The sequence below is a fragment of the Oryx dammah genome, unplaced genomic scaffold, assembly GCF_014754425.2.
Source record: "Oryx dammah isolate SB20612 unplaced genomic scaffold, SCBI_Odam_1.1 HiC_scaffold_19, whole genome shotgun sequence".
Classification (NCBI taxonomy): Eukaryota; Metazoa; Chordata; class Mammalia; order Artiodactyla; family Bovidae; genus Oryx; species Oryx dammah.
Genome location: NW_024070203.1, coordinates 72,717,674 through 72,861,852, shown reverse-complemented (window position 1 = coordinate 72,861,852; position 144,179 = coordinate 72,717,674). Strand labels below are relative to the sequence as shown.

Here is a 144,179-nt window from a genome sequence, read left to right as displayed (position 1 = left end):
ATGGGACTAAAACATCCAGCCCACTGATCTTGTGGTTGGTTCCCTTGGCAACCAGCCCCTACACTTAGGTACTTTCTAAAAGTCCCCTCTTTAGCATAAACTCAGATGTGGTTGAAAGGAGTTTGTTATGAACATTAAGACACCTTTATTGCTCTTATCAGTTTGGGAAATCCTAGGGCTTTAGGGGTTCTGGGTCTGAAATGGGGACAAAGACCAAATATACACTTCTTAGTAAAAGTCACAATATCATATGTGTATACAATTATCCTATTTAGTTTATATTCACATCTGTCGTGTGTGCTTAATGACTAATAGAACTAGGGCAACAGGTGGACACCCCTGAGGGAAGAAGGTGTCTCTGATGACTCAGCCAGGTCACAAAAGTTTCCACACTTACTGGCTCCCAGCGGCATCAGGGCTGAAGGTTGAAGTCTCCAGGGTGGGGCTGGCTGTGTGAGGCTGCTGGCTGGTAGGGCGGCCCCAGCGAAACACCCCACCTTTGGCTCCCTGATTCCTCCCTCCACTGGGGAGCAACCTTTTCCTCCGTTCCACACCTAGACTGAGCATCTTGAGGTCACCACTGTACCTCTGTCCATCTCACACATGTGGCCCCCACCCTGTACCTACCCAAGCTACCCACCACAGGGCAAGGACCAGGCCAGAGCCAGGATGAGGTCTCCAAGGCAGTTGGGATGGCAAACCATCCTTCACCACCCAGACACCAGAGGTTGTTGCCTTGTGGTTGCAGGAAAAAAAAAAAAATTAAAGGAGTGAGATTTTGGTGAGGGTTAATAACAGGGTTGTGCTTCAGACACTGTATTGTCTGATTTCAAAATGAGCATATGCTATCTCCCACCCACCTGCAAGATTGGTGAGGGGGCACTCCAGTTGGTTAGAAACAATAGCCAGTTTTGCTAATTTATATTACCTGTTTAACTACTTTGGCATTTCAGGTAAATAAAGGTATATTGTATTTTAAGATATACATGAATACAAAAATAAGCAGCTTTATAAATTTCATTATCTTCAATATTATTCTAGCACTTTCCAAATTGCTATTGCTATTGCTAAGTCTCTTCAGTCGTGTCCGACTCTGTGTGACCCCATAGACAGCAGCCCACCAGGCTCCCCCATCCCCGGGATCCTCTACTCACCATATATATTTTTTTTTTCCAATTTTGTAAAAGACGCAATATGCTTGTTTCTACATGCATAAAAATTCCCAATAGTGTATAAATTTTAATGCATTCCATGTGTAATATTACTGTATAAAATATACAATTGGTTGGTTTTACTTCCTACTGTAACTTGTTTTAGAACTTGACTTGAGTGATCCATGTCTCTGGATAGAGATTATTAGAAATAATTGGCATGTTTTAGTCCTATCCTGAATTCAAAATTAAATATTTCAAGATGGCTTCGGTCAGCCAAGCCTGATGGCTGGTATGCAGACATGAGCAAATCACTAAGAAAAACAATTAAAACCCTGACTTTGGATATTCAGCTTGGAGACCAGAGTATCTGTTGAATGTATTAACCATGACTCATAACCACATGAGTTAAATATATTGAGGAATTAAATGTTTAGCTCATAGTTCGGCTTGTGCTGAGGTCTAGAATTACTGTAACGCCAACAGAAAATTGGAATTGAAATAGATACACTGGACTTGACTCCTAACTTCCAGGCCAAGAGTTTGCTAATAATGCACCCTGTTGGGCTGGCCCTGGAGGGGAGCCTCCCTGTCTCCCTCTGCCTTCTGTTTCCCAGGATTCTGTCAGGCAGGAGGGAGAAAAGTTCTTTGCAGCAGCCCATGGTATAACTTGGATTATTGCTCCTCATGCAAAGTCCAAAACCCTCAGAACGAAAGGAGCCCTGGTGACAAATTATAAGGAGAGGGAAAGCTCTTACTTTTTCACCGTGGTAGGGAATCGCCTGGAGCCCCCAGGGTGTGCGTCTGGGCCCCCTTCACTGGTGGAGGCGGCTCACTGGCACACTCGTCTGCTGGCACACTTGTCTGCTGGCACACTGTTATCTGCTCTCAGCACATTCCTGGCCTTGGGGGTCATCCCTCTGCAGTGGGAACACCCCAGAGTTCACCCTAGGGCCAAATCCTGCTCTCTGGAAAAGCGCCTATACACTCATTCATTATTGTTGTTTAGTCACTAAATCGTCTCTGACTCTGCGACCCCAGGCACTGTAGCCCACCTGGCTCTTCTGTCCATGGGATTCTCCAGGCAAGAATACTGGAGTGGGTTGCCATTTCCTTCTCCAGGGGATCTTCCTGACCCAGAGATCAAACCCAGGTCTTCTGCATTGCAGGCAGATTCTTTACAGCTGAGCCACCAGGGAAGCCCCATACTCATTCAGCCTAAATTATAAATGTTGATGGGAAGTAATCTCTGATAAATGGATAAACAAACCATGCAATTTCACTCAATGATAAGAAGAAGCAAACTACTGATTTTGTAATAATAGGTGGATCTCAAAAATATGCTCAGCAAAGGCAGCCAGAGCCATGAGCACACAAAGAGCACACTGTCTGAAGGGGGTGAGTATGAGGCTAGGCCTGCTAAGGAGTCAAGTGTTGCGCTACGGGCATTTCTAGCATCTCCCTGCAGACGTGTGGGGTGTGCCCTCTACTCAGGCTTTATCCACAGTTCGGAGGAAAAGGGAAGAGTCATCTTAACAGCCTGTTTTACATAGCTGTAGGCTTCCCTGGTGGCTTAGATGGTAAAGAATCCGCCTGAAATGCAGGAGACCTGGGTTCAATTCCTGGGTCAGGAAGATCCCCTGGAGAAGAGAATGGCAATCCACTCCCGTATTCTTGCCTGGGAAATCCCGTGGACAGAGAAGCCAGGTGGGCTACAGTCCATCGGGTTGCAAAGAATCGGACACGACTTAGAGACTAAGTCACAATCACATACGTACTTGCATCTTCAACCAGAAGCTGTTGGCCACCAACCCAACATTCATTCCTCCACCCATTTTCATTACCAACTATCCCCTCTTACTCACATAGCAATTCTATTCTACTTGGAGATTCTTCTTGAAGTGCTGAAGTCTGTGGTTATCAACTTCCCCTTGTTAAAGATTATTTTAAGGTTGAGTATGTAACCACCCCAGTCTTCTGGTCAATGAGGTGTAAAAGGGCTAGAAACTACTGGAAAATATTCTCTTCCTCCTAAAAAGGGGATATCACAAGAGTATGTCCTTTTCTTCCTCTTGACATCATTGCATCCAGCAGGGATGCTTGGACCAGCTGTCTCCCCTCGGTGAGTAATGACATGAGGACAAAGCCAAAATCTTATGAGTAGAAGAACAGAAAGATGGAAAAAAACCTGAACCCTTGATGATGTGGTTGAGTCTCATGAAACAGCCCTTACAAAAGAAATTTCCTTATTAAGCCACACAATTTTCTGTTACTTGCTGCTAAAAGCATCTTAACTGATGTAAGAGTCAACTCCCTGGGGGTGATACATGGCCCCCAACATAGAGTGATTGTCACATGAAAGACGTTCAATAAATGTTTATTGAAATATAAGAATATATATGTCAGGCCTCTGACGATCTCCACTGGAGTTATGTCATTCCACCCAATATGACTCAGTTTGAGCTTGTTTATACTGCAGAATGAGTTGCAAAGTAAGAGGACACGGCAGGGTTTATGTGGAGTGAGCACATCTGCATATCAGTGACAATCAGGGAAAGCAGCAGTAACCAGCTGTCTGGGAGGATGTGGTTTACGTCTACAGGGATTTCAACCTTCAGTATGAAATCCTGGGAAATTCTGCTATAAACATGGTGGACTGATGGCAGAGCACAATAATTAGTGATAAGCTGAAAGCTTATCCTAGTCTGAGGTCTGGTGAGAACAAACAAAATAGATGCAGAGCCTTTAGATGAGAGATTTCAAGCTTTTGGCTCTGCCCTACATTCCTGTGCTTTTTTCTACATTCTTAGAGAAGCGCCACTCCATACAGATCTGCTTTGCCTATTGCTATAGCCAAAGTGATTTTTGCAGTGGAGGAAATGGCAAGTCTAGGAAGCCTTTGTTCAAACAGTGACCTAGAGCCATAATTTCATGGAGACCTTAATCAGCACTGTAGTAGTCTACCCAATCATACCCAATTAAAAAACAAACAAACAAACAAACAAACAGACTTTTTAAAGAACAGTTTTAAGTTCACAGCAAAATGGAACAGAAAGTACAGAGGTTTCCAGCATACCACTTGCCCCACACGTGTATAGGTTTTCCCATTGCCACCGTCACTCGCCAGAATGGTACATTTGTTACAACTAGTGAACCTACATGGTTCCACCATTGTCACTCAAGACCCATACTTCAATTTAGGGTTCACTCTTGGTGTTGTACATTTTATGAGTTTTAACAAATAATGTCATGTATCCACCATTTTAGTATTACACAGAATAGTTTCACTGCCCCTGCTCAATCCTCTGTGCTTGGCCTATTCACCCTTCCCTCCTCCTTTAACCTTACCATTCCTGGAAACCACGGATCTTTTTACTGTTTCCATAATTTTGCCTTTTCTGGAATGTTATTTCCTTGGAATCACCCACTGAAGAGCATCATGGGTACTTCCAAGTTTTGGAAATTATGAATAAAGCTGCTGTAAGTATCTATGTGCAGGATTTTATATGGACATCAAGCTTCAACTCATTTAAATTTGTATAAATACCAAGGAGCATGATTGCTTAATCATATGCTAAAACTCTGTTTAGTTTTCTAAGAAAAAACCATTATCTTCCAAAATGACTGAACTATTTTGCATTTCCATCAGTAATGCATGAAAGTCCTAAGGCTCCACATCCTCATAAACACTTGGTGTTGTCAGCGTTCTGGATTTTGACCATTTTAATAAGTATGTAGTGGTCTCTTACTGTTGTTTTAGTCTGCAGTTCTCTGATGACATACGATGTGAGCATCTTTTCATACACTTATTTGTTATTTATACAGCTTTAGTGAGAATCTTTTGCCCATTTAAAATCTTCCCCCCAGTTTAAAATTGGGATATTTGTTTTCTCATTGTTGGGCCAAATTTTAAATGTTACTTTGGTGACAGATTTCACAACAAACTGATCCTCATCCATCTATTTTGCTTACTCTGCAGCTCATAGGAAGGCAAAGTTAGAATTTCAGATCAATATAATACACACTATTTAACATTGACTATGTGCCCACACACATTGTCTTGAGTACTGTGGAAGATACAAGTACATGTCAAATACAGTCCTTGCCATCTTGGCATTCTTTAGGGGAACCAAAAATATGGAAACTAAAATAACTACACTGAAGGGTATAAAAGATTAATTGCCAAATGTGTGTTATCCCCTCTAAGTACTTACTGTGGAATTTTTTTATCTATTTTTAATAGATAATTTTATAAAAATCAAAATTTCTATCTACATACATTTAAAATACATTTTATGAAAGGTGGTGATCAACTGGGATGGTATTTTACTGAAACTATTACTCTATAAACTTATAAACTGCATATACATATCATTTTTACTGGTGTACTGAACTATAAGAAAACAGAATAGAAGAAGGAATGAAACAATCATCTGATACCTCTTTCAGGCAGATAAACTGGTGGAGAAATTCTATAAAGTGGAAAAAACATCACAAGGATTCATAGTTTCTTCTTGGGTTTGGAAATAAAAACCACATCATCAGTGGGGGGAAAAAGACTAGTGTGGAAACAATCAACCAGTGAGCCACAGTACAATGGTAATTATTATTGCAGAAGCATGATAACCATCTTTGATAGCAATTTGGAAACCAATGCCTCATAACTGAGTTTCTACCAATGGACCAGCCCTTCCAGAACATGGAGACTGTAATGAGCCAAAGAGAGAATACAAGCATCAGGAAAGGGCCTAAGTTTCATCTGAGGCTTTATCAAGAGACAGCAAAATCCCTGTGGAAAAAGAATTGACCAAAAAATTCTCACTCGTTGGTGACATTTACCAGGTTTACAGAGGCTCTTTGGAAAGTGCCCCCCCGACCCTGCGCCCGCCAATGCTCACCCTAGGAAGAAAAGGCACATTCCATTGAGATTAGAATTGCTGTGGAGGCGGAAAGTAAATATTACAGACAAGACATTGAGTAAGCAGAGCAAGCCTCTTGGACTTTGCATAAAACACTCGTAAAAATGGATCTTCTCAGGAACTTTCCATTGCAACCACATTGAGATGATGCTATTTCCCTAAAAATTGAACTGGTTTTCTGATTAGCTGGAGCTACTCCACATTCAAGGTCAGGAGGGGCCGCCGTGAGGAGATACCCCTTGTCCAAGGTAAGGAGCAGCGGCTGCACTTTGCTGGAGCAGCCATGAAGAGATACCCCACGTCCAATGTAAGAGAAACCCAAGTAAGATGGTAGGTGTGCGAGAGGGCATCAGAGGGCAGACACACTGAAACCATACTCACAGAAAACTAATCAAACTAATCACACGGACCACAGCCGTGTCTAACTCAATGAAACTAAGCCATGCCGTGGGCCACCCAAGACGGGCGGGTCATGGTGGAGAAGTCTGACAGAATGTGGTCCACTGGAGAAGGAAAGGGCAAACCACTTCAGTATTCTTGCCCTGAGAACTCCATCAACAGTATGAAAAGGCAAAATGATAGGATACTGAAAGGAGAACTCCCCAGGTCGGTAAGTGCCCAATATGCTACTGGAGATCATTGGAGAAATAACTCCAGAAAGAATGAAGGAATGGAGCCAAAGCAAAAATAATACCCAGTTGTGGATGTGACTGGGGATAGAAGCAAGGCCTGATGCTGTAAAGAGCAATATTGCATAGGAACCTGGAATGTTAGGTCCATGAATCAGCCACTTGGAAGTGGTCAAACAGGAGATGGCAAGAGTGAACATCGACACTCTAGGAATCAGCAAACTAAAATGGACTGGAATGGGTGAATTTAACTCAGATGACCATTATATCTACTACTGTGGGCAGGAATCCCTTAGAAGAAATGGAGAAGCCATCATGGTCAACAAAAGAGTCCAAAATGCAGTACTTGGATGCAATCTCAAAAATGACAGAATGATCTCTGTTCATTTCCAAGGCAAACCATTCAATATCATGGTAATCCTAGTCTATGCCCCAACCAGAAACGCTGAAGAAGCTGAAGTTGAATGGTTCTGTGAAGACCTACAAGACCTTTTAGAACTAACACCAAAAAAAGATGTCCTTTTCATTATAGGGACTGGAATGCAAAAGTAGGAAGTCAAGAAACACCTGGAGTAACAGGCAAATTTGGCCTTGGAATATGGAATGAAGCAGGGCAAAGGCTAATAGAGTTTTGCCAAGAAAATGCACTGGTCATAGCAAACACCCTCTTCCAACAACACAAGAGAAGACTCTACACATGGACATCACCAGATGGTCAACACCGAAATCAGATTGATTATATTCTTTGCACCCAAAGATGGAGAAGCTCTATACAGTCAGCAAAAACAAGACTGGGAGCTGACTGTGGCTCAGATCATGAATTCCTTATTACCAAATTCAGACTGAAATTGAAGAAAGTAGGGAAAACCGCTAGACCATTCAGGTATGACCTAAATCAAATCCCTTATGATTATACAGTGGAAGTGAGAAATAGATTTAAGGGACTAGATCTGATAGATAAGAGTGCCTGATGAACTATGGACAGAGGTTCATGACATTGTACAGGAGACAGGGATAAAGACCATCCCCCCAAAAAAGGAATGCAAAAAAGCAAAATGGCTGTCGGAGGAGGCCTTACAAATAGCTGTGAAAAGAAGAGAAGCGAAAAGCAAAGGAAAAAGGAAAGATCCATCTGAATGCAGCATTCCAAAGAACAGCAAGGAGAGATAAGAAAGCCTTCCTCAATGAGCAATGCAAAGAAATAGAGGAAAACAACAGAATGGGAAAGACTAGAGGTCTCTTCAAGAAAATTAGAGATACCAAGGAAACAATTCATTCAAAGATGGGCTTGATAAAGGAAAGAAATGGTATGGACCTAACAGAAGCAGAAGATATTAAGAAGAGGTGGCAAGAATACACAGAACAACTGTATGAAAAACATCTTCACAACCTGGATAATCACAGTGGTGTGATCACACATCTAGAGCCAGATATCTTGGAATGTGAAGTCAAGTGGGCCTTAGAAAGCATCACTACGAACAAAGCTAGTGGAGGTGATGGAATTCCAGTGGAGCTATTTCAAATCCTGAAAGATGATGCTGTGAAAGTGCTGCACTCAATATGCCAGCAAATTTGGAAAACTCAGCAGTGGCCACTGGACTGGAAAAGGTCAGTCTTCATTCCAATCCCAAAGAAAGGCAATGCCAAAGAATGCTCAAACTACCGCACAATTGCACTCATCTCACATGCTAGTAAAGTAATGCTCAAAATTCTCCAAGCCAGGCTTCAGCAGTACATGAACTGTGAACTTCCTGATGTTCAAGCTGGTTTTAGAAAAGGCAGAGGAACCAGAGATCAAATTGCCAACATCTGCTGGATCATGGAAAAAGCAAGAGAGTTCCAGAAAAACATCTATTTCTGCTTTCTTCACCATGCCAAAGCCTTTGACTGTGTGGATCACAATAAACTGTGGAAAATTCTTCAAGAGATGGGAATACCAGACCACTTGACCTGCCTCTTGAGAAACCTGTATGCAGGTCAGGAAGCAACAGTTAGAGCTGGACATGGAACAACAGACTGGTTCCAAATAGGAAAAGGAGTATGTCAAGGCTGTATATTGTCACCCTGCTTATTTAACTTCTATGCAGAGTACATCATGAGAAACGCTGGGCTGGAAGAAGCACAAGCTGGAATCAAGATTGCCGGGAGAAATATCAATAACCTCAGATATGCAGATGACACCACCATTATGGCAGAAAGTGAAGAGGAACTAAAAAGCCTGTTGATGAAAGTGAAAGAGGAGAGTGAAAAAGTTGGCTTAAAGCTCAACATTCAGAAAACGAAGATCATGGCATCTGGTCCCATCACTTCATGGGAAATAGATGAGGAAACAGTGGAAACAGTGTCAGACTTTATTTTTTGGGCTCCAAAATCACTGCAGATGGTGATTGCAGCCATGAAATTAAAAGACGCTTACTCCTTGGAAGGAAAGTTATGACCAACCTAGATAGCATATTCAAAAGCAGAGACATTACTTTGCCATCTAGTCAAGGCTATGGTTTTTCCAGTAGTCATGTATGGATGTGAGAGTTGGACTGTGAAGGAAGTTGAGTGCTGAAGAATTGATGCTTTTGAATTGTGTTGTTGGAGAAGACTCTTGAGAGTCCCTTGGACTGCAAGGAGATCCAACCAGTCCATTCTAAAGGAGATCAGTCCTGGGTGTTCATTGGAAGGACTGATGCTAAAGCTGAAACTCCAATCCTTTGGCCACCTCATGCAAAGAGCTGAGTCATTCAAAAGACCCTGATGCTGGGAGGGATTAGGAGCAGGAGGAGAAGGGGACGACAGAGGATGAGATGGCTGGATGGCATCACTGACTCGATGGACGTAAGTTTGAGTGAACTCCGGGAGTTGGTGATGGACAGGGAGGCCTGCCATGCTGTGATTCATGGGGTCGCAAAGAGTTGGACACGACTAAGTGACTGAACTGAACTGATACTAGAAAAATTACCAGTTCAAGAAAAGAGTAGGTACCATGTATTAATATCTATGAATGGAACTTGGTGATACATCCTTTGAACTTAAGGGTTTACTTACTCTGGTGTTTTGTCCTAAGACTATACACTTGCCCTACAAGGCGCACATTTTTGATCCCTGGCCTGGGAACTAGGATCTCACATGCTGTGCAGTGACGAAAAAGACAAGATAAAAACAAACAAACAAAAAACCCTGTAATCCGGGAATCTCCCATTTCCAAAAGACATCCAGAAATGAAATGACTGTTAGTAGGTTGGATAAGTAAACCAAGGACTTTCCAAAGGTTGACAGGAAGGGGGAAATAGTAACTGTGAGGATTTTATTTTATCTTATTTTGTGGCAGATACTCTCAGATCTACCCAACAGTCAACCAACTATGCCTGCCACTCACCCTTCTTCCTTACTAACAGACTACAAATGTTGTTCCCCATCCTCCAGAAGCCATATTCTTTAGGGGAGGCACAGTCTCTTTCTCACCCCAAGGAGTTAATGTCTCTTGCCAAAGAGATTTGTTTTAGATAACATGCATGTGAGACAATCTTGGCCAATGAGACTGGAAGGAAGTCTACAGGGAGGCGTCCAGAAAACATGTTGTTACCCTTGAAAGGGAACACATAACAGGGTCGTTCCACATTTTTACCTCTGGAAGAATGCTAATATATATTTGGTTATTCAACTGATACATCTTCATTGCCCAGCATGTGTCCTGAAATCTAAAGTCTATCTGTCCTTGAACTGGAAGGGACCAGCTTTTAAAATGTAGGTGAGTTTAAAAAACACTGTCTAATAAAGTCATATACTTTAGAAATAGAGTGGGAACGTAAAGGAAATAATAGCAGACCAGAAGTAAGGGCTGGGTCTCCAGTTAGACAGTTATGAAAGCCTAGTTCAGTGGAGAGGTTGGAGGCAGGGGAATTTCTATTTCTGGAATGGAGTCTTGGTCTCCCATATCAACTGCAATTGCTCTATGCGAACCAACCCCAGAAAGAAGGTCTCACAGAGGTACCACTGCACCTTCCATCAGCACCTCTGTTCCCGCCTGCTCACAGCCAGGACACCCTGATGTCTCTTGCCATGCAAACATCATCCTCAGTGATCACTTCCACTCTTCGCATTTCCTGGAACTTACTCTCAAGGACGTTTACACCACCCTCTTAGTACAATAGACCAGGGTTCTTCTCTCCCTTTTGTGACAACCCTTCGTATTTTTGCATCTTGTCTGCTCTTAGCCACAAAGCTCTGATTTTCAACTGTTCCTTCTTTGAGGTGGTTTCTAAATCCCCTTACAATCATGCTCACACTATAGAAACATTCCTGTGCTGTATTTGCCAATATTCCTCTGAAAATACTGGGTTGGTCTAAAAGTTAGTTTGTGTTTTTGCGTAACACCTTAGGAAAAACATATTGGTCAACCCAATATGTTGCCTAGAAGAGAATACCGTGCTCCAGCAAGTCTTTCACCATGCAGGACATGTATATCCGTCAATGAATTTGTTTCTTATAGTGGTTATAAGGCCACAAAGTTTAGCTCACCTGGTAAAGAATCTGCCTGCAATGTAGGAGACCCCAGTTTGATTCCTGGGTTGTGAAGATCCCCTGGAGAAGGGATAGGCTACTGATTCCAGTATTCTTGGGCTTCTCTGGTGCCTCAGCTGGTAAAGAATCTGCCTATAATGAGGGAGACCTGGGTTCAGTCCCTGGGTTGAAAAGATCCCCTGGAGAAGGGAACAACTAACCACTCCAGTATTCTGGCCTGGAGGATTCCATGGACAGAGGAGTCTGGCAGGCTACAATCCATGGAGTTGCAGAGTCAGACACAACTAAGTGACTTTTACTTTCACTTTCAAGGTTACCTCGGTAGTTCAGTTGGTAAAGAACCTGTCTGCACTGCAGGAGACCCATGTTCAACCCCTGGGTTGGGAAGATCCCCTGGAGAATGGAATGGAAACCCACTCTGGTATTCTTGCCTGGAAAAATCCCATGGACGGAGGAGCCTGGCAGGCTATAGTCTATGGTGTCACAAGTGTTGGATATGACTTAGCAACTAACCCACCACCATAGTAGCCATATCATCCTGGCCTTGGATAATTATGAGATATGAAGCCATATAATTGTAATCAGAACAGAAATCCAGGACATCACCTTTGCCTGCATGCATGAATATGAGCTGGGGAAGCAAGGTAACTAGGAGATTGCCAGGAATCTAACATTCCAAACACACAACTTTGACATGTCATCAGACATTTAATAAAGGATTACCAAGAAGCAGATGCAGAGATGTGACCTGGCTCTCAGAAGAAATCTACTTAAACAAAAGGAGTAGAAAGGACTAGGGTACTAGTACAAATTTCCTGAGATGCTCAAGGGAGCAATCACTTAAAAATTAAGGTCCATGCCAAAGACCCCAGTTACCTAATGAAGAGATTTCACAGTGAAACCCTGAGAGGGGTCAAGCTTCCAGGCATTTCTTATCACTCCTGGTATGGGGGTCACACACAGCTAGTGGCAGCATATAATTGGTGGATTTAAGATCCAAAAGAAGGGATCAATAGACGTTTCTATCTTTTTAGAGTAAGTGAGACTTTTTTCTTTGGCCACGCCACATGGCATGCAGGCTCTTACTTCCCCAACCAGGGATCAAACCCTCATCCCCTGCAGGAGAAGCACAGAGTCTTAATCAATGGACCATTATAAAAGTCCCACAGTGAAACTTTTTATTTTCTCTTATTATTCAGTATCGGATGTACAGTTCTTCTGTACAGTTTTTTGGTTTTCACTTAGTGTTAGTTGCTCAGCCATGTCTGACTCTTTGCAACACCATGGACTGTAGCCTGCCAGGCTCCTCCGCCCATGGAATTCTCCAAGCAAGAATACTGGGTGGGTAGCCATTCCCTTTTCCAGGGGATCGTCCTGACTCTGGGATCAAATCTGGGTCTCCTGCATTGCAGGCAGGTTCTTTACTGTGTGACCCACCAGGGCAGGTACAACATCTACCCTGCTCCCCTCACCCCTAGACCTAACCTCCCTGTTCTTTTTCTCAGAAACTGCTACAAGTCAGATTTTTCCCATCTGGCTTTAGTGCAAGCAGCTTCAGCTATCTTTTCTAGCTTTGGATCATCTACACATTTCAAACAGAATCCATGAATAAATGGGGAGGGCAGTGTCCATAAAAATAAGAATCATTAATCTACCTAAGAGTTAAAAGGAAATGTGGTTAAGAGGATATTATTGACAATAGTGAGAATTCTGTAGTTGTGGTGATTCTGCTAATACTGCCAAAGATTATCAATGTTGCCAAAGGGTTATTTTCAAATCATGGTAAGAAGCCTGGGAAAAAAGTTTACCTAGACTTAATTTTAAATTCTACACAGTGAGTAGCAAGTCTTATAACCACTAACTTCTATTAAATATGTCATAACTGACAATGAATTATTCCAACTTTTGGTTTTTCTTTGGACATTTGTGTTTTGTATCCAAACATTTTTTTTTTTGTATCCAAACTTCTTGATCTCTTTCTCTCTCCTATCACCAGTCAATTTATATTTTATCACTGTTTAACATCCTCTATTGGCAACTTTGGGGACAGGTCAAACTGTATTCATCTTGCTTTGTCATTTGATAAAAACTCTGATAGTTAAGGAAAGAGATGAATATTAATGGCTTATTTCAATTTAATTACCGGCTATGGGCTGACTTTATATCAACAAAGCAATTATATCTGTAGTTGTCAGGAGACCTGGAGAAAAAAACAAACAAACAAACAAACCAGAAACCACATTTTAGCTGATGGAGTTTGAGATCTATGGAGGGAGACAGGAGACCTGGATGTATTTTGTAAACCTAAATGTTTAAGATGTAATTCCAAATATCCTGCTTACTTTGGCTTTCTTTTATCATAAAACAGGCAGTTCTTTGTGCCTTGAAAGAGACACAGACTGCAAAGAGTCATCTGAACTGCCCAGAAATGTCTTTAATCTTGACCACTTTCAAACACAGATCCTCACAGTGAAGAATTTTCTGAGGAATTCGTACAATGCAGAGTCTGTTCGGAGGATGCTGATTTCAAAACCTCTGTACACAGGGCATAATGAAGAGGAAAAGAAAACGCACAACTTCCGGTAACTTAAGAAAAAAGGAAGAAAATTGGACAAGAATGAAAGACTACCCAAGTAGAAAGCATGTGGCCGGCTCTGACTCAGAATAAATGAAATGTTAACTCGAAACGTAATTTAACCTCGTCTGGTCTAACACAGAGCAGTGCTTGCCCTCAAGCAGTGCAAAGGATGCCAGCTTCTAGTCATATACATTTGCACAAATAAAACAGGATGCAGGTAAAATGTACTTGCCATGATTGCAGGCAAGGGACTCTTACTCATCTTTCATCAGTGACTTTTAGGTTCTATAATTTTCCATCAACTTTTATTCTTTTAGAACTATAAAAATTCCAGTCACTCATGAGCTGGTAAAAGAAGTGTGTATTTAATGTCTTTCAGTGCAAGATGTGGGTAGATTAACCATTTAATACTGATCTGAACAGTTTGATAATCGAGGGATTTAGGAATGCAGATAAAGTCACTGCATTGCTGGATTTTTTGCTGTGTTTGCACATGTGAACTTGAGCCAGTGGAGGGAGGAATTTAGAACCTGTTTCAAAACATCACAGCTGTTTGCTCTCTCTACCACTTTTTGTGCTTCCCCTGCCCTGGTCTATATCCCAGGAGGGTGGCCTCTGCAGGATGTTTCCAGGCTCCTCTCTGCTTTCCAGATAGCATTAATATCACTACTTATCGATAAATTTCTCTTTCTTCCTTCCTTATCCCTTCCTTCCTTCCCTACCTTTCTCTCTTTTTCTTCATTCCTTCCTTTCTTTTTTCCTCTAGCTGCATTTAGTCCATCAGAGACTGGAGGATGGCAAGAGGGGAGAAGCCAGGTACTGACTGTCTTTCCTCTCTGGTACTGGCTTTATCTCTTTCTTGGCTCGAGCTTCCAATGGACAAGCCCAGTATAATTCCAGCTTTGACTGGGCACCTACATCTCTCCAGCTTAGGGCTGGTAGCAGCTTATAGCTATGGCCAGTTTGGGCTTGCTTTACTGTCACCTTTACTGTTGAGCTTCTAGACTTTGTGGTCAGTTTCCTACATGAAATTGCTTTTCTTTCGAATACCGAGAGTAGTTTCTGTTTCCTAATTGGATCCTGAAATCCCATGGACAGAGAAGACTGGTAGAATTTGGATACAACTTAACGGCTAAACAACAGTGGCAGTTCTGGTCAATATGTAAGAAAAAAAAAAGTTGTAAGGAATTGGGGTCTGGGGCTGAAACAAAAATCCTATTGTTTACAGATGTGATTGTCTATTTAGAAAAACCAAAATAAACTGCAGGCGAATATTTAAAGAAAGATAGCTAAAGTGTATTGAGCACCTTATAAGTACCAGGTAAAAATACCTAGTAAGGAACTCAGCAGAGGATAGCTACATTTTTAGCCTCCAGCTTCCCTTGACCGTGCTACACTCCCTCAGAAGTACTAGCACCAGTTACCCACGACCTCCTTGGTGGTCCAAATACTATGAACTCGATGTTCCAACCAGAAGTCTAAGAACCAGCTGTGCACCCCTGAGACGGGGCTGCCACTTCCTCCAAACTCTAGCTTCTAGGACCTCCCCCAGAGACTCCTGTTTTGGATTCCAGCCCTAGGGGTGGTAGTTGCTTCCTTCAGTCTGGTTTACCTCCACAGCCTGGCTTTCCAACATCTAGGTGACCAATCTCCTGTATTAAACCTCCTCTGGTTGAAATATTTAGTATGGTTTATGCTATCCTGACTAGACCTTGACTGATAACTAAGTTCTTCTACCTCAATTCCAGTAAATGTCCCATTGATTCTAAAAAATTGGCACTTTTAGACCATTTATTTCTATATTTATTTCAACTATACTGTTTATGAGCACTTATTAATATCACTACTTTTCTTTTTTTCTGCTCTTTAGAAGAAAATACCCCAAAAAAGGCAAATAATTGCACAAATAATGTTACAAAGATAGAAATGCTGCTGAAATGAAAAACTTGACTGGCAAAGAGTGATACTTTGAAATCCTTATCATCAACTGATGCATCAAAGATACACTTGGCGTGCAAAGGGTGATGGAGAGATATGTGAATGCTTAACCAGTTTAAAAGCTGAGAATTGCCTGTATTTGTTTTCCTGCAAAAGAAATATAGAACTCTGTTGGCTGACTCCAACCTCTAGTGTGATTAGAATACTTTTTTTTTTTAAGATTTTTTTGTTGTGGACCATTTTTAAAGTCTTTTTTGACATTTTTGCAACATTGTTTCTGTTTTATGTTTTGGTTTATTGGCCGTGCGGCTTGTGGGATCCTAGCTCCCTGATCAGGGACTGAACCCTCACCCTGTGCATTGGAAGGAAAGTCCCAACCACTGGTGCACCAGGGAAGTCCCTGGAATACTTTCATTGGCCTTTCTGACCTTGCCATCAACCAGGCTGGTTGCTTTCTATAAGTGTAACTGAACAGGACCCTATTGGGCTTTCCTTAGGTGGGTCCTTCTCCCATATCCTCTGCTCTAGCTCTTCTCTGAAGTACCCAGATAATAATATCTGATGCATATTTCCAGAGTTTTTCAGATGCTAAAAATCACCACCAAATAGAAGAAATTAACTACTTGATGATTACAAGTACATAGCCCCCAGACCTACTGGCACCTAAGAACTGATAATGTTCATTAACCACTCTGTTATCTAAACATCAACCAATCAGAGAATTGTGCATGAGCTGACCACATACCCTGGAAAGCCCCTCCTCACCTGGCCTTTATAAAGGCTTTGCTAAAACCCTTCTGGGAGTTCAGGGAGGTTGGGGTTATGAGCTACCCTTCTCCTTGCTTAGCCCTACAATAAACCTTTCTTCTCTCCAACCCGTGCATCAGGCACAAGAACTTGCTTTTGGTAGCATAAGGAGGCAAGTGATAAAAATCAAAAGCTTCCAGCTATAGCCAGTTGATACATGTGGTAGAGAGAAATCTGAAATGACCACTAAGATTTCTGTCCTATGGTATATAATGCCCTCTCCTTGAGTATGAGCTAAACTGTGAATATGATGGATTTCAGTCCCTTGTTACATTATATGGCGGAAGGGATTTTGCAGGTGGAATTAAGTTCCCTAATCATTTTACGTTGACTTACTCAAAAGGGAGATTATCCTGGGCAAGCATGACTTAATTGTGTGAGCCCTTAAAAAAGACTGTACCCTTCCTGAAGTCAGAGATTCCAAGTGTGACAGAGGATTTGTGAAAGGGGGCCATACGGCATAGACGCGACAGTGGCCTCTAGACGCTGAGAATGATCCCCAGATAACAGACAAGAGGAAGCAGGAACCTCAGTCCTATAACCACAAGGAAATAAATTCTGCCAACAGCTTAAGGAAGCGTGGATGTGTATCTCTCCCCAGCCAAGCTTCCAGATAAGGACTCACTCAGCTGACACCTTGACTTCAGCTTTGTACGATGCTAACTTGTGCTAGACTCCTGACCCACAAAAATGGGACGTGATAAAATTCGTGTTAAGTCACTAAGATTGTGGCAATTTGTTACATGGTAATATAACAATAATATAACCAGTGTGGAGGTGTAGATTCCCTTTGCAACAGCAGCAAAATACATAACAGCCAGAATGAGGAATATATAAGACCTATATAAAGAACAATTGTACCTATGCGTAAATGAGGATTTGGAAAAACAGGGAGCTATATTACGTCTCTAAATGGGAAGATTAAACATTTTAAAGATGTTACTCTTAAAGGAGTTTTTATGACAGATAAGAAATGCATTAATAGTTCAATAGAAAAATATTTGAACAGAAAATATGTAGACATTTGGAAATCTTTGGGAAGGATCACTCTGGAAATAGCACCTAGGACTCTGAACGAATCCATAATCCCCAACTGGAACTAAAACCTATTAAGTTAGAATGGGTCTAAGTTTTAAACCAAGAAAACTCAAATTTCAGAGGTAGTAAGATAAATGACTTTGCAAACCCATGGAGTTATAGGATCTGGGAGATCAGATATGTGAGAGCTCTTTGTATGCTGTAAAGCACTTATACATTACTATATGTTATCTTTGAAAAATAGATAATGATATCTGGTTTACTTGTCTTACAGTGTAACTTAATTAGCTATGTGAATGTGTAGATTTAAAAAGCATAGATGTTGGGACTTCCCTGGTGGTCCAGCGGTTATGTCTTCACCTTCCAGTGCAAGGGGTGTGGGTTTGGTCCCTAGTCAGGAAGCTAAAATCCACATGCCTCATGGCCAAAAAAACCAAAACATAAAATAGAAGCAATATTGTAAGAAGTTCAATAAAGACTTTAAAAATGATCCACATCCCAAAAACATCTTTAGAAAAAAAAATGCATGGATGTTAATACAGTATTAGCTAATTGCTGAAACCCCAATCTTGACCTCAGATTTACACAGAGAGAGGCCATCTGAAGTCACTGGGTGGTAGTAAGGGCAGTAAGAATTGTGCTTGAATAGAAGATAGATTCTCTGGTGTTGCCCACCTCTCCTCTCCAGCCTGTGGACTGCTGCCACCACACTGGTTTGGCTACATAAGGGCATCAGCTTTACACAGGGCTGGTTTCATGGGTAAACAACCCATGTGGTTGCATTGAGAAGGATCTCATGCCTAGTGGATTGCTCTGTTACCACTATCTCGAAATTCTTAATAATTTTTTAACAAAGGACCCTGCATTTTTAGTTTATACTGGGCCCCACATAGGCAGCCAGTCCTGGCTTTAGAACCCATTTGGACGTTTGCTTCTTCTGACAAACAGGAATGGAACTTACCTGAGATTAGTCACTGGCCCAAGATGAGCAATCCTAGAACTGCCCTGAACTGCTCCTCTGCTCGACTGTTCCTTCTCGTTAATATCCATCTGTTGAGCCCACCATAACTTCCCAGAATCTGGCTGGGTATGTAAAGAGACCCCTGCTGCTGAATTTGACCTCAGTAGCATCACCATTCTGTTGGAAACTTCCACATTGTTATTATTGGTATAGCAACACTTCTGTCCTGCCTAACTCCAGCCAGAGGTGAGCAAAGTTGCTCATACTCCAGCCTGACCCTAGCTGGTGGGTGACCAGGGTATCTGGGGATGCTTTCTTCCAGAATGCACAAAGGAGGACAGAAAAGGTTAGAAAAAGATAATTATCAATGAGAAGTCAACAGTGACTTCTACCACTGAATGTTGCTTAGCCTCCTGAACCTCAGTTTTCTCATCTGTGAATGGAGCAAGCAGTTGTTGTCCTGTTGCCAAGTTGTGTCCAACTCTTCGTGACCTCAAGGACTGCAGCACGCCCGGCTTCTCTGTCCCTCACCATTTCCCTGAGCTTGCCCAAGTTCATGTCCGTTGAATCAGTCATGCCATCCAACCATCTCATCCTCTGTCATCCTCTTCTCCTGCCTTCAATCTTTCCCAGCATCAGGGTCTTTCCATTTCCACAGGATTGCCAAGAGGACAGAGACTGTGTGTGAAAGACTATTTGGTTCTTGGAGTTTTGCAAGTTTTACTGCTCATTATGAAGCTGCTGCTGCTGCTGCTAAGTCACTTCAGTCGTGTCCGACTCTGTGTGACCCCATAGACGGCAGCCCACCAGCCTCCCCCGTCCCTGGGATTCTCCAGGCGAGAACACTGGAGTGGGTTGCCATTTCCTTCTCCAATCATTATGAAGCAGGAGTTCTTAATTTTTGAGTCATGGGTCCCTGGATGATGTATTCAGACGTGGTAGGATAAATGCTTTGAATTTGATGATACCTATGATTCCTTCGCATCTCCCTTATCCCCCCATCCCCGCCCCAAAACGTCATCTCCTAGAAAAGAATTTGTCCACGGTGCCAGGGTTTGATCCAGGTGTTCCTGGACCCAATGTCTCTACAATGTTCAGTTAAGCCGTGTCATCTCCGCGCTGTCCTCAAAGCCTCCACCTGTGTGGTTCGCCGACCTCGGCAACACCGCCCCCGACCCCCACCTCCCCCGGCTCCGGCGGCGACTGATCCACGCGGTCTGCACAGCCCCGCGAGGGTCCCGGCGGGCGGGGCGGCCGCAGAACGGGGCGGGCTCGGCTGTCGGCCCGCCCCACTTCGGGATCGGGGTGGGGGCTCCGACCTATTACTGGATGGAAACTCTGGTGTCCGGAGGGGCGGGAGGGAGAGGGGGGAGAGAGGGAAGCGTGCGAGTGAAAGGCGCATTCATGCAACCGGCGGCGGCGGCCTCGGAGCGCGGCGGGGCCAGACTGTGATCACGTCGTCCGGGCTCCCGGGTCTCTCCTCTCCAGCTCCGTGCGTCCCGGGGCCGCCGCGCGCCATGCGCCCCCAGGGCCCCGCTGCCTCCCCGCGGCGGCTCCTCGGCCTGCTGCTGCTCCTGCTGCTGCAGCTGCGGGCGCCGTCGAGCGCCTCCGAGACCCCCAAAGGGAAGCAAAAGGCTCTGCTCCGGCAGAGGGAGGTGGTGGACCTGGTGAGTCGGGTGGAGGGGACAAAGCCGCGGAGCAGGGCCAGGGAAGGGGGTGGGGGTCTTGCGTGCCCCTGGGGGTCCCGCTTTGTCTGAGTCTGCGGGTAAGAAAGGACCTGGGCTCTGCGGATGGTGGAGTCCTGGAACTCCGAAGGGAGACTGATCTGAGAGGGCCATCGTGGACCACAGATGCGCCGTGGGTTGGGTGGGACGCCAGGAGTACAAGGAGTCGCCCAATAATTTCTGACCTCTGCACCGCCCCCCCTCGTCCCCCGCCCCCCCTCGTCCCCCGCCCCCAGGCTGCAATGAGAGTAGAATAAGGAGCTTGGGAGGTTAGAACGTAGGCCAAGGAGCTGTCAGCGAGACCCTGGATTCGCTAATCCCCTGGGTGGGCCTGGGCCAGGGACTTGCAACGTGTCCTTTGTTGGGGCTGGTGGCCACGTCTGCCAGCGGGATAGAATAACAACCCTCGCCCAGTATCGGTCCAACTCTTTGTAACTTGATGATAGTGAGTCATGTTGGGTCATCTTCCTAGGGAGTATGTGCTGCAGTTTACTTTGTCACAGCTGGGCCAGGAAGAGCTCAGAGGGTTTATGATCAGAAGAGAAAATGAAGGGGCCCAGCACTAGCCCTCCAAGGACCCATTTCGTTGTTGTATTTAGGCAGATGGGCAGTCAGTCCTTCCAGACAAGCTGGGCCTTCAGCCTGTGCCACCAAGTAGGAGCATGACAGCTGAACGGAGGGATCAGACAGTGTCCAGGAGAGCAATAAGTAGCCCAAGTTCTTTCTTTCTTTGGTGGCCCCCATGGCATGCAGTATCCTAGTTCCCTGACCAAGGATGAACTCATGTACCCTGCACTGGAAGTGGGAATCTTAAGCACTGGACTGCCAGGGAGGTCACCCAAGTGATTTCTGAGGGGCTAATCTGTGGGCAGGTCTGTTTGCTTAAGGCTCTTTCCTTCTAAAAGTCAGCAAACCCATTGGAGGGCAGAGTGGTTTTCTGCCCTTGTAGCAAGACAGATCCTTTCAAAACTATCACATTCTTTGGGGGCATATAATAAACTTCAGTCATTGAGCAAATATGGGTTATACAATCACTGCAGGACATAAAAGGGGCATTTAAAAAATTTTTTTAAATAAAAACAAACTGTTTTGAATTTTTTAAGCTGCCATTGTAAACTGAGCTAATAAACCAAGCTCCCTGGCAGCTAGTTCTATGCCAGATTCAAAAGCTCAGGAAAAAAATTCCTGCCATTCCACACTGCACTTTTTGGTGATGTACTATGTAATTTTCCTCCACAAAGCAGACTATGTGTTCAGGGCTATAGTTCTATTTTGAGTGTCTAAATTGTTTTAAACTGTACCAAATGAATGTGGTTCATGTGCAGTCTGCATTTTATGAGTCTGTAGTTATGATACACAAAATACCCTTTTTCCCTATAAAGCTAGCAATTTTTTTCCTTTCCCTCCAAGGATTTACAGAACCTGAGGTTTCCCACAACTCTAGCCCGACTTGGAAAAGTTTATTGTGCAGCCAGGCTCAGGTGCATCCTGTAGACTGGATTTGGTTTTGCTGGGGGAAAAGAATCCTCGCAGTCATTAAGGTTTCAACAGATTCTATGAAGCAGCTTCTTTGTACAGTCTTTCAAAGCCTTCCTTTCAAGCGTCCAGCAAGCTCTGCCCCCTGGTGGCCAGTGAGAGAAACAGGCGTTCATTCCGCAGACCTTAGTGGAAGCCCTGCCTGGTACCGATCATGTGCTGGGTTAGCATTTCAAATTGAAAGAAGGCAGATTAATACCTGTGGAACCGAATTCAGTAAAATTATGCGGTCTCTCAATGCAGTTTTTTAGATGAAAAAGGTGAATAAAAATTCTCAACCATAGCACAGTTGACATTTGGAGCCAGGTGATTCTTTGTTGTGGGGAGTGCTGTGCATCTGGCATGCTTAGCAACATCCCTACCATCTTGGGCTTCCCTGAAAGAATCCGCCTGCAATGCAGGAGAACCCGGTTCGATTCCTGGGTCAGGAAGATCTCCCAGAGAAGGGATAGGCTACCCACTCCAGTATTCTTGGGCTTCCCTGGTGGCTCAGTTGGTAAAGAATTCTCCTGCATTGCAGGAGACCTAGGTTCAATCCCTGGGTTGGAAGATCCGCTGGAGAAGGGAAAGGCCATCCACTCCAGTATTTTGGCCTTCCATGGACTGTATAGTTCATGGGGTCGAAAAGAGTCAGACACAACTGAGCGACTTTCACTACCATCTACCAAGTGCCAACAGCAATCCCTCCTTCCCAAGACGTGACAACCAAAAATGTCTTCAGACATTGCCAGGAGGCCTCTGTTATCCAGGTATCCAATTTTGTCCCCCGTTGAGAATTTATATATAGAAAAATAAAACTTGGTGTAACATCTTGCTCTCAGGGAAATAATAGTGAAAAAAAAATTTTTTTAATACCAGAAATGTTATTATTTCTCCCTTCCCACTTGAAATCTGTGTCTGAATATTGCATATATCTGCTACTGAAAGTAACATATCTACTAAATGAAAATTAAAGTATATCTACTAAATTAATCTACAAAATAAGATTAAAGTATATCTATGAAAAAAAATGAAAATTAAGCATAAAATAAACCAAACTATAATGTTTTGTACTTTGGCATGTCTTCAGATACTTTTGCAATTTTGTTAAATACATTTCTTATTTCTCTGGCAGCAAATACATAGAAGTGTCTCTCTCTCTCTTTTTTTTTTTTTTTTTTTGCTTAAAGTTAGGAAAATATCAGTGGTTGAAGTCACAAAAATCATTTAGCAAAGTAAAATTCAAATTGGTGATGTGAGGAGATTGATCGGGAAACATTAGATAATAAGGACCTTTTCCAGGTAGTATCATTACTGACTTTTTAAAAACATGTTTATTTATTTGGTTCTGCTGGGTCTTAGTTGCCATATACTGGATCTTCCATCTTTGTTTTGGCATACGAGATCTTTCGTTTCGACATATGGGATCTAGTTCTCTGACCAGGAATCAAACCCGGGCCCCCTGCGTTGGAAGCTCGGAGTCCTACCCACTGGACCACGGGGAAGTGCCTGAATTTTATAATATGACCGTATCCAATCCTGGATACTAAAATTCAAAAATAAGATTTGAAGTTATTTTACTATGTAAGGAATCTTGATTTTTTTGTTGTTGTTCTCACTGGACAATATACAGAATGATAGTATCAGATCATTTATATAAACAGGGATTGTTAAAGTAAAATTTTAAATAACTTGGGTTTGGGGCTTGAAGGGTCTAATAAATGGACCAATTCAGGGATAGGCATGGGAATTAGGCAGATGGAGGTCCAGTTTTACCACTGATGCAACTGTTTTGCTGTGTGTGGCTTATGGCTTATGGCTTATGTGTGTTAGCTGGCAAGTTTGCTAATGCTCTCTTCCCCAGGTCTGGTGCCCTGGGCAACTGCCTCACACAGTCTTGGGGGAATAGTGAGAAAAATCATGGCTGCAAAATATAATATTTACTGTGTGCCAGGCACTGCTCTAGCACATTTTATGTATCATCTCACTTAAATCTCCTACAAGGTAAGAATCTTTATTATTTTCCCCTGCATTTTAGATAAGGAAACAGGCGTTAAAGTGTTGAATGACTTGTCCTATCTCACATAGCTTGCAAGTGGTGGAGCCAAGATTAAAATCCAGAAAATAGGACTCTAGAATCCATTGCTCAACCTCTACATCGTATTACTGCACCACCCCCCAAGAGAAAGAGAGAGAATCATAGCACGTAAGAGTTTGACAGGGGCTTCCCTGGTGGCTCAGTGGTAAAGAATCCGCCTGCCAATGCAGGAGACACAGGTTCGATCCCTGATCAGAGAAGATCCCACATGCCGCAGAGCAACTAAGCCTGTGCACAACTGTTGAGTGTGTGCTCCAGAGCCTGGAAACTGCAACTACTGAGCCTATGAGCCGCACATACCGAAGCCTGTGCGCCTAGAGCTGGTGCTTTGCAACAAGAGAAGCCACCACGATGAGAAAACTGGGCGCCAAAACTAGAGAGTAGGCCCCACTCGCTGCAGCTAGAGGAAAGCTTGCACAGCAATGAAGACCCAACACAACCATGCATAAATAAATCAAGTTACTGGAAAAGATTTTTGATAGATTACTGTTCCCCTCTTAAAGACTAATGGACACTTGCAATGAAGTCACTTACTCCTACTCCTTGGCAGGGTGGGCTAGGTGGATTTGGAGGCCACCTAGTGACACTTCCTCCACATAAAAATAAGAGGAGAAGAAGGCTTGCTTATCCAGCTTAGAGACATTGCCAGAGTGAAATAAGTGTTGCTGCTGCTGCTGCTAAGTCACTTCAGTCGTGTCTGACTCTGTGCGACCCCGTAGACGGCAGCCCACCAGGCTCCGTGGTTCCCGGGATTCTCCAGTCAAGAACACTGGAGTGGCTTGCCATTTCCTTCTCCAATGCATGAAAGTGAAAGTGAAGTTGCTCAGTCATGTCCGACTCTTCGCAACCCCATGGACTGCAGCCTACCAGGCTCCTCCGTCCACGGGATTTTCCAGGCAAGAGTACTGGAGTGGGGTGCCATCGCCTTCTCCGGAAATAAGTATTGAGTTAAGATATTATTTTATAATTATATCTCTAAGAATTTATCTTAAGGAAATAATTCTAAAAAAGAATAAAGCTATGTAGATAAAGATTTTCATTGTGATAGAACAAATAGAAATAGCAGTCCCAAACCAGTGCAATGTTTGCATAAAACTGTAGTTCTGAAATCTAAGTCCCTTTACAATATATAGTGTTAGAAGAAGAAGTGTTATATCAAATAATGTTCACTTTGGAATACAGCCATTTAAAAATTATGTATACTTTTAATGAGCAGTCGGAGAAGGAAATGGTATCCCGATCCAGTATTCTTGCCTGGGAAATCCCATGGCCTGGTGGGGTACAGTCCATGGGGTCACAAAACAGTTGGCCACGACTTAGCGACTAGAACAACAATGACAATGAGCAGTAGGAAAAAGCAGACAAATGAAAACATTTTCTCTTTTTCGTTTGATGTGTGTGTGTGTGTGTGTGTAAAGTCTGTGCAAAAAAAAAAAAAAAAAAGAATAGGAAAGAAATTCCATTATTTTAGGAGTAACTTTAAAAATCAGTTCTTTATGTATGTGGGACTTCCCTAGTGGTCCTGTGATTAAGACTCTGAGCTTCCAATGCTACAGGTACAGGTTTGATCCCTGGTCAGGGAACTAAGACCCTATACATATTGACTTATCTGGAACACTGGCAACTGGTTCCCGGTGAAGGGATTCTTGACTCCTAGGGCTCAAAATAAATGCAGTTCTAATCAGACTGAGTCTTTGAATCCTAGGTGATGAGAGATTTCCCCCCCCTTTTTTTTTCTGCTGCAGTACAATGGCATGTGCTTACAAGGGCCCGCGGGGGTGCCTGGGCGAGACGGGAGCCCCGGGGCCAATGGCATCCCTGGTACCCCTGGGATCCCAGGTCGAGATGGATTCAAAGGAGAGAAGGGGGAATGCCTGAGGGAAGTCTTCGAGGAGTCCTGGACGCCTAACTACAAGCAGTGTTCATGGAGTTCCCTGAATTATGGCATAGATCTTGGAAAAATTGCTGTAAGTCTAGTCTGAATTATTTTAAAGTTGAAATAAAACTTAAACGTTTTCATAGTTGAGTGATCATTTTAGGTGAGATTTTATTTTATTTTTCCTAAAAGACAAAAAATATTAAGGAATGGGTACCATATCACTTTCAACTTAGAATTAATGAAAAAATTGATAACTTTAGAATTAATTGTATAAAAGTATTTCTGAGACAAATATGTCACTGAATTATTTCAACCCTAAGAACACTTAAAATAACTTACTCTTTTTTTTTTTTTAATGGAAACTGTGTTGGACAGTAAGTACTTTCCAATCTTGTCCTAAAGTGAATTTAAATTAATTCAAGAAATTCTGCTGTGGTTCCAGACATAAAGGTGGAAAGAAATCTCCCAAGAAATTCCTGCATGATTGGAATTATCTAGAGGTGGGAAGTCCAGTGGTATTTGTCCTTATTCTGGGTAGCAGACACAGCTTAAAATTCTTTGGCCTAATGGAAGTAGAATGGACCAGAGATGTACTACAGTGATCATTTAAAATTATTCAGCAATATTTAGGGAGAAAAATTACTTTGTTTAGTGTTTGCTTCCAAATAACTGGAAAGTCCCTTGGATGGTGTAGAGTTGAACCTCGTGCCATTTCAAGCCTCTTTCTTCTTTTGTTAATCAACTCTATACATGGTTCCATATCCACAATATTCCTTGATATTCCTTGATATTAACCACCACTACCACCAGGCAAATAGAAGTTTTATTTTACAAAAGCTCTCAAGTTCTAAGTAGCAACCTGTATATTATCCTTGCTCCTCATCTCAGCTCTTTAATGTCTGCTCTGTTACCTATAAAAATGTTTGAAATGGTCTCAACTGGATTTCTGTGTGATAGAATATCCATTTAGTTTTCATAGTTTGGGGGCTATGACCAGTTATACTTTCATATATGATTTCTTAGAAGGCATTTTGTTAAAGTGTTACCTACTTCTTTAAACACTTGACATTATAGATCGGTTGCTTTTTTATAGTTTATCAAAATTAAAAACTTTCCCTATAAACTCTGAATTATTAATATGTTTCCAGTTTCCTTTTGGTGGTCAGAATGGGTTTGGGAGCCTTTTGCAAGTAAAAGATAGTAGCACCATGAGTCAGTAAGCAAATTTTGCAAAGACCAGTTAGAGGAAAAAACCCTGGGTCTTATCATTGTGTCATAGAGTTAAAGACTGAAAACCCTGCCTGCACTTTACTCCTGATACTGTTTTCTGGTGCTTGAAAAGAAACAGGTCAGAGTAATATATTTGGGCAGTGCTAGTCTAGAATATAAGGGAGAAGGCAATGGCAACCCACCGCAGTGTTCTTGGCTGGAGAATCACAGGGACGGGGGAGTTGAAGTGACTTAGCAGCAGCAGCAGCAGCAGTCTAGAATGTAAGTTCCATGATGGCAGGGATTCCATTTTGTTTACTGCTGTAATCTGTAGCACCCAAAGTATAGGAAATAATTTTGGAAGAAAAAGGAAAGTAAATATATAGATTGGTTTAGTCTAAAATTCTGAAAACTGGCTGTTTTTGTTAAACTGAGAGATACCCTCAATGGAGTGAATAATTCTAAGAAAGCCATAATTCAATTTTCTTAGAGTTTCTGATATCAGTGTCTCTTACCCTCTTGCAAAGAACTGGTTTCCCTCTGTAAAAGCTAAGCTTTTTAAATGTACTTTGGGGAAAAGAATAGTTTAATAAAATTCACGATATAGTTTGAAAGCATCTTTTAAATTAAAAATGAAAATGCTAATTAAACCCTATTTCTGTGTCTGTGATAGGAATGTACATTCACAAAGATGCGTTCGAACAGTGCCCTCCGAGTTTTGTTCAGCGGCTCACTTCGGTTAAAATGCAGAAGTGCATGCTGTCAGCGTTGGTATTTCACATTCAATGGAGCTGAGTGTTCAGGACCTCTTCCTATTGAAGCCATAATTTATTTGGACCAAGGAAGCCCTGAATTGAATTCAACAATTAATATTCATCGCACTTCTTCTGGTACGTAGAATAGTGACGTTGCACATTGTGCCTCAGATCTTTAGAGAGCAAAGATTAGTTTTGAGTCCACTATGATTGTAGGTCATCACAGGTTTTCTGTGTATAGTTCTCCACCCTGGTTGCACTTCAGAATTTCCTGTAGCTCTTTTAAAAAAATATGTGGATGCCTGAATCCCATCTCTGATCAACTGCATCAGAATCTCATGGTTAGAACCCAGCCGCTGTATTTTTTCTAAAAAGATCACAGGTTGAAAATCACTGAGTTAGATGAAACGGCAAAATAGCCAGTATTGCCACAGAGCAGTGGTTTTCAACCTTGTCTCTACCTCGTGTTCAGCTGGGGAACTTTGAAAAATCGCCGTGCCTGGGTACCACTCTTCTATGGAGTCTTACTTAATAGGTCTGGTTGTATCCTAGGTGGCGGAACTTCCCAAGTCTCTCCTAGTTATCCTAATGTCCTCCAAGGTTGAGAACCACTAGCATAGATTGATAAAGAGGCTGATTTCTCTGCCTTGTTCTTTAAAACAGTAGGTACAGTCCACTGCATTTGTAAGAGAGAACTTTTCTATATTGTTTCTGTATTCTCTGCTTGCTTCTACTGGTATGAGAGAAGGGACATTCAGTTAAACCAGTGGTTACTTAGGCTGTTAAAAAAAAAAAAGAACCTTGCATTTCTCTGGTGGTCCAGCGGTTAAAATGCCATGCTTCCTCTGCAGAGGGCACAGGTTCCATCCTTGGTCAGGAAGATCCCATATGCCTCTCAGCACAACCAAAAAAACCAAACAGATAAACAAGAAAAATGTAAAACTGTGGGGGTTTTATGTTTTTTTGGGGAGAGGGTTGATTTGTTTCATTGTATTTTAAGGTTCATTGATAGAGTTTAGAAGCCAGGAAAAAGTAGAAAAGGAAAAAAACTACCTGTTAGGTTGGTGCAAACGTAATTGCAGTTTTGGATTGTGAATTTTATATCATTATAACTAGGCTCAAACACATCTTTATTAATCAAAATAGGGACCGTTATAATCAACACATTTTTGCCCATGAGAAACAAGTTTGCTTATTCCTTTAGTGTAAAAATCTGTGCTTTGAGATTTGATGAACTCTTGAAAGCATTTTTTTTTTGCTTCTTGCTGGTTGTGGAAGTGTTTACTCTGCAAAAATTCTAGATGCTTGAAGAAGCGGTAGTAGATTGGCAAGAGGTCAGGTAAATATGGCAGATGAGGCAAAACTTTGCAGCCCAGTTCATTCAACTTTTGAAGTGGCGGCTGTGCAATGCACAATCAGGCATTGTCGTGGAGAAGAATTGTGCCCATTCTGTTGACCAGTGCCAGCTGCAGGCATTGTAGTTTTCAGTCCATCTCATCACTTCTCGGGCTTCGCAGGTGGCTCAAATGGTAAAGAATCTGCCTGCCATGCAGGAGACCCGGGTTTGACCCCTGGGTTGGGAAGATTTCCTGGAGAAGGGCATGGCAACCCACTCCAGTATTCTTGCCTGGAAAATTCCATGGACAGAGGGGCCAGATGGGCTACAGTCCATGGGGTCGCAAAGAGTCAGACACGACTGAGCGACTAACACTGTCACTTTCATCAAGCATACTTCTCAGATATAATGGTTTCCCCAGGATTCAGAAAGCTGTAGTGGGTCAGACCAGCAGCAAACTACCAAACAGTGACCGTGACCTTTTCTGTAGTGCAAGTCTGGCTTTGTGAAGTGTTTCGGAGCTTTTTCTCAGTCCAACCACTGAGCTGGCCATTGCCAGTTGTCATATACAATTCACTTTTCGTCCCACATCACAATCTGATTGAGAAATGGTTCGTTGTTGTTGCATAGAATAAGAGAAGATGACACTTCAAAAGTGACAATTTTTTAAATTTTTGGTTAGCTCATGAGGCACCCACTTATCAACCTTTTTCACCCTTCCAATTTGCTTCAAATGCCGAACGACTGTAGAGCAGTCGACATTGAGTTGAGTTCGGCAACTTCTTGGGAAGCTGTAAGAGGATCATCAAAGCTGGTCATGGTCAACTTCTGATGGCTGCCTCTACGCTCCTCATCTTCAAGGCTCTCATCTCCTTTGCAACAGTTCTTAAACCACCACTGTACTGTAAGATCATTAGCAGTTCCTGGGCCAAATGCATTGTTGATATTGCAAGTTGTCGCCGCTGCTTTATGACCCATTTTGAACTTGAATAAGAAAATCACTCAAACTTGATTTTTGTCTAACATCATTTCCATAATCTAAAATACGTATAAAATACACTACAAGTAATAAGTGATTACTCAACATTCAGAAAATTAAGATCATGGCATCCAGTCCCATCACCTCATAGCAAATAGATGAAGAAACAAGAGAAACAGTGGGAGGCTTTATTTTGGGCTCCAAAATCACTGCAGATGGTGACTGCAACCATGAAATTAAAAGACACTTGCTCCTTTGAAGAAAAACTATGACCAACTAAGACAGCATATTAAAAAGCAGAGACATTCCTTTGCCAACAAAAGTCCATCTAGTCAAAGCTATGGTTTTTCCAGTAGTCATGTATGGATATAAGAGTTGGACTATAAAGAAAGCTGAGTGCTGAAGAATTGATGCTTTTGAACTGTGGTGTTGGGGAAAACTCTTGAGAGTCCCTTGGACAGCAAGGAGATCCAACCAGTCCATCCTAAAGGAAGTCAGTCCTGAATATTCTTTGCAAGGACTGATGCTGAAGCTGAAACTCCAGTACTTTGGCCACCTGATATGAAGTGACTCATTGGAAAAGACCCTGATGCTGGGATAGATTGAAGGCAGGAGGAGAAGGGGATGACAAAGGTTGAGATGGTTGGATGGCATCACCAACTCAATGGACATGAATTTGAGTAGGCTCCAGGAGTTGGTGATGGACGGGAAAGCCCAGCGTGCTGCAGTCCATGGGGTCACAAAGAGTCGGACACAGTTAAGCAACTGAACTGAACTGAATGTCATTAGCAAAAAAAGCATGAAGTGAGAAATGCACATTAAAATGATGTCTAACATAACCACATTTATTTAAGAACGTATTCCAATATCTAATGGCAAAGTTCAACAATGCAAAACCACAACTCCTTTTGCATCAGCCTAATATTAATGTCATCACCCAGATACACCACTATCAGTTATTTGGCTGCCAGCTCTTTTGCTTTCTTGAGTTGTTGTGTGTGGAGTGGGGGGGGGGGGGGGGTGGGTGGCAGGTGAGGTGTGGGAGTGACCTACCTTAACAGCACATACTAGGGGAATCACAAGGTATATATATCACTAGCTTCATTTCCCAGATTTATTGAAAAAATTTCTCTGTAATCTTATACTTTAGAATGGAGAGGGAAGAGAAGAGATACTTTCACTGCTAATCAGAAGAAATATTTCAGCATTCTTAGGGACCCAAGCCAGATGATCCCCAAAATTAATATAGCACATTTATTGCTAAGGAATCAAGGGCATTCCTTCCATTTTCTTCTTCAAATCCACACAATATCCTCAAGACATAAAGAAGATATTTTAACCTCTTCTCTTTGCACATGGAGAAGGCCCAGGGAAAGAAAGCACCCTGAATAGGAGAATCAGTGTCCTGGTGAACGGAAACCAAGCCATGCTGTCCTCTCCCAAGACAAGGTTTGATCAGAATGAAAAGCCTCTTCACTAAGTTCTGTGTTGTAAAGGGAGACATGCTTTTCATCTGAGAAGCACTCACTAAACTTTAAAAAATTTTGGTATAAACTCTAAAATTTGATTATAAAGTGGTATTTGTTTAAATAGTAGTCAAATGCATCTAGAGATTATCAGACTAAGTGAACTAAGTCAGAAAAAGACAAATACCATAAGATATCTCTACTATGTGGACTCTGAAACATGGCACAAATGCATCTATCTACAGAACAGAAACAGACTCACCAACATAGAGGACTGACTTTTGGCTGCCAAGGGGGAGGAAAGGACTGAGAGTGTGGGATTAGCAGGTGTAGACTGTTACATATAGGAGGGATAAACAACAAGGTCCTACTGTCTAGCACAGGAGACTATATTCAGTATCTTATGATAAACCGTAATGGAAAAGAATATGAAAAAAAGAATGTGTATAGCTGAGTCACTTTGCTGTACTGCAGAGACTGGCACAGCATTGTAATTTAACTATACTTAAATTTTAAAGATTAAATTATAAAGTTCAAAAGATATGTTACAAAGCAACTATGCTCCAATAAAAGTTAATAAAAAATGAAATCCATAAAAAGAAAATAGTTTATATAAGCAACTTACTTTCTATTATATTATCTTTAAAGTTTTTATGTTAATATCTTGCTATAATGTAAGCCCTCAGGCCTAGGAACTGTCACCTATACATACACACACTTCATAAATTATTTAACATAGCATTTACCAACCACATTGTAGAAAAACTCATTTGGTATGATCAGTTGGGTAAAATGTCAGAAGTAATTTGTTATTCATAACAAATTTTGTCTTAAGGTGAATTAAAGGTTGCCTCAATAGTGAATTCACTTTCCTTGTACACCGATACTCTCTTGAGAGAAAGAAAAGGAATACACTTATATTTTGCACATCAGAGGATGACATTAAGCCTTAAATATGCCTATCGGAGTTTAGAATATCATCTTACCTGGATCTAGGAGGAAAACAGCTTGAGAACCTTTAATTCAACATCTTTTAGGTGCTTAATAAGCTATTACTATGTTATTACAGCAAAAAATGTTCATTCGTTCAAAAAACATTATTTGTTAAAGACCATGAAGTGACCCTTTGACTCTCCCTGTGTGAGGATGATGCCAGACCCAACCTTGTCTGACCTGTGGAAGGAAGTGAACATGTTTCTAGGCCATGGGTATTACAGGCATGCACAGCTTAGTTCTTCCATCTTGGAAAGGGTCTTGAACCAGAGACAGGTACCTGGATTCAATGGGACTTGCCTTCAATTCAGTGATGTCACAGCTGGTAGAAGCAGATTGCTTCAGGCCTACATCCCTGGGCTCAGCTTGAACATACCAACCTCAACCAGATAGGAAGACAATCCAGTCACATGCGATCGTCCCCACCCTACTTATGTGTTAGCACCTGTTTTCTTAAAGAATCTGCCAACCTGTGGTTCCTTTTTCCCCTGACACAGACATCAGAGGGGTATAACTTTTGCCTATTAAAATGAACAGTAGGGGGAATATTTTTTTAATGTTGGAGAAGAGGCTTGATAAGATGGAATGCAGGTTTTATATATATATTAGTATGTGAAAGTCTGGAGGACCTATGAAAAGGCACATGTTTATAAAGCAAAAAACAAAACACAGAGGAAAAACAGGATTTAGTTAGCTTGTTTTTTCACTGTGGAGGAATTTCTATGTGAAACAGGATTCCAGGTTGAAGGATTAGTATAATGATTATGCTAGGATTTCTTTTGACATTATGGAAGTCCTTTCTTCTACTTAGTACCATCAAGTATATATAGGAGAGGGCTCTCTTTATTTTTTAACTCTTAAAATGAGACGTTATTTTAGTTACTTAAAATTTGATCTTTTATAAGGTGTTTTCAGTTTGGTCTGCTGATAGAAAATTAAAATATGAAGGCTTCAGGTGTAACAACTTGTCCCAAATGGTTACATAAATTACTGATTCTGCTTATAATCAGAATTGTATTTTCATCTTTCAGTGCTCTTTTCTTCAGATGGAAAGGTCTTTCTTTAAAAAAAGCTTACATATCACATCAACATATTTAAAAAAAAAAATAAATACAACTTTATTTAATTTTATATATTATATATATATTTAATTTTTTTGGCTGAATTGAGTCTTAGTTGTGGCACACAGGATCTTCCTTTGCGTCATGTGAGGTCTTTTGTTGAGGTGCGCAGACTCTCTAGTCACGGCATGGGCTGCAGAGCATGCAGGCTTCCGTAGTTGCGGTGCAGCAGTTTACTTACCCTGGGGCGTGTGGGATCTTGGTTCCTTAGTGAAGGATCAAATCCACATCCCCTGCATTGCAAGATGGATTTTAACCATTGGACCACCAGGGAAGTTCCCTTGGTGCACTGGCGCAGACTTGGTACCTTTACCCCTGGTGGCTAGGGCTCAGTCCCTGGTCGGAGAACTAAGACCCCGCAAGCCACACAGTGCGGCCAAAAGAAAAAAGATAAATGTGGGCTTCCTTTATTTAGTCATAAATAAATTGCTTTTTTTGTTTTAGGTCGTCTCTGTAAGTAAACAAATTCTACCTTTGTGGCTGAAACCTCAAAGAAAATTTCCTGTGAGCTTATACCATAGGATGGATATGGATATGTCTTTTTTTTTTTTTTTTACTTATGATTTTGGCTATGCTGGGCCTTTGTTGCTGTGTGGGCTTTTGTCTAGTAATGGTGCATGGGCTTCTCATTGTGGAGGCTTCTCTTGTTACAGAACAGAGGCTCTCGGGACATGGGCCTCAGCTGCAGCACACGGGCTCACTAGTTGTGGCTTGTGAGCTTAGGTGCTCTGTGACACACGGGATCTTCCCAGACGAGGGATCGAACCCGTTTCTCCTGCATTGGCAGGCAGATTCTTCACCACTGAGCTCTCAGGAAAGCCCTGGAGATATATATATATATATATATATTTTAATACTTATGAGCTAGGACAGAGAAGGCAATGGCACCCCACTCCAGTACTCTTGCCTGGAAAATCCCATGGACGGAGGAGCCTGGTGGGCTGCAGCCCATGGGGTCGCTGAAGGTTGGACATGACTTAGTGACTTCACTTTCACTTTTCACTTTCATGCACTGGAGAAGGAAATGGCAACCCACTCCAGTGTTCTTGCCTGGAGAATCCCAGGGACAGGGGAGCTTGGTGGGCTGCCGTCTGTGGGGTTGCACAGAGTCGGACACGACTGAAGTGACTTAGTAGTAGCAGAGCTAGGAAAATGAGAACTTATCTTTATGAGACCCTTATTAAATATTAGCATTTTAAATTTACTGTACATCAACTTGCTTTAACCGCTAGTATGCTAAAATGATAAAATTGAGCTGAAAGTTTTTCCCTTTTTATTCCAAAGAGGTTTGTAACTCTCATCTTTGTTTTGCAGTGGAAGGACTCTGTGAAGGCATTGGTGCTGGACTAGTGGACATTGCTATCTGGGTTGGTACTTGCTCAGATTACCCGAAAGGAGATGCCTCTACAGGGTGGAATTCGGTGTCTCGCATCATTATTGAAGAGCTCCCAAAATAAATCCTTTCATTTTTGTTCCCTACCTCTTTTTTATTATGCCTTTGAATGGTTCATTTCAGTGACACCTTATATAATTTTTATGTGTACATTGTTGTTGTCGTTCAGTGGCTAAGTCATGTCCAACTCTTTGCCACCCCATGGACTGCAGCACTCCAGACTTCCCTGTCCTTTATTATCTCCCGGAGTTTGCTCAGCGTCATGTCCACTGAGTCGGTGATGCTATCTAACCATCTCATCCCCTTCCCGTACTTTTCCTTTTGCCTGCACTTCTGAGTGAAGGAACATGACTAAACGTGTTTACAGACCAAAGTGTGATTTCACACTGTTTTTAGATCCAGTATTATTCGTTTTCCTTCAATCAAAATTATAGTGTTGAGATTTTGTAGTTGATTAAAATACTTTCTTCATTTTCCCATTCCCTGAACCTGTAATTTGAAATGTTATGGTCTTCATTTCTTTCCTGTTCTCTTAGTAAAGCACTTTTTAAAATATAAAAGCTACCAGTCTTTGTACAAGTTGTAAATGTTCAGAATTGTTTTATATCTGTGAAATAAAACTTATTTCAAACAACCTTGCTATCTTTAATGTAATTGCTACTAAAAGGAGGGTTTCTGGTACTTTATACCTGGAAAGTTGAGGATAAGCCTGACTTTGTATTTATCCATTTAACAATCTTATTTTCAATTTAGTACATGTATAGTACTGTTCCATATTTTAAGAGATTCAAAGAGAAAGGAGCATTTATGTGCCAGGAAATATATTAATACTAGCACCTTAGAAATCTTTATTTAACAAAGAGTAAAGGGCTCTGGCGATGACCATCAATGACAGATAACATTCCAAAATAAGAGAAAGGCTATGTGCCCTCTAAGGAATGCATGTAGTACCACCCAGGAAGTTGTTTTGCAAAGAAGAAATCAAGCCTGGACCTGATTTAGCCTCCAGATATAACCATTAAATTTTAGGAAATACAGGGGATAGAAGAATATGTTAATTGACATGTCAGCCAATCAGGCCTATGGAAAACTTGAAAGACTGCTGGGTTTCTTCAACAAATATATTGCAACAAAAGAGAAAAAGGAAAACATGGATTGAAAGAGATTTGAGAGATACTAACTCATTTCAATGTTTGGACTTTATTTGCCTACTTGGGATAGTAATTTTGTGGTGTAAAGTAGTATTGTGTTTATTTTAAAATAGTGTTTATCATTTAGAGATACTGAAATATTCAAGATAAAGTGATATGATGTCTGGAATTTGCTTCAGAATAACCTTGAAAGGAAGAGTGAGTGATAGGAGGTCTAGATGAAATGACGTTGAAGATAGGTAGAAATTGAACGAGGGGGGTAAAAACTGTGACAAGTGGAAACTGCGATTAAGGACATTTTGAGTGGAGACCAGAACATTAGTTAAGATCTGTTTGAATTGGCACAGATCGTGAAGACATTTGTATCTCATGTGAATGCCCACCAAAGACACCCACTGCAGAGGAGCTCTTAATGACAAGGTGGACAAAATAACTCGCTGTAGATGTGAGTCAGCTTCTTTCCCCAGCACTCCAGTGCTAGTTCAATAGACCCATAAACAGAGAGGCTGTGGTGGCAAGGATGGAGGTGATGTATGGATTTGGCAACATGGAATTTCCCATATTGAGGCTGGCCTGGTTAATGTCAGTGCTGGATACCTAATGGGGCAACAGCAGAGTCCAAAATGAGACCCTAATATGGCATCATTCCCAGGGGGGACAAGCCAGTCACCTAAGTGCGGGCAGATTACACTGGACTTCCATCATGGAGGGGCAGAGATCCACTCTCATGGAAATATATATTCTGGATACAGATGGACCTTCCCTGCTAGCACTGCCATCCATGGACTCACAAGAATGCCTTATCTACCATCTTACATTCTGCACAGCATTGTTTCTCATCAAGAAACTTCATATCACAGCAAAGAAGTGCAGCCATGGGGCTTGCCCCATGGAATTAACTGGTCTTACCACATCCCCCCACCACCCGGAAGGGACTGGCCTAAACAAAAGGAGGAATGGCTTACTGAGGTCTTATTATGGTACCAGCTGGTAGACAGCATCCTGCAAGAATGGGGTTCTGTCTTATAGGTGCAGTGTATTCTTTGGATCAGAAAGGTATTCTTGCTCCTACAGCCAGAATACAAGCAGCAGTAGTGGGAGTGGCTTCTCTCACTGTTACATCTAATAACCCATTGGTAGGCTTTTTGCTTCCTGTCCTGACAACTTTGAGCTCTGCTGGTCTGGAGATCTTAGTATCCAATAAGGGAAAGCTTCCACAGGGGACACAATAACAGTTCCGCTGAATTAGAAGATGAGAAAGTGTTAGTCACTCAGTCGTGTCCGACTCTCTTAAGACCCCACGAACTGTATAGCCTGTCAGGCTCCTCTGTCCATGGAACTCTCCAGGCAAGAATATTGGCATGGGTTGCCATTCCCTTCTCCAGGGGATCTTCTGGATCCAGGGGTCAAATCCAGGTCTCCTGCATTGCAGACAGATTCTTTACCCTCTGAGCTACCAGGGAAGATGCGACTGTGTATTTAAAAGAATAGAAAATGTGTTTATCCCATGGCTTCTATTGATCAAGGACCTAGGTACAGGTTAGCTGAGTCCTCTGCTCAGGGTGTCACCACTCTGAAATCAAATTGTTGACTTAGGCTGCAGTCTCATCTGGGGCTCAGGGTCCTCTTCACAGCTCATGTGGTTGTTAGCAGAATTCAGGGTCTTGCAGCTGAGTGATGTCCCTGTGTTCTTGCTGCTGCCTGAGGACAGCGCTCAGCACCTGGGGTCACTCTCAGGGCCTTGCCATGTTCTACATTTTTTGGATTGTTGTGTTTGCATTTGTCTCCAGGTATTATTTCCTCTTTGATGTCTTCAATGACCTATTGGTTATTCAGTAGCATATTGCTTAGCTTCCAGGTGTTTGTGTTTGGGGTTGTTTTTTTCCTTGTAGTTGATTTCCAGTCTCATAGCCTTGGGGTCAAAAAAGATGCTTGCTGTGAAGTATGATCAGGCCACTCAAGATGGCTGTTCTCTGGCTCTCTGTACATTTTCTGCTTAACCAGTCCTTGCTTTACTTGCATGACTCTCCAATTCTCTTAATTATAGGGCTCAATTAGTAACTGCCCGTGTGCTTGCTCTCTGCTCCATCTGCTGGTTTCCTTGGTAATTGATGAGCCAATCTGACGTCATTTCCCCCTATAACTAGTAGCCTCTTTCTCCCCGGAGTAGTGAGGATTACTGCCAGCTAGCAGTCCTGTCTGCTGTCTGCCATACACAGCGGTGGCTTAGGACCTTCCTTCAGATTGTAAGTTGCTCTGTCCAGCAAGTCACTGATGTTTCTGTTGCCATCTCAGGACGAGGAAACGCCCGGGAGCTGAGATGTTCGGACAGAAGGATGGGGGAAGAGAAAGCTGTGGGGGTGATTCTGAGCAGGCCATCCAGTAGCATGTGAGGCCCTGTGGCAGCTGTGTACCATTAGAGAGATCTTTTTCTTCTATCATGTTGATAATATCCTGTAAACCTCATTCTTTTTCCAATTTGAAAGTAGCAGCCCTGTGCTCTTGGTTCATCTGACTGCACAGAGGTGGCTGGTGAATACAGCAAGGGACAAAATGCAAGGGCCTGGATTATCTACAAAATTCAAGGACACTCCCGACCTACCACCCCTAAACAATTACAGACACAGGCTTTAGGGATTTTAATTCAGAGACAAATCTGTGAGTTGAACATGGCCAGTTACCCGGAAAGGTTTGGTTGGAGCCTATAGCAACTGCAAAATAGCAAGAGTTTCCTTGGGCTTCTGGTTCCAGGTAGAGTGTGATGGAACACTAGCTATATGTAGTCTATGATGTATTACAACAGATGGGAGACATTACCAAAAAAACTACCTGATTCTTTGAGCAACACAAAAAACCACCATTCATTTATGTTCAACATATAGGGTCCCCATGGACATCAACAGTGACTAAGGAATCTACTTAATTACTGTGAAGTTCAGGAATGAAAGTGAAAGTGAAGTCGCTCAGTTGTGTCCGATTCTTTGCGACCCCATGGACTCTAGCTCACCAGGCTCCTCCATCCATGGGATTATCCAGGCAAGAATACTGAGATTCTCCAGGCAAGAAGTTCAGGAATGGGCCAATATAAATGACATACATGGGCATTTCCACCTGCCTTACAACTCCACTGCTGCTGGGCTATGAATAGACTACTTAAACAATAGTTGGGATAGGAAACTCACTCTCAACACGTGGGCACATCCCAGGAGCAATCATCTCAGTGCCAAGGCCATGTTAACCCAGAGACAGTCAGTACCACTCAGGTTCCACTGTTGATCACTGAAGAACTGTTGACAACTATAGGTCAGGGCAATGACTCAGTTTTGCCTTTGCCACAGGATCTACCCCCAGAAGAACAGATTATAAATAGCCCTTGGGACTGGCAGAAAAGTCCCCAGTGATTTGGGTTTACAACCTTGTTGGAATAGGATCAGAAAGGGACTTACACCTGTCCTCTACCTGGTCCCACCTGGAAAAAGGCACTATTATGCTAACTCTGGTCTGGTCTGTTACACTGCCTCTTCAGTATTCGACACTGGTTATGGGCACTAAATGCAGGCAGGTGGTACAGTATTGCAGGCCAGGATAAAACCCTTAGGCAGGGGTGCCATTATCTCAGAACGATGTTACTGTTTGTATTTGCTTAGGAGTTAGTAGCCGTGATCTTCCTGTATTGGGCCTGTTAAACATCTTGCAATTCATCCTACTCTGAGTGAAGGGAATCGGTTTGTGAACTGGGTGACAGTGATGGCCTTACCACAAAATGAAGTGATTGCTGAGTCTACAGCAAAAGGAGCTATTGTCGACCCTGAAATTCCCCGAAAAATTGACTTGATAAGCACCTGACTCCAAAGCTTGCCCGCCTCTTGGATGGTCTGTATGGCGTTTGTGGTATTTGGTTGCCATGCACCTCTACCTACCTGTCCTCAGGGATATTGCAGAAGAGGGATGGCCTGAGATTATACGGGTCATACATGTAAGGGTGGAATGTACGACTAGGCAATTCAGGATGACTGTTTTGCTCTCCGTACATCTCCTCCTCAACCAGTCCCTGCTTCACTCACATGACTATCCAATCCTCTTAATTATAGGGCTTAATAGTAATTGCCTACTTGCTTGCTCCCTGTCCCAGCTGCTGGTTTCCCTGGTAATTGATGAGCCAGTCTGACATTAATTCTCCCTATAAGTGGAAGTCTCCTTCTTCCCCAAGCAGCAAAGACTGCTGCCACATCCTGCCTGCTGTCTGCCACACACAGTGAGGTGCTGCTCCAGGACCTTGCTTCAGATGTGTAAGATCCTCTATCAAATAAGACACTGATGACTCTTGCTATCTTGAGGCTCTTCAGTCCTGAGGCCGGGCAACTGCAAGACTTGCAGGCCTGCAGGGTACAGCCCAATGTATGATTTAAATCTTCAGTTTAGTGGGACTTGTTTTGTGGTCTAGCATGTGATATATCCTGGAGAACAGAACTTTTGTTTTTGGAAAACTTGCCTGGTTAGATAGGTTGGACCCACCCAACTATATCCCTTTGGATTATAGTTGATTGATTAGGGACCCTAATTATACCTGCAAAATTCTTTTTCCTATATTGTTATATAATCATGGAGATGATACCCAACTGTATTTACAGGTCCCCACAACGTTCAAAAGGAAATTATACTGGTGTTTACCCTGGGGTCAGGAATTGTGGGGTCCATCTTAGAATTCTGCATACCACATATGGTCACCTGACCCTCTTACACTCCTTATCAGATCAGTTCAATTCAGTCGCTCAGTCCAATTCAGTCGCTCAGTCGTGTCCGACTCTTTGCGACCCCATGAATCGCAGCACGCCAGGCCTCCCTGTCCATCACCATCTCCCGGAGTTCACTCAGACTCACGTCCATCGAGTCAGTGATGCCATCCAGCCATCTCATCCATGGTCATCCCCTTCTCCTCCTGCCCCCAATCCCTCCCAGCATCAGAGTCTTTTCCGATGAGTCAACTCTTCTCATGAGGTGGCCAAAGTATTGAAGTTTCAGATTTAGCATCATTCCTTTCAAAGAGATCCCAGGGCTGATCTCCTTTAGAATGGACTGGTTGGATCTCCTTGCAGTCCAAGGGACTCTCAAGAGTCTTCTCCAACACCACAGTTCAAAAGCATCAATTCTTTGGTGTTCAGCCTTCTTCACAGTCCAACTCTCACATCCATACATGACCACAGGAAAAACCATAGCCTTGACTAGACGGACCTTAGTCAGTAAAGTAATGTCTCTGCTTTTGAATATGCTGTCTAGGTTGGTCATAACTTTTCTTCCAAGGAGTAAGCCTCTTTTAATTTCATGGCTGCAATCACCATCTGCAGTGACTTTGGAGCCCCCCAAAATAAAGTCTGACATTTTTTCCTCATCTATTTCCCATGTAGTGATGGGTCGGATGCCATGATCTTCATTTTCTGAATGTTGAGCTTTAAGCCAACTTTTTCACTCTCCTCTTTTACTTTCATCAAGACGCTTTTTACTTCCTCTTCACTTTCTGCCATAAGGGAGGTGTCATCTGCATATCTGAGGTTATTATTTCTCCTGGCAATCTTGATTCCAGCTTGTGCTTCTTCCAGTCCAGCGTTTCTCATGATGTACTCTGCACGGAAGTTAAATAAGCAGGGTGACAATATACAGCCTTGCCATACTCCTTTTCCTATTTGGAACCAGTCTGTTGTTCCATGTCCAGTTCTAACTGTTGCTTCCTGACCTGCATATAGGTTTCTCAAGAGGCAGGTCAGGTGGTCTGGTATTCCCATCTCTTTCAGAATTTTCCATAGTTTATTGTGATCCACACAGTCAAAGGCTTTGGCATGGTCAATACAGCAGAAATAGATGTTTTTCTGGAACTCTCTTGCTTTTTCCATGATCCAGCAGATGTTGGCAATTTGATCTCTGGTTCCTCTGCCTTTTTGAAAACCAGCTTGAACATCAGGAAGTTCACAGTTCATGTATTGCTGAAGCCTGGCTTGGAGAATTTTGGGCATTACTTTACTAGCGTGTGAGATGAGTGCCATTGTGCGGTAGTTTGAGCATCCTTTGGCATTGCCTTTCCCTGGGATTGGAATGAAGACTGAACTTTTCCAGTCCTGTGGCCACTGCTGAGTTTTCCAAATTGGCTGGCATATTGAGTGCAACACTTTCACAGCATCATCTTTCAGGATTTGAAATAGCTCACCTGGAATTCTATCGCCTCCACTAGCTTTGTTCGCAGTGATGCTTTCTAAGGCCCACTTGACTTCACATTCCAGGATGTTGGGCTCTAGGTTGGCGATCACACCATCATGATTATCTGGGTCGTGAAGATCTTTTTTGTACAGTTCTTCTGTGTATTCTTGCCACCTCTTCTTAATATCTTCTGTTTCTGTTAGGTCCAGACCATTTCTGTCCTTTATCGAGCCCATCTTTGCATGAGATGTTCCCTTGGTGTCTCTAATTTTCTTGAAGAGATCTGTAGTCTTCCCCATTCTGTTCTTTTCCTCTATTTCTTTGCATTGATCGCTGAGGAAGGCTTTCTTATCTCTTCTTGCTATTCTTTGGAACTCTGCATTCAGATGCTTAGTGGGCAGGGACAAATTATCTCTCCAGGAGCTGAACAAAGGCACTTTAGTTTACAGTCAAGCAGAGGGGCAGGGTCCTCCAGACAAGCCATTGAGTATGATTACAATGACAAAAGCAACGAAAAACAAGTCAAAGAAACAGTTTGCAACAGGGAGTCAGAATTGGCTTTCTGCCTGTAACAGTCTCTGTAAGTATCTCTATGTGTGTTGCAGATGCGTGCTATTGTCAAAATTAATTTTTAAAAGAGCTCTATTTAACTTAAAGGAAATTAAGTGCTTATATAAATACTTGGAAATATAAATGAAACTGGTCAGAATGAACTTCAGGTTCATATGATCTGGAAAATATTCAGTACTGAATTAATATTTGATTAAGTTAGCTTAAGTTTTTGGTTTGATTAATAAAGACATGTCTTTAGAGTCATCAATATTAAATATACTTTTACTGTACCTAGGTTTCAGTTCAGTTCAGTCGCTCAGTCGTGTCTCTCTCTTTGCAACCCCATGAATCGCAGCATGCCAGGACTCCCTGTCCATCACCAGCTCCCCGAGTTCACTCAAACTTACGTCCATTGAGTCAGCGATGCCATCCAGCCATCTCATCCTCTGTCGTCCCCTTCTCCTCCTACCCCCAATCCCTCCCAGCATCAGAGTCTTTTCCAGTGAGTCAACTCTTCACATGAGGTGGCCAAAGTACTGGAGTTTCAGCTTTAGCATCATTCCTTCCAAAGAAATCCCAGGGCTGATATCCTTTAGAATGGACTGGTTGGATCTCCTTGAAGTCCATTCTGAAGGAGATCAGCCAGTAATAAGGTTTTATTTGATTTCTAGTAAACCTAGGTACTAGAAATCAAATAAAACCTTATTACTGTTACAAAATTTGTCAGCAAAAAAAATAACAATAACTTTTAAGTAAATAGAGGTAAGTGAGATAAGAACTTTAGGTAAACTCTTAGGAATATCTGATTTAGGAAGATCTACTCTAAGGATAGTATCTCCAGATTTTGATAACCTGAAACAAAATTAAGTTAAACCATGAAAATTCCTTCACTGTCTGGGTCATTATAAGTAGGATAAAATACTGTGACATTAATTGCTGGGCAGGTCTAAGTTCACCTACTTTTGTCTTATGAGAAACTAAAGTTATTCGGGCTTATTAGATACATGTTTTGTACCACATTGTGGAAAGAAATTCTAAAGAAGATGTATGTTTCTAGAGGTTATAAAATACAGTCATAAATGTCAATCAGAAAATGCTGGTATGACAGTTTATAATTACTTGCTTCTTGGTTTTTGCTAGAGATTAAGGTTTAAGGTTAAGAATCATAAGGGAAACATTTCAGTATGCAAGGAAAGTAGGATGTGTGTTTTCAGCAAAGAAGGTTAAGAGGAACAGAATTACATATTGTTTAAAAAAAAAAGTGGTTTTGTTATAGAGCTGGTTGTTCCTAAATGGATACATCAAGTTGTCAAAGATTTGTGGAAATGAACACTAAGAGGTTTGTACGTGGTCAGGACTGGCTTGGGTAATATTGAAATTCATTAAAAAAATAAATCTTAAAAGTAAACTGGTACAAAACCTGAATTTGATTATCTAAGAGGATAACGTTTTCTTAAGATTTTGGATTGTTTTTGGTAATAGATTGTGAGTTTCTTCGTGTTTAAATGATCTGTATTTGCCAGTGAGATCTTTTATTGTCACCTTGGTTGTGAATAGGTATTCATTCTATTTAGTGACCTGTGTTTCTATTTGACCAAGTGTTTTAAAACTTCTTGATATTTTTGACAGAATTCCCAAAGATAAAATCCTAAATGAGGCTCATGTGACCTCCAGCTAACTTTGAAGTTTTACAAAGCGTTCCTGGAACACCTCAAAATCTGTTTTCTCTCTATCTCAGAGAGGAATATTAAACTAATTAGGCTTATTTGGTATGTCAAATTATATGGGAAGCATTGTCAAATAAGTGGTGATAAAACTTCTTAGACTGTATTTTATGGGTAAATGTTATTAATGTCAAGAGAGTGTGTAATTTCCTCGGTTCTGTCTTACCGCAGCAAAAATTTGAAGCGATGGACAGACCAGTGTTACAGCTTTGTTTTACTTGGCAAATAAAGGAAAATATATCCTCGAGGTGTGAGGGTGGGCCAAACCAAAATATGTGAAGAGAAGAGAAGCCCCCGGCTCAATTTGGCGCCTCTTCTTATATATTTTTTCTCCTACCCCTGAGCCTGCCCTATGTAAATTGGGCTCAGGAGGGCTGTTAGTTTTACCTGAGGTTCTCACTCTGGTCCTTGGATTTTCTTTTGTTCCATTTTCATGGGCTTTTCCTTCCTCTGTCTTTTAGCCACCACCATTCTGGACTCCTTTCTCATATTCTACCTACCTAACATTCCTCCCTCAAGAGATGGGAGGCCCAGTTCTTTGGGAATAGGGCCATTGAGGTCTCTCTGGCTACTTCCTGCTGAATTGGGATGGTGAGGGGTATTGGGCCTCCCCCTCTTGCTAGTCTCAAGCCTCAGAGACCTTATAGCAGTGTCCATCTAAGGGTGAGTGATATTTTCCATGGTTGGGTGTAGTTTTATATATCCTTTTTGAACCGGCACGGCATGTTGTAGCTTGTTGACCTGGGCAGAGACAAAACAGGTCAGACAATTGATAATACACAGAGGAATCATAAACGGCATCAATACGGTGATGACAGGGATTAGTGGGGGCATTAGCCAACTCCAAATTCCCTCTTGCCAGAAGAAGGATTTCCCCAAAGAGAGATTGTAGCCACCCCGAGAACTCTCCAGCTCGTTCTTTGAAATCCTGTAGGATCTGAATGTTTTTCTTGAGGACTGTGAGACTTTCTTTAACTTAGCTGGAGGTATTTACCCTGAAACAACACGTCTCATTGAAGATGGCTCAAATCCGTCCTTGTTCAGGGATTAGGAGATCTATCTCCTGGCTATTTTGGAGTATAAAATACTCCAAGCTGTGTTGCCTCTTTAGAGCTGTCCTGAGAAATCTTATCCCCAGAAACTTAATTTTGGGGTGTTCATTAAAATGGCATTCATTTGCAGTCCTGAATAGGTACCCGAGATCTCCCAGGGGCTCCCAGGTGTATTGAGTGTCCTCTTCTGTTTTCTTCCATGGCTTGACTCATGAGTAGAGAACCCAGGAGTTGTGTCCTGGAACCTTGACTGCTGTGGGGGTAGAAAGTATTACAGGGTAGGGGCCCTTCATTGTGGGCTGGAGTTGAACCTTTTGGGTGACCTTAGAAGTAAATGATGTCCCATTGTTATTTTGTAATGACCTGGGCAGACCAAATCTCGGAATGATTTCATGGAGCACTTTTTTTTTTTACCACCTCCTCAGCTTTCTCACTCCGGGTGGGAAAGCCTTTAATCCATCTGGTGAATGTATCTATCATGACTAATAGGTATTTATACCCTTTAGAAACTGGCATCAGGGTGAAGTCCATCTGCCAGACCTTTTCTGGGTAGGTCCCACGTCGTTGGATGGGCTGGGCCAGCTGGGGTCTTCAAGCTCCTTGGGGTTAATTGGCAAGTGGGACAAGAGGAGACCACTTGCCTTATAGTCGTTTGGAGGCCTGTTTCTCTGAAGGACCTTTTTAGTAATCTTTGGAGGGCCTTCTCCCCTAAATGAGTGGTGGCATGTAAGGAGTTAACCAACTTCCATTAGCGGTTCCAGGCAGAAAAAGGAGTCCCTCCTTTTGGAACCACTCTATATGATCTTCTTGAAAGCCCTCACTCTTAGCTTTAAGAGTCTTACCTTCAGTATATGAAGGAGTTTGGGGCAAATTAGTCTGTGGAACTAAGGTGGCAACCCTTTTAGGGCATTCTTCTGTAATTCTGCTCTCTTAGCTGCCTGACCAGCTGCTTGGTTCCCTTGTGCCACTTCCATGCTTCCTTTTTGGTGTCCTTTATAGTGGGAGACTGAAACCTCAGTGGGCAGATGGACTGCCTCCAAGAGCCTAAGGATTTGATTACCATATTTGATTGGGGACCCTCAGGTTGCCAAGTGGCCTCTTTCTTTCCAAATAGCGGCATGTGAATGTAGCACCAGAAAGGCACACTTGGAGTCAGTGTAAATGGCTACTCTTTTCCTTTTCCCAGCTCTAAAGCTTGAGCCAGGGCTCGAGCCAGGGCTTGGCTAGTTGGGCTGAAGTAACTGGTGGCAAAGGTTTAGCCTCTATGGTCTCAAAATTGGAGACTATTGCATATCCAGCTCTTTTTCCATCCAAGAAAAACCTGCTTCCATCAATGTACCAAATTTCCCCAGGATTGGTCAGAGGATCTTCTGACAATCCCTTTCAGGGTTTTGTCCAGTGATCCAAGGTTTCTAGGCAAGAGTGAAAGGAGAGAGAGCCCTCGGGGGTAGGCAGGAGGGTAGCTGGGTTAAGAAACTCACAAGGGGATATAGTCAGGCCTGGATTTTCCATCAATACTACTTGATATCTGAGGATTCTTTGATCAGACATCCATAAATGGCCTCTCCCATTCAGGAGTTGTTTCACTTGACGGCTGGTAAAAATAGTTAGTTTGCCCCTAAGAGAGAGTTTTAAAGCATCTTCTATCAAGACTGCAATAGCTGCAAGATTTCAAAGGCAGAGAGAGATCTTTTCCCAATAAGCGAGTAGGACACTCAGGAACCACCAGAAACTGATGGGAAAATGCCGGGGTCCAGCCCCTGCAGGATCCAGGGGAACCCGAAGGACAAACGGCGTTGGTGAATGATTTAGACAGAAAGAGAGAGATAAAGAATGTTGCAGATAAGAAAACAGAGGAGAGAAAGAGGCTGATGTTCCTTGGTTTACACAGAAAATCAATAAAGTCTCGAGACAAGAGACTTGCGCTGTCTACGTAAGGCCACAGGTGCCCTCCCAGTCTCCCGAGGTAGTGAAGACACAGGGTGCCTTCCCGTTCAGGTCTTAGAAACCCAGGCAAATAAGTAGACACGGCGGACTCTTGTGTTCCAGATGGGAACTAGCCTGAAAGAGAAAGTAAGAGAAAAAAAAAGACATGGGGTGACCAAGCTTCTTCGGTGAGTGAGGCCCATTTATTTTCAGAAAGGACTTTTATACCTCAACTTGTACATAGAGGGAAATGAAAGATGCAAGGTCATACAGAGTCAGCCCAAACATTCCAGCAGTTTTGCCCTTATTGAAACCAGGATTTTTTCTGCAAACCTTTCCCACAAATGATGTTGTGTACGTTATCTTCTGGCCTTGGAGGCCTGTGAACATTTTATGACCCTCTTTTGATAAAGGCTGCTCAACCAGAAAACTTATTTTCCCTCAAAGTGTTTTTTCTTTATATTTCTAATCTATGTCAGCCTCAGAAAATGCCAAACAGAGTTACATTTCTCACAGAGTAAAGATGCAGTGAATTACAAGAAAGAACCAATTAGCTCAAAGGTCTGATGTGGTTAATTTCAAGCCTACACTTGTTTTTCTTACATTCCAACCATGTTAACTAATGCACTCCCAGGTGCACAGTGGATAGGATATGGGAACTTGGCAACAAGCATTGGCCCAGTAATGAAATCCTACACCAGCACTACTTTTTAACTCTTTGAAAGGCTCTATGTTTTAGGCTTCCTGTGCCTCTCACAATTGAGAGGCTGCGAATAATCACATGCGTAGCTGCAAGAGTCTGGATAAACCTGCCAAGCAAGCTAGAATGCTAACAGGGGGTTTGATTTGAAATATTCCTCTCATGTCCAGGAGACTTATTAGCTAGAGCCCTAAGTTGATTTTCTCCAGAGAAAGGTGGTCGGGGATAGCCCCCTGTTAATGTCAGAGGAGTTGGTGAAAGTCATGAAATAATAAAACAGACAGATTCTGGTTTTGGGGTAGATGCTCAAGAAGGGGGGCCCCTCGAGGCCTGATCTCGCCTTTCTCCGTCAGGCCTCTTCCTCATGACTTTTGCCATGGGCAGGATTCCCCACGCTGGCTCCCGGCAGGAAAATATTTGTCCACTGCAGCAACAAAGAAGTGCTCAGGAGAATCTTTTTGTAATTGTTTTTCCTGTAACACCCAGAATGGTACAGGTTTGGGGGGAAAAGGCTCTGGTGCAGGAGGTCAGGACAGAGTAGGTGTCAACTAAGAAATTCTCGGACTTACCTGCCACATCCAGTTGCATCCGTGACTCCAGCCCTGTAATGGTTATCTGTGACAGGCGGGCTGGTGGAGTGGTCTGCTTCAGTCCTGTTGAACCATCATAAGGGGAGGCTTGGTGCTTGACCTTGAGGCTCTTGGGTCCCTAGGGCAGAGTGCCGCCCAATGTCCCAACTGTTGGCATTTGTAGGAAGCTGTTTTAGGAGACTTGCCATGGTTTGGACACTCTTTGGCCCAATGTCCCACCTGTCTACAGATTAGGCATTTGCCTCGTGCCTTGTCCTTCAAGGAGTTGGGGTTTGCCATAGGGCTTCCCTGGAGGGTGGCCAGCATCTGGGCATGGCTTGTCTCTTTCCTTTTCTCCCTTTCCTGGGCCTTGGCTTTCCTCTCTTGTTCTCTGTTATAAAAGGTATTGGTGGCTACTGGACCATTTCATCTAAAGAGGCAGCAGGACCCTGTTGTCACTTTATCGTGATGGATAATGCACACTGGGACACAAATTTGTCCTTTAAAATCACTTGTCCCTTGTAAGAGTCGAAGTCCAGATTGGTTAACTTTTAGACTTTCCAGAAGGCAATAGGGTTCTCCTTGTACTCCTAAGTTATTGCTGAGACCAGGCACAGTCCCACAACTAATAGGCTTCTTTCTATTTCCATGGGTGGACTTCCTTAGGGGTGAGTCTTTCCGAAGCTTATCCTATCCAGTACTGTTGGAACCTGAGAGCCAGGCATGCCCGGCTCAGGATGCACATCCCCATGCGGGTTGAGGCATGACAACCTCCTGGAGATAAAACCCCCAGGCTGATCGAGGCATGTCGGCCTCCTGAGAATTGGGTCCCTGGGCAGATTGAGGCATGTCAACCTCCTGGGACCCCTGGACTGTCAGATCCCTGGGCAGGTTGAGGCGTAGCAACCTCCCAAGGACCAGATCCCTAAGCAGGTTGAAGCAGGCCGACCTCCTGGGACCCCTGGATTGGAGTTGGGCATCCCCAAGGTCTCTAGTGTGACCAGTGCTGGGTAGGATTAAGGGGCTGTAATCTTAACTCATTGCTGGCTTGTCCACCATGGATAGCAACAGGTATGATGTAAAGCAATGCAAGTCTGTGCCTGAGACTGGGAACCTGGTGAAACAGCCATAAGACTTATCCCCTTGTTGCTCTAAGGGAATGTAAGTCGCTGATTTCCTCAAAAGAAAGAAATTCTTAGTCTTTCATAAGGGCACCTTATGGTGTCTCCAATAGTAAACACTTCATTGTCATAGACCCACTCTAGGTACTAACAGAAGTAATGGCAAAGGAGTGGGTTATCTGGTCCTGTTTGGGGCATTCCAAGTGAAGTTGCTCAGTCGTGTCTGACTCTTTGCAACGCCATGGTCTGTAGCCTACCAGGCTTCTCTGTCCATGGGATTTTTCAGGCAAGAGTACTGGAGTGGGTTGCCACTTCCTTCTCCAGGGGATCTTCCCAACCCAGGGATCGAACCTGGGTCTCCTGCATTGTAGGCAGACACTTTACCCTCTGAGCCACTGTCAAAAGATGGAGGAGTGGGTGGTTCCCCAATGGAATAATCCCCACTAATTAGCATATGAAATCACCCAGCCCTCAAAAACTAACATATTCCATGGCCGCTCTCCTCTGTGATGGCCCACACTCTTGGCGTGTGCTTCTCTCTGAATTTGAACAAACCCACCTCTTACCTATTGCTGTCTCTCTCACTGAATTTTTTGCAATGAGACATCAAGAGTTTGAGCTTCATTAGGTCCTGAAACCAGGCACTTTGGGTTTTGGCCAGGCTGAAGTCCCAGTAGAGAGGAGCTGAAGGACGGGAGGAAAAAGCAGTGGGAAAACGTGCTGAGGAATCTCCTTCATAACCTGCTGGCTGCTGCTGCTAAGTTGCTTCAGACGTGTCCGATTCTGTGCAACCCCATAGATGGCAGCCCACCAGGCTCCGCCATCCCTGGGATTCCCCAGGCAAGAACACTGGAGTGGGTTGCCATTTCCTTCTCCCATGCATGAAAGTGAAAAGTGAAAGTGAAGTCGCTTAGTCGTGTCTGACTCTTTGGGACCCCATGGACTGCAGCCCACCAGGCTCCTCCGTCCATGGGCTTCTCCAGGCAAGAGTGCTGGAGTGGGTTTGCCATTGCCTTCTTTGTCATAACCTGCTGGAAAATCTTCTAAATACCTGACGTGTGCTCACAGTTCTCATTGGCCTGATCCTTGGCACAAAGAAGATTAAGGACAGAAGAACCCCTGCCCTCTTGGGCAACAGTTACCAAGGCACAGCAGATAGTAGAGCCTTTGGGACACCCTGGGGCACCCACTGCCATTCGTCTGTTCACAGGGGGTTCGAGGAAACAAGGAATGAGAGATTGTAAAGGAATTAAGATTTTGTTAGCCATGTCTTTCCGGCCATAGGGGCAAGAACTTCCTACCTCAACCGGAAGTCTCCTGGAATCTGAGACTGAGCCGCCAGAGCGTTCTGCCCAGTTTGTTTTTGCTGTCCTGGTTTCCAGCACGCTGGGCTTCTTGTCACTTTCCCTGTGCTGGGTTTTCTTCGCATTCAGCTTCCACCACAGGAGCTTTCGAGTTGGGCTTCTGCTGTGCCTGGTCTCTGCCTTGTGGGGGCGGAGCTGAGGTTGTTTCAATCAGGTTAAATCCCAGTCACAGCACTATATATGTTGCGGGAGTGTGTGTTATTTTCTTGGTTCTGTCTCACTGCAGCAAAAATTTGAAGTGATGGACGGACCAGTGTTACAGCTGTTTTACTTGGCAAACAAAATATATCCTTGAGGCATGAGGGTGGGCCGATCCAAAAGATGCAAAGAGAAGAGAAGCAACCCTCCGCCCTCCTCGAATTTTGGCTCCTCTTTTTATATGTTTTTTCTCCTCCCCCTGAGCCTGCCCTATGTAAATTGGGCTAGTCAGGAGGGCTGTTTGTTTCACCCGAGGTCCTCACTCCGGCCCTTAGACCTTCATTTATTTTCACAGGTTTTTCCCTTTGTCTTTTAGCCACCACCATTCTGGATTCCTTTTTCCTATTCTACCTACCTAACATTAATACACATAATCTAGAAATCATATGGACTTCCTAAAATTCTGATAGGTCCTAGTAAATGACTGTCAGTCATTTTAGTAATTAAATTGTTGTATGTCACAGCAGTAGCCAAGTTTTTCAATTGCATTATAATCATATGTTTAACCTTGACTTTTAAAATCTTTTGTCCTTTATAGACAGTTATCATTGTACTTTGCTTTTTGCAAAAAATGTTTCATCCTTAAAGAAAATTCACAAAGTACTTCTTGACAAGTACAGATATCTGATTAATATTCATATCATACTACTGAACTGGGTAAGAAAGAATTCTAATGAAAACTGGATGGCTTCATATAACTGTTAACAGAAAATAAAAGTCAAGGATTAGTCACATAGGACTAGGTGAACTAAGTATGGTTATAATTTTTGTCTGAAATATTACTGCTGACACACCTTTGGAATGGCTTTCCTAACTTTGAGGTTTTTAAAGCTCAATCTGAGAGTCTTCATGAAAGGTTCCAGCATAGCCAATTTAGAAGTCTCCATAGTCAATTAGCCAGACTTATTTTGTGAACAAGTAAGTTTCAATTTGGCTATATTTGGTAGAAGTGAGGGTACCTTTAGAAAAAAAAAATTGTTTCAGTGAACACTGAATTCTAGTTTTGTTAATTGAGGTCTGTATTTACTGACTAAGACTCACTTTCCAGATAACGCCTTGTAAAGTTTAGTCATTAAAAAGACCCTCTGTTTCCAAAGTTTATCACAGTAAACTAACTTTGGAAGAAATTAGTAAAGCACCATGACCTGCAACCAGATTATGCATACTGGAAAAGACAGACAAAGGCCTTGGCCACTTTTGAAGGGACCTAATCAGGTCTCTGGTGAATGAACTGCAACTCCTGTTTCTGACACTTGACTTAGATTAAGACCAGCACTACCAGACCAGTTTGAGAAGATAATATCTGAAGTAGACAGCTAACCCAAAATGTCAGAGCAGGCCTGTATATTGACTACTCTGACAACTGCTCACAATTTTGCTAATGAGCCAACTGTTTTTCTTGGGCTCAACCACATGCAAGTTTCAAATATCAATTCAAGTGCTGGGTTTGTGGAAAATTAACTACATCCAGTACTCCCAGGTTGCCTTGAAGGATTTCTCTTCTCCAAGATGGTCCCTAAACATTTTAAAATTAATTCTAGCACCGTGCAATCTAAAGTCACCACCGATACCACTAAGCAATACCCTCTTACTTGTTAACTCATGACCCATGAAGTGTCAAATTTTTGCTCTGAACCATCTTCTTACTTCAAGCTTAGGGAAAATACTAGGAAAATGATTTGATTCAGGAGGATTTTGGGTAAAATCTTTGCTAATGATATTGCTACCACTATCAATTTAGTTTCTGGAACTTATGAGTTGATATTTTCCTGCCTTTCAAGCTGTGTCACCTACTTGTACTAAAATAATGTCTAAAGGACTTGAAATTCTAGATCACGTCTGCAGTTCTCTATAAAATTACAGATATACACAACACACATGTGAGGAAAGTGGGCTTAAAAGTCTTACTGGACAACTTAGAATTGAATGTCAGTCCTTGCCAAACATCCTGCTAGTACAGGTCTCCGGAAAGGAGAGAATCGGATGATTAGAACTTGACATGGAGGGACATGATAGACCCTAGGACAGCCAAGCAGTGACCCTGGTCTTGAGTGACCAAACAGTTGATCACCAAATACTTTCTAGTGAAAGATTACTTTGCAGTTTCCCCGCATTGATCATTAAATTTCCTGTTTTATGGCAAGACAAGAAAAATTTAAACAATTTTTTTCTCCACCCTTTGGTAGCCTCTGTCCCCTGTATTGTGCACTGTGTATCTGCATTACGCATCCACCAAGCTTCCTCATCAGCAGAAATACCTGCTCAACCATAAAGAGAAACATTCTCTCAGCATCACCAACACAGCTCCTTAAAAGATAACATTCCTTCTTGATCTTATAAGGGGCCATGAGGATGCTTAGATCTGGATTGTATAAACTGTCAATAATACATCACTTAAGGAACAGCTCTGTCTCAACAAGCTTCCAAAACTGTGCCTTTACTTCACTTCTCAGCTTTCTGATATGCTCCTCCTGGGTTTAATCCTCAAATTTGACTCAAATAACAGTTTCCATTTCTTAGATTGACTCGTTTTCATACCTTGACGTATCACAGTGACTTGCTTCCTCACTTATGTCAATGTTTCAGATACTACCTCCTCAGAGACCTTTCCCGACCTCAACTGGCCTACGTAACACAGCAACGCTATTCCCACTATTCCTTAGTTATTTCTAGCATTTAATATCTGAAGTTATATTATGCATATTGTGGTCACTCACAAAAAATGAGCGTTCCCTAAAGGCAGAAATGTCGTGCAGCTCACTTACTGCTCCATCCTCATGTGCGGCAGCATACATGGATGGCACAGAGCAGCAAGGGGTGCTGTAACCGCTCTTCGAGGGGAATGAATTCTCAGAACTCTTGCAGGGTTTGTAGAAATCTTTCATGTTCTTAATCTAGAACTGTAGTGATTTAATGCTAATTTGTCCTGCAAGTCTGTATGCCCTTAGAGAAGAGGAATTATGCCTTATTTAGGGGTACACAGGAGGCATTCAAATGATACTACCTCTAAAATTCCAAATGCCAACACAACTGGTCTTTCCATATAGGGACTACTATCAGCATTCTATATGAATTATAGTTTAATTCAAAAGTAGGAAAATATATCACATTTATAATGCATGCCTCTGCATATAACAAAGTAAATACAACTAAGTACTGATCATTTCATCTTTATTTTTAAAACAAAGCCATTTTTAAAATATAAAAAATAGACCTCTTTTCCAAGAACCATTTAAATATGGCTTTGGAAACCACAATGTTTTATTTACAACAAATAGATGGTAGTGCAAAAAAGCATTCATATGTAAATGAAAACTACTTACTGGAGTAGCTAATAGGTCACCTTATACAGACACTAGACAACTGAGGGTATATTTGTTGGCATCAGGATCATTCTGGCATCCTTTTGGGGCAGAGGCCTTTCTATTTATAGACAATTACAATAACTCAAAAGTAAAATCAAGAATGGCCTTTAGAGTAATCTGTATTTAAACCTGACTTTGACCAACCAATGTAGATTGATCAATTATTTGGGATTTGAAATCACATATCTGAAATCTGAAGTGAAAGTTAAAACTTTTCATTTTCAGTTTGTCAACAAATATACCCTAAATCATCTAGTATCTATATAAGTTTATCTATTAGCTACTGATTTATGGTCAGGAAAGCTAAATAATGGCTGATACTGCTGGATTTTGTTCTGATTTTATAATAAAAAAGACAGTAAGTATCTATGCCGAAAAATAATAGTGGGATCCAGGATTACATTTTAAATTATGAAACCAGACTCTGGGAAAAAAGTAGTGATGGAATGACAACACACGTCAGATATTTCTCAAAGTAAAAGAAGTATATAACTTCTTGAATTTTTCAAATTTCAATTGCATTCCAGCTGAATTAAAACTAAAGCACATTTATGGAGGATTTTTTTTTTCCCCCCACCAAACTTTCCCAATTCAAAAATGGTCAGGATTTGGGGAATATCTTTCACAGTAAATCTTTAACATTTAATTTACTCTTCAAATATCAATGACATCTTTTAAGAGGCCATTTTCTTGCTATTGCACAGAGGTTGATTTTTAAAGCCAATCCAGGCAAATGGGTTCAGAAAAAGCAGCACATTCTTCAAATCCATCCAGCAAATGCTGCAAATCAGCTTCTACTTGGACAATGAAATGGGGAAAATTTGTGAAATTCTCCACTTGGTGTCAATTTTACTGTTATGTTGCTGGCAGCCATTTCAGGGAGAGGTAGCCAAGTCCCATACCCATGGGGAAGGCAAAAGCAGAAAAACATGGTGAAGACTGAGCTGTTCTGTGACTTCTAACGATTATAGACCAAGTTTGATTATGAGCCATGTTGCTGTGCAGTAATCTTCTGAGTTTTATGTCTCAAATACAAAAGGAGCATGTTGCTGCCTTGGGCAGATGTACTGGAATTATCTTCTCTTAGTTTATGTCGTCTTTTCTAAGGCCAAGTAAAAAATGAGAGACATTTTCATATACCACAAACGTAATACAGCAGGCTGGAGTCACTCGAATCAAATTGGGGGCAATCCCTTTGTAAAATCCGCTGATGCCTTCTTTCCTTTACAGAGAAAGATAGGAAAAAAAAAAAAAATATATATATATATATATATACACACACACACACACACACACACAATTTCCTACAGAACTAGTCTGAAGACACAGAAGTTTAGCAGACAGGGCACAGAGCCAGCATTCAAACCTCACTGGGATCTGAGTTCATGTTTTCAATGTCCTGAAAAAACAGTTTATGAACCATTCGTAGGGCTTACATGTCTTTTGTGGGAATGAGGAAGAGAGGGCATGGACACCTCAAAATGAACTAAAAAGCGCTTTAATCATAACCATCTTCCAGATGCCTTTAAATGTATGAACATGTAGGAGTATTAACTGATCTAACACAAGCATTAAACATTTCATAAATAAATGCTAGACAATGCTAAATACAGCACACACAAAAATAAAACTTTATATGCCTAGAGTTGGAATACCGCCTTGAAACTTTTCACTTAGGTTCTCAATACAGATTTACTGAAGTCAACTGAATTGAAATACTGAATATTCTGTTCTGACCTTTTAGAATTAAAAAGAAACATGGGGATGTCTACCTATAACAGTTTAAGGATTCCTATACCAAAGAACAAGCATCTCTTCCACATATAGAAACAAGTTACTTGCAAAAGTCCTGATACCAGAAGAGATGGGGGGCCTTCTTAATTATATTAAATTAGGTTTTTTATGACTCCCTATGCTCAATGCCATTCAAATAGTTTACAACACCTGAAATTTAACTTGTCAAAGCACTTTCACATATCTCATTTGATTTTTATAAACAACTGTGTCAACACAGAAATTCAAATTTTACAAATGAAGTCAAGTCTCATGTAGTAAATGGGATATGTTCAGGAAGGAGCCATCAGCCATTTCTTCACCACAGACATGGTCTTTGCTATAAACCTAAAGTCAGTTGGATAGTTTAAGATTTATAAGGTACCTCCTAAGGGCCATTCTAACATACATGTGCTCTTACCTCCATGTCTTTGTCATTACATCCAAGACACCATTGTAAAACATGTGCTGATCTTGCAGACGAGCTCTTATAACCTGGTAAGGGTATGTTGCTGCCACAGCAAATATTTTGGATAGTGCTGCAACCGATATATATTCTACTGTGCTCTAAAATAACAATATAAGACATTTTTTTTTAGATAGAATTTCTTTAAAAATAAAGATGGGAAAACACTGAAGTTGAAGTGGATCCATAAGTGAAAATCAGTTTCCTCTCTTAACACAAACTGTTTTTAACATTTATCTGTTCTATTTTTAACACGTATGTGTCATTAGCCTATACAGTATTTAGTTATAAATTAAATTAGTGGTACTCATCATAGCAATACTACTAAACATGATAAAATTTCTATCTATTAAGTGCCCATAAAAGTAAATACCTTTTTTTTTTTTCAAATTCATCTTACCAATTGTGCTTCTGGTAATCTATTGATATGTTGGTTGTATTTCAACTTCAATAATTCATATGCCATAAACTGAAGGGCACCATGTGATGTTCCAAACAACCCAGGAACAAACCCCTAAAAAAGATAAAGAAAAAAAGGCTAAACTAACCAAGTTCCCAAAGGACCACAGCTTATGGGGAGGGAAGTACGGAACGGGTGACCTGAACGTGTGACTTAGAGAAACGGTCATTCAGTTGTAGACAGTGCTCCTCACCCACCAGTGTCATGACACTACTTTTGGTAATGAGGACAAACGGTTTAAAGTACAATTTCAATGCAGATTTCAGTTTTCATAAATTGTTCTTTGCTCAAATTTGGCTTCTTCTCAGGACTGACTACAGGTCATTATGACCAACCTAGATAGCATATTCAAAAGCAGAGACATTACTTTCCCAACAAAGGTCCGTCTAGTCAAGGCTATGGTTTTTCCAGTGGTCATGTATGGATGTGAGAGTTGGACTGTGAAGAAAGCCGAGCGTCGAAGAATTGATGCTTTTGAACTGTGGTGTTGGAGAAGACTCTCGAGAGTCCCTTGGACTGCAAGGAGATCCAACCAGTCCATTCTGAAGGAGATCAGCCCTGGGTGTTCTTTGGAAGGAATGATGCTAAAGCTGAAAGTCCAGTACTTTGGCCACCTCATGCGAAGAGTTGACTCATTGGAAAAGACTCTGATGCTGGGAGGGATTGGGGGCAGAAGAAGGGGACGACAGAGGATGAGATGGCTGGATGGCATCACTGACTCGATGGACATGAGTTTGGGTGAACTCCGGGAGTTGGTGATGGACAGGGAGGCCTGGCGTGCTGCAATTCACGGGGTTGCAAAGAGTCGGACACGACTGAGCAACTGACAGGTCATTCAGAACTCAGACAACAGAGCCAAGGGAAATTACAATTGTCAGCTATTAGAAATATGTTGATGATAATTTATTACCTTATACAATCCACGCACACCTTCATACTTATATATTTTCACAAGTGTATCAAACATTCCTTTATATTGCCGCTGTGAAGCATTAACAACACCATCGTACTGTAACATAAGGCGAGTTTTTGTTACCCATAGTGGGTTGGTGATGCAGAGGGTCATGGCTCCTGAAATCAGATTTAAATACTATTATTACTCAGCATATAGGTACCTTCTCACTTCTGACAATCCAAATTAAGAACAGTCTGTTTATATAAAGAATGGGGGGTGTTCGGGGGTGGTACCTACAACTATAAGATGTGGTCTCTGAGGCACAGACCTAGGGTTAATAAATGGGTAGACATAGTTTTTGGTGGTCTTAAAAAGTCCTCCGTGTGGTTAGTGAGAAGTAAATTTAAAAGGAGGAAAAATGTAAAACACTCCCTTTGAGAGGTGTGAGGAGAGCAAAGATGTCCTGGCTCCTAAACCAGGTGTGGAGAACAGATGGAGGTCCTGGGAAGCAGATGCTGATGAAGAGATACAGACGCTTAAGAGGACACAGTACAAGCCAGAGGGACTGAAGACTGGCGAAAAAGACCCGGAAACCAGCATCTCAACCATCTGTGCACGTGTACACATACACACACCTCAACTGCATCACAATCTTCCTCAAACCCACTCCAAGTAGCCACTATACCTCAAAAATTAAATAACTACATAAAGACAAAAGTAATCTTTACATTCTTTACAGGAAGTGACACGTTTATAAATAAATAAATAATCTGGTTTGGTTTCTCATTTGCTGCGTTTCCTAAGTAGTCCTTTATTCAACAAATATTGAGTCCTATGTGACTCAGGTCTCTGACAGCAGTTAGGTAGGTATTAAAAAATGAGAAAGATAATTCTTGCCTTAAAAAATCAATCAGTAAACAAGGGAGGGAGGTTCAAGAGGGAGGGGACCTATATATACCTATGGCTGATTCAGGTTGAGGTTTGGTAGAAACCAACAAAATTCTGTAAAAAAAATTACCCTTCAATTAAAATATATATCTAAAATTTTAAAAATTCAGTAAACATTAAGAAACCAGGGTGGGGAAATTTCCTGGTGGACCAGTGATTAGGACTCAGAGCTTTTACACCTGGTAGGGGAACTAAGTGCTCACAAACTGTGTGGCGTGACATGATGTTCCTACTCCCCCCGCCAACACCCCCCAAAACAACCAAGATAACAAGGTATCAAAGCAGGACTTATAAGTCCTACTTTGTTTTAAGACCACCAAAAACTATGCCTACCCATTAACCCTGTGCCTAAGGGACCACATCTTACAGTTGTAGGTACAACCCCTGAGCACCCCCATAAATCTGAATATTATACATACATGAGGCAATTAAACAAGGCTACTAAGTTGTTTAATTCAAAGATTGAAGTCATACTTTAATTGAAGAACACTATATCAAATCATCTTTTTTAAAAAATTTATTTTAATTGGAGGCTAATTATTTTACAATATTGTATTGGTTCTGCCACACATCAACATGAATCCGCCATGGGCATACATGTATTCCCCATCCTGAACCCCCTCCCACCTCCCTCCCTGTACCATCCCTCCGGGTCATCCCAATGCACCAGCCCCAAGGGTCCTGTATCGAACCTGGACTGGCGATTCGTTTCTTATATGATATTATACATGTTTCCATGACATTCCCCCAAATCATCCCACCCTCTCCCTCAAATCATCTTAAGTCAGAGTCATAAGCACTCTAAATGTTATATCCTTTGTGATAAGTAAAATTCTTGAAATCTACTCAGGGTAATCCATCAGTATACCTGCCTTCTAAGAAATTTCATGTGATAACTGATTAGCATAGTTAGAGGAGCATATTTAAACTCAGATGTTCACAGGGAAAAAGGCAAATAAAGAATAAAGTGAAAACCAAGTTGGAAGCTGATGTTTTATATTTCACACACCGCCTTACCAGCTTCAGCAGCTGAGATGAGATACTCTGTTGCCTCTAACCGTTCAGCTCTGCCTTCTGTCTTATATGACTTGATGGCATTGTAACTGGAAGAATAAAACAGAAACACTTGGATAAATATTTGAATGGGGGTTACAAAGCAGGAAATGCTATTTTCAACTGTGGGTAATGTAACCATATCTCAAAAGTAGAAGTCAATGCATAATCCAACTACAAAATAAGACCTTTCTAAAATAATGGGTTTACTGGAAGACTACACCATCTCTCCCCCCAAATATGGAAGGCTGGCAACACATATGTAAAATATTTTCATCACACACTCAACTTTAATCATAAGAAAAGATAACAAAGATGATATCATGAGAGATTTAGAAATTACTACTGATCAGAGAAGGCTCTGTGGAGGAGGCAGCACTGAGCCAGGTATGGAGAAACCAGTATGGGGAAACAGGAGCATGAGTAAAGTGATGGGAAGTGGATAGGAAGACCTGGTTAGTTGAGCCACTCTTGAATGAAACACTGACATTTCTGCTTTGCTTGGCAGAAAACAGCCACAAAATACTTCTGAGTTAAGGGAGTTATCAATCTTTTTTCTCTAACTCCAATTTCCATCTTCTTCCAGGAAGACGACTTAAAGTAAATAAATCTTTCCAAACTTGACCAATCCATTTCATCAAAAAACAAGTATATTGTTTTATTATAAGACGATTTCAACACATTAAACCTTACATGGCTTGCCCTTACAAACTCTGTAAAGAATCCACACAACTCGAAAGTTATTAACACAATAAACTGAAAATAGGAAAAATATTTAAAAAATATTAAGGCTGGTTTTTATTTTGCTTTCACTTACAAAACATTTTAAGGTTGGTTTGGATACTGCCATAAGATTATAAGAGATCAAGTAAACTACAGGACACAAAAGAGGAAAAGGCAAATATACCATGAGAAACAGTGGAAACAGTGGCTAACTTTATTTTGGGGGGCTCCAAAATCACTGCAGATGGTGACTGCAGCCATGAGATAAAAATATGCTTGCTCCTTGTAAGAAAAGTTATAACCAACCTAGACAGCATATTAAAAAGCAGAGACATTACTTTGCCAACAAAGGTCCATCTAGTCAAGGCTATGGTTTTTCTAGTAGTCATGTATCGATGTGAGAGTTGGACTATAAAGAAAGCTGAGCACTGAAGAATTGATGCTTTAGAACTGTGGTGCTGGAGAAGACTCTTAAGAGTCCCTTGGACTGCAAGGAGATCCAACCAGTTCATCCTAAAGGAAATCAGTCCTGAATGTTCATTGGAAGGACTGATGTTGAAGCTGAAACTCTAATGCTTTGGCCACTTGATGTGAAGAGCTGACTCATTTGAAAAGACCCTGATGCTGGGAAAGATTGAAGGCGAGAGAAGGGGATGACAGAGGATGAGATGGTTGGATGGCATCACTGACTAAATGGATATGAGTTTGAGTAAACTCCAGGAGTTGGTGATGGACAGGGAGGCCTGGCGTGCTACAGTTCATGGGGTCACAAAGAGTCGGACACAACTGAACGACTGAACTGAATTGAACTGATGTTTCCCTAAAATGCCATGTATTAAACAAAAGCCTCCCCATTCATGGATTCAGTTTCGAACATCAGAGGCAAGCTCAGGGCAGCACACACTCCTCCACCGCAGGGTGATAATGCTTTGTTTCCTCATCCTTGAACACTCAGTAACTTGAAAGTGGCTGCCACAGGCGCTGCCTGTGGCTTCTTCAGTAAGCATCCACGGGCCCGGAATAACAAACGGTGATGCCAGTAAAGGAGTGAGGAAATGAATGAGCTTTGAAGATGAAGGAGCAGGTCAAATAGGAGATAAGAAGAAACATGCCTCAAGACTCTTTCAGCCATGCACTGGTTTTGACTTTCTTTTCCCAAACGGCTGTCCTGTGATACATGTTCTGATGAGGGCTCCAAGATCTGTCCACTTCTGCTCTGTCAACTTCAGTATGAATCACATGTATTTTGGGAAGCCACCTTCCTGATTCATCTCGCGGAAATGGATTCTGGAAGAGTATCCATCTCTTCCTTTTACCTTCTTCCTATTAAGAACTTTTTCCCAAACCAAATGCCTCTGATAAATGATAAAAGCTTACAGAAAATGAGACTAATAAGGCATTCTATGCTTCCTAACTCTTGAAGTCAGAGAAACTGCTTAAATGACTCATTTTGCTTTACCAACTGATTTTTAAAAAAATCATTAAAAACAAAAATTCCTTTTTATTTACAACTGTAAAATCTCCCAGAGCTACTCACAAAAAAAAGTAGAGTCCCCAGGATAAACCTGCACCCCACACATTTGGGGTTACTCCTTGGTAAAGTCCCCGTAGTCCATCAAGTTTCCAAATGGTGGTCAAGCAATGCAAAATTCCTTTATATTTTGGTCTCAATTCCAATCCGTCACTCACTGCAGTAAAGGATACACAGAGTTAGGTGGAAGCAAAGTTCTAGCTCTGAATTATAAACATATGTCACACAGTCATAGAAAGGAGGTAAATTCAAAAGAAAACAATTTTTTGTTGATAAAATTATTTTCCAAGATTTGACATTTTAAAATTAATACATTCATATATTTATCCAAGTTTTAAGTGTTTAGTATGCTCTCAATAAAAACCTGGATAAAAATATGAGCAGTGATAAGGAAAGAAAATATAGAGAATGGAATAAATGTTTCTGGAAATTCTCTTGCCACCATCCCCACCAACACACACACAACATCAGAAGAGAAAGTAGAAAATTTCATCCATTCTTTTCTCTCAAAAGTTCTAAATTAATAAAACATGATAGTGTAAAACAAAAACTAAGTGATACAATATACATTCTATGTTTTTTAAGTAAGAATTCCATAAGAATGTTTTGGAAGTTGAAAAGATAACACTTATTTTAAGTAACTTCTGTTTTATGAAAGATCCCACAAACCAAGAAGAAATTGAAAAGAATAATACAGACGTAAAATACAAAAAAGGATTCACAAATAAGAAAACAACAAACAGTCCCTAAAAATTTTATGGGCAAATTACATAAACTGCTGATTCACAGAAAATTACACACGGTCAAATGGAATAGAGTGGAGAGGCCAGAAATAAACCCACCCACTTATGGCCAATTAATCTGTGACAAAGGAGGCAAGAATGTACAATGGAGAAAAGACAGTCCCTTCATAAGTGTGCTGGGAAAACTGGATAGCTACGTGCAAAAGAATGGAATTAGGACATTCCCTAACATCATGTACAAACTAAACTGAAAATGGATTAAAGACCTAAATTTAAGAATGGATACCATAAAACTCTTAAGAGGGAAACATAGGCAGAACACTCTTTGACATAAATTGCAGCAAAATCTTTTTTGATCCACCTCCTACAGTAATAAAAATAAAAACAAAAATAAAGAGGACCTAATTATACTTGAAAGCTTTTGGATCTGGCAATCTCCTTCCTTGGCATATATCTGGAGAAAACTCTCATTCAAAAAGATAAATGCACCTCAATGTTCACTGCAGCACTATTTACAATAGCCAAGACACAGAAACAACTTAAATGTCCAATGACAGATGAAAGGATAAAGATAATGATATATATATATACATGCAAAGAGTCAGACACGACTGTGCAACCGAGCACACACACACATACACAGATATACATACACACAATGAAATAATACAAAAGAACGAAATGATGCCATTTACAGCAATATGGATGGACCTATCGTACTAACTGAAGTCAAAGACAAATATCATATGATATTGCTCACAAGTGGAATCTAGAAAAATGATATCAACCAACTTATTTACAAAACAGAAATAGACTCACAGACTTAGAAAACAAACTTGTGGTTACCAAAGGGGAAAGGCGAGGGTAAGGGGTAAATTAGAAGGCCAGGATTAACATACACATACTACTATACATAAAATAAATAATCAACAAGGACCTAAGGGTGGAGCACAGGGAACTCTACTCAATACTCTTTAATAACCTATATAGAAAAAGAATAGATACATGCATACATATATAACTGAATTACTTTACTGTACACCTGAAACTAACACAATGTTGTAAATGAACTATATTCAATATAAAATAAAAAATTTAAAAAAGAATGTCATACATACAACATGAGAAATTAAGCAAATATTTTATAAATGGAGTATAACCTCTAAAAACTGTGAATTACTATCTTGTACACCTGTAATATATAATATTGTATTGGATAAAAAAGCACTGAAAGAGTTTTCAGCTTCACCAATAAAATACAAATTAGACAAGGTAGCTTTTTCTCTTTTTTTACCTTCAGAATTAAAAGAGCTTTATGATTTGTTATAGGGAAATTTTCATGACCTTTTTGAGAGAAGTTTAAGTCTATCTAATAAGACGCTTACTCCTTGGAAGGAAAGTTATGACCAACCTAGACAGCATATTAAAAAGCAAAGATATTACTTTGTCAATAAAGGTCCATCTAGTCAAGGCTATGGTTTTTCTAGTAGTCATGTATGGATGTGAGAGTTGGACTATAAAGAAAGCTGAGCGCAGAAGAACTGATGCTTTTGAACTGAGGTGTTGGAGAAGACTCTTGAGAGTCCCTGGACTGCAAGGAGATCCAACCAGTCCATTCTAAAGGAGATCAGTCCTGGGTGTTCATTGGAAGGACTGGTGCTGAAGCTGAAACTCCAATACTTTGGTCCCCTGATGCAAAGAGCTGACTCATTTGAAAAGACCCTGATGCAGGAAAGATTGAGGGCAGGAGGAGAAGGGGACCACAGAGGATGAGATGGTTGGATGGCATCACCGACTCAATGGACATGGGTTTGGGTAAACTGCCGGAGCTGGTGATGGACAGGGAGGCCTGGCATGCTGTGGTTCATGGGGTCGCAAAGAGTCAGACGCTACTGAGCGACTAAATTGAACTCAATAAAAATTCAAATGCAATTATTCTTTGACTTAGAAGTTCCATTAAAAATATATCTTACTTAAATATGGCCCCAAATTTACAAAGATACACATACAACGAGGTTCACTGAAGCTTCTGTGATGGCAAAAGTGATAGTAATTTCAATATCCAAAAACAGGGAAATGTTTAGATAAATTATGATATATTTATACTGTGGACTACTCTAAATATTCAGAAAGATTGACAGCTATAAAAGGAATAGACTGAAGCATGAATATGATTAATAGTAGCTATCTGCAGAGAATGAGACTGGCTGTGAGTAGTTACAGGAGAAGAATGGTAACGACAATTCAACAATACAAATTTGATGATGTAAACAATGATGACGCAACTTATGTAATAAAATAAAACAAAGCAGGCCTAGGGAAAACTTTTTAACCTTTACTTCTGTTATCCTTCACCCAAGAACATTTTCAGATGCTTCACATCTCCATTAGAAGTACTTTAAAAAACCTTCTTCATGTAATAAATATTAAACTAGCATACAATTGGGCTTCCCTGCTAGCTCAGTTGGTAAAGAATCTGCCTGCAATGCAGGAGACCCTGGTTCGATTCCTGGGTTGGGAAGAACTACTGGAGAAGAGATAGGCTACCCACTCCAGTATTCTTGGGCTTCCCTTGTGGCTCAGCTGGTAAGGAATCCCCCTGTAATGCGGGAGACCTGGGTTCAATCCCTGGGTTGGGAAAAGTCCCCTGGAGAAGGGAAAGCTTCCCTGGTGGCTCAGATGGTAAAGCATCTGCCTGCAATGCTGGCAACCTACGTTCGATACTGGGTTGGGAAGATCCCCTGGAGAAGGAAATGGCAACCCACTCCAGTAACCTTGCCTGGAGAATTCCATGAACAGAGGGGCCAGATGGGCTATAGTCCACGGGGTTGCAAACAGTTGGATACGACTGAGCAACTCACTTTCACTTTCAGCATACAGTCATTCAAAATGGTGTTTTAAAAAGCAAAACATGTATGCTGCAGAACATTTACAAAATACAGGAAGGCACGTGCTTAGTCACTAGTCGTGGTCAACTCTTCACGACCTCACAGACTGTAGCCTGCCATGCTCCTCTGTCCACGGAATTCTCCAGGCAAGAATACTGGAGTGGGTTGCCATTTCCTTCTCCAATAGGAAGGCATAAAGAAAATAAAAACCACGCACAATGCCACCACTCCAAGATGACTGCCCTTACTGTACTATACTTCCCTTTCTTTTTTGTCTGTGGATATAAATGCCAGTTCTCTACCTCTAGACCAGACCCTTTTGTTGATCTTCAGATCTACATAAATAATGCAACTAACAAACACTGTAGCTTGAACAAATCCAAAACTGAACTAGTTTTCTCCATCCCTTTTGAAGATGCTCTTATTTGCTACTCTGTGTTGGTCAATAAACAGGGATTCTCTGGTAGCTCAAACGGTAAAGAATCTCCCTGCAATGCAGGAGACCCTGGTTTGATCCCTGACTCAGAAAGATCCCTTGGAGAAGAGAATGATGTTCTCCATTGCAGTATTCTTGCCTGGAGAATCCACGGACAGAGGCGCTTGGTAGGCTACAGTCCATGGGGTCTCAAGAGTTGGACCAGGTTTGGCAACTAACACATCATCCATACAGATGCTCAAGACAGAAACCTTGACACTCCCCCTTTCACAACCTCTTACCAATTAAGACATCCTGTTGATTCTACATCCCAAGTCTTTTCCTGGACCCATCCCTGTCTCTCAGTTCACACTGCCGTTGCCCACTTAGAACACCATCACTAGCAACAGAAATTAAATTAGCTTTCTTATCTCCAGTTTTGCTGCCTTTCCCCACTAGTTGCACTGCAGGTTGAGAAATCTTTCCAGAAATGCGCATTTCAATAAGTCACTTATTTATTATACTTAAAACTATCCTACACCCCAAACAACAAAGAACATTATTCCTTAACACATTACATAAGACCCTCCATTACCCTTCTGCCACAAGCCCCAGTCTCCTCTTCATTTTCTCTCTCTGTTCAACAAAGCTGCCTTAAGGAACTTACTGCATAGTATTTGGCTCACTGAAGCCTACACTTCAAAATATTTGATGAAAATTGCTAGAATGTTCAACAGTTTTCAGTTCGTACACAGCCTCTGACCTTAACACTTCGGCACAGGCTATTGGTGGTCTGCCACAAAAATTCTCTTCCTACCTATTCCTTCACACAGGTAACTTTGATTCCTCTTTCAGGTCTCAGTTTAACAATCGTTTCTTTGGGGATCCCTTCATACCCTCTGGATGCGGTTTCCCATGGCATACCATACATTCCATACCATAATAAAATACTCTTCGTTGCAATAATTACTGGGGTTGTTTTGTTCAATTATCCTGGCTTCTCATTGCTCTGTGAGAGCAGAGACTACTTTTTCATTGCAATATGTACACTCCAATCATAGTGCTTTGTACATTGCAGGCTCTCAAAATATATGTGCTCAATTGATAGAGCCTGAATAGTTTCCATTTCCTTTCCAGAACCAGAGTCCACTCTTCTCTACCATGTTCTGCCCTAGAAGTCTGATGTTGCCTCTAGCTTCTAGTTGAGTTGGGCTGGTGGTGAGCCCAGGCAGATGGAAGGGATAGAAGAGAGCAGACGCAGATATTAATATTTATTATTGCAGAAGTTGCCTCGGGTAGGCTGCATTCCTCTACTGAAGGTCACAGTTCCTCTCAAGGTGGCCCTCTCTCAATGACTCTCCCTGTTCTGGGGCCCTTCAGGTGACAACAGCCCAAACTGTTTCTAGTCCCCCAATACTGCATTATTCCTTGTGGTTCTCCTATAATATGTACTGTTTTTGTTCAGTCCCTAAGTCATTCTGACTCTTTGCAACCCCATGGTTGCAAGGTTTCCCTGTCCTCCACTATTTCCTGGAGTTTGCTCAAATTTATGTCCATTGAGTTGGTGATACAATCCAATCATCTCATCCTCTGCCACCCTCTTCTCCTTTTGCCTTCAATCTTTCCCAGCATCAGGGTCTTTTCCAATGAATCAGCTCTTCCCATCAGGTGGCCAAAGTATTGGAACTTCAGCATCAGTCCTCCCAATCAATATTCAGGGTTGATTCCTTTAGGATTGACTTGTTTGATCTCCTTGCAGTCCAAGGGACTCTCAAGAGTCTTCTCCAGCACCACAATTTGAAGGCATCAATTCTTTGATGCTGTCTTCTTTATGGTCCAACTTTCACATTTGTATATGTCTACTGGAAAAACCATAGGTTTGACTATACAGACCTTTGTCAGCAAGTGATGTCTCTGCTTTTTAATGCACTGTCTAGGTTTGTCATAGTTTTCCTTCCAAGCAGCAAGCATCTTTTAATTTCATGGTTGCAGTCACCATCCACAGTGATTTTGGAGCCCAAGTTTGCCATGAAATGATGGGACCAGATGCCATGATCTTAGTTTTTTGAATGTTGAGTGTTAAGCCAGCCTTTTCACTTTCCTCTTTCACCTTCGTCAAGAGGCTCTGTCATTCCTTTTTGCTTTCTGCCATTAGGTGGTGGTATCTGCATATCTGAGGTTATTGATATTTCTCCCTGCAATCTTGATTCCAGCTTGTGATTCATCCAGTCTGGCATTTTGCATGATGTTCTCTCCATATAAGTTAAATAAACAGGGTGAGAACACACAGCCTTGTCCTACTAACCTGCTTACATCTTTGTAAACAGTCCTTTTGCAGCACTCAATATGCCAGCAAATGTGGAAACTCAGCAGTAGCCACAGGACTGGAAAAACTCAGTTTTAATTCCAATCTAAAGAAGGGCAATGTTGAAGAATTTTCAAACTACCGGGCAATTGCACTCATTTCCCATGTTAGTATATGCTCAAAATCCTTCAAGCTAGGCTTTAGCAGTATGTGTAGCAAGAACTTCCAGATGTACAAGCTGGATTTAGAAAAGGCAGAGGAATCAAAGATCAAACTGCCAACATTCACTGGATCATAAAGAAAGCAAAGGAATTTCAGAAAAATATCAACTTCTGCTTCACTGACTATGCTAAAGCCTTTGACTGTGTGGACCACAACAAACTGGAAAATTTATTGAGAGATAGGAATACCAGATCACCTTACCTGTCTCCCGAGAAACCTATATTTGGGTCAAGAAGCAACAATTAGAACCTTACATAGAACAACTGACTGGTTCAAAACTGGGAAACGAGTACAACAAGGCTGTATATTGTCACCCTGTTTATTTAAGTTATATGCAGAGTACATCATGTGTAATGATGGGATGGATGAAGCACAAGCTGGGATCAAGATTGCTGGGAGAAATATCAACAACCTTAGAGATAAGATGATACCACTCTAATGGCAGAAAACGAAGAGGAACTAAAGAGCCTCTTGATGAAGGTGAAAGAGGAGAGTGAAAGGCTGGCTTAAAACTCAACATTCAAAAAAGTAAGCTTATGGCATCCGGTCCCATCACTTCAAGGCAAATAGAAGAGGAACACGTAGAAGCAGTGACAAGATTTTCTTTTCTAGGGCTCCAAAGTCACTGTGGATGGTGACTATAGCCATGAAATTGGAAGATGCTTGCTTCTTGGAAGGAAAGCTATGACAAACCTAGACAGCGTATTAAAAAGCAGAGACATCACTTGTCCAATGAAGGTCAATATAATCAAATCTATGGTTTTCCCAGCAGTCATGTATGGATGTGAGAGTTGGACCATAAAGAAGGCTGAACACTGAAGAATTGATGCATTTGAATTGTGGTGTTGGAGAAGACTCTTGAGAGTCCCTTGGACTGCAAGGAGATCAACCAGTCAATCCTAAAGGAAATCAACTTTGAATATTCATTGGAAGGACTCCAACACTTTGGCCACCTGATGCGAATAGCAGGTTCATTGGAAAAGACACTGATGCTGGGAAAGATTGAAAGCAAAAGGAGAAGAGGGTTGCAAAAGATGGGATAGTTATAGGATTACTGAACTCAATGGACATGAACGTGAGCAAACTTCATGTGAAGGAAGGAAATAAGGAAGGACAGGGAAGCCTGGAGTGCTGCAGTCCATGGGGTCGCAAAGAGTCAGATACGACTTAGCCACTGAACAACAACAATGCTCCAAGAGCTAGCCTATTTTGAATGTGTCTTCTGTTTCCTACAGGTAAATGGAATGAAAGAGAATGCCAAAGTTATAATACCAATTATGTTTTTAAAATATGTATGTTTTTAAAATCAATATATGGTAAAATAGGATTTCCAAAAGATACCCCCCTTCCCTACCAAAAAAGATTTCTAAAGCCTTTCAAAACTAAGATCTGAACAATGATATGATGGTGCTGCCTCTCACAGATATCCCATCATTCGTACAAACAGTCCTCTGGTTGGCATGTGAATTGTTTTTTTCTCTTTGCTATTATCGAAAGATCTCTAAAGAAAATTCTTGTCAACAATTTGCACAAATCCTTATATACTTAGAAGGGGAATTAGAAGGGGTTAAAGATGGCACCCCACTCCAGCACTCTTGCCTGGAAAATCCCATGGACGGAAGAGCCTGGTGGGCTGCAGTCCATGGGGTCGCTAAGAGTCGGACACGACTGAGCGACTTCCCTTTCGCTTTTCACTTTCATGCATTGGAGAAGGAAATGGCAACACATTCCAGTGTTCTTGCCTGGAGAATCCCAGGGACGGGGGAGCCTCATGGGCTGCTGTCTATAGGGTCGCACAGAGTCGGACACGACTGAAGCGATTTAGCAGCAGCAGCAAAGGGTATAAATTTAAGGTTACAAATTTCACACTGAAACTGTCCCCCCAGAAAGTTTATACAAATTACAGTGCACTAGTCATATCCAGGCATGCCTAGTTCAGTGTGCCCTCACCACCACTTTTGTGCATACTGCACCCTGGCAAAGAGACACTATATACCAATGCCAGGCAAAGGGGGAAAGCCAGCTTCTTTCATCATTAACCTTGACAACGTTACACCATGAAGTGAGATTCAAGTACGCTAGGCTTCGTTAAATGACCCGGGTTTTGATATTTAACTTCCCTCATTAGCTACCTGGTGTTTTCTTCCTGAGCTTTAGCATCCTCTTTTATAAAAGTGGGGATAAACATTCCCTACCTCTAAGGTTGTTGTGAGTTTTATGAAAGATAAGTTTAAAGGGATGGAGCTGAGTAACTGGTTCTCAAGAAATGTTTTGCCGTGTACTTTAGAATCTTTCTGGTGGTTCCCTTGGATTTCATGGCTCTCATTTTCCTGTATTAAATGCCTTCTAAGTAAGTTTTCCTTTCAACAAGCTCACAACACAATTTTTCTTTTGAGGTTAAAAAAAAAACAAAACAAAAAGAAATCACACAAAATCACTGATTCATATATGAACCAATGATTCCTTTGTTTTGAGAAGTCATTTAATCCTAGAAATAGAGTATGAAATATCTCAGTAATAGGCAACATCATTCTGTACCCTATACTTCATTAATACTATAACCTTATCTACTTTATTATATATTTAGGATCAAATCTTTAATTTTGAAAAAATATTCATTTGTTCACAGATAATTTTTTGTAAAAAGAAATTTAAGAAAACAATGTATTGATTCCTTATCATTGCCAGGCAAAGAAGGAATATAAGTCTAAGTATGACACAGACTCTGACCTGAGGAGGATATAATTCTCAAGGCAAAATGGACAAACAATCTTATGACAAAGTCATAAGCACTGTGGTATACCTCTGAAGAGCTATAGGAATAAGGAAGAAACATGATCACCACTATATAGAGGAGCCCCTGGAGAGAGGCAGGAGGGTGACAGGGAAAACGAGAGAGCAGATAAAGGAGAGAGTCCTGAAGAGGATTAGAAACTTCTTTGGGAAAAGGAGAGAAAATTTCTCTCCAGACAAGTGTATAGCTCGTACAAATACATGAAGCATCACAGCACCTGGCGCTGCTGGGGAGAATCCTGGGGACATGGTACCGCTGAAGCGCACAGCTCTTAGAGGGAAAGGATGGTAGGGAATGAGCTTATGAAGAAGGACAAGGGCCTCTTTAAGGAGGGAACTGCATCCTTCCTCAACTCCTGCTACTGCTACTGTTACTGCTACTGCTAAGTCGCTTTAGTCGTGTCCGACTCTGTGTGACCCCACAGACAGCAGCCCACCAGGCTCCCCCGTCCCTGGGATTTTCCAGGCAAGAGTACTGGAGTGGGGTGCCATTGCCTTCTTCGATCCTTCCTCTAGTTCATATATTGAAGTCCTAACCCCCAATGTGAGTGTACTTAGGATAGGGCCGATAAGGAGGTTCAGTTCAGTTCAGTTCAGTCACTCAGTCATGTCCGACTCTTTGCGACCTCATGAATCGCAGCACACCAGACATCCCTGTCCGTCACCAACTCCCGGAGCTCACTTAGATTCACATCCATCGAGTCAGTGATGCCATCCAGCCATCTCATCCTCTGTCGTCCCCTTCTCCTCCTGCCCCCAATCCCTCCCAGCATCAGCATCTTTTCCAATGAGTCAACTCTTTGCATGAGGTGGCCAAAGTACTGGAGTTTCAGCTTTAGCATCATTCCTTCCAAAGAAATCCCAGGGCCGATCTCCTTCAGAATGGACTGGTTGGATCTCCTTGCAGTCCAACGGACTCTCAAGAGTCTTCTCCAACACCACAGTTCAAAAGCATCAATTCTTTGGTGCTCAGGCTTTTTCACAGTCCAACTCTCACATCCATACATGACTACTGGAAAAACCATAGCCTTGACTAGACGGACCTTCAAGATTAAATGGGATTTAAGGGCGGGGCCCTAATTCAGTAGCACTGGTGTCCTTATAAAGAGGAGACACAGCAGGATTGCATAAGCACTGAGAAAAGGCCCTGTGAGGACACAGTCAGAAGGCAGTCATTTGCAACCAAGGAGAAGGGCCCCACCTGGAAACCACCCCTGCTGGTCCCTTGATCTTGAACTTCAAGCCCCCAGAACTAGGAGAAAATCAATTTCTGTGGTTTAAGCCACCCTGCCTGTGGTATTTTGTTATGGTAGCCCTACCTAGCAGACTAAGAGAAGATAATTCCAAACATTCCTGAAAATCACAAAAGAACGTTTGCCTATGATCAAAGTCCCATATTCCTCAAACTTGGGTTCAGATGTGCCTAAGATAATCAAATATGTGTTTAGAAAGGAGACCGTGGCACCCTGGGGGGAATGCATTTGAAGGTGGAAAACCTGGAGGCAAGAAAACAAGAGACAACTGCACAGTTACTGAGATGAAGAGGGTCTGAATTTGGGCCTCTCTAAAGTTGAATTACAATTGCTATATAAATCAAATACAGTGATTATTTTTGGCCTAAATGGCCTCATGATTGTCTCAAAAACACTTGCCACTGAGAATTTTGTAGTTACATCTAGATACTCCCTGCGTAACTGTTACAATGGCCTATGACAGTACTAACAGATGCCGACAGACACAATCGTGTGCATGTGCGCTCAGGCACAGGTGACTCTTTGCGACCCCATGGACTGTAGTCCACCAGGCTCCTCTGTCCACGGAATTTTCCAGGCAAGAAATACTGGAGTGGGTTTCCATGTCCTATTCTAGGGGATCTTTCTGACCCAAGAATCAAACCCAGGTCTCCTGCATTGCAGGGGGATTCTTTACCGTGTCACAAGGGAAGCCCAATAGACATAACTGGAAGATAGAAAAGTTTGCTGAGCAAGAGGGAGCCCAGACAGGGGACACTAATTTTAACTACCCTATTACAACCTGTTTCATTTGTTGCATGTTAGTTTTATCCCTCCTTTCCTCTGTCACACTGAAGAGCTGGTCCCTCTTAATAAATAAAACCAATCCCCTCTACTTGTACTCTGTCTCAGCATTCTGAAAGCTGCAGATGGGTCCAGAAACTGATTTAGCAGATTATTAAAAAAAATAAAATAAAAACCGAACAAAACAAAAACCACCACCACCAACAGACTGGAGTAGAAGACAATATAAATGACATCACAAGCAGTAGGTATCGCTTTATGAAACTTGTTTCAGTAATATGTGTGTGCTTGCATCAGGTAGCAAAGATAAAAATTTATTTCCTAGAGACTCACAGACTTAGAAAATAAACTTATGGTTGCCGGGGGGGAAGGGATAGTTAGGGACTTTGGGAAGGTCACGTACACATTGCTATATTTCAAATGGATCACCAATAAGTACAGCACATGGAACTCTTCAATGTTATGTGCCAGCCCAGATGGGAGGGGCATCTAGAGGAGAATGGATACATGTGTAAGAATGGCTGATCCCTTCACTGTTCACCCGAACTACCACACATTGTTAACCAGCTATACCCCAAAACAAAATAAAAAGTTTCGGGAAAAAAAAAGAAAAAAAATTTCCTACTGAGAGTTGTGGCCAGAAAAGTTTGAGAGAGACTGCTCTAGATTCTCTTTGCTTAGAACCCCTTCGAAATCTCACTAATTATCTCCTTGCCTCCATCTCTAATCTCTTCATTTTTAGTTTTTTCCCAACAAAATAAAAACTCAAATATCTCATCTCCTGAGTGTCTCCTTTCAGATCCCAGTGCCTCCCTGTCAGTCAAGCTTCTGGAAGAGAAAACTACAATCTCAGCTTGGACTTTCTCACCTCCATTGCTTCTCAATCTAGTGGAGGCTGGTTTGGCCTCCACCTGCTACTACAGTTTAAAGACCTCCATGTGTACTTTGGGATTCCTCTCTTTTTATCCCTTGACCAGCATCTGACATAGTTTACCTCCTAAAACATATTTCTTTGGGCTAGTTCCACTCTCTAGTTCTACTTCTCTGGCCGTTAAATTTTCTTGCAGTTTCCTTCTCTTCTACCCATCCTTTAAAAGCTGGTTTTTAGGCACCCTTTCCACTCAACAAGGGTAGTCGCTCAATCACTAAGTAGTTTCAATTTCTACCTTCATGCTTTGGTTTCTACAACTCCAGTTCAACTGCTTTTGAACTGTGGTGCTGAAGAATACTGTTTAGAGTCCCTTAGAGAGCAAGGAGATCAAACCAGTTAATCCTAAAGGAAATCAGTCCTGAATATTCATTGGAAGGACTGATGCTAAAGCTGAAGTTCCAATACTTTGGCCACCTGATAAGAGCTGACTCATTGGAAAAGACCCTGATGCTGGGAAAGATTGAGGGTGGGAGGAGAAGTGGGTGACAGAGGATGAGATGGTTGGATGGCATCACCGACTTGATGGACATGAGTTTGAGCAAACTGTGGGAGATAGAGAAGGGCAGGGAAACCTGGCGTGCTGCAATCCATGGCGTTGAAAAGAGTCGGACATGACTTAGCAACTGAACAACAGTCCTGATCTCATTCCTAACATCCAGGCCTGGTTTCCATTTTTACATGGCATAAAAGATGTGTCAATCTGGAAGCTTAACTTTCTGGAATCATTTCATTTCAACCTCTAGCATTTTACCCTTTAGATATACCAAACTACCCATTTGGGGTTTCAGTCTAACAGCAAAAGCTATGGAATCAGACTTCTTGAGTTTGAATCCCTATTTCAACACTTTGTAACCCCAAGTAAGTTACTAGATTACTCTGTGCCTGAGTTTTCTCATGCACATAATGGAGAAAATAACAGAAACTAAATCTCATAAAAGAGAGAATTAAGTGAGTTAATACATATAAAACAAGTCTTAAAAGCATGCCTGGCACATAGCAAGCAGTCAGTAAGTTATTATTTATGCTATCAGGTCCTGCAATACCATATACATACAAAACTTGACTGTATGCTATTCTCGTTAAGGGCGCTCTACATTTAGGTTCCTTAGATTAACCTATACATTATTAGGATTTCAGGTTATTTTAGAAAATTACTATTTTTACTTCACATTCTTTGTTGAGATGCCCACTCACCATTCTTGATGGCTTAAAATGATATCTTGAAGTAATAAAGGGCCTCAATAATCACCTCAAGTGACCTTTCCACCCAACACAAGAATGTTTTCTAGCCATTGTCATCCAACTGCTGAACCACTAGTATTCATTGCCAGTTTCACTTCTGAGCACCACCCACTTTGCCAGGCCAAAACCTGCTTCCCTGTAATTTCCACCCAACCTCTGCCTTTCAGATTACCTGCAATAAGGCAGCTCCCTTTCTCACATGGCAGTTCTCTAAATACCTTAAGTCCCTCACGTGTCCTAAGGTAAACTAGTTCCTTTAGTTATTTCTCACACGAAATGATTTCTACTCCTTTGACTATTGTGGACACCTCTGAATTCCAATTTGCACCTGAACTCGTTGAAATATTGCAGGTTTGGTTTAATGGTCAAGACTAACATCCCCATCACTAGGTACTGTAATTTTATTAAAAGGGCTTAATTTAATGAAAGCATTAAAAATCCTAGCATTAATGCTGGTGGCCGGTCAAGTATATATTTTGATCTCAGTTGTTCATCTTCCTTCCTTTTCTACTACCATTTCACAGCCACACTTGTGCTGTGCACAGCCACACTGGGGGTTTGTTACATAGTCCTGCTTTAACTCCTAGATCTTTAATTTTGTCCTCCTATCTTGATTACCTTAACTGTCACTTCAGTCCTACTGGTCTCCTAATATGCTCTCCATTTAATTAATATTACCAATATTCTCAAGAATATTGGTACCAAGAATCCCCTTTTCTCAGGCATAGTCTGCACCACAGCACTGTCTTAAACTCACCAGGCCAAGCACTCTAAAATGGTCATCTCAACCATCACCTCTTTTGCTGTTACATAAAATTGAGAAATACCAAATCATATAGGTCTGCACCTGCAACCAAATCCAGAATTCTTGCCTTCATGCTCAAGTCACAGTATACCAGGAATTCCTGGGGTAAGGCTTAAGGGCCAGAGGGTTTTGAGTTAGACCTAACTCAGATCTAGATGTAAATCTCAGATACCTTACAACTTGGGCACGTTAGTCAACTCCAATTATCCTCATCCGTGTATCGGGAATAATAAATTCACAGTGTTGTTCAGAGTAGTAAATGATCTACCACAAGAAAAGTTCTTAGTTCATTGCTCTTATTCCAAGTAAACACTCAATGAATGTTCCTTATTGTCGTAATTCTTATTTGTGCATGTGTGGTAAACTCCATGGAAATTACATGTCTTTGTGGGTTCTCTTCTAGGGAGAACCCTCTATAATTTTCACTAATTTTCAATGGCTTCTCTCCTCTCCAGCTGTCAAAATTTTAGTCCTTCTCTGGTGAACCTCAAGGCTAATCAGACTTTTACAGATACAGATATATGTGGCCATCATCGATCTATAACTTTCTTAACAGTCTATGACTGCTCCTGTTTTGGTATTTGGATTTATTCCATTTTGACCTAAATTTTATGTTGTCTACAGTTACTTTTTATTTGACTGAGTCTCAAGACTAAAATTCGGAGAAGGCAAGGAAAACCCACTCCAGTACTCTTGCCTGGAAAATCCCATGAATGGAGGAGCCTGGTAGGCTGCAGTCCATGGGGTCGCCAAGAGTCGGACACGACTGAGCGACTTCCCTTTCACTTTTCACTTTCATGCACTGGAGAAGGAAATAGCAACCCACTCCAGTGTTCTTGCCTGGAGAATCCCAAGGACGGAGGAGCCTGGTGAGTTGCCATCTATGGGGTCCCACAGAGTCAAACAGGACTGAAAGGACTTAGCAGCAGCAGACTAAAATTACAATGTAAGTTTCCTGAGGGCAAGAACTTTATTTAGGTGCTTCTATATCCTATACAAAGGTTAAAAGGCTAAGATACAAATGAACAGAAGAGAATCTCCTAACTCTTTGAGATAAACCACTTCTGCAGATCTAATTCTCAAGGTAGACCTTAACCTGTAGTAGTTAAATAGAGCAGGACTGTCTAGTCCTTCCCTTCCTCCAACTCCATCCTCCACCAGCCTTCTGTCTGTAGAAAAACTTTAGTCAAATAAGTTTAATCGAAAAAGTGAGAAAATACAGAAGCAAAGGAAAACAGGACCAAATACTAATAGTTTATCATTAAGCAAAGTCAAGGACCTTTCATTCCTCTTCAAGGGCTATAGATAATATGCTGAGCCATATCCTTTAAGCAGTTTTATAGATACTGAAACGCCCATCTGGTGGCAGAAGATAATGACATGATGACCGAAACTGTAGCCATGACATTAGCTGCCACAACTGGCCTCAAAGAAATGAGAACAAATGGACCCTCGAACTGAAGACTAGCTGTACTTAAAACAATCAAGATTATGCTGCATGACCAATTTCATCATGATTGTGCGGCTGCCTGTGTTTTCACATGTAACCCGCTTCCTCCGCCTATAAACGTCCTTTCCCACTGATTGTCAATTGCAGGGAGAGAATTCAGCCTTGGGATATGAGTCTGCCCCTGCCCCCAGTTCCAACCTCCAAAATAAAGCAGTTTCCTTTTTATCAACTTTGCCTCTTTACTTGCTTTTGAGCCGAGAGCAGCTGGACCCGACTCTCAGTTAAAGAACTGAAATGCCAGAAAGTAGTTTCCAAATAAAGTTATGAAAGACATTTTTTGAAGCTATCTTTTTCAGAATTTTATGTTGAGTTTAACTTTTAAAGTATTTTCTTAATTTCCATGCAGTTAATTCACTTAGTGCACTTAATTCAATAAAGCTAAATAAAAACCTGTACTGTTTGGATTCTAGCTACTTATTCCTTCACAAGGACCCGCATCATACTACACACAACTTTCAAGAGAATTCTGTACCAACCCCATTCCTAACAATGTGATTACTCCCTACTCCAGGATTTCCCTCTCAGCCCAGAGGGCAAACACGTGTCTATTCTAAGATTTCCAAGTACAGGTTTCCCAGCGATGCTAAAGTAAAGCATGACGATGCTAAAGTAAAGCATGACGATGCTAAAGTAAAGCATGAAAGCTTTAATATAGGGCAAAAGTGCATAACGTGAAGAAGCAATTACCTTAACACGCACTTTGCTAAAGGATGCACGAAATAAATCCAGATAAAGCACAGATGCTCACAGAAACAGTTCAAAGCTATGACTGATTGACGCTGAGATGCTGAATGTAGTTTCCGGGAAAGGAGCTGGTGGTGCCATTCGTGCTGCTGGCGGTGCACGCTGCCTCTCAAGGGATTGGTGCAAAACAAACGCTGAACTTTCTAGTCTCGATTTTCGCCTTCTTTTTGTAATGGCGAAAATCCTCTTGGATTCTTTGCGATTTGCGGGTGAGCGGGAAAAGGCTTACTAATGAAAGCCTTTCCTAAAAGCTAGGTGGTGTGAAGCGAACTTTCGAAAAGCTGGGGGTGGGGGGTGGCGGGTACTTGTATCTCCAAAGGAGAACGATTTGCACGTGTGAGGTTTAAAGCCCTGAAATGTGATCAACCCTTTCTTATTTTATAAAGCAGCCCTTTGAGTTCCACGTTCTGTACCAATGAGGACCTTTCTCAGACTTTTACATCCGTTCTGCTCATCCCTCAGTACCGGGGGAAAGGGGACGCCGGCAGCCAGACCACTTAAACCAGACTCCCTTTCCTCAAATCTGGTCCCACGGGAGCCCGGGCAAAAAGTATTCTTCTTAAGCTCTCGCCTCGCCTGCAGTACGCAAGAGGCAGGTGAGGACGAAGCCCACCCTCTGCGTCTTTATCACTCGGTTCGGGGTGACAGCAAGAAGCCCAGGGTCTGACTGGTCTCTTACCGGCGAAGCGGATCTTCACGAGGTCAAGCGGGTGCAGCGCGAGGTTGGAAAGGACCCCGCCGCTCACGCCCGCCACCAGATTCTCGTAGTGGACGTGGCGGAATATTGTGCTGCTCCACGCCGACCAGCCGGACGCCGACTGGCCCTGGCCTGTCATGGGCTCAGGGTCCGCTGATACCGCGGGCGTGGGACGAGATGCAGTGGCCGCCACCGTGGCGACGGTCGCCGCGTTGGAGCAGAAACCGCAGGGCACGAGCCCACTTCCGGCACCCGCGCGTGGAGTCACACTCGCGGAGGCGAGGGTGAAGCCGAGAGACCTAGGCGCACGAGTGACTGACTAGAGCGGCGCTGGCGCACGTCAAGCGGACAAGGGAGAGTGGGCAGTGGGGCGGGGCGCCTCCGCCAAGGCCCCGCCCCGCCTCGCCCACCTCCGCGGCCGGGCTTAGGCTGAACTGCGTGGATCTGAGAACACAGACGAAGCACCGCCCCCGGCCAACCTTTGTCCCCACGACTACGGAGCGCCGCAGAGCCCATCTGAAGCCGGTTTCCGCTCCGCAGAAGTCATGACAGGAAGTAGTCGGGAAGAAGCGGAAGTGGCATGTGTTGGTGGAGACGGCGGCTGCGGCGGCGATAACTGGGGCCGGGAGGGAGAGGATTGTGAGATCCCGGGAGAACTGGCAGCAAGATGAAGGTGAAGATGCTGAGTCGGAACCCCGACCACTATGTCCGCGAAACCAAATTGGACTTACATCGAGGTGAGACAAGTTAGTTGGGAGTCCGCCAGCCTTGGATCCGGTCTCGGCTCCACCGAGTAAAGCTGGTTGGGGAGGGGAGACTGGTGTTTCACTCTCGTTGTTTACCTGTCTTGTTTCGCTAGGGCTCTTGGTTTATAAAGCGCTTCTGGTTCTGGGTAGCAGAACACTTGTCTTCAAATCCCTTTCCTCATAAATTTTGTCTAGTGGTCAGTGGCAGTTAGTTACATGGGGAAATGATTCCGTCTACACCGCTGTCAGCTGCTGCTCTCTGATTGTTCTCAGGGTCCCGTTGGGGGGAACGTGGACTTGAATGAGCCAAACTCGTGGATTGTGAAGGAATTAACAATTAAACAAATTCTTTAAACCTCTCCTTGTTACTCTAACTTTCGACAACTTTGCTACTTAAAAGTTACTTATTTCGGGAGGTGGGAACAGACAAAGGCGTGACACTTAACGCCTTCAGGTTTCTCTTAAAAAACTCTTGTGGGGAATTTAGTGGGGGAATGACTAAAATGAAATTAATGGGTTAAGAAGAGGTGGCAAGAATACACGGAAGAACTGTACAAAAAAGATCTTCACGACCCAGATAATCATGATGATGTGATCACTAATCTAGAGCCAGACATCTTGGAAAGTGAAGTCAGGTGGGCCTTAGAAAGCATAACTACGAACAAAGCTAGTGGAGGTGATGGAATTCCAGTGGAGTTGTTTCAAATCCTGAAAGATGATGCTGTGAAAGTGCTGCACTCAATATGCCAGCAAATTTGGAAAACTCAACAGTGGCCACAGGACTGGAAAAGGTCAGTTTTCATTCCAATCCCAAAGAAAGGCAATGCCAAAGAATGCTCAAACTACCGCACAATTGCACTCATCTCACATGCTAGTAAAGTAATGCTCAAAATTCTCCAAGCCAGGCTTCAGCAATATGTGAACCGTGAACTCCCTGATGTTCAAGCTGGTTTTAGAAAAGGCAGAGGAACCAGAGATCAAATTGCCAACATCTGCTGGATCATGAAAAAAGCAAGAGAGTTCCAGAAACACATCTATTTCTGCTTTATTGACTATGCCAAAGCCTTTGACTGTGTGGATCACAATAAACTGTGGAAAATTCTTCAAGAGATGGGAATACCAGACCACCTAACCTGCCTCTTGAGAAATATGTATGCAGGTCAGGAAGCAACAGTTAGAACTGGACATGGAACAACAGACTGGTTCCAAATAGGAAAAGGAGTATGTCAAGGCTGTATATTGTCACCCTGCTTATTTAACTTCTATGCAGAGTACATCATGAAACGCTGGACTGGAAGAAGCACAAGCTGGAATCAAGATTGCCGGGAGCAATATCAAGAACCTCAGATATGCAGATGACACCACCCTTATGGCAGAAAGTGAAGAGGAACTAAAAAGCCTCTTGATGAAAGTGAAAGAGGAGAGTGAAAAAGTTGGCTTAAAGCTCAACGTTCAGAAAACAAAGATCATGGCATCCAGTCCCATCACTTCATGGGAAATAGATGGGGAAACAGTAGAAACAGTGTCAGACTTTATTTTTTTGGGCTCCAAAATCACTGCAGATGGTGACTACAGCCATGGAATTAAAAGACGCTTACTCCTTGGAAGAGAAGTTATGACCAACCTAGATAGCATATTCAAAAGCAGAGACATTACTCTGCTGACTAAGGTCTGTCTAGTCAAGGCTATGGTTTTTCCTGTGGTCATGTATGGATGTGAGAGTTGGACTGTGAAGAAGGCTGAGCGCCAAAAAATTGATGCTTTTGAACTGTGGTGTTGGAGAAGACTCTTGAGAGTCCCTTGGACTGCAAGGAGATCCAACCAATCCATTCTGAAGGAGATCAACCCTGGGATTTCTTTGGAAGGAATGATGCTAAAGCTGAAACTCCAATACTTTGGCCACCTCATGTGAAGAGTTGACTCATTGGAAAAGACTGTGATGCTGGGAGGCATTGGGGGCAGGAGGAGAAAGGGACGACCGTGGATGAGATGGCTGGATGGCATCATGGACTCGATGGACATGAGTCTGAGCGAACTCCGGGAGATGGTGATGAACAGGGAGGCCTGGCGTGCTGCGATTCATGGGGTCGCAAAGAGTCAGACACGACTGAGCGACTGAACTGAACTGAACTGAAGTGAATGGGTTTTATCTGTACTGGTCTGTTCCCCCATTAATCTACTGCCTACTTAATGAATTATAGCTAAGTGACCAACCATGTGTGAATAGACTGTTTTAAGTGAAGTGAAAAACAGGTGCAAAGGCCTTAAGGCAGGAATAAACTTACGGCATAAGAGAAGGGCCATGTCTTTGGAGTTTGAGGTAGGGTTGAGCCATAGAAGGGGAGCTTGGAACAATATTTCCGTATGATTGAGTCATATAGCTTATCAGTATATATTGTGAGCAGTGCTAACTAAATGGTCTCTGCTCACAAGATGTTTACAGGTTAAGTATCAAAACAGCAGTGTTCTTAAAATGCAAAGTAGATTATGTCACTCGAACTTGACATCATCCCTACTCCTTGAACTCGGTACCATCTTCCTCTCTCCTTTCATGGGTGACTACTTTTCCTACAGCTAGTGTACCTGTACTCTTGTTAGTCTGGGTGCATTTCAGGCATGCGATGGCCCACACCTCTACCCAGTTTCTGTCCCCCCATCCTGGACACATGTAGGCACCCTCCTGTGCTTCTGTTTCATATTTTTATGCTAATATCAGAGTGTTTATTACATTGTCTCATTATGATTGTGACTATCAGTCTTTTTTTTTTTTTAATCAGATTGAGCTTGCAGAGAGTGGCCCAGTTGTGTTTGTTTCTATGTGCCCTGTGTTTAGGCAGCACCTGGCACCTAGTAGTTGCATTATTAATGTCTGAATGAAGGAATGGGTAACTGTTTGGTCATAGATTTTTTTGTTTAATTGGTCTTTGTAAATTTTGGGCAGTATTCAAATACTTATTTGAGTATTCTGACTCATAGATCCAGGGTGTGGGCATCAGGGAATCTGTATTTTTACAACTCTGTTGGTGACATAGCTGATAACATACAAATGTATAAGAACAACATACACAAATATGTATGGTGAGTTTGTTTGCTCTGATGTCCTGAGTGTGTATGGTATATGGGAAGTGTTCCATATATCTTTGTTGAATGTTTATTGTTGACCGAATTGAATTTAGGTGGGCATAATTGTGGGTATTTGGAAAAATTTATAGAAAATACAAGATTTAAGCTGAATTTTTTTTAAAGGATGTGTAGAGTTCAGATGGGCTTCCCAGGTGATTTGGAGGGTAAAGAATGTGCCCGCAATGTAGGAGACCTATGTTCAATTCCTCCAGGAAGATCCCCTGGAGAAGGGAATGGCAACCCACTCCAGCATTCTTGCCTGGAGAATTCCGTGAGCAGAGGAGCCTGATAGGCTACAGTCCATGGGGTCGCAAAGAGTTGGACCCAACTGAGCGACTAACACACACACACAAAATCAAACATTGAAAGTGCTCAATAAATAGTATAATCATCATATTACAACATTGTACAGTGATCAGCACTGGAGATTATTAGTGTTCCCTGCCCAGTAAGGGGGCTTCCCAGATGGCATTAGTGATAAAGAACCCATCTGCCAGTGCAGGAGATGCAAGATATATGGGTTCGATCCCTGGATCAGGAGGATCCCCTGCCTAGAGATTCCCATGGACAGAGGAGCCTGGTGGGCTATGTTCAATGGGTTGCACACAGTCAGACACGACTTAAGCAACTTAGCATGCATACACACACCCAGTAAGGAGCTTAAGAGGTCAGCTGAGCAAACGTTTATGATGCACTTGTTTTGTGCTCGGTATAAGAAATGTAATGAAGAATGTAGCGGAAGCCCTGCAGGTGAAGGCTTATAACCCAGTTGAAGAGTGTAGTAGGACATAGAAAAGGAAAAGGGGTGTGTGTGTGTGTGTGTGTGTGTGTGTGTATAGAGTCTAGTTATTTTGCAAGATGTATGTGTTCTATCACTTTCTGGTCATTTTGGAAAGGTTCTGGACAGAAGGTCTTCAATGTTTTTAGTTTTAGTCCTTGGCATAGTCAGTGTCCCTAATAAAGGCTTATTGAATAATATATTGAATGATTAGCCGAGGAATACCACAGGAGGTATTAAATGTGAATTATTTTATTAAGAGGAATCATTTTTATTTCAGTTCCAAGAAACTATGATCCTACCTTACATCCTTTTGAGGTCCCACGAGAATATATAAGAGCTTTAAATGCTACCAAACTGGAACGGGTATTTGCAAAACCATTCCTTGCCTCCCTGGATGGTCACCGAGATGGAGTCAATTGCTTGGCAAAGAATCCAAAGAGCCTGGCTACTGTCCTTTCTGGGGCATGTGATGGAGAGGCAAGTATCACTAAACACTGACATTTTAAACTGAAAATAGTGATGTTGCAAATATTCTTCCTTTAATTGTGAGTTACTGTGGGTTTTAATTGGTTTGATTTCCTTTTTCTATGTCCTGTTTTCTTTTAATTCTCAAGACTAAATTTTCTTTGAATCAGTAACTTCAGTCGTTTCTTGTCTAAACCTAAGTAATTAAAAATGTAGTCGCTTTTGGCTGTTTGACAGTAAGTAATAAGGCATGTTTACAATACAGATATTTAGCTGTGAGTTTTTTTCACAGAGTATGTTATTAACAATTCAACACTTAATTATTTCCCATTCTGCCAAGAAAAGAAAAGCTTTAAAGCACTTTTACACTAGAATCAACAGAGTATTTAAGAGATTCAGTTTTCTGCTTGTTGATGCTTGTATCCATAGACATTGCTTATTTTTTTTCCAATGTGCCCAACAGACTTTCTTCTGTGAAATTTAAAAAAATTTTATCTCATTTATTTATTCTATCTTTGGCTACGCTGGGTCTTTGTTGCTGTGTGTGGACTTTCTCTAGTTGCCACGGGTGAGGAAGGGGGCTACTCTTTGTTGTGGTGCTGAGGCTGCTTCTTGCAGTGGCTTCTCTTGTTGCAGAGCATAGGCTGTAGGGTGCGTGGGCTTCGGTAGTTGCTCCGTGCCGTGTGGGATCCTCCCTGACTAGGACTGAATCCGTGTCCTTTGCATTGGTAGGCAGCCCCAACCATTGGACCACCAGGAAAGTTCAGCATTGCATTATTTTGATCTAGAAGATTTTGTTTTTAACCATCTGGTAGAGTGATTTACAGCCTTTTCAGTATCGAACTTATTTTTCTTGGAATGTAGTACTTCTGTGCCTGAACACTTTTTATTTATACTTCACTGAAATTTCCTAGTATGTTTTATTATAGGTTAAAATTTGGAACTTGACCAAACGAAAATGTATTCGTACGATACAAGCACACGAAGGTTTTGTACGAGGAATATGTACTCGCTTTTGTGGGACATCTTTTTTTACTGTAAGTATAATACAGTTAAGTCATTAACTTTTCAACATGTGTAGAACTAATCTAATTGAATATTTTCTGAGTTCATTTATGTGATCTAAGGCCCTTTCTGATTTTCATAATGCAAAATAACATTAAAACTCAGATAAGTCTTGGTTTTCTTTATGTAATCCTGCCTTTCCCATACTTAAAAAATTTTTTTATACCAAATTACATATTACATGTGTGCGTGCTAAGTCGTTTCAGTCATTTCCAACTGTTTGCAACCCAGTGGGCTGTAGCCAGTCAGGTTCCTCTGTCCATGGAATTCTCCAGGCAGCAATAGTGGAGTGGGTTGCCATTCATTCCTCCAGGGGACCTTCCCGACCCAGGGATTGAACTCACGTCTCTTGGGTCTCCTGCATCGGCAGCCAGGCTGTTTACCACTAGTGTCACCTGGGAAGCCCAAATACATATTACTGAACTAATATTCTATAGAACAGTTAGAAGTGGGATTAAAACAAGATGAGTCATTTGTACTTCCTTTGTCGGTTAGCAATAAGTCATTGAAGGATTTTTGTGTATGATAAAATATACTTAACATAAAGTTTATCATTCTTACCATTTTTAAGTGTACATTTCAGTGGCATTAAGTACATTCACATCATTGTAAAACCATCACCACTATCCATCTCCAGGACTTTTTCACCTTCCAAACTGATACGGTGTAACTGTTAAACACTGTAACTCCACATCTCTCACCCTTACCTCCTACCCTTGAGTAATTTACCTGGTAATTACTGTTGTGCTGTCTGTCCCTGTATGTCCCTATGTGTCTGATAATTTCTCTTAATATAATGTCCTTAAGGCTTATCCATTTTGTACCATGTATCAGAATTTCTTTCCTTTTTAAGCCTAATGCTCCACTGTATGTATATACCACATTTTGTTTATTCACTCATCCATTAATGGATGTTTTGGTTATTTCTACCTTTTGGCCTTTGTGAATAATGCTACTGTGGTGTGCAAATATTGAAAGTTCATTGAAAGTTTTTAATAGGAAAATGACAGAGTCTGAGTTGAGCTTTGAGAGGATTAATTTGACAGCTATGAGTGATCAGTTTGGAGGCAGTTTTAATAGTCTGCATAAGCAATAATAGAGTCAACTCTGGAGAGTGAAAATAACTGAAAGTAGTTGTTAGGTTTAAAAACATTTTTATTTTTAGAATTAGGAACTGTTTTATTGCAGTGTAACTGACGTATAGCACTACATAAGTTTGAAGTGTACAGCACAGTGGTTATATCCATCCTGAAGTGACTATCACAAGAAGCTTCCTGAACATTCATCATTTCATATAGATACAAAATTAAAGAAATAGAGAAAAAGTTTTTTTATTCTGATAGAACTCTTAGGATTTAGTCTCAACAGTTTTCCTGTGTTACATACAATCATGTTAACTGTATTTGTCATGTTGTACATTACATCCCTAGTACTTGTTTGTCTCATAACTAGATGTCTGCACCTTTGACTGCCTTCTTCCAATACCCACTGCCCCAACCCCGTGCCTATGGTAATCACAAATAACCATCTTTTTTTCTGTAAGGTTTTTTTTTTTGTTTTAGAAGTATAATTGACCTACAATACTAGGTTGGTTCTTTGTGCACAACATAGTGATAATATTTCTGTGCATTTCAAAATGATCACCACAATAAGTCTAGTTGCGATATGTCACCATAGATAGATATCCATAGTTTTTGACTATACTCCACTCTGTACACATACTTTGCAGCTAGAAGTTCATACCTTCTAATCTCCTTCACTTATTTCTCTCATCTCCCCACTACTGTCCCTGCTGGAAACCACCTGTTTGTTCTCTATATTGATAATTCTGTTTGTATTTTGTAATGTTTATTCATTTTTTAGAGTCCACATGTAAGTGAAATCATACAGTGTTTATCTTTTTCTGACTTATTTCACTTAGCATTATACCCTCTAGTCCATCAGTGTTCTTTCAAATGGTAAGATTTCATTCTTTTTTTTAAGGCTGAGTAATATTCCATTATGTTTATAGAACACATTTTCTTTAGCCATTCATCTGTTTTTAAGCACTTAGGTTGCTTCCCTATCTTGGCTATTGTTACTAATGCTGCAGTGAGTATAGGGGTGCACATATCGTTATATCTTTTCTAATTAGTGCTTTTGTTTTCTTCCAATTAATATGTAGGAGTTGAATTGCTGGGTCTTATGGTAGTTCTAGTTTTAATTTTTTGAGGAACCTCCATACTGTTTTCCATAGTGGCTCTACCAGTTTGCACCCACCAAGCAGTGCACAAAGCTTCCCTTATCTCCATGTCCTCACCAACACTTGTTACTTGTTGGCTTTGATAAGGATAGCTTACCGTGAACAATGTCAGATTCGTGATCTCTGAAGATTTAGCTTCAGGACCAGGGACCAGGCTTGATCACTCAAGCCTTGATCACTTTTGTATAGCAGAGTTTTACTAACGTGAAAAAGGGACAGAGAAAGCTTCTGACATGGACACAGAAGGAGGCCGGAGAGCACCCTCGCTCACTAGTCTATGCAAGGCCTTGTATACTTTTACCAGACCCACTCCCACAACATACATCTTAAATTAACAAGATTAGAACTAACAATAGAAAGATGTCACCCGACCCACTCCCGTAATATAGATTTCAAGATGACAGGATTAGTCAGAAGATTCTTAAGGAGAAACATATCCTGGAGCAAGATACATTGTTATATTGACTAAGACAAAGCAATGTAGGAAAAAAACATTTGTCCTTTTCTCCTTCTTGAGATCTCCAGACCCCTTTCTCTTCCTAAAGGACTCTGGACCCCTTCCTCCTCCTTGGGGACCCTGTACTTCTTATCAACCTACCTAGGAATTGACTCTCTCAATAATAACCATTCTCCATTCTGACAGGTATAAGGTGATACCTCGTTGTGGTTTTGATTTGCATTTCCGTGATGAGCAGTAATGTTGGGCATCTTTTCATGTACCTATTTGGCATCTGTGTGTCTTTGAAAAAAATGTCTATTCAGAGCCTCTGCCTATTTTTTGTTTTTTTGATGTTGAGTTGTATGAGTTCTTTGTATACTTTGGATATTAATCCGTTATTGGATATATTGTTTGCAGATATCTTGTATTTTTACTTTGTTGATAGTTTTTTTATGCTGTGCAAAGGGTTTTTAGTTTGATGGAATCCCATTTGTTTTCCTTGCGTGAGGAAACATATTCCAAAAAATGTAGTAAAATCGATGTTTACGTCATATCTTGAACATACCTGCCATGTCCCAAAGTCTAAATTACTGTAGTTTGTTTCCTTAACTTTCATTTGGGCTAAGGTGCCAGCAGTTCTGCCCACCATTTTCACCATCTGTGTAACCATCAGCTCCAGTGAAAAGGCAAGCTATGCCTATACTAACATTATGAAAATAATATTCTTATGGACTCCTGAAAAATTCTTAGGATCCTTCAGAAGTCTACATTTTATAGTTTGAAAACCTCTGCCTTAATATTGATAATTTCCGGAGTTTTGAGTCATACAAAGAAAGACTTTTCCCATGCCAAGATTATAAAAATGCCTTGTCTCTAGTATCTTTATGGATTTTGTTGCATGTTTTACATTTAAAGTTATCTGGAATTATATTTTTATATCAGGTGTCACATTGGTTTCTACTTTTTAAATGACTAACCTGATCTCACAGTACCGTTTTATTGTAATTCATTTTTCTTCCTAATTTGAAATGTCATCCTTATTACAACATGCAACTTTTACTGTCTTTATGATGTAATATTATTTCTACCCTTACTCTTGTTTTGTTCTATTCATCCTATTTTATTTTAAATTTTATGCATTTTATATGTTTATCACAAATCTTTAACAAGGTGGGACATAATGAATCAATAAATACAGTACTGGAAGAATGTGATATATGTTATTTTTTAAACTAAAGATGTTTATAATTTGATGTATGTGTTGGCAAGTTTACCGTTTATAACTGTTCTTCATTATCATCATAAATATTTCTAGGTTGGTGATGACAAAACTGTGAAGCAATGGAAAATGGAAGGACCAAGCTGTGGAGAGGAGGAGGAGCCATTGCATACAATATTAGGAAAGGTACAAAAATAAATTGACCCATGCTTGGGCTACTAGAATTCTTCTCTTTTACCTACAGTTATTTCATCATTTCAATTTCATAAAAAGGTGTCAGAAATCAGACACTTTAGGCTGCAATACTTTACCTGTTTTAAGCAATAGTTAATGCAGTCAAAGGGTCTTTGCAGTTAAAGAATTTGAACAGTTCTTTGGTGTTCGTTGCAATAGGGTTCTGTTTCTATTTTTAGTTAGAGGAGGCAGCGAAACATTTCCTATAGCAAGAACATGGGAGGAAATCTATAAGATAAAAGGTCAGAAAAAAATAGTGCTTCAGCTTCTCATTTATCTCATGGATCTTTCTCAAAGCTCAGCATTTACTTGAAAGTATTCTTTAGGAAATTAATAAATTTAATAGTTGCTTTCTATATAAATCTTATTTACATTTCTTAACAGCATTCTGCAAATCACTTGATATAGTTTAGTTATAACTTAAGTTATAGCTTAATAATTTGGATCATTTGCTCTACCTATGTTTTTTAATCCTTATGTTTTGATATTAAGGGAAATTCTAAAATTAGAATTAATCTTTAAATATTTCATCTCTTTAAAATTTTTTGTCATTTTAGTATTTAGTATATATTTAGGTTCTGCTCTTCAGGCTTCAAGAAGTTCTAAATGTTTTGTTTTTTTTAATGAGAGGTTTGGCCCATGCTCAGGACTTTGCTGATTCTAATGGTCGATCTAAATGTTCTTTAAGGATGTGGAGGTGGTATATTAGTATGAAATGGAAATAGTTTGTAGATGGTAAAAAATTAGTAATTCCTGAAAGAAAATTTGTTTCATTCTTGTGAAATGTCTTATCTCTAGGAGTTCCAAAGATTTTTGAAATATCTAGTGTTACCCCTTCTCTCTGGTACTGGGGGTGAATTCTCACTGTGCAGAAGTTTGTAGAGACTTGAATAGAAATAATTCTAAATCTGCAGATGCTGATAAGAGGTTCTTAAAAGCTTAAAGTATTGGCTAAATAGTTGCCTTTAATTTGTTCTCCAAACATTTTTTACTGTCTAATACAAAGGTAGACTTTAATCTGGCCCTGAATAGATGAGTCACATATTTTAAGTAAATAATACCAAATTTATGAGATTTTATTGCTTTTAACAACCTTAGCATCCATGCTTGCTAATTTTGTTTCTCTCTCTAAATTTTGATGCAGTTGTTTGTATCTATGTTTCTTTCCTGGGAATCAGTATTTCATAGGTTAAATGTGGAATTAAGTTTTTTAGAAATTACCTTTTGTGTTTCATTAGTTGATTCCAAGATCTTTCAATACCCAGTGACGATTAAAAAATTACTTCAGTGCTGTGTATTCAAACTTAATTAAATACATCCTATGTTAACATTTTTCTTTATTCCCAGAATGTGTGATAAGGAACATCACTTCTTATTGTAGAATTTTCTCCTTTAAGTAAGGGCTTTAAAGAAATTTCTTAGTGAACAGGGATTTTCTTAAGCACATGAGAGTGTAGAGAAATATATTTTAAGATATTATTCTGTAGAGTTGAAGTACTAATGAAAAGACTCATCTGTAACAACCTCTCTGCTTTTAAAGACAGTGTATACAGGAATTGATCATCACTGGAGAGAAGCTGTTTTTGCCACATGTGGACAGCAAGTAGACATTTGGGATGAACAAAGAACCAATCCTATATGTTCAATGACTTGGGGATTTGACAGTATAAGCAGTGTTAAATTTAACCCAATTGAGGTAATGCTCCTTTTTGAAATATGTTCTGCTTATTGTTTCTTTATTATCATATAATTTCACCTGTATTCAGGAAAAACTTGAATGTGTGATCCAAGAATTTTCTGAATTTAATTGTGCTCTCCCATTTGGTCATTGTTCCAGATTATGTCTGAGTTCCATTTTCTTTGGTCAGATCTCGACACGTTAGTCCACAGTTTAGCCCCAGACACCAGTGTTCAGCACTGTTAGAGGCAGTGTGTGCGTGTGCTCGTTGGGTAGATTTCAAGCACATACGATCCTAAGAAACTTCCAGTTTTATTTGTACCCTCAGCACTCATGTTCCACAAAGTGAAAGTCGCTTAGTCGTGTCAGACTTTTTGCGACCCCATGATTATACATGACTATACAGTCCACGGAATTCTCCAGGCCAGAATATTGGAGTAGGTAGCCTTTCTCTTCTCCAGGGGATCTTCGCAACCCAGGAATCAAACCCAGGTCTCCCGCATTAGAGTTGGATTTTTTACCAGCTGAGCCACAAGGGAAGCCCCATGTTCCACAGATTACCTTTAAAAAAAAAAGTTAGTTATTCTTAACTCTGAGGTCAGAAGAAGTGTTGAGCATTGTTTTCTTTAATTATTTGTACATTACAAGGACATCAGTGCTTCCAAATAATATGCGTGGTTATTTTTCTACTACATGATAATTCGTTATAATTCTATTTTTCTTTGCTCACAAAACTAAATTGTGATTCCTAATTCTTTCCAAATCTAAGGGAAGAGTTAGAGATTAGCCTACTTACTGTTTATTTAGGCCCAAACTTGATAACGGAGGCTGCCCTGAAGGCTAAGCCAGCTCCTGGACTCCGGGCCTTTCCCTGAGCTTTTTCTGAATGCGTAATAACTGATAAACTCACTGTCCAGAAGACTCAGTCAACATGCCTTTTCCTGAAGGAAGAAAAGGAAATCACCTTGTATGGGCTGGTTTTAGAAGTTATCAGGAGATTATCTTGCTAGATAGTACCAGAGAAAATTCTCATCTGCAAGTTTTGCATTTAAGAGACTGTAATTGACAAAAGGAAGAACAAAAGGTTGAGTCAAAGTTGCAGGGTATAAGACTGAGTGAGGGGCTTCCTTGGTGGCTCAGTGGTAAAGAATCCACCTGCCAGTGCAGGAGACATGGGTTCAATCCCTGATCCAAGAAGATCCCACGTGCCAGAAAGTAACCATTGAGTCTGTTCTCTAGAGGCTGGGAGCCTCAGCTACTGAAGCCCATGCGTCCTAGAGCCTGTGCTCACGAGAGAAGCCATCACAACCAGAGAAAACCCTGCAAAACAAAGAAGACCCAGTGCAGCCAAAAATAAAATTATAAAAATAAAAGTATTCTTAAAAAAGAGTGAGATGCGGTAGTATGATGTGAACTTGGCTTTGAAGTCCTGCTGAGAAATCAGTCAGAGGATACCCCCTTCCTTCAGCCCACACCGGTAAACACACTTCTGGGAAAGGCTGCAGGGTTAGGGCAGGGGTTAGCAAGATATAGTCTGTGAGGCCACTGCCCGTTTCTGGTTTTTATTTTTAAGTTTTTTTCTGGAACACAGCTGTGCCCTTTTGCTCATGTATTGTTTGTAACTGAGTTTGCACTACAAAGTAGAGTTGAATAAACTGCAGAAACCACATGGCCCCACAAAGCCTAGACTATGTCCCCTATCGCCCTTCACAGAAAACGTTTGCCAGTTGCTGGGACAGAATATCTGTTTGTTTTGTCTGTATCTTCCTTGCTCCATCCTCCATCTCCCTTCCCTGGGTTCCCCTCGGTTGTCGAAGTGAGCCTTATAGACCAGGCCACAGTGACAGTGGGCAGAAGCAGGCTACAAACACGAGTGACTTGTGAGAAAATTTAATGTCTTACCTTGCTGTGGACCTAGGCTCGAACTATATTTCCTGCCAGTATGCCTTTGCGTTGACCTTTCACAAGTCATAATTTTTTTTCTCTGTATTTGTCTATTTTTAAAATGAGATTAATTATGTCTTCCAGTGTACTTCTTAGGTTTGTTGCAAGTGTCAAATGTGATAATATATGTGGATATTTTTAAAAGGTGCTAACCAAGTTTAAGATGGTGGTGTTAGGCTGTTTAAAAAAAACAACAAAAAACAGAAGGAACAGATACTGATTTCTGCTTCCCTAATGGGTAAATGAGATCTTTTGTTTCTCTGTTTTGGTGAACACCTGTGTTAGTAGAGCTGATGGCCAATCCTAAAATCATAATTCATGATTAGTGATGACCTAGCAACCACGTTTCTCAAATTAGCCTGTATAAAAACTCTTATTTGTTCAGCTGTGTGTGTATGTGTGTTTTATTAACCTTATGACCTTGACTTGGTGTTAAAAGCAAATGGTGTGCATGTCTCTTCCCCTGACCCTGTATTAAACTTCATGGGGAGGGCATGTTGCTGTGAACAAATGGAGTGTATTTGTCTCCTCTAATCATCCCTAATTAATTTTCTGTTAAAATATTGAAGTTGATGATTCTGATAAAGCCAAAAGTTTATTCTGAGAATTGCTACATTTTACAGCATTAAAATCAGCTTTCCTTCTTGGTAGAATTTTTTGCTTTGCTCAATTCAAGTCTTTATTTTTTGAAAACAGTACCTGGTCAGACCTTGGAGTGAAATAACAAGAAACTAAGAAAGGTTGAGAGGAGTCATTCAGTAGGGAAAAAGCTCAGAGAGGAAGCAGTTTAAAAAGAGTTTTGCGAAAGAGCTGAGATCCTGATGGTAGCATTGGCTTTATGAGTTTTACTTGAACTGTATACACAAATGCAGCAGGCTCTACAGCAGTTTAGTAAATAACTCTTCTGGTTCCTTTTATGCTTGTGGTGGGAATACTATAAGCAGAAGACAGGAGTTATATCAGGAACTATGGGTGAGGAGGAACGGTGCTACCAGGGGTGGGATTTTGGGATTCCATTGGTAGGTGGAGAGCTTATTTTCACTTAATATCAAGAATCATTTAACCACTTGACACGTTTATAACTGATTTACAAATAAATATTTGAAACATCTTGAAACCACAGTTGGACAAAGGACAGGCCTAGTTTATACAGAGAGTTAATAACCATGAGGAAATGTCTGTTAATAAGGCAATAATTTATACAGTCACCCCTCCAAATCCACGGGTTCTGCATCTGTGGTTACAGAAGGTCGAGTGTTAGGGACTTGAGAATCCTTGGATTTTGGTATCCTGTACCAGTCACCTACAGGTACCAACGGATGACTGTATATTTAGGAAATACTACCATAGATATAACATTTTTAAATGATACTTAATATTGCTACCCAGTGTAGTAAAATTAATATATTTCCACATTGCAATGCTTACTGCTATAACTCTTTGGAAAAACCATTACCTCTAAATAGCATAAACCATAAAATTATTCATACTTTTTGATTAGAGTGATGCCACTACTAAAATCTTACCCTTAGGAAAAGAAGATCTAAATATATTCAAATGTTTACTGAAGTGTTATTTAGAATATGGAAGAACAGGAAACAGGTCCAAGTGAAGAAGGGGTAAGTAAAATATATTGTTATAAAATAGAATGCAGAATACCTACAGTATCATCTCAGACATCTAAAATAACACTCATGGGGATTTAATCATGAAAATCTTTGGCTTTGGTTGCCAAGGTTATGAGTGATTTGTTGTACCGTCTTACGATGGACTTTAGTGTTATAACTTTGTATCTTAAAGGTAATTAAATCATTTGTTCAGGAATGGACATGGTTTGCTGCCAAACCTGGCTTTTAACTGATAATTGTTACACTTACTTTTAGACATTTCTCTTGGGAAGTTGTGCTTCTGACAGGAATATAGTACTATATGATATGAGACAAGCTACTCCTCTGAAAAAGGTGAGTTTCAATTTGTCTTTTACTTTATACAGTTGTTAATGCATCCTTTTGTGAATCGAGTGACTGAAAATACAGAGCAAATGTTTTTTCAGAATTAAAAAAAATTCTTTTTAATAGAGGTGTTCTTAGAACCCAAAGTGGTCATAATGGCATTCCCTCAATTCCCTGTTGCTTTTTAGAGACCCGTAAATTTCCATGAGGTACTCTATTCTAGTCTTCTGTTTTCCATACTGCCAGAATATTTTAGACATCTAGTTTGTACTCACTGAATGGAAAGTTCTTAAGTGTTGCATCCTATTAGTCAGGCCCTGTGATTATTATGGTGACACACATGGTATTTTATTCCAGGAAGTTTTATAACTAATTCACATAATCACCTTTATTTGTTTAGTTACACACCAGTGGGTACCAGTTTGACGTTTTATTTAGACAGGCACTATCCTGTTCAAGGTGTCAGATTTCCCAGCAGTTCTGAAGCAGTCATTCCAAGACTTAGATATCAGAGTTAATGAAACCTTAAGCTGATTATAAAGAGGGAGGAAATATTATTAGTAAAGAGAGGAGTGCCATTATAAGTAAACAAGCATATGGTTGATTACAAGTGCTGGAATTGAGAGAGTACCAGAAGAGCTATACCTTGTTAATGGACTTCAGGTCTGTTATCAGACATCTCTGTGCCATACGTAACAGAGATGCTTTTAATATTTTTGTTGTTACCAAATCATTTTTATAACGTAATAAATTCAGAAATATTAGAAGTAGAATATATTGATTGACATTTGAGCTAGATAAGTAGAATAATCTTTCCAAACTTCACTCATCCATGTCATATGGTGGGAATAACATGCATGAACTTTGGTGTTAAGACTTTAAGCAGGTAACTTAATCTGTGTTTCTTCTGTGAAATGGTGATATTAATAACTGCCTTACAGCCCAGTGGTAAGAATAAAACATTAAGCGTTTGGCAGAATGTTGACATGGAAGTGCTAGTTTTTTGTTTATTTGGTTTTTGTCTTTTTTATTGGGGTATAGTTGCTTTACAATGTTGTGATGGTTTCTGCTATACAAGTGTATCAGCTGAATGTAAACAGATATCCCCTCCGTCTTGGACCTCCATCCGAATTCCTTGCATCCCACCCACCCAGGTCATCACAGAGCACCAAGCTGAGCTCCCTGCTCTGTGCAGTAGGCGTTCCCACTAGCTGTCTGTCTTACACATGGTAGTGCGTATATATGTCAATCTCCATCTCCTAATTGATTCCACCCCTGCACCAAAGGACAAGTTTAATAAATAGTCATTTCTGCCCCTTTCAACCCTACCTTCTCAGTTGTTAATAATAGTACTTTACTACTTTGGGGTTGAACTTTTGTTACATATGTCTCATCTTCCCAACTACGCTTTTTGAGGGCAAGGGACCATTTATTAAGCATTTTTATATTTTTCAGTGTTTAGCACTCTGCCTCTGTGTTCAGGAAGCGAATTATTGATTTTCTTTTCCTATTGCTCTGAGCCAGATACTGTGCACATGATAGGTGTTTACTTAAGTATTTGTTTAAATCAATGAAAAGTGAAGAAAAGGAAATGAAGTAGGAATTTATCCATTTTAGAGGGACTTAATTTCATAGTAATGGGTTAGTGTATGTTTCTCAGGTCATCTTAGATATGAGAACAAATACAATTTGCTGGAACCCTATGGAAGCGTTCATTTTTACTGCCGCAAACGAGGATTACAAGTAAGTTTTCCCTTTTCTTATAACTTAATTTCTATCAGAAGTGACTCAATTGTATATGTCTTACTAATGAAATATATTTTCCTAGGTAGTATTCCTTCATACACATTAGAAAATTACCATTTGTTTTCTTAAAAACAAAGATTTCCCAAAATAGAGAAGTGCTTCTTAAAAAGTATTCTTAGTTTTCAAAATGATATAGATCAGGGACAATAAAATTTGATCTATGGACTCAATGCTGTCTGCTACCTGTCCCTGTAAAGTTTTATTGCAATATAGTCACATTTATTTTTCACTTTTTAAACTTTTTATTTTGTATTGGCGTATAGCTGATTGGCAGTGTTCTGATAGTTTCAGATGAACAACAAAGGGACTCAGCCATACATCTTCATGCATCCATGCTCCCCCAAGCTCCCCTCCCATCCAAGCTGCCACATGACATTGAACAGACTTCCATATGCTATACAGTAGAACATTTCTCTTTTTCTGACTCACTTCACTCAGTATGACAATCTCTAGGTCATCCGCAGACACATTTATTTATGTATGGAATATGGCTGCTTTTGTCCTATAATGCCTGAGTTGAGTAGTTGCAACAGAGCCCATATGACTCACAAGGCCAAAAATGTTGATTATTCAGCCCTTTACAGAGGAAGTTGGCTAATCCCTGACATTAACCATATATCAGTAAATAATGACTGAATCATACATGTTTTAAGAACCTAAAAATGCCTGCAAAATGTGTAAGCAGGTGATTGTTATCCATGTTGTCATGTTATCAGCCACCACTGTTACTTCAGGAAGACAAAAGGAAAAACTGAAGTTTCAGTCTTTACTAATATTTATAGATACATTTATCTGTGACTCTTTGTAAAGGAGTAACTTAGCAGCTTATGTTCTTGACCTGGATGGAATTTTATGATTTCTTATATACTGCTTTAAAACTTGCTGAAGCATTTGACATTAGCTCACTTTATCTTTTCAATATCCCTATAAGATGAATAAGACATCTATGTTATCCCCTTCTTATAGATGAGGGTATTGATGTAGGGAGTTTAATCTCCTAATGAGGAAAGAATATCTTATTCATATTTTTTTATCCAAGCATTTATTGTAGTGCTATGCATATGATGGATATGCATAGCATCTTAATACATGTTTTTTGCAGAAGGTGGAAATTTGTCATTGGATTGAACTTTAGATCTTCTGTATTTAAATTCTTTGTTCTTTCCACTACTGTTAGTTAAGAAAGCATAAGTTAGCTCAGAAATAGGATTTATTACATGATGCCTTAGTGGTATTAAACTAAAAGCATCATTTACGACTTTTCTGTACAGCTCATCAACTCAAACTACTGAATTGAAGTTCTTTTAGCCTTTATTAATGTTTGAAATTAAATGCCCTTGTTCCAGTTAAACGCAATTTAAAAAAGTCCAGCTGACCAATCTTACTAACATTTCTAAATTAGCTATTTGGGAAAAATAGAGAGTATCTTTAGAATTTCTCAATTTTTGCCTTGGAAATAATTATATATGGAAGCTGAAACAGAGTACATCACTTATAAGAAGTGACTGTTAGAGTACCGTAATTGCTCTTACTTGAAAGTGATTTTGCTATATAAAGTATTTTTTAACATTTTATTTCTTTTCTTGCTCTTTAAATAATCCTGTGGTGATTTAGAAATCCAAGTTCAAGTCTAGACCCAGCCAGTAACTATTGTAAAAATATAGACAAGTCATGTGAACTAGTCTATACCATAGTTTCATCAGGTAATAGGGTTGAACTATACTATCCCTGAAGAATACTGTGACTTGAAACTTTGTTTACAAAAACATTTTGCATCCAGATGGGTTGATTTGCTTGGAATTCTAACAAGTTCTTAACCTTTTTCTCATGTAGAAATTAAAACAGAAATTACTAACAAAACAAAACAAAACAAAAATTTGCTAAAAACAAGTCTGGTTGAAAACCACCGCTGTAGATAGGGAATATACAGCAGTTGTCAGCTCAGAAATTTAACCTCAGTGATCAGTATGACCTTGATTGACAATCCTGTGTTATGTTGAATATCATAAAAGAAAGCAATGACTCATCTCTTGAAGAGAATTTCATGGTTATTTGAAAATTGTTATTTTTAGCATCAGTGACTTTTTCTAATAATGGTATTAGAAAATCTTTACGAAGTTTTTTTTTTTTAATTTTTGTTTTGAAGTAATCTTAGGCTTACTGAAAAGTTACAAAAAAGGTACCTGTAAGACAATTTCCCCAAATGTTAATGTCTTAGGTCACCATAGTTCAATTAGCAAAACCAAGACATTAACATTGGTACAGTATTGTAAACTGCAGACTTTATTCCATCACCTGTCTTTCCACTAGTGTTCTTTTACTGTTCTAGCATCCAGTGCAGGATCCTACATTGCATTTGCGTTTGATTACCATATCTCAGTCTGCTCACTGACTTTCTCAGTCTTCCCTTTTCTGTTATGACCTTAGTACTTTTGAGAAGGACTTACTTGTCAGTTATATTGTAGACTGCCCTTAACTTGGGTTAACTGGTGTTTTCTCATTATTTCATTGAGATTATGCATCTTTGGCAAGAATACCACAAAATTGATATCCCCTTCTTGGTGCATCAAATCAGGAGTACATAATGTCGGTACATCTTATTACTAGTAATGTTAACCTTCATCACTTAGTTAAGATGGTGTCTACCAGCTTTCCCCACTGAAGTTACTATTTTCTTCTTCTGTGATTAATATATATCTGTGGGGAGATTGTTTAAAATTTTGTGGCTATCTTGTTTCTCCTAAACTTTTCCCCTTGCTAATATTTGCATCTGGAAGTATTTTGATGTTAGGAACTTGGTTACAGTAATTCTGTATCACTACTGTCCATCATTTATGTTGGTGCATTTTAAGCACTGTTCTTCTCGCTGTCAGTTAAAAATTTTTAAACCTCGAAAATCATGAAGTCATTGTTCTTGCCAATTGTGTACAAAGTATAGTTTTCTAATTTTAGTACACCCTTTGAAAAGCTGTGCTTGCTCTCATGTATCACTGATGGAGTATAAATTAGTGTGATTTCATTGGAAGTGATTTATCAACTCAAAAACCTTAAAAATGCTCATGCCTTTGAACTTAGTAATTCTGATTGTAGGAATCTGTCCCATTAAATATCAAAAGTTATAATAAAACATTGGAAACTTCACTAACAAATAGATTTAAATATAAATTTAAACCTTATCAATTATTTTAACTCATTTACATATGAAAACATTAAAATATGTTCAGAGATTAATAAATGCTCATAATATGCTACATGAAATATCAGTATAGAGCTTTATACAGTAATATCTTAATTGTATTAAAAGGCACATAATCAAATAGCAAGGTTAAAAGAAGCATTTACACTGTGCTGACTTTCTCTGGGTAGTGAAATTAAATGCAAGTTTTGTACTCTTCATGGTCTTGGAGTTTGTACATTTTCTACAATGAGATTTCTGTTTGTAAGGATTAAAGTGTGTATACAATCTTAAGGAATAATAAAACTGTTGATATTTTTCCCTGTCCCTTATCTGCCATGTGAAGAATTGAGCTATTTGTTCAGATGCGCTTTATTTACTAGCTAGCCTTCTCAAATTCACTAATGTCTCTCAGTACTGCATGTGCATTTTTTTAACAGAAACTTGTATCAAGTAATTAAAAACTCTTTTCCAGCTTGTATACTTTTGATATGCGCGCTCTGGACACTCCTGTCATGGTACATATGGATCATGTCTCTGCAGTGCTTGATGTGGATTACTCTCCCACTGGGAGAGAGTTTGTGTCAGCCAGTTTTGATAAATCTATTCGAATCTTCCCTGTGGACAAAAGTAGAAGCAGGTATGTGACTACCAGTAAACATTTGTTTCTGTTTGACTTTTTTTCCCCTGCCTAGATCATCATGTATCTTTTTCGAAAGGTCATTTGGTGGACAGAGAAGCCTGGTGGACTCCAGTCCATGGGGTCGCAAAGAGTCTGACACGACTGAGTGACTAACACACACTGGTTTTGTGTATATGATGGGACTCAACACTCAGGTGTTGTGATGTGGGGTGCCACCTTCTGCATCATCTGTGAGCAAAAACATCGGCCTACTGGGCAGATTCTTCATTGAACAGGATATTCAATTCAGTTCAGTCGCTCAGTCGTGTCCGACTCTTTGCAACCCCATGAATCGCAGCACACCAGGCCTCCCTGTCCATCACCAGCTCCCGGAGTTTACTCAAACTCATGGCCATCGAGTCAGTGATGCCATCCAGCCATCTCATCTTCTGTCATCCCCTTCTCCTCCTGCCCCCAGTCCCTCCCAGCATCAGAGTCTTTTTAGCTTTATATAATTTATTGATGTGAAATCTTAGTGTTTGCCTTAGGGCAAAACCTTTTTGAGTGTTTTATACTAATTTTTTAAAGTAAAGGCTTTATTTTTTTTTAGGGGAATTTTAGGTTTACAACAAAATTGAGAGGAAAGTAGAGAGAGTTCCCGTATATTCCCAGCTCCTACGCATGCAGAGCCTGTTCCATTCCAACATTCCACATAGGGTGGTACTTTTGTTATCTCACCAGAATGTAGGATGAACCTACACTGACTCATCGTAATCACCGCAAATCCATAGTTTACCTTAGGATTCACTCTTCAGATCATATAGTCTATGGGTTTGGATAAATGTATAATGACATATATCCATCGTGATACTATTTATGGAGAGTATTTTCACTGCCATGAGATAGAATAAACTTTAAAAAAGATTTTAATTTGATAAGGAAGAACTTAAAGTTTCCCCAAATACAGTTTAAGAGCAGTTAATAATACCTTACATTTGTTGTTTCGTGCTTATTTAAATTCAACTCTCATACACTAAGGCAAAAATGAAAAAGAGAAAAATTAACGGTTTAAATGGTCAGGACAAGGCTCCATCCTCATCTAGTAGATACATGCTCTGGAATGATCAGGAGATGGGAGATCTGAAAACGCAGCTGTCCTGTGCGCTATGTGTGTGTGTCATTGTTTGTGTACATTGAATGTAACTAGAGTTGAAGATGTTCTGTTTCATACAGCTTGGCCCTCTACTACATACATTACTGAATGTAGTGAATATACTTGTACCACGTTATATTATTTCACATGTTATTGTATTGAGGTAGTTTATAGTAAACTGGCATTTAAAGGTTTTCAAGAATACTTGTTGACTGCATTTGAGTTTTGCTGACTTTAAAAATTAACTCCTGTGAAATACAGCCCCCTATATTAGTATGCTGTGATTTAAGAGCATTTTATGCATATTCAAGGCAAATCCAAGTAAACTAGAAGAGATCTTCCCATAAAAATGATAAAGGATTATGGTGGTGTCACTCACTCTTGATATAACCACCTCCATTTTGATACAGTAAAAGTAGAAACATTAGAATTTAAAAAGAGCATATATTCTCTCTAAAATACTATATATACATATATACACACATATGTCATGATATATGACATATATATGTCATATATACACATATGTCCATCTATTTTGCAACCCCATGGACTGTAGCCCGCCAGGCTCTTCTGTCCATGGAATTTCCCAGGCAAGAATACTGGAGTGGGTTGCCACTTCCTTCTCCAGGGAATCTTCCCAACCCAGGAATCAAACCCACATCTCCTGCGTCTCTTGCATTACAGGTGAACTCTTTACTGCTGAGCCACCAGGGAAGCAAGTTTGGGAGAGCAGCCACCCAACATACGCAAGCTGTGTATGTACACACATTTATATGTACACTTGCGTGGGTGACCTTGTCTCGCTTCAGTGTTGGAGAAAATGCACATGGTGAAAGATAACAGAATGATTGGAAGCCGTAGAAAAGGAAAGGAGAAAACTAAGCAGAATCAGGGAAAAGAAAGACCAGAGGACCTGTATACTGAGGCTGGAAGGTGATGATCTGTGCTAGAGAACAGCAGTGTGGAGCTGGTGAAACAGTTTCCCCAGCTTTATAAAGACTGATTAGCAGTCTTTATGGGACCCTTCCTTCACTTAAAACTAGAGAAAGGGCATTCAGTTTGGTGTTGTAACTAGATGGAGAAATTTCACCATTTAAGTGCAGTGATGAGAATTTTGATCATTACTCTTAATGATAACTAACCTAGCTTCTACAGTTGAAAGGGTCTGATCTTCCTGAGCAAGTGATGTTTGTTTTCACAGGCACATCCTCCTGACTCAGGAGTCTTGCAGGTGCCTAGCCTGTATCTGCATCACCCTGAAAGTGACAGCCTCCTTAGAGTTTACACTGTAGGCACCTCATTTGCCTCACCCTTGTGTTCACAACCAAGAGATCTTGCCCACAGAGCCTCTTCAGGGTCACACAGCTCCACACGATTTTTGGTCATAGCCAATCTGCTTGTCTAACTCTTTGGTGTTTTTTTGTATGATAGTTACCTTTCTCTTCTCTGACTTGAGGAAGCCATATTAATTCCTAAACTTTTTCATATCATCATGAATTGCTAGCAGATAACTGTCATCATTATCATCATGTGTATGATTAAAAAGGTATTTGAATCAAAAGTATACTGAGCGGATGTTCTGGTGACTTTGATCTTCATTTTGTCATTTTCTCTTTTGGACTCTGGGGTTGGTTCTTATGTGACTGTTGAATCTAACTTGATGTTCTTGTCATGAATGGTTTGTTGGTAATTGTTCAGTTAGGCCCAAGGCAAGGCTGATAGTTTCTATTGTTCTCACCTCTCTGGAAAAAGAATCGAGAGTGTGGCCCTCCATCATGTCTTCACACCAGGACCTCCAGAGGTATTAAGTAGAACAGTTCTAATATGATGCATAAGCAGACCTAAGGATCAAAGGTGGAGTACAAGAAATGGGAAGTTTATCACCCGTGATGCCAAGAGCCCCATAGCTGAGTTCAAACTGATTATTCTAAAACCAGCATGGGCAATTAAATGCAAGTCTAGTTAAAAGCTCAGATTATTCCAAAATTGTATGAAGTGAGTATCCCATTTCTAGAAATTGTCTCCTGATGTTTTTTGAAGACTTTGTAATCACAATTTAATACATGTTACTTCCTGTTGGGTTTAGTTATAAACAATACTCTCTCTCACTGTTACTGTCATCTGCTGGAAAGCTGCTTCTGGTTTGTTTCCATGGTCTGCTCTAGGTGCCTATCATTACAAGAACATCAAATAATACAGGCAGTGCTTTGAATGATCTGTATTTTAAAAAATATTTTCCTTTCAAAGAACTAGTCACTAAAATATATTTTTAAAGTAAATTTTCACCACAGCCAAAAAATAAAGAAATCTTTTTTTAAAAAAATAAAATTTGAGTAGGTTTTCAAAAACTACAGTTAAATCAATATTTGAAGGTAACTTCTATGGATTTCATTCAGTATTTACTTAGCAAACAAGTAAATTCAGTTACATTCACATGGAACAATTCTTTTAGCTTGACTATGTATGTAAAGAATTTAAGTTTTTAAATTATTTATCTCCACAAATAGTATAAATTATAATGAACTTTATGTATCTGTTCTGCGTACACTCATAAACATATCTAGAAGTTAAAACTCTGTAGTTTACCATTAAGGAGGATTCTTAGTTGGCCAAGTAACTGTCCACTGGATTTGTCTGTTCTAATGTCAATATATGAACTGATGTAATGTATGCAGGTTATTTTTAGTGGTTACCAAAGCCTAATTGAATTTCCTGATATTTAAATTCAGTATATTGCTGTGGGGAAATGGGGATCTTAAATAGGTAGAGGTTGTAAGAATTGAGTCTTGTAGAAGCAGAGCATTGAGAGAAGAAAAAGCAGTCTATCTGATCTACTTTTTCTTTTAACATATGTTCGTTCTAACCATCCTCTCTTTTAGAATTGTGTCATATAGTTTATGTTCATTCAAGAGCTCAAAATGTATCTGTTAGAAATAGCGTAATAGACTACTTTTCTGAGTGTACTTCAGAAATGTTTTTATAGATAACAAAATCTATTGATTTCATCATCCTATGTGAGTTTTCTTTTACTGTGTGGAACTGGCGAGCATATTTCCTTTGTAGCGTGGATTTTGAATCACTTAATCCAGATAAGGAAGTTTTACTTTTCCAGGAGTCTCATGTTTTAATTTTTTCTGACCTTGTCTTTTACTTGCTTTTTAATGCTCTGCTTAACACTTCCTAATATAGTATCTTCTGTGAATTCACTTAGCATGTTTCACACCTTTCCAAATAGGTATGATATTGACATCACCATTTACTAAATGTTCCTTACCTTAACTCATCACTTCTGTAGTCCTCTCTTTCTTTTCACATATGTAAGTCATCCACTGTCACTTTAATTAATTAAACTTTTTCAACAATTTGACCAAAACAGAAACCAGACATTAGGATCAGCATATCAGGATGTGTTCTTTGAATTCTGTTGAGTTTTCTTTTCCAGTGAAATGAAACCCAAAGAAGTGTGGTGGTTGATCTTATTGTTACTCCAGCTTCAGTGTATTTTATTTGTGTTATATGCCCACAGTTATTTTGTGATCTTTTCTGGATATCTAGTTTTGCTTCGTTTGTTTATACTTATTTTTTTCTTACTGGATTATAACTTGTCTGGGGGCAGGACTTTTTTATAAGTTCCGCAGCACTTAGCATAGAATCTTAGCAGTATGTATGGTTCAATAAAAATACATTTAAGTGTATTTTAATTTCTCTTTTATACTCTTTCAGGACTCAAAAAATGTTACCCTGATACTTGATAGGTAGTTGGTTAAAGAAAATCTGTACCAGATTCCTAAATGTTTTAACTTAGTTCCTCTTCTGTAGGGAAGTCTATCACACAAAGAGAATGCAGCATGTTATCTGTGTAAAATGGACTGCTGACAGCAAGTACATTATGTCTGGATCTGATGAAATGAACATTCGTCTATGGAAAGCTAATGCTTCTGAAAAGTTGGGTGTGGTAAGAGATCCTATTTTCTTTCATTATCATGCAACTTGTTTCTAGTGTTATTGAATATCATTATATTATAAAGAATTTATTTCAAGTGCTTTAGTTGTGATAAAAGGAAATAAGCTAGCTACGAAACAGACAAGGTTGTATCGAGGTTTGCTTTTTTCATGTCAAAGGCACCTTCAGAGTTCTTTGTTTTTGTTTTTGCTGTTGGCCACACTGCATGACTTGTGGGCTCTTAGTTCTCCGACCAGGGGTTGAACCTGGACCCTCAGCAGTGCAAATGCTGCGTCCTAACCCCTGGACCACCAGGGAACTCCCCCAGAGGCCTTTGCTAATTCAAACGTTTGATCACATTTGAGCCTTCTTGTTTCTTTGTATTTTCCTTGAGGTAGGGAGAGAAGATGTAGGGACTAGAGGCTTAGAACTTGGAATGCGTATTCTGTTAAAGGAATAGTAATCAGGCAAATCAAAGGCTGCAAGTCTCTGTGGGGTATTAATATTTTAATATCAAAGACACAGTGAAACACTTAATACACAGCTTCAGACTTAAAAAAGATTTGATGAAAATATAACATATTACTGTTGACTAGCAGCCTCTGGGTTGTGAGTTATGGTTGATTTCTGTTCTTAATTTTTTTCTAAATGTCTCATGTTTCTATAAGAAAGATACAGGGTGTTTATATCTGAAGCAAATAGTAAGTTTAATAAGGAAAGATTGAGTGTGGTTTATTTTCTGCTTAGCCCTGGAAGGAAAAGTAAGATATGAAAATAAGTAATTAAAGATAAATTTATTTTAGGTTTAATGATTATTAAAGTACTACACTATGCTTAGGTTTATGTTCATCATTAAATATTCCTCTAAATCATGTCATCCTTAACAATAATTAGACAAAGGCTGGTTATTATGTCATCACTTTTGTTTATGTTTCAGTAATTTTTACAGAAAAAATTTTTGAGTGATTCATTAAGCGCTTTTTCTGTGTTACGTGGACCAACTCTGGTCCACAGAACCTAACCCCCTAGGCACTGCTCTTTTGCACCTGGTGGCATCCGGCACCCTGACTAAAAGGAAATAGCAGAGGTGGTATCAATAACATAACCTTGTAATGGGTTTAATGTAACTGTACAGTTACATTAGTAGTTTTGGTTGCATGTAATAAATGTTGATAGTTTTTTGGGGAAACGTTTCTTCCTAACTCTGTTGTACTGAAGCAAAAAGAACACATCATTCGTGGAAATATCACAATGTATTTTTTTTCAGCTTACATCACGAGAAAAAGCAGCCACAGATTATAACCAGAAGTTAAAGGAGAAATTTCAACATCATCCTCATATAAAACGTATCTCTCGTCACCGACATCTGCCAAAATCCATCTACAGCCAGATTCAGGAACAGCGCATCATGAAAGAAGCTCGCCGACGAAAGTATGTTTTGGAGCATTTGTATCTCTCTTAGTACCGTTTTCTAACTGTCCCCTCACATCCCATCGAAACCAAACAAAAAATGTGCCCGTCAAAGGAATAGTTTATGTGTTGTTGTACATCAGAGGTGGTTTTGAATACTCCTCTGGGCTTTTTCCTGATACAAGGGGAAGCTCTGATTATCTAACATGGTAAGAATTTTCATTACCTGTCTTTGGGAATATGTTTAAAGGGTAAACAATGTCAAAGACATACATATCAAAATTAGAAAAGGCTCTACTCATACTAAATAAACTATTGTAAATAGAGAGTGTAAAAGATTTCCGATATAGCTGGAATTAAGAGGTAATGTGTATTTTCTAGCTTAAAGACGGGCAAGAATATTTGTTAGATAAGAATTTATCTAATATGCTTGCTTCATGATAACATTTGGAATCTAGCATTTTGGCTCTGAAGCAAAATTTCCACCATCACCATCATTTCCCCTGTAGAATATTCTTCTCTTTGCAACCCTTGAATTCATGTAATATATTATAGAAATTCTAAGAGTTTTTTTTTTTTAATTAGCCAATGCAAATTGTTGTTATGTTGGATAGATGTTGGAGTTGAGTCAGTTTTAAACGTTTTAATAACTCGCAGCAGGTTTTTAAACTTAGTAAAGGACACTGATGTAGTAAGAGAAGAAGCCAATAAGTTAACAAAAGTTGATTTCTAAGTGAAAATTGCTCAGTTGTGTCTGACTCTTTGCAACCCCATGGACCAAACAGTCCATGGAATTCTCCAGGCCAGAATACTGGAGTGGGTAGCCATTCCCTTCTCCAGAGGTGCTACTTACCTACTCTTGTGAAAACTTTTTTTCAATGGGTAGTTTCTGGTTAAAGAAAATGCCTTGTAATTTTTCTGAGAAAGTTTTCTTTGGTTAAGGTGACTTCTCATAAACTTAAAATTTGTGTATTTTGTTTAATTTCTAGGGAACTGAATCGTATCAAACATAGCAAGCCTGGATCTGTGCAGATGGTGTCAGAGAAGAAGAAACACATAGTGGCAGTTGTGAAATAATATTTGGTATTCTTACCAATACTAATGTATAATTATTTGTTACATGTTGATTTGTGAACTCTATAAATAAAAGTACTGCCCCTCTTATAACAACAAATGTTTTAGTTATATGTGTAGAGCTTAATTGTTGCACATTTTTGCTGTCTTGAAAACTTATCTTTAAAGGTGACCTGGTTGATAAGACTATCCAACATGTTTTTCTTGATCTTTCTTCAATGAAGAATACAGAATTTACAAACTAACTTATTTTTTGCTGTTAGACATTACAGATACACTTTCACTTTGACCTGTTATTTTAGATACTCTACATTTGAATTTACATCTAAGACCAAACATCTCTTGTTACCTTTAATGTTACTTTGGATAATTATTGCAATGATTCTTCCTAGGATTCCATATGACACATAGAAAAATTTTGTCTGAACTTTTCTCAAGTGAACTTATTTTCTGTGTTTTGTTTATATTGGGCTTTTTGAGACTGTATAGATGATTAGCCTATATTTATATAACTTTTATAAATAATAACTTACAGACAAGATTATAAAATATCTTTTTCTCAGCATTATGACTTTGTTCCATTTCTGCTAAATCATTTATTTTTAATCTCAGTAATCATAAACAGCTCTGTGTGACATAGATTGGGGTTTTTTTTAAACCCATCATCAGCTTAGTATTATAAATACATACAAAACTAATTTTTAGGAAATTATGTTTAAAAGAGATTAAAAATCCAAAAGAAAAAATATGTTAAGAATACTTGTAGTAAAAATATTTAAAATACAGCAGCAATGATAAATATCAAAATCTGGAAAGTGAGAGCAGGATTCAATCAGAGTGGGATACATGGGAGATTTTAACTCTTGATAAGGTTTCTTTCTTCAGCTGTGTGTACATTCTATTATTTTTTATGCTTTCTTGGATATTTTAAATATTTCATCATGTTTTTCTCAAAGGTGATAAAGACATAAACCACCTACCTTTTAATCCTTTGGAGCTATTGTAGGACTCAAAATGCTTGATTTATAAGGTGAACCAAGTTCTCTTGTACATCTTACACTGCTGTTAGTTTGGGTGTGGTTTCAAAGACAATATATTGATCCATAAACATGAGCTTCGGTGTCGATTTGAATCCATCAAGAAGCAGGAGCCTACGGGAGACTTGTGAGAGATTTCCTGGAAAGGACTGTCTTTGAAGCATAAAGAGGACCAGGAGGAGGCAGGTCGAGCCTTCCGTCTGTACCGTAGGCTTGACCTCTGGGGCAGGAGAGCAGGAAGGCCGGAGGACCCTTCCCTGACGTGGAGCCTCAGACTAGAAAGGTTGGACCAGGTTGTTGGGGTGTTCTGGAGCACAAATTGCTTGTCAGAGGAGCCCCATGTTGTGCGAGACTGGTTCAGCGCTGCTGCCCTCTCTGGGCTTGGCCAGTGGCAGGGAGCAGCCCCAGGGGAGCCTGGCCTTGCAGCAAATGCAGTGGTGAGTCCAGAGGGGTGGCAGCGAGGACCCCTCAGCTGGGACTCAATCAGCTGTGCTTCCTGCAGCCAGTTCTCTCAAAGGAATTGCAAACGACATTTCTGTAGCTGTGCCTCTTGCACCACACAGACCCACTTCTTGCAGGATTGGGGAGCAACCCCATGACTTCCATGTAGACAATGAGGAACTGAATAGGATCAAATCAGTATTCCCTGTCACTGAAGAGCAGTGACTGGTATTCACCTTGTCTTCCGTCATCTATTTTAAATATTTCTCATCCACAGGTATTACTTAGCAGATTTCGGTGACCTACCTAATCTTGTGACCCAAACCTTCATTCCTGAGGGGTCCAACCTTTGTTGATTGTACCCTTATCAGGCTGGGGTTGTTACACATATCTGTTTACAGTTGCAGTGGAGCAGGGAATACCCATAGGCACGAAATGGGTCACCTTGTTCTGCACAAGTTCTCCCATTCTCCACCCCCACCACCACCTCCTGCTGATCAAAGCCAGTGACCTCTGCCAGGAGGATGACTGCTTTTCTAGCTTGTTGGTCCCTGGACAGAAGTACAAAGTACTTTGGTGACAATGGCATGTAATTCAGTAGGACTTTTGCTGTGTACCCTAATAAGAGTGTGCCCCCTATTGGTGACCAGTCCTTCTGACCCTGAAGAGCCCAGTTTTAGGAATGGTAACTAGTGTCCTCCAGTGAGTCACTGGAAGTGATGGTAATTGGAGCCATCACATGTATCCTCTCATCTTGTGAGTTAATGCATATACTGCATCCTGAAGGATGGTACCCTGTCCTTTCAGCATGTTGCCTCTGAGCTGGTGCTAACATTGTGTCTTTTTAGTAGGCCACTCCAGTGATCTGTGAGATGGCATATTTCTGGATTGCCTTTATGTGATATGATGGGGAAACAGTGGAAACAGTGTCAGACTTTATTTTTTGGGGCTCCAAAATCACTGCAGATGGTGACTGCAGCCATGAAATTAAAAGACACTTACTCTTTGGAAGAAAAGTTATGACCAACCTAGATAGTATATTCAAAAGCAGAGATATTACTTTGCCAACTAAGGTCCGTCTAGTCAAGGCTATGGTTTTTCCTGTGGTCATGTATGGATGTGAGAGTTGGACTGTGAAGAAGGCTAAGCACCGAAAAATTGATGCTTTTGAACTGTGGTGTTGGAGAAGACTCTTGAGAGTCCCTTGGACTGCAAGGAGATCTAACCAGTCCATTCTGAAGGAGATCAACCCTGGGATTTCTTTGGAAGGAATGATGCTAAAGCTGAAACTCCAGTCCTTTGGCCACCTCATGCAAAGAGTTGACTCATTGGAAAAGACTGTGATGCTGGGAGGCATTGCGGGCAGGAGGAGAAAGGGACGACCGAGGATGAGATGGCTGGATGGCATCACTGACTCGATGGACATGAGTCTGAGTGAACTCCGGGAGTTGGTGATGAACAGGGAGGCCTGGCGTGCTGTGATTCATGGGGTTGCAAAGAGTCGGACATGACTGAGCGACTGAACTGAACTGAACTGAACTATGTGATATGATCAATGGGTACTGTGGTTGGACCCACTCTAACTTCTTTACTGAAATAGATCCCCTGATAAAAACTGTTGGTGGGTGGGGGACTTCTCTGGTGGTCCAGTGGTTAAGAATCCACCTCTCAATGCAGAGGATATGGGTGCAATCCCTGGTCTAGGAAGGTCCCACATGCCACGAGGCAACTAAGCCTGTGCGCCACACCTACTGAGCCTGTGTTGTAGAGCCCACAAGCTGCAACTGCTGAGCCTGTCTGCTGCAACTCCTGAAGCCTGCACACCCTGGAGAGCCTGTGCACCACCACAAGAGAAGCCACCGCAGTAAGAATCCCCCACACCACAGCTAGAGCGTAGCCCTCACTCAGCAACTAGAGAAAAGCCCTTGTGCAGCAACAAAGACAGCGCAGCCAAAAATAATTAAAATTTAAGAAAAATTGTATTGGGGTGGGATTGATGCCTGAGAATTAGGCATTCTATGAATATCCAAATAGAGGTGCTGGCTGAGACATGTAGCTCTGGTATCTGGGGATATCAAAACAGATGTCCCTAGAATCAAAAGGATCCAGTGTAGTAAAGTTGACATCAAGTGGCCTGTTCTCCTAAAGGAATAGTGCCATATTGGTGGCATCGCATCTCTGTTGCTGACAGATTGGATAGAAACACAGTAGCTAGATCAGCTTTGCTAAGGGGGAGTTTATCTGTTGGGCTCATTCATAGCCTCTGTCTTTGCCACAGGCCATTCCATCCACATGCCCATTGTGCCTTTTCTAGGCTGGCCATTGTCGAGTGATGGAATCATTTTATCTACTTGGTTGTTTTGTGCCGCCTCTATGGTGGATGCTTTCTTGTGGACATTAACAGGTTATACAAACATATTTATTCTTTATGCCCACATCCTCATCCATCCACATACTTATACCCCAAACCATGTCTCTGATCTTCAAGCTGTTACTCTTCTACACCTTCACCAAAGGGCCAGCTGTAGATCACTGCCCAGGAATCTCCCCTGAGTCCACTTCTACATAAAACTACAACCAGGTGCTTGCTCCTAGATCTGCCCATTGGGAAGACTTTTCCCTCAGTACTCTCTTTCAAGGCCCACCCCTTTATATGTCTCTAATGCAGCCACCTTCACCAACAAAGATCCATATAGTCAAAGCTCCGGTTTTTCCAGTAGTCATGTACAGATGTGAAAGGTAGACCATAACGAAGGCCAAGCGCCAAAGAATTGATGCTTTCAAACTGTGGTGCTGGAGAAGACTCTTGAGAATCCCTTGGACAGCGAGGAAATCAAACCAGTCAATCATAAAGGAAATCAACTCTGAATATTCATTAGGACTGATGCTGAAGCTCCAATACTTCAGCCACCTCATGCGAAGAGCCAACTCATTGGAAAAGACTCTGAGGCTGGGAAAGATTGAAGGCAGGAGGAGAAGCGGGCGGCAGAGGATAAGATGGTTGGAGGGCATGACTGACTCAGTGGACATGAGTTTGAGCAAACTCTGGGAGATAGTCAGGGACCGGGAAGTCTGGCGTGCTGCAGTCCATGGGGTTGCAAAGAACTGGACATGACTTGGAGACTGAATAACAAGTGCAGCTACAGTACACTTGGGTTTTGTATCCACATTTTAAGCCAAGCCAATCCGTTAGTACTAGACATTGTTCTCCTTCAGCTGTTTGTACCCCACCTCCCCCTATGGCTGTAGATAAAATGTGAAAAATAGCATTAATGCAACTGTGACTGGTGATGTGTAGGTCTGTGCTTCCTGCTTGTACATCTTATTTGTACCCTCTGGTCCTGCTACAACTTTATATATCTTGGTGGGTCTCAAGAACTGAACTCAACGGGCAGTTCTGGATGACACGGTTACTTGGTGCTCATGGTTAAGCATGCTGTGTCTACCAGAGCTCAGCAACATGTTAGAAAAGGCTTACTGTGCTGCAGATGGCACGGCTTTGCTCTGGAATCCTAGAGTATTGTGATTCTGCCACCGAGGCTCGCCATCAACTCCACACTACATCTTTTCCCGCCTCTGATGCTTCTAGGTCTGCTGGATCTTGTGGCCCGAGGTTTCAGGGCCGCTTGCACCACAGCCAACTATGGTACTATATCCTGCTCTGGGTCCCTCGCAAAGCTGGTAGCCTTCTATGTTACCAACATATGAGCCAGAGCATAAATATTCTTAGATGTGGAATACGTTGCCTGCACTACTCAAAGAGGCCCACCAGGCACAGTGCTTCCTTCCATTGAAATAGTTTGGAAGAGATACCATGGCAGGCCCCTGATCACTAGACCTCTAAAAAGTCACTTAACTTATATGGCACATTGCTGAACTTTCAAAGGATTAAGTTTTCACCCTCTTGACTACAGGTGTCTTACCAAAGCTTCCAGTGTACTAGTCATCTCTGGCTCATCCTGTCCAGTATCAGAATGTCATCAATGTAGTGGGTACATGTATTGTTCTATGGGATGTCCTGTCAGTCCAGATCTCTTTGGACTATGAGAGAATTCAGAAGAGTTAACAGTTCATGGACAAAAGTAAACGAATATTATTCATTCCATGTGAATATGAACTGTTGCTGGTCCTTTTCAAACTGAAATGCATCTGCCTGATCAATAACCACATACCATGTACCTGAGGCTTAGCAATATATCTGCTCTTAGCAACAATACTATGTCTATCACACCAATTGTGATTGGGGCTGCTGCTTTCGACTGCTTGCATTGACATTACAGTTGTTCTACAGAATCCATCTGGTTTGTGCAAAGGTCAGACTGACATACAGATACAGGAAAGACACCACAACTGCTCCTCTCCTTCCCACCTCCATCTTTTAGGTCCTTAACGATGACACTAATCTTCTCTATCTTACCCACTCCCTGTGCAATATTTTTTATTTGCTAGATTTTTCCAGTAGTCAAGTACAGATGTGAGAGCTGGACAATAAAAAAGGGCTGAGCACCAAAGAATTGATGCCTTCAAATTGTGGTGCTGGAGAAGACTCTTGAAGGTCCTTTGGACAGCAAGGGGATCAAACCAGTCAATCCTAAAGGAAATCAACCCTGAATATTCATTGGAAGGACTGACACTGAAGCTCTAATACTTTGGTCACCTGATGTGAAGGGCTGACCCATTAAAAAAGACCGTGATGCTGGGAAAGATTGAAGGCAGGAGGAGAAGGTGTGACAGGACAAAATGGTTGGATGTCATCACCAACTCAATAGACATGGGTTTGAGTGGATTCTGGAAGATGGTGAAGGACAGGGAAGCCTGGCATTCTGCAGTCCATGGGGTTGCAAAGAGTCAGACAGGGCTGAGCAACTGAACAACAACAAGATTTACCTTGGTTGGAAGGATGGGGTGGAATTAAAGAAGTTTTTACTTGTTTTTCCTTACTGTCATAGCTCTTACCTATAGGACAAGATTCAATATGGTGCTTACTCCAGCTATATCATTCCCATTTATGCATTTCAGAACTGAGGAAATGACAACTGGGTAAGTCCATGGACTTAAAACTTACCCAGTCTATAACTTATACCCAGACTTATAACTTACCCAGATTTTAGATAGATCTCCATTTATTAAGTGGCCCTCATGAGCTGCCATGCTAACAGGGTCATGATGACTCTAGGTCTTTGAGAATCAAACTCTGGTTCCCATAGTCCTTGCAATATCTTGGTATTCCCCCTTTCTCACAGTTCCCTGAATAAATGGTCAGAAGTCCTTTGGAGGAACCATTGTTGCACATACTTGCAGTGGTTTTGCAAGGTCCTTCCTCTGAGGGACTCAGCCACCTCTCCAGTCTCTGATTCCAGATAGGAAAATTAGCAGCAGCAAGAGCTTGCACTTCTTATTGTGACTCTTCCTGGGCCCTTACTCCACCCTGCTCCTCCAGTCTTGCCCTTTTCTGGTTGTGGATGTCAAGGAGTACCCTCACACTGGATGCTCATCTGTTTTGCCTAAAGAACAGCATGCTTTGTTTTCACAGTTCCCTGCAGATTAAAGCTCTTTGCCTGTCCCTCAGCCTTGCTGATCAGTATAGCCGCCTGGCTTCTAATGGTGAAGCACCACCCCCTGACCTCCATTATTGGTAAATATTTGAGGGCAAGGGTTTGGATACCACAGACTTTTAAATTTTATTTCGTTATTTAGTTTGGCTGCACTGGGTCTTCATTGCTCCTCATGGACTTCCTCTAGCTGTGGCTAGTAGGGCCTACTCTCTAGTTGCGGTATTTGGGCTTCTCACTGCGGTGGCTGCTCTTGTTGTGGGGCATGAGCTCAGTGGTTGCGGCTCATGGGCTCTAGAGTACAAGGTCAGTAGTTGTGGCTCACAGGCTGTTTCTACCACGGCAAGTGAAATCTTCCAGGACTAGGGACTGAACCTGTGTCCCCTGCATTGGCAGGCAGGTTCTTAACCACTGGACCACCAAGGAAGTTCCAACACCAAAGATTGTAACGAGTCCAGTTCTGGCCTGAAGAGGAGAAATAGCATTGAGCATTTCGGTGATGTTAGTACTCCTCTCACCAGCACATTCCTGTTGACCTTGGTGAATGGTGTGTCTTCTAGGCTTTCCCGTGGTACATCAGGTCATCTTTTAGCCTAACATATCCATCCAGCATGGATGTTCCTTCATTTCTTTGTTTTTTCCTTTCTAGGCTACCAACACAAGTGTTTCCACTTTGCTCAACATCGGTGATTACTTTCTCTAGGCTTCTAAGAGTCACACCTGTTGGCTCCATCTCTTGCATCCTTGCTAAATCCCTCAGTTAAATGCAGTATTCCTTTTTCAGAGTTATGTTCCTGTCCCCTCAATCAAGCATCCTCAGAATCCAATCCCAGCAGCACTTGCCTTGCTCCTGCCAGTGTACACTAGGTAATTCTCACAGCTCCTTTGGCGTGGAATCCCCAGAAAAGAAATGCTGGAATTTAACTCTAGTTATTGGGCTGGTAGCACGCAGTGTAGATGGATAGATCTCCATACCTGCTGCATGGCAGGGGAGAAGCTTGTGCAGTATCTTCCCATATGAGGAAGTGCTAGCTCCTGCTAGAGTGGACCACCACTCCAGCCTCTAGGGATTCAAGGAGGTTCAGTTCAGTCGCTCAGCCATGTCCAACTCTTTGCGACCCCATTCACTGCAGCACGCCAGGCTTCCCCATCCTTCACCAACTCACAGAGCTTGCTCAAACTCATGTCCATTGAGTTGGTGATGCCATCCAACCATCTCATCCTTTGTTGTCCCCTTCTCCTCCTGCCTTCAATCTTTCCCAGCATCAGGGTCTTTTACAATAAGTTAGTTCTTTGCATCAGGTGACCAAAGTATTGGAGTTTCAGCTTCAGCATCAGTTCTTCCAATGAATATTCAAGAGTTGATTTCCTTTAGAGTTGACTGGTTGGATCTCCTTGCAGTCCAAAGGACTCTCAAGAGTCTTCTCCAACACCACAGTTCAAAAGCATCAGGGAGGTTTGCAGTGCCCAAATCCTTAGGACATCATTAGAGCACTCCATATTTCAAGGTCCTGTTTGGTTTTTTTTTTTCCCCTACTTGAGTCTTGTCCTCAGCATAACAGACGTACATTGGTGGAGCATTTAAATGTCCCAGGGGCTCTACAACTCTCATTATCAAATCCTTTGTCTGCTTCTCTGCTTGTCTACACTTTCACTGCAGAAGCTGAGGGCCTCTTTGGAAGCTAGCAAAGACTTGGGTCTCTGGCTCTCTTATTTACATATAATTGTCGATGGTCCTCATTATTGCCCTGCAGGGCACCAATACAATGTAATAACTGGTGACTCTGCTATTCTTACAGACTTTGTGCCCCTCATATCTTTCAGATGGCTTGACTCATCACACTTGCAATGGTAGTTTCTTCTATCAGGATATTTTTCTAGGACATCACCACTGAAATGTTCAGGATAGTTTTTATCAGCCAGGCAGCGAGCCTACTTCCAAACTCCTCCTTATTGCCTATGTGTTTTCTTGAATGCCTCCCAGTATCACCTGGTTCTGTTCAAGTTCTCTGAGAAACAGGTGCCAATCAAGGTTAAACAAGCAAGAGATCTATGGGAGGGAACTGGGTGTGAAGGCGAAGGAGCAATAGGCAGTGAGAGCCTTCTACCTGTATGGAAGACTTGACACATGGGACAGGAGACGGAAAGAGGGTCTGGGTAGGAAGAGCCTCGGACTGCAAGGCAGCTTTAGGAAGGCTTTAGCCAAGCCAGAGGAGAGTCCTTCAGCCAAAGTTGTCTTCAGAGAAGCCCTGAGTCAGAGAGGACAGGCTAAGACCCCTGCTATACTCAGTCACTGAAACAGCTCAGGAAAGTATAGCTTGACAGAAGCCTGGTGGTGGATCCAGGGGGGTTGCAGCTGGGGTTCTTAGAAAACTATGCTCCCCACTGCCAATTCTCTTGAAGGGAATCTGAGTTGTACATTTCCATGGCTGCCACAGCCACCTACTTTCATTTTTGTTGTCATGATTTACTATCAACTTGTATTGCTATGTAGGAGATATCAGATCATTGCTAAGTGCATATTTAATATTTTTACTCATCCTGAAATTAAGTAAAAGTGCAATTCATTTACTAAATGCTATTTAAATATTGGTCTTAAGTGGTATTCACTTGAGTGATATTAATTTAATATTGACCTTAAGTGATATTAACTGTTACGGGATTGGAAATGACTGTAGAGAAAGGAGCCAAGCTCAACACTTAGCACTTGGCACATAGTGGGTGCTCAGTAAGTGCTGTGGACATGACATAAACCCAGATTTGTGTTCCTGGTAGAATATTTGCTGATGATTTTAGTTATATATTTTCATGACTTAACTCTTTCCTTAATGCCTTTGTTCTCCATAAGCCTGGGAATACAGAATGTCCCTATTTAAGAAGAATGCTGCCTTAAAATATATTTTGTCCTAAAATGTTAAAAAATATTGTCCACAAGCATGAATAAAAAACATATGGCTCAATTTTTGGATGGTTTTAGTATCAAAAAATGTATTTGCTAAAACAAAAAGTTGGTTAAATTCAAGCCACTGAACTAACTGTGCATTGTGGCAGTGTTGGTCACTCAGGTGTGTCTGACTCTTCTTGACCCCATAAACTGTAGCCGTGTGGCTCCTCCATCCATGGAATTCTCCAGGCAAGAATCCTGGAGTGGGTAGCCATTCCCTTCTCCACAACTATGCATTATAACTGGTTAAATTCATTTAAAAATATATTCAAGCTATTTTTTCACCCATATCACACCTTGATTTGAATGAAATAATTGATTCAAATAATTGAAAATATATCCATGTATAAAAATGCAGTCAAATATTTCAAGTTAGCCCAAATAGATGTTTAGAAAGTACCTTTCTGATGTCATTGTTCTGGGGAAGAGTAATCACTACTCTTGGAAGGACAGTAATCACTATAAATGAAACAGAACCCAACCATGATTCCTACTGGAGAAGGAAATGGCAACCCACTTCAGGATTCTTACCTAGAAAATCCCATGGACAGAGGAGCCTGGCAGGCTACAGTCCATGACTTAGCAACTAAACCACCAGCGTCATGATTCTTAAGGGAAAGGGGATGAGGGTGTCTATACTAGGTGACATAGTTAAGAAACAAAGCCCTAGTTTTCCCTTCTGTTTGATTTCTTTTTAACCACAATATATTTTTTCTTAAATTTTACAAAACATAAAAGAAGACTACAGATTTTTTTTTCCTTTTGAAAGGGATGTGCAAGGCTCTTCAATCGTGGAAAACTGCTAGTGCAAGTTTCTGTCCTATCCACAAGCCATTTGAGCACTTTTGGGTTTCCATATTTGCCATCATTCTCTCTCATTTTCACTCTGGGGGAGTGTAAAGAGGAATAATGGAGCGTGAATGATCACAGAGCTTATTGTCAAGTATGATGATAGAGTTCTCAAAGTCAGAGATGTTGATAAAATGAATGAACAGGAGAAGCATTTTTTAAAGCAGTATAAAGTTATTATAAATATTATACATATATTATACTTGGTACATATATTGCAAGTACCTAGGAAGGGAGAAAATTTGAGTCTTATTCCTCTGGCACTGAAACTTCACTTCAGTTCAGTTGCTCAGTCGTGTCCCACTCTTTGCAACCCCATGAACTGGAGAATGCCAGGCCTCCCTGTCCATCACCAACTCCCAGAGTTCACCCAAACTCACGTCCATCGAGTCGGTGATGCCATCCAGCCATCTCATCCTCGGTCATCCCCTTCTCTTCCTGCCCCCAATCCCTCCCAGCATCAAAGTCTTTTCCAATGAGTCAACTCTTCACATGAGGTGGCCAAAGTACTGGAGTTTCAGCTTTAGCATCAGTCCTTCCAATGAACACCCAGGACTGATCTCCTTTAGAATGGACTGGTTGGATCTCCTTGCAGTCCAAGGGACTCTCAAGAGTCTTCTCCAACACCACACTTCAAAAGCATCAATTCTTCGGCGCTCAGCTTTCTTCACAGTCTAACTCTCACATCCATACATGACCACTGGAAAAACCATAGCCTTGACTAGATGGACCTTTGTTGGCAAAGTAATATCTCTGCTTTTGAATATGCTATCTAGGTTGGCCATAACTTTCCTTCCAAGAAGTAAGCATCTTTTAATTTCATGGCTGCAGTCACCATCTGCAGTGATTTTGGAGCCCCCAGAAAATAAGTCTGACACTGTTTCCCCATCTATTTCCCATGAAGTGATGGGACCAGATGCCATGATCTTCGTTTTCTGAATGTTGAGCTTTAAGCCAACTTCTTCACTCTCCTTTCACTTTCATCAAGAGGCTTTTTAGTTCCTCTTCATTTTCTGCCATAAGGGTGGTGTCATCTGCATATCTGAGGTTACTGATATTTCTCCTGGCAATCTTGATTCCAGCTTGTGCTTCTTCCAGCCCAGCGTTTCTCATGATGTACTCTGCATAGAAGTTAAATAAGCAGGGTGACAATATACAGCCTTGACGTACTCCTTTTCCTATTTGGAACCAGTCTGTTGTTCCATGTACAGTTCTAACTGTTGTTTCCTGACCTGCATACAGACGTCTCAAGAGGCAGGTCAGGTGATCTGGTATTCCCATCTCTTTCAGAATTTTCCACAGTTTATTGTGATCCATACAGTCAAAGACTTTGGCATAGTCAATAAAGCAGAAATATATGTTTTTCTGGAACTCTTGCTTTTTCCATGATCCAGCGGATGTTGGCAATTTGATCTCTGGTTCCTCTGCCTTTTCTAAAACCAGCTTGAACATCAGGGAGTTCACGGTTCACGTATTGCTGAAGCCTGGCTTGGAGAATTTTGAGCATTACTTTACTAGCGTGTGAGATGAGTGCTCTTGCCTGGAAAATCCCATGGATGGAGGAGCCTGGTAGGCTGCAGTCCATTGGATCACTAAGAGTAGGACACGACTGAGTGACTTCACTTTCACTTTTCATGTTCATTCATTGGAGAAGGAAATGGCAACCCACTCCAGTGTTCTTGCCTGGAGAATCCCAGGGACGGAGGAGCCTGATGGGCTGCCATCTATGGGGTCTCACAAAGTCAGACACTACTGAAGTGACTTAGCAGCAGCAGCAGCAGAGATGAATGCAATTGTGCAGTATTTTGAGCATTCTTTGGCATTGCCTTTCTTTGGGATTGGAATGAAAACTGACCTTTTCCAGTCCTGTGGCCACTGCTGAGTTTCCAAATTTGCTGGCATATTGAGTGCAGCACTTTCACAGCATCATCTTTCAGGATGTGAAATAGCTCAACTGGAATTCCATCGCCTCCACTAGCTTTGTCCATAGTGATGCTTTCTAAGGCCCACTTGACTTCACCTTCCAGGATATTTGGCTCTAGGTGAGTGACCACACCATTGTGATTATCTGGGTCATGAAGCTCTTTTTTGTACAGTTCTCCTGTGTATTCTTGCCACCTCTTCTTAATATCTTCTGCTTCTGTTAGGTCCATACCATTTCTGTCCTTTATCGAGCTCATCTTTGCATGAAATGTTCCCTTGCTATCTCTAATTTTCTTGAAGAGATCTCTAGTCTTTCCCATTCTGTTGTTTTCCTCTATTTCTTTTCATTGATCACTGAGGAAGGCTTTCTTATCTCTTCTTGGTATTCTTTGGAACTCTGCATTCAGATGCTTATATCTTTCCTTTTCTCCTTTGCTTTTCACTTCTTTTCTTTTAATAGCTATTTGTAAGCCCTCCTCAGACAGCCATTTTGCTTTTTTGTGTTTCTTTTCCATGGGGATGGTCTTGATCCCTGTCTCCTGTACAATGTCCATATTTCATCAGGCACTCTGTCTATCAAATCTACAAAACTTACTTTTTTTTTTTTTTTGCTCAAAAATGTTAAAGGAGAGTCTGGATTCACAGCTCCCAGTCAACTGGGAGCAAGACTTTTTACGGCTTGTTCTGTGGTTCTCAACTAGGGGCAGTTGTGTTGCCCTGGAGACAGTTGAGAATGTATGGAAATATTTTTTACTGTTACAACCAGCTGGGTAGGGGTAGAAGGTTGTAATAGTAGCAGGTACCAGGGGCAGAGGAAAGCAGTCTCCCTCAACCATTGGTCTGTGTGGCAGTGGGCCCCTCCCCCAAGCAAGTGACCTTTGGGAACAACTGTCAACCAGCAACCGTTAGTGGTCCTGTTCAGCCATTGTTTGGAATGGCAGTGGCCCCCTCCCCCTGCCCTTCATCTGTATAAAAGTAACAGAAATTCAGACTCGAGTGAAGACAGTTTTTTGAAATACTAGTCATCATCTTCTCCATCTGCTAAGTTTCTGATTAAAGTTGTTATTCCTTACTCCAACAACTCATCTCCCACTTTCCTGGCCTGTCACGTGGCAAGCAGAGGGAGCTTGGGCTTGGTAACATTGTCACTGGCATCTGGTGAATAGAAGCCTGAGAGGGAAGCCGCTAATATCCTACAAGGCGTAAAGCAGCATCACCATGAGGAAGAATTATCTGGTCCAAAATGTCACTGTCAAGAGATTCTGCTTCAGTCATATTTAGCCAAGCTGCTACAGAAATTCCAATGGAGATCCTTACTTTATATATATATACACATATAATTTTATTTATTTACCTCTGGCTGCACTGGGTCTTCGTTGCTCCGTAGGTTTTTCTCTAGTTGTGGTGAACTGGGGGCTGCTCTCTAGCCCCCAGTGGTGGTGCTTGGGCCTCTCATTGCCGTGACTTCTCTTGTTGCGCGGCACAGACTCTGGGCGTGCAGGCTCTAGTAGTTGCGGTTCCCTGGCTCTAGAGAATGAGCTCAGTAGTTGTGGCACAGGCTTAGTTGCTCTGAGACATGTGGGATCTTCTTGAATCAGGAACTGAACCTGTGTCTCCTGCATTGGCAGGCAGATTCTTCACCAGGGAAGCCCAGATTCTTTTTTTTTTATCAAAATTCAAAACTGCAAATGTTTAACAGTTTATAATTCATTAAGAAAAAAAAAAAGATTCCAGGCAGGAAAGAGCCTAACATGAAAGTACATCCTTCCCTTACCGCCTCCCCGGAGTAACCAGTTTCAATCACTGAGGCCAACTTTCAAGTGATTTACAAACTGAGTAGAATGGTAGCTTGCTTAACTTTTTTTTCTATTCTTCTTCACCACTTGATTCCGGTCTTTTTCTTTGTTGGTTTTTCGTCCTGCTTGTGTTTTGGCTGATCTAAAATCTGGTTGCATCTGAGCCCAGTGAACATCAGAGTATATACCACCTAAAAAATCCAACACCCATAGTGTGCTGTTTGTCTGGCGTCTTGTCAGGGCACTAGGTACTACTGACTTGAAGGCAAGCACCACCTGCTGAGTCACGGGCACGACCTCCTGAGACAACCTGTGGTTTCCATAGTGACATCTCAGGGAATAGCTCTTAAGAGAACCTGACTGGTTAGAGACATGAGCGATTTCCTTTAATTTGAGCTTTTTACTAATCTAGAAATGGGAGCATGATTTTGACCATAATAACTTTTCCAGTCAATATCTTTTGGAGTAAAATGCACAGAGATGTTTCAAAAGTGAGGTAATCAGGATAGAACCCCGAGGGAGAAAATAAGAATGGTGGTGATATGAAACTGTTGCTTAAGAAGATAGAGAAATGTTAGTAAATACAAAGGATTTACAGTAGCCCATCAGGAAAGAAAGGTTGCATCAAATGCCTTGTTATTAATTGTTATCACTTAGTCACTGGCAGGACCATTTTCTCTGATAGAGCCAGAGGACGCAGATTGTTCTTGAATGTCTTTTTTTTTTTTTTTAATAATCTCCACTCATTACCTTATTTTCAGAAAAAAGAAAGGGAAAAGAACAATTTCCCTCCCTTGCCACCCACTTAACGATGTGAACATAGAACAGTCTGTCTTTTCCTTCTTTCCTTCCTCCTCCCTCCTTTCTTTCTCTCTTCCACCTCCCCCATTTCCTCCTTCTCCTTCATTTTCTTCTACAGTTTTATAATTATGGAACAGATTAGGGAGATTTTTTTATAACTAGTGTGACATCTATGTATTAAGGAGATTTGAGGACTAGTTATGGTCAAGGGATAATCAAGAAATCAGGCATCTTAAGCCCTTAGAGAACATTCATGGTCAGTTTGGATGTTTGAGTAATGAATCTAAAACTGATTGCTACCCAGTGAACACTGATGATTTATACAGGACCTTAAAGCCCCATGTTAGAAGGTACTAAATAAATATTTGATTATTTGGAGAAAAGAATTTGAAAATGTTTAATTGACCAGTGTTGTTCAGTTTTTTGGTATTATAATAATCATAGTAGTGCTAATGGTATATACATTTAAAAATAAACGTTACATTTACTTTGATCCTGTCCCATAACATTACTGAACAGCTAGAGTTAAATCAGGGCCAAGAACTCGTTCATTGAACAAATGAATGAATGAATGACCATTCTCTTGGAGCCAGCATTTATTCCAGCAAAAGAGGTATGTGTTTTTAAGTTGCTTCACACTTGGGTCTCTTCACAAGCACTGAAGCTAATGTCCCCAAACGAACTCATTATTTTACTCCGACTCCCAAATTTCACCTCCTTTTTAATTCCTTATTTTTGAATGGCACATCACCCACAGAAATACCCAGACAGAAACCTAGGTGGAAGGAAGCAAACTTTGTAATTAATAATAATTGTAACGGTAACAATAGCTGCTAATGTTTATGGAATACTCACAACATTGCAAATGCTTTGCATGCTTTTAAATTAATTTACTTTCAATTCTCCTAAGAACCCCCCAGAAGAAGGCCATAAGAAGGAGCGCAATCTTAAAGGACATGTACATGAAAACAAATCACTGCAGTACATTTTGATGCCTGTAGGATACTATGGCAGCTCCCATGAGGAAGGACCTAATTTCCTGCTGGAGATGGAGAAGCCTCCAGAGGTGAAAAATGACCATCCAATGCTGCTAGTTCTGGCACGTTGCCTAGCGAGTAGAAACACAGCAGGGCTGTTTTCAAAATACATCTGTGATTCCTCATTCAGATATATCACTATGATGGAAAGAAACTGTTACAGCAATGCTGTGTTACCAACAACTTATTACCTAGGTCTAATAATATATAAGAATATTTGGGCTAATATTCTCCAGGAAGATAAGAGAGTTGAGGATAGGCATTTGACTAGGCACTAAAGATTAAGGATCAGAAAGCACAAAAACATATTGAGGGGGAGGTCTTAGGACACATGCCAGAAAAGGCAAGTGGTAGGGAAAGATAAAGGTGGATGTGAGCAGTGGAGGTGCTGAGCCAGAACAGGGTGCTCTGCAGGTCTGGGTGGATGGTCCGGGCAAGCTCAGCCAGTGGCAAATGCCTACACATGCAGCAGCGTGCTCAGAGGAGGAGGGAGAAGGCTGGCTGCAGGGAAAAGGGAAGATGTCTCCTGATCTTTATACCCATAATTCATCCAAACAAAGGAGGGGGACAGTTTTACTTCTAGGGTCAGCTTTAAAAATAGGCCTAAATGATTTTGTGGTTCCCCTCCTCTGCCCCACTTGAAAAAAAAACAAAAAAACCTCTTAATTGTAATTAAACACAAAGACTGAAAATACAGGGATTGGCTAATATACCGATTTAAACACACTGTAGTTTTGTTGTAGATTGAGGGTAATGTTGTTACAAGAAACAGTATTTTCCCCAAGGCTGTTGAAGAAATTCATGGGAAGGAATCTTGCAGAAACCCAAGGACAAGACCCCAGTACAGCTGAGTCAAAGGCCAAGGCTCTGGAGCTGGGCGCTGGAGAGCCACAAGGAAATGGGACTCCTTCAGCGTCTGCCCTGTCTGTTCTCTACCAGCTGCCTTCTCATTGCTTGTAATTTCTGCTCTTTTGTAACTTCAACTCTTTAAGTCCACCAATGGCTTCCCTGGCCTGATCCAACATGGCTTTTCAGCGACCCATCAATTGGCTCCTTACCTCAATGTCTCTCAACCTCAGTTCTCAAGAGAGGAAAACGTCTTAGTTGGAATCACTTACTTGGGGGCAGAGTCCTTTGTGGCAGACTCACATCAGAGACCCTGGCCAGCAGATCTTGCCCTTGACCACTCTTGCAGCAACGGTTAGAGGTGGGACAGCTTCAGAATGAGCTCTGGGGAGGTAAGTCCCTCAGATGCTTAAGACCATTCACTCACTTACTTATTGAAACAAATAGCAATCAGTATTTTGCAATCATATCAGCAATCACATCAAAATAAACCATATCAGTATTTCGATACGGGTGAGGAGGTGAAGAAAATAGGAGGTGAAGAAAATAAGAAGGACTTGGGAACGTACAGTGTGGGACAGGTCACTCCTGAGTTGATATAAGGGCACAGAAAGAGGAGATTGATGTCTGCCTCAACTGACTTTGACTGCCTCTGCTTTCTTAGCCCCTTGACTCCAGGTTTCCTGGTGTTCCCCTGAACACATCCCAGTCTTCTGTTTGCTGCTTCTAACTGAGGTAGGAAATACAAGGAAGGCTTCAAGTCAGTTAGACTCTCTAAGACCCTCAATGTCTCCCTGGGATTGGGTGTAGACCCCAGTCCTCCTTTCTCCTTGTGGCTTCACTCTGAGTCCCCGTGGTGAGTACTGCCATGGAACTCTAACTAGTTCCCGTTAAATTGGCCTACCACACGGCTGAATCCTGCAAGCTGGGCCCCACTCACAGGCAAAATGGACGTTGGTAGGTATCCTCTCCGGCTCCGACATTGAACACCATTTGGAAACCCTCCCTCCGTGCTCTGACCAACTATGAAAGCGCCCCTGAATTCTCAGGCTTGCTAAGCCACAGCATCTCTGAGAGCACTATAGCATTACCAGCACCTAGAGACCCTGCGTTGTCAGGTCAGACCTTCTTCTTACTGCTCAGGTCCCAGCAGGCCCTGCACCTGAGAGCAAACTTTGCCAACTTCAGAATTAACTCAAAGGGAATTTTATCTTCACCTTAACAGGGATAAAATAGAAACTCTGTACAGAGGTGTTGTTGTCCTGCTAACACATTCAGGAAACACTGCTTTGCATGATTTCTGAAGCTTTTTGTTGGCTTTAACACCTTGAACCTCCTCATGAAGAAACAGTTCCCTAAGGATTCCTTAATCAAAAATCACATTAGTTTTGTGAAAAAGTTCCCTTCAACAACTAGAATTGGTAGAGAATTTAAGCTGAAATATTGAGTTTGGCAGGATGGTAATATACATTCGTCAAAGCTATTTTCTCATCATCTGTAATTTTAATTAAAAAATTCATTTGGACTTACATGTGTTATCACTGTACATAGAATCCCAAATATGAAAGTTTCAAGCTCAAATATAACAACTAACTAGAGCAAACACATTTGAGTCATTTCAATTCTATAAGGAAATAGGTCAGAAATTAATTTATAAAAAGCACTCTTGTTAATTAGATTCCTTCCAGGTGAAATGTGAAGCTTTGAATAGCATTATCCATTCTGATTTATAATTAATGGGCTCAATTTCTATCGTAGAGAAGAAATTTCCTATTCATCCATCAAGGATTTTCAAATCACTACTATTCATTCTATGAAGAAAAAATGTGAAATGTTCCCTACAGATGAAATATATATTTGAAAATAATTGTATTAATCATGTTTTACTGAGAGTATATAGGGTAGAAGAATTAATTACACAAATCTGTTTATATTGCATAATACCAATTAGGCCTATGTGAAGTGAAGTTGTGATGTTGCTCAGTCGTGTCCGACTCTTTGCAACCCCATGGGCTGTAGCCTACCAGGTTTCTCCGTCCATGGGATTTTCCAGGCAAGAGTACTGGAGTGGGTTGCCATTTCCTTCTCCAGAGGATCTTCCTGACCCCAGGATCAAACCCGGGTGTCCCACATTGTAGGCAGATGCTTTACCCTCTGAGCCACCAGGGAAGCCCAATTAGGCCTATAGTTTGTGATTATAGGCAAAATGCTTTATCCTCTCTGAGATTCTGTCATACCATATGTAAAATGGGTATATAAAATGATATACCTATATCTTCAGAGTGCGGAGGGTTTCTAAGGAGACAATGCCACATGGAGACAATGCCACATGGAGGCAATGGCAATCTTGACAGAGAACTGTGTTTCAAGATCTAAGAATCAAAGTCAAAGGTAAACATGGGTGGTGTTTGTTGTTTGAGTCAGCCACTGGCTGACCCTTAGGCAAACTTCTTTGCTTCTCTCACAAACACTTTTTAAATCCTTGGCTGAAATTCGACATTTTCATTAAAATAACACTTTAGTAAATTACCAGAAGCAGAGTACAGTGTGTCCTGTTTGTGGCTGCCTGGTATCTACTCTGACGAAATCCACACTGTGTGATTATTGAAAGTGATGGAGCCAGACATTTCCTCTCTCCATTCCCTTATGGGAAAAGCCATTTGGATGCTCCTGATCAGTGCTTTCAATTTGAGGCTAGTGAAGCTATTATACAGGGGCAGTTTTGAATTCTCACGTGGAGGTCCATCTAGCAGCAGCCTAGGGCAAAAATGGCAGTCATGTCCACTGAGATATCACAAATAGACCTTTCTTTAGTGGGACTTTGGCCTGGTTCCTGCTCCCTGACTTTTTCTGGCTCCTCTCAAATTGCCAAGCTTGGAGTCTAGCCCTCCCATCCAATCTGTAACCTATCCTCTATCTTTCCAGCAAATTCCTTTTCTGCTGAAGTTAGCAATAGTCAGTTTCTGTTTGTTTTCAAGAACAAGCATATAGCTTTTGGCTAATTAATTTAATAGGAGATTGCCTTTTGGTTGTTACATTAGGAATGATTCTAATTTATTAGTTTTCCTTAAGTAAATCTTGCCTTTTGGAGAATTAATTTTCTTAAAAAAAGAACAATGACAACAACAAAACAGTTGAGTGAGAACCCTACAAAGAACGGGAAGCCCTGTATTGATTTGGGGGTATGTTGCATATGAACGGCCTCCTCTTCTGACGTTTTTTTCAAATTGTGCTGGATCTTCATTGCCGATCAGGCTTTTCTCTAGTTGCAAAAAGCAGAGTCTACTCTAGTTGTCGGAGAAGGCAATGGCAACCCACTCCAGTACTCTTGCCTGGAAAATCCCATGGATGGAGGAGCCTGGTAGGCTGCAGTCCATGAGGTCGCTGAGTCGGACATGACTGATCGACTTCACTTTCACTTTTCACTTTCATGCATTGGAGAAGGAAATGGCAACCCACTCCAGTGTTCTTGCCTGGAGAATCCCAGGGATGGGGGAGCCTGGTGGGCTGCCGTCTATGGGGTGGCACAGAGTCGGACACAACTGAAGCGACTTAGCAGCACTCTAGTTGTGGTGTGCAAGCTTCTTATTGCTGTAGCTGCTCTTGTTGAAGAGCATGGGCCCTAGAGTTTGCGGGCCCAGTAGTTGCTTTTCCCAGGCTCAACAGTTGTGGTGCAAGGGCTTAGTTGCTCTGAGGCATGAGGGATCCTCCCGGACCAAGGAATGAACCCATGTCTCCTGCATCAGCAGGCGGATTCTTCACCACTGAGCCACCAGAGAAGTCCTCCTCTTCTGATTTCAGTGGGGATTTTTTTTTTTCCCCCTATTGGGGATATATTTTTCCCTTTCTCTTTTCATTAGTAACTCTGCTTCTCTAGTGGCTCAGACAGTAAAGAATTCACCTGCAATGCAGGATACCTGGGTTTGATCCCTGGGTTGGGAAGAACCCCTAGAGGAGGACTTTGCAACCCACCCCAGTATTCTTGCCTGGAGAATCCCCATGGACAGAGGAGCCTGGTGGGCTACAGTCCATGGGGTTGCAAAAGAGCTGGACATGAGTTAGTGACTAAACAATAATAGTAATATAATAATGTATATTATCATAAAGGATTCAGATGAGCGGCCTCATGAATCAATACAATATATAGAGTGAGGTATATGGGAAGGGTAGTGAGCTTTCCAAACATGACTGAGTGACTAAGCACAGCACCTCTTGATTTTGATGCCTTTGAACTGTGGTACTGGAGAAGACTCTTGAGAGTCCCTTAGACAGCAAGGAGATCAAACCAGTTGATCCTAAAGGAAATCAACCCTGAATATTGAATATTCATTGGAAGGACTGATGCTGAAGCTGAAATTCCAATACTCTGGCCACCTGATGGGAAGAGCCGACTCATTGGAAAAGACTGAAAGATTGAAGGCAGGAGCAGAAGGGGATGACAGAGGAGGAGATGGTTGGATGGCTCAATGGACATGAGTTCAAACAAACTCCAGGAGATGGTGAAGGACAGAGAAGCCTGGCATGCTGCAGTCCATGGGGTCGCAAAGAGTCAGACATTACTGAGCAATTGAACAACAACTTGCTTTTCTCAAGACTATTTTTTCTCATTGCTCAATCACTGCCCTACTCCACATTCCTGCCACTGATCCACAGATTTACCCCCAGATAGTCAAGGAAGAGAGATTACATAGAGAGAATGAGCATAAAGGAATTTCTGGCAGCATCTGGGAAGGGGAGAAGGGGCAGGAAGGAAAGTCTATCACATTTGCCTTTACTAAATTTCACTCTCTTACATTTCCTGGGCAGTTTCTGCTTTTCACTCTTGGGGTAGGGAAATGAGAAAGGGGTAAACATAGAAGAGTAAAGAAAACCTTCTTGTGGTCATCACTCCTATTCTCAGCCCTTTATTTCCAACTAGACTGCGAAGATCTTTGTATTGTTTATTATTGATTTCTCAGCACATAAATAGAATCTAACAGATGCTTGATGGAGCTTGTTGAATAAATGTGATGGATCTCTTCAACATGATTTATATAAATTCTTATTCTAGCTGTAGCAAGCAAGCAAGTAGCAAGTGAAAGTCGCTCAGTTGTATCCAACTCTTTGTGACCCCATGGATTATATAAAGAGTCAGACACGACTGAGCGACTGAACTGATCTGGACTATACAATCCATGGAATTCTCCAGGCGAGAATACTGGAGTGGGTAGCCTTTCCCTTCTCCAAGGGATCTTCCCAACTTAGGGACTGAACCCAGGTCTCCCTCATTGCAGGTGGATTCTTTACCCACTGAGCCACAAGTGAAGCCCAAGAATACTGGAGTGGGTAGCCTATCCCTTCTCCAGTGGATCTTCCCAACCCAGGAATTGAACCAGGGTCTCCTGCAATGTAGACAGATTCTTTACCAACTGAGCTATCAAGGAAGCCCTGATATTCTATTCTAGCTGTATTAAGGCTTAAAATAACTTTTTACAAGCTGCTTTGGGAACTCATTCATGATTTATAACTTGTTCTATTAGAAATTGTTTTCCAAGGTTCAAATAGTAGTCTTATAAATAAACTTTTGTAAGAGAATTTCAGGTAAAATAGACACTGCTCTTTCAGTGCTGATGTTGAGTTGACAGTGATGGTTTAGTAAGTAAAAGAGATTTCAGCTCAAAGTTTATCCCTGGGTTGGGAAGATCTCCTGGAGAAGGGAATGGCAAGCCACTCTAGTATTCTTGCCCCACCCCCCCAAAAAAGGGGCTCAAATAAAATATTAACAGGATCTTAATATATGAATTGGCTAATGACTTCTCTCCATTTAAAAATATCTGCTCAAATTCTACCTTTATCAGTATATCTGCACCAGGGAGCTAAAGTGAATTTTAGTAAAATATTTAGAAGTATTTTTGAAAGTGGTCAAGAAGCTTTAGGAACCTCCCCACCCACACTTCTCTTTCTATTGTCATCCTAGGCATCAACCCTTGCCTTCTCCCCTACCTGTCATACCATCATCTATATGCAACCTCCGGCTTCTTCTGTCTGCTCTGCAACTTGCTAGCATTGCTCCACTAACTGGTTTATTAATTACCCCAGTGTTAGATTTCTGCCTTTGGATGTCTCTGGCTCTTCCATCTTTTTTCATTAGTGATTAAGTCCTAAATACCTTCTAATTATATTTGAGTCTTTCCTCTCCTCTCCATCTCCACTGTCAACATCCCAATCGAGCCTACCACCAAACTTCACTCAAAGTACAATTAGGAAGAAGTGGCTCCCTAATAGGCCTTTTTACATAAATTTCTCTTTCTTTTAACTTGTTCTCTACTGTTTGGGCAAAGTAATCTTTTCAAAAAGCAAATTTCACCATGATTCTCCTACGTTTAAAAACCTTTCTGTAGCTGACTATTGCCATTAGAAGAAAGTCCAACGTTCTCAGCAGGGTCTGCTCTCTCAACCAACATCAGATCGCCATCTCATGCCAAACTCCTCCATCTCTGTGCTCAGACAACTGATCTTCTTTCAGGCCTTTGATCACATTGAGCTTTCTCCTGCCTCAAAATATCCACAAACTTTTTCTTCTATCCTAAGGGCTTGTCTCAAATTCTTCAGATTTTCTCAAGCACCATTTCCTCAGAGAAAACTTTCTGGACCCCACAAGTCAGGAAGGCCTCTCATTATGAAATCTCTGAGAGCTTCTCTAACTGAGCGCTCAAGAGTGATGTAGACCATGCTTGTTGTATCCTCAGCTGTATTCTCAGCTCCCTGACATCTCTACTTTGTTGCATCCCTCAAAACCCCCATCTCCCCTATATCCCAAGTAGATGTTATTTCTTCTATTCTTTTCTCATTAGGACTTTCTCTAAGCAAAATGTATCCAAAAGTTATCCAACAGTTCTGAGAGTCAATGAGAGCGGTCTCTAATCAACCTATTTCAACAAGCAATTTCTCAATAAGAGAAATAATAGTACAGTATTAAGATCGTGGTCCCTCAAGTTAGAATGCTTCGGTTCAAATTCCTGACTTTGCCAATCACAAGGATTATAACCTTGAGTAAATTACTCAACCTCTAGCTCTGACTGAGTTTCTTCATCTGTAAAGTGGTAGGGATGTTGGGAGAATTGAATGAAATAACATCTGTCAAAAAGTGGCTAGTATGTAACACATACTGCACATGTATTAGCTATTATCACTTCTTAAACATGGACTCTACACTACATTAGACTGACAAAGTTAACCCTTTGAAGGGAGGGTTTATATTGGTCTTTTTTTTTTTTTAAGATTTATTTATTTGTTTATTTTTGGCTAAATTGTTTTGGCACACTGGCTTAGCTGCCTTGAGGTATGTGGGATCTTCCCTGACCAGGGATTGAACCTGTGTCCCCTGCATTGGCAGGCGAATTCTTAACCGCTGGACCACAAGGGAAACTCTTGGTCTTGTTTACTTTGGTTTTCTCAATCACTAGCACAGTACCTAGCACTAAGCAGTTGTCCATTAAATACTTACAGCATGAAATCAAGAATGACTGAATGAATGATTGTAATTTGTTAGACAATCATGGGCTTCCCAGGTGGTACAGTAGTAAAGCATACGCCTGCCAGTTTAAGAAATGCAGGACATGGGTCAGGAAGATCTTCTGGAGAAGGAAATGGCAAACCACTCCAGTATTCTTGCCTGGGAAATTCCACGGACAGAGGAGCCTGGCAGTCTGCAGTCCATGGGGTCACCAAAGAGGGACATGACTGAACGACTAAACGACAACAAAGTATGAAAAATATTTATCCCAGTGCCCAGCACTCTTAGCTCACCATTTATGGGCTAGCTATTAGTCTCCAAGTCTGGAAGCTAGTGGGTCTGACTCATTTTTTCTCTTGTTTCCAATATTTGAGTCTCACTTCTGCATCTTTGGCTGTCCTTCTTTATTATGGAATTTGCCACAGGATGATTTTCTGTCTTCTTAACTTCTGATTGTTGTAAAAAAAAAAAAGGTCAGCAGACTCTTGTGCCTTCAATAGTAGCCAACGCTTCCCCTGTCTGGAGCTTACTCCATTCTTACGGATATTGGAAAGATACATGGGGATGATTAGAATGTACTTTCCAAATATAAAGCAGAGGACTATAAGAGTGTGTCAAAGGGAATTAATATAACCAGATACCTGGAGAAGAACTTTATGAAGACCCTGTGTATCTCTAACCTTAATATCTGAGATCGTAGATATGATAGAAATCTGTAAATAGCATGTAAAAGCAAATTTATTGAAGTCTGAGACAACTGCATTACCCAGCTGTACACAGTATGTTCTTTCTTCAGACACTGAGATAAATGAAGGAAAAAAAAAGGTTGCCACAGAAATAGTTAAAGTATGCCCTTTGGCTAGCAGATTAGAAGTGCATTTCAGCCTAGGAGAAGAGAATATATTTTGCCTTTAAGTGACATTTACAGATTATTTCTATCACAATTGCCACCCAAATTATTAAAGCTCAAATGCAAAACATATAAACATTGCACTTTATGAAGACTTTTGGTTTTTGCTAAAACTTATTTTAACATTTACATTCAAACCTTAAAGCTACTATCTTTTTGCCTCAGAAAATGTATTTTTTAAAGTTCCTCACCCTAAGATATTATTAAACTTCCTTGAAATCTATTCTACCACACAGTTGGCTTCATTTTCTTTGAGGCTCATATTTTATTTTTGAATCACTTGTCAGAGGCAATATGTAGTATCACAAAGGATACACCAGCACAGGAAATGCTCATGAAACATGGAAAGCCCACTGAATGATAACTCATAGTAATCAGTTAGCAGAAAGATTTGCAGATGGTAATATTCAGATCCTTATGCAGCCATTTAATCAGTTCTTCAAAATTAAGAAAGTAATTACAACCCATAGCTGGAAAAATCTGCCAGTTGATGCAAGCATTTGCTTCAGGGAGACAATTCGTCAAGGTTAAGCTTATTTTGCCTGGTTGGGTAAGATAGGTTCTGTGGATAACAAAGAGGAAGCTGAAATTTTTTGTAAATTCAATGAATTTTATGTCATCGTAAATCTGACCACTGTTCCCTGAAATATTGCTGCATAAATCCATTTTTCAAATGTGATAACTTAAAAGAGATTTGTATTCCCTAGGGAAATAATAATTTCCCTCTTTTCCTGGCATTGGGTATTCAGTCACGACCCTCTTTTTCCCAGGCCAAGGTTTACGTAATTGCTTCGTCTTTCCCCTATGCAGGTGGTGACTATTTATAATCTGTGTGTGTGTGTGTGTGTGTAAGTGTATGTGTTTAATAGGGCATTTATAAGGATGAAAAATAGTAGAGAAAAATACTTTGCTAAAATACCCTGAATTCCAGATCAGAACTTCTTAAATTTCTGAATTTGGTGAGTAAATTGTTTCTCATCTCCCCATCATCCCCAGTCTCCACTGTCTTTCTCTTAAATATAGGAAAACCAAATGATTCAATATGCATGAAGATCTTGCATGACCTGAAAAGGAAGGCCACAAACTACTTAAGGTAGAATATAAGTTTTCTTTTTTTCTGAAATGAAGTGGAAATTCAAGCAACCTCACACCTTCCTAGATTAAGACAGTTGGAAGTGGAGTCGCACAGTGTCCACATTCTTGTTTATGACCCATAAAATCAGTTATTATATTTCCTCATCTGAGAATCTTTTTAATGTTTGTACAAGAAAAAGTTTGGCAAACAGTAAAATACAACCAGCCTAAATCCCACTCCCCTCCTCTTCTTCATTCAGAACTCTCTACTGGAGAGGTTAGAAATGCAAAATATTTTCTTTCTACTGGCCTTACAGTTGCGGCTGGCCATGTGACCCATTCTGGCCAACATGGCCTAAACAAGGATCTACTATGAGGCTTCCAGGAAAGCTTTTCTTTTCTAAAAAGAGAGAGATTTGGTTGATGCCACCTTCTTCCCTCCCACCCTCATCCATCTTTCTTTTATGTTTTAAATGTGACTGTGGTATCTGTTACTGTGGTAGACATATTATGACCATGATATGTGAGTCCAAATGGTGAGGTTCAAAGTGTGAGGCTAAGTATGAGGGAACAGAAAGATAGAAAAGGCCAAGGTATCTGATTACATCATTCAGCAGGAGATCTGACCTCCTGTCTTCTAATTCTATGAGACAAATAAATCCCTACTGGTTTAAGCCACAGCTAGTTTGATTTTCTGAACACTTACAGCCAAGAAAACATACTAACTGATGCAAGACTTGGTTTGAGTTTCAATCTAAGCATCCCCTACCCCACACAAAGGATAAACTAATATATTTATTTCTTGGCTATTTTGGGTGATATTTTTCCATCTGTAGTAATCATTATAAGCTTTTTTTTTTTTTAATTTGGTAAGTAAACTAGACTCTTACAAATGGTGGAAGAGAGGCAATAGTTTAGTGCTATGGGAACATTATGTTATGTTATGGAAACATTATTTTATGTTTTGGCAAAAAGATAGGACACTGAAAGATGAACTCCCCAGGTTGATAGGTGCCCAATATGCTACATTTGGAGAACAGTGGAGAAATAACTCCAGAAAGAATGAAAAGAGAGAGAGTCAAAGCAAAAACAACACCCAGCTGTGGATGTGACTAGTGGCGGAAGTAAAGTCCAATTCTGTAAAGAGCAATACTGCACACAAACCTGAAATGTTAGGGCCATGAATCAAGGTAAATTGACAGTGGTCAAACAGGAGATGGTAAGAGTGAACATTGACATTTTAGGAATCAGTGAACTAAAATGGACTGGAATGGGTGAATTTAACTCAGATGACCATTATATCTACTACCTTGGGCAAGAATCCCTTAGAAGAAATGGGGTAGTCCTCATTTCTTCTAAAAGTCCGAAATGCAGTACTTGGATGCAATCTCAAAAACAACAGAATGATCTCTGTTCGTTTCCAAGGCAAGCCATTCAATATCACAGTAATCCAGGTCTATGCCCCGACCAGTAATGCTGAAGAAGCTGAAGTTGAATGGTTCTATGAAGACCTACAAGCCCTTCTAGAACTAACACCCAAAAAAGATGTCCTTTTCATTATAGGGGGCTGGAATGCAAAAGTAAGAAGTAAAGAGATATCTGGAATAACAGGCAAATTTGGCCTCGGAGTACAAAATGAAGCAGAGCAAAGGCTAACAGAGTTTGGCCAAGAAAATGCATTGGTCATAGAAAACACACTCTTCCAACAACACAAGAGAAGACTCTACACATGGACATCACCAGATGGTCAATACTGAAATCAGATTGATTATATTCTTTGTAGCTGAAGATAGAGAAGCTCTATACAGTCAAGTAAAACAAGACCAGGAGCTGACTGTGGCTCAGATCATGAACTCCTTATGGCCAAATTCAGACTTACATTGAAGAAAGTAGGGAAAACCACTAGATCATTCAGGTATGACCTAAATCAAATCCCTTATGATTATACAGTGGAAGTGAGAAATAGATTTAAGGGCCTAGATCTGATAGATAGAGTACCTGATGAACTATGGAATGAGGTTCATGGCACTGTACAGGAGACAGGGATCAAGACCATCCCCAAGAAAGAGAAATGCAAAAAGGCAAAATGGCTGTCTGAGGAGGCCTTACAAATAGCTGTGAAAAGAAGAGAAGCAAAAAGCAAAGGAGAAAAGGAAAGATAAAAGCATCTGAATGCAGAGTTCCAAAGAATAGCAAGGAGAGATAAGAAAGCCTTCCTCAGTGATCAATGCAAAGAAATAGAGGAAAACAACAGAATGGGAAAGACTAGAGGTCTCTTCAAGAAAATTAGAGACACCAAGGGAACATTTCATGCAAAGATGGGCACAATAAAGGACAGAAATGGTATGGACCTAACAGAAGCAGAAGGTATTAAGAAGAGGGGGCAAGAATACACAGACAGAAGAACTGTACAAAAAAGATCTTCATGACCCAGATAATCATGATGGTGTGATCACTCACCTAGAGTCAGACATCCTGGAATGTGAAGTCAAGTTGGCCTTAGGAAACATCGCTACGAACAAAGCTAGTGGAGGTGATGGCATTCGAGTGGAGCTATTTCACATCTTGAAAGATGATGCTGTGAAAGTGCTGCACTCAATATGCCAGCAAATTTGGAAAACTCAGCAGTGGCCATAGGGTTGGAAAAGGTCAGTTTTCATTCCAATCTCAGTTAAAGGCAATGCCAAAGAATGCTCAAACTACCGCACAATTGCACTCATCTCACATGCTAGCAAAGTAATGCTCAAAAATCTCAAAGCCAGGCTTCAACAGTACATGAACCATGAACTTCCAAATATTCAAGTTGGATTTAGAAAAGGCAGAGGAACCAGAGAACAAATTGCCAACATTTCTTGGATCATCGAAAAAACAAGAGAGTTCCAGAAAAACATCTACTTCTGTTATGCCAAAGCTTTTGACTGTGTGGATCACAACAAACTGGAAAATTCTTCGAGAGATGGGAATACCAGACCACCTTACTTGCCTCCTGAGAAATCTGTATGCAGGTCAAGAATCAACACTTAGAACTGGACATGGAACATCAGACTGGTTCCAAATTGGGAAAGGAGTGCCGTCAAGGCTGTATATTGTCACCCCGCTTATTTAACTTACATGCAGAGTATATCATGAGAAATGCTGGGCTGGATGAAGCATAAGCTGGAATCAAGATTGCCGGGAGAAATGTCAATAACCTCAGATACACAGATGACACCACCCTTATGGCAGAAAGTGGAGAGGAGCTAAAGAGCCTCTTGATGAAAGTGAAAGAGGAGAGTGAAAAAGTTGGCTTGAAACTCAACATTCAGAAAATTAAGATCATGGCATCTGGTCCCATCACTTCATGGGAAATAGATGGGGAAACAATGCAAATGGTGAGTGACTTTATTTGGGGGCTCCAAAATCACTGTAGTCATGAAATTAAAAGACGCTTGCTCCTTGGAAGAAAGGTATGACCAACTAAGACAGCATATTAAAAAACAGAGACATTACTTTACCAACAAAGTTCAGTCTTGTCAAGGCTATGGTTTTTCCAGTAGTCATGTATGGATGTGAGATTGGACTATAAAGAAAACTGAGAGCTGAATTGATGCTTTTGAACTGTGGTGCTGGAGAAGACTCTTGAGAGTCCCTTGGACTGCAAGGGGATCCAACCAGTCCATCCTAAAGGAAATCAGTCCTGAATATTCATTGGAAGGACTGATGCTGAAGCTGAAACTCCAATACTTTGGCCACCTGATGCAAAGAACTGGGTCATTTGAAAAGACCCTGATGCTAGGAAAGATTGAAGGTAGGAAGAGAAGGGGATGATAGAGGATGAGATGGTTGGGTGGCATCACCGACTCGATGAACATGAGTTTGAGCAAGCTCTGGGAGCTGGTGATGGACAGGGAAGCCTGGTGTGCTGCAGTCCATGGGATCACAAAGAGTCGGATATGACTGAGCGACTGAACTGACTGAGGGAAACATTAGCACGTTATCAAGATGTGCATGTAACACAGTTCAAAAATCATTCTTAGAGTGAAAATAACTTTTAACTAGTTTGGGAAATGAGGCCAGGTACAGAAAAGATCAAATTTAAAGTTAATCCCTTTAAATCAGAGGTTCAGTTGGCTCATTTAAGGCATTCCTTTGTGTGTAAGTTAATGAAACTGACTTCATAGAATAGAAAGTACATCTTCCCTGTTAGGATTATTAGCTTTTCTACCCCAATTCTGTATCCCTGGGAATAGAACCTGCTCTCTTGGCAGACTCACCTGTTTTTGGTAGAGTGATGTATATAACTCTTCTAAAGCACTCCTCTCGATTCTCCTTGGCTCTAACTAGCACTCCTCAGAATACTAGATATAATTCTATACTTTCTAAGCTGTCAGCTGCACTGCCACGGATCTATCAGCTTCATCACCTAACACTATCAATTTCCCCAGGATCTCCTAGTCACTTCGGTCAGCCAGTCATGTTCAAATTGATATCACTTGTTCCGAATCGATTCTTTATCAGTTATGGGAAAACAACAGTAAATAATTTATACTGCTATTGAACAGATATCGGCTAAACTTTCAGCATACACACTCATAAAAAGGATTCCCCTGAAAAGATAGATTTTTATGATACTTTGAAAAATTATTTCAATTCAATGAACTGTATATGTCATCAGAAATTATGGATATAAGAACGCTGCATTCTGTTGATTCTGGCTTCAAATTTGCATGTCAGATCATTAAGCAATAATCATCAATGGCTTTTGTTTTAAACTGAGGTTAAATCCACATAACATCAAAGCAACCAGTTTGAAGTTCACAATTCTGGCATTTGGTATATTCACAATGTTGTGCAGTCATCAGCCCTATCAAGCTCCAAAAGATTTTCATCACCCCAAAAGAAAAAGGGACTTTCCTGGTGGTCCAGTGGTTAAGAATCTGCCTGCCAGTGCAGGGGACATGGGTTTGATGCTTCATCTGGGGAGATTTCACATGCTGTGGGGCAACTAAGCCCATGTAGCACAGCTACTGAAGCCTGTGAGCCCTAGAGCCTGTGCTGGGCAACTAGAGAGTAGCCCCTGCTCACGCCAACTCGTGAGAGCCCATGTGCAGCAATGAAGACCCAGGCAGAAATAAATAAATTTAAACAAAAATAAATTAATTTAAATTAAAAAAATCCTATTAAAAAAAAGAAAGAAAACCCATGCCCATTCATAGTCATTTACCATGACCTCTCTTCAGCCTGAGGTAAGCACCAATATGCTTTTTGTCTTTATGGATTTTCCTATTCTGGGTATTTAGTATAAATGGAATCATATAATATATGACCTTCTGTGTCTGGTTTCTTTCACCTAGCAACATGTTTCTGAGGTTTATCGACATCATAGCACGCACCAGTGCTTTATTGCTCTTATGGCTGAATAATATTTCACTGTATTCATGTACTACATTTTGTTTATCCATTTATTCATCAATAACTTCCCTTGTGGCCCAGCTGGTAAAGAATCTGCCTGCAATGTGGGAGACCTGGGTTCGATCCCTTGTTTGGGAAGATCCCTTGGAGAAGGGAAAGGCTACCCACTCCAGTATTCTGGCCTGGAGAATCCCATGGACTGTATAGTCCACGGGATCGCAAAGAGTCAGCCATGACTGAGCGAATTTCATTTTCACTGCCACTTTCGGGCTATTGTGAATAGTACTGCTATAGACATTTAAGTAACAGCATCTGTTTGGGTACCTGTATTAAATCCTTTTGACTACATACCTTGGAGTTGACCTGCTAGGGGCATGTGGTAATTTTATGTTTAGCTGTTTGAGGAGCTACCACCTGATTTTCCACAGCAGCTTCCAATTTCAGAATTTATAGAATTTATATCTACCCAGATGTCAGCATTGGCTATTCTCTTAGTGGTAAATCCAATTGGGAGACAAAATGTTGGTGTGACATTTTGGCAGAAATAAAGTAATGATGTGTGTTGTGGGTCCAGGTAGGAAGGATCTTTACCTGTTCCTCGTAGTACGAGGGTGCATGCATGCCTGCTAAGTCACTTCAGTCGTGTCCAACTCCTTGAGACCCTATGGACTGTAGCCCTCCAGGCTCCTCTGTCCATGGGGATTCTCTAGGCAAGAATACTGGGGTGGGTTGCCATGCCTCCTTCCAGGGGATCTTCCCCACCCAGGGATGGAACCCGCATCTCTTGCGTCTCCTGCTTTGACAGGAGGGTTCTCACCACTAGTGCCACTTGGAAGCCCACAAGGATACTTGAATATAAATATTTTCTCCAAAGAGAGTCTGTTTCTCAACAGGTACCCTGTTCATTCCCATCCATAGCTTTGCTTTTTGGTGGGTTGTAGCTTGAATAAACGCATACTTAGTGCAACAGCTCTATCTACCTCTCAGCTGATGTACAGTTCCTTCCATATCAGGGGAGAGATTTCTCTTCTGTCAACTTAAAGCCCTCTTACAAATGGCTACCCCGTGCCTTACACTTTGAGCAATCTGGTGGTTTCAATAACTTAAAAATAAACCCCTGAGCCACTCATTAACTGGAGGAAATTAATGATATTATATTTTTCCTCCATTTTTTTCCTCTCAAAAGACAATGAACTTGAAGAAAAAGTGAGTCATAACTGCATTTAGTACTTCCTTTTTTACACATTAAACCACAACATCACTGTAGACAAGCAAAAAATATATATCTTAGGGTTTCTCAGAATAGGATCTGTGATCACCAGTTGTATACAAGTTGATTTCAGCTGTTGCATGGATGAAGAATGTTTATTTTTAAGGTTATACATTTATGCTAATAGCTTATCAAACTCATGGGGCTATAGATACTATTGCTTAGGATGAAGCTAAAGTGAGAAAAAACTGTTTTAAGAATTACATGAAACAACATACAAATGGTACGAGGACATGGCAAAGATGATAAAGGTAGGGCCCAAAGACTAAAATTTTGAGACCCTGAACATATTGATTGTATTAAGTAACAAAGTTTTAGCAGCATTTATGCAATGTCTTGATATCTTATTTAATACATCCAACTAATCACCATGCTATTCCCTATCTTATATGTTGTTGCTAAATACTCAACCCTCAATTGCTTGACATCGCAAAGTATCAACTTCATGGGGAAAAAATGCTTACTACAGCAAGTTCAACATGGGATGTCTTCTTCCAATTTTCCTCTTCATTCAGGCCTTTAGATTCAGCTGTTATCTACAAATGCACTGCCTTGTGGTTATGCCTCATCCTTACTTTCTCTTATCAGGAGGTCAGCCTTGCCTTTTTCCTAGTCTTTCTTTCTTTTCATCCACTCCTGAGTTGCTTGTCCCTTAAAACTTCCATTTAGCAATTTATTTTCCTATCTGGCACTAAATGTACATTAGTCTCCCCATTCGTGACATTCTTATCCACTCCTCTCCCTAGTTCTCTCTGCCTCCTGCAACACACGGTGAAAATAACAACAAAAATAGTTAGATATAATTACTGCTATTTTTATAAAATTAAGTGTAGCTTGCCCCTGCTCTATTCTAGGTATATTCTAACTAAATAATTGACATTGGTCCCCTGAAGTCAAGTGTCCTGTCATCAGGGGATCCTGGGTAAAACTAATATCAGTTTGCTCTCTGGCCTTCCTTTCCTAAGGTCTAAGGCAGACTTCCAATCCTCCTGTTATGACAGCACAACAGAAATCTGAGGGATTTGACAATATCACTGAGTGGACTACAGTTGTTTTTTTTTTTTTTTTTTTTGAGAAATCCAATGAATTTCTTAATTGAACTAACAAACAACGGCTCCATTTGGGACATCGTATTAAATCAATGAGAGGGTGTCATTTCTGCAGATGCAGTCCTATCCAACTTTTTTTCTTTGTTTACCAGAAGCTAACCTTCCCTTGATCACATCCCCAAGTTCTGGAGCTGTATTTTATATGGAGACTTAATGAATTACTATACTCTCCCTTGTGGTTCCTAGTCCATGCCCGATGACAGAGTCTTCCTGTCTTAATCAGGTGCCCAAATGTAAAGCAATCTTGGCTTAGCAGGTTTTTGATAATTAAAGTTGTGACTGAAAAAACATAACCCTTCCCCAGCGAATGTGTAGATTTAAGGATATGGTTCAGTTCAGCTCAGTTGCTCAATCGCGTCTGACTCTTTGCAACCCCATTCAATGCAGCACGCCAGGTTTCCCTGTCCATCACCAACTCCCGGAGCTTGCTCAAACTCATGTCCATTGAGTTGGTGATGCCATCCAACCATCTCATCCTCTGTTGTCCCCTTCTCCTCCTGCCTTCAATCTTTCCCAGAATCAGGGTCCTTTCCAACAA

General features: G+C 40.9%; 3 protein-coding genes and 1 non-coding gene across 4 annotated transcripts; 2 read left to right on the top strand and 2 right to left on the bottom strand.

Moving 5' to 3' along the window:
• Positions 1-19,860: 19,860 nt before the first annotated feature.
• CTHRC1 (collagen triple helix repeat containing 1) lies at positions 19,861-35,637 on the top strand. Its single transcript, XM_040261960.1, has 4 exons — positions 19,861-20,200; positions 25,616-25,837; positions 27,632-27,848; positions 34,923-35,637. The coding sequence occupies exons 1-4, from the start codon at positions 20,051-20,053 to the stop codon at positions 35,063-35,065; spliced, it is 732 nt and encodes a 243-aa protein (XP_040117894.1). The 5' UTR covers positions 19,861-20,050; the 3' UTR covers positions 35,066-35,637.
• A 19,064-nt stretch (positions 35,638-54,701) lies between these two features.
• Positions 54,702-80,636, bottom strand: SLC25A32 (solute carrier family 25 member 32). Its single transcript, XM_040261959.1, has 7 exons — positions 80,075-80,636; positions 62,768-62,918; positions 60,472-60,557; positions 58,522-58,682; positions 57,552-57,665; positions 57,107-57,252; positions 54,702-56,134 (listed from the first exon to the last, which is right to left on the bottom strand). Exons 1-7 carry the CDS (start codon positions 80,229-80,231, stop codon positions 55,996-55,998), a joined length of 954 nt encoding a protein of 317 aa, XP_040117893.1. The 5' UTR covers positions 80,232-80,636; the 3' UTR covers positions 54,702-55,995.
• DCAF13 (DDB1 and CUL4 associated factor 13) lies at positions 80,637-109,267 on the top strand. Its single transcript, XM_040261958.1, has 11 exons — positions 80,637-80,829; positions 85,020-85,219; positions 86,137-86,244; positions 90,269-90,358; positions 91,947-92,102; positions 95,912-95,989; positions 97,641-97,723; positions 101,437-101,601; positions 106,559-106,694; positions 107,950-108,113; positions 109,082-109,267. Exons 1-11 carry the CDS (start codon positions 80,760-80,762, stop codon positions 109,167-109,169), a joined length of 1,338 nt encoding a protein of 445 aa, XP_040117892.1. The 5' UTR covers positions 80,637-80,759; the 3' UTR covers positions 109,170-109,267.
• TRNAA-UGC lies at positions 106,928-107,000 on the bottom strand. The gene has a single exon. It is a non-coding gene; the product is annotated as a tRNA-Ala (tRNA).
• Positions 109,268-144,179: the final 34,912 nt, after the last annotated feature.

Excerpts from the sequence above, each read along its gene's own strand:
- CTHRC1 (XM_040261960.1), top strand. The coding sequence starts at position 20,051 with ATGCGCCCCCAGGGCCCCGCTGCCTCCCCGCGGCGGCTCCTCGGCCTG. Across the intron at positions 20,201-25,615 it reads AGAGGGAGGTGGTGGACCTG|TACAATGGCATGTGCTTACA; the intron begins GTGAGTCGGGTG and ends TTTCTGCTGCAG. Across the intron at positions 25,838-27,631 it reads TAGATCTTGGAAAAATTGCT|GAATGTACATTCACAAAGAT; the intron begins GTAAGTCTAGTC and ends TGTCTGTGATAG.
- SLC25A32 (XM_040261959.1), bottom strand. The coding sequence starts at position 80,231 with ATGACAGGCCAGGGCCAGTCGGCGTCCGGCTGGTCGGCGTGGAGCAGC. Across the intron at positions 62,919-80,074 it reads CGTGAAGATCCGCTTCGCCG|TGAGTGACGGATTGGAATTG; the intron begins GTAAGAGACCAG and ends CCTTTACTGCAG. Across the intron at positions 60,558-62,767 it reads TGGGGACTCTACTTTTTTTT|TTACAATGCCATCAAGTCAT; the intron begins GTGAGTAGCTCT and ends TTATTCTTCCAG.
- DCAF13 (XM_040261958.1), top strand. The coding sequence starts at position 80,760 with ATGAAGGTGAAGATGCTGAGTCGGAACCCCGACCACTATGTCCGCGAA. Across the intron at positions 92,103-95,911 it reads TTAAATTTAACCCAATTGAG|ACATTTCTCTTGGGAAGTTG; the intron begins GTAATGCTCCTT and ends ACTTACTTTTAG. Across the intron at positions 97,724-101,436 it reads GCCGCAAACGAGGATTACAA|CTTGTATACTTTTGATATGC; the intron begins GTAAGTTTTCCC and ends ACTCTTTTCCAG.